The following is a 144,179-nucleotide window of genomic DNA, read 5'->3' on the forward strand; positions in this document are numbered from 1 at the left end:
TAGGCAGCCTTGATTTGTTGCCAGATCGGGAAGCAACAATTTCTAATGTAAAAATGTTTTTAATTACAAAGCTAATTTATATGCCAAATGATTCATATTTCAGTTTCTGCATTTGGAAGATTCTGGGCCTCAAAAAGTGGAAGATGATTTTCTCATTAGTAGAAACTCACTTAAATTTACAACTGTGAGACATTGTCACAGAATAACACAGAACTTTTCTTATTTGTAAGCATCTGAAGATAAGGCCTGATGGATATGGATAGAGAGGAGCAAGAGAAGATAAAAAATGTTAGCTTTTATAATGTCAACATTTTACCATGATTCAGTGCAAAAAGAATACTACACAAAGCAACTGCACATAGGAAAATGTGTCAATTTGTAGTAAGATTTCTGTGTCAAAACAACATCAAAACATTCAAAGGAGCCATTTATGATGTCAGTGAAAGAACTACAATGCTACTAATTCACATTGCTTCTCTTTTTCTTAATTGTTTATATGCTTTATGAGAACTCAGTTTTCTCAATAGATAGTAGCACCTTGGAACCATTTAATATCAACTACTGGTATAGCCTAGTGCTGTGCCCTAAAAGGCAGAACACATGTAATACACATATTTTATAAATGTAGTTTAAACCTTTGAAATGCCACATGATGTATCTCGTGTTGTCTTCCAGAAACATCAAATCATAAGCATCAGCTCCTTTGAAAAATGTACTCTGTAGGAAGCTTGATTGTATTTTGAATCATGACTCACAGCCTCAAGGAAAAACCTCAAGAGACAGACAGAGTCAAAACAAAAGAAGTAAACATTTTATTGTAGCTAAGACAATTAACTTTAGTTCCTTCCATCTTTGAATCAGATTGAGTATTTTCTGACAACACATCAGAATATACAGAAAATTTATATGTTTGTCACAGTTATTAATATTTCAGTTTTACTTTCTTTTCATGGCAGGTATAAAAGCAGTGAAGTTTTAAATCTTAATCTAATGTAACAAAAGACAATGTAGGAGTCTCTGGTCTTTTGGAAGAGTAGTCCAGAAGCACCTCAACACAAGGATCTGTTAGAAATTTGGTATACAGTATACAGTATGTCTGCAGCGTTCCTGAGGTCCATTTGTGTGATTCATCTCTCATTTAAAATATAAATAAAATTCAGGATTATGATTATGAGAGTATCCTTCATATTTGATAAAATATATTCACTAGCAGCTTCAAAAGAGTTGACTTAAGCAAAGATATCCTAACATATATTAATACTGAATGTTTCTGTTCTGCTATGTCTGACAATATTAGTAATATACTTGGCCAATCAGTAAGTAATGGTTAATATTTTTCCCCATGTATTACAATCCTTACATTAAGCATAAGCAGCAATTTAAATTAACTAATAGAACTTAAAAATTTTAATTCCCAGCTGCCATCAGGAATAGAAATGTTCTCCTTCCCTACAAATACAGGAAATATTTGTATTTCATAACTACTATAAACCAGTTTAGATGACCAAAATCTAGCCTGTTTGATAGCAGTATTCCTAATATCTTTTGGTTGATTATATCCTGCTTATATGTCTCTCTGGCAGGTTCAGCTGAGTGATTTTTGTCCATGTTGGCTGAAACACCAGTGACTTCTCCAGACAATTCTTCCTCTTTCATCACATCGTTCAGACATGCACAAAAGCAAAAAGCTGAGAGAATAAATGATCTTGTACCATATTCTGAAGGTCAACAGATATAGGATTTGTAAGCCCAGTTGAGAAAAAAATTCCAAAGTCAAGAGCTTTGGTAAAGTGTGCAACAGCACTTTAAATTGAACTTTGGCTCTATTTTAGCGTATATAGAATGTGTTCTGTTAAGCTACAGATTTCTAGAAGGGAATGCTTTTTTTTTCTTTTTCCCCCCATAAGCAGCAGTATTTAGAGCCTTGAACTCGTACCAGTTCTTTAAGCAGTGCTGTCAGAATCTCTTCAAACTGGAACCCAAATATTTTGAGAAGGCTGTGATTTATGGGGTTACCATTGAGACATTTTAGAAAATAGTTCAAAAACTCATGGATATTTAAGACATATTAATTTTGGTTGCAACTCTACACTTTTTTATCCTCTTTCCACTTTCATCTTTTCAAGTTTTTTATCTCTGTTCCAACAAAAAGATATGTGATACGTTATTAGTCTTTAGTGCTGGGGGGTTAGAATTTTCTAGTAATCTGTAAGAGCAATGCCTGAAAGTAAATGTTTGCTTGTTTGATTAAGGAGACACTGCTAAATTGTTTGGATTTGAAAAGCTACAACTGAATAAATTAAACTCTTTTAAGTGTTAATATGAAGGAAAAGAAGGAAACTTATATTGTGAATATTGTCAATAAAATAAATTTCAGTTTACTGGAGGATTTTTTTCAGTTTTTCTTTGAAAATAGATTACAATTTTATTTTAAGACATTGAATTTTGACAAAAAACCCTCATCTCTCCTTGATTTTTAATAAAAGTGGCAATGAAGATGTGAATTAATTCTAGTAATATGTACTTTCAAAACTGTATTTTTAGCCTACAAATCATGCATAAGAAATATGATAAAGAATGTCCAATGACAAAAAGTTACCTGAATTTTGCAGTTATATGGAAATAGAAAGGATCAACACAGACTGTAGTAATATTTTATCTGATTCGCTCTTGCATTTCATATTTCTTTGACTGCTTGAGATATTGAGGTTCAGTAACTCCAGGACACCTTGTATTATAATATGCATTAAAGTAGTATCAAAGATCTTCATTAAAATATAAATATGCTCACAACAATTTTCTATGCATTTCTTTCAGCTGTTTTCCTGACCATGTGGATTATCTTGTTTTGCACATGTGTATAGACAAATAAGTTAGAACTAATACTAGAGAACTGAAGTATTTTTCCACATGAAAAGTATTAGAAATATAAAATAATGCTGACTATGCGATTTTCTCATTTATTTGTGGATTAGCTATGCAATATTTTTTTGTCTTTGTTCTTTTTTCTCCCTCTTTTTGCCCATCTTTATGCTAGGCCTGCCTTCAGTACTTCAGATTTTCTCTTGCTCTGTGTTTTTTATTTCTGTCTGTTCTCTTCAAATATCCCTCTCACTTTACACAGTCATCTTTTTCTTTAAATAGCTCACTGAACTGTAACTGTGTAGGAATTGATTAGGAGTACATCAATGGCTTGGTGCTCCACAGGGAACTGCTGAGGGCCAAGTTATCACTATGCTCTGACACAGCTGGTTCCTGTTGAGTCCTAGACAATGTATACGTAACATTAGTGTAGACAAGCAATAAGCAGTGCTATGAGACCTTTGCATTTTATGGCTTTTACTAGTATTAGGGCAACATTAGGTAAAAATATGTATGTAAACAAAACAAGAGAAAGCACAGTAGTGGCACCTGTGAAAATCACTGCATTCCTGAATAAGCTGTTTTGCATCTTGAGGTCCTAAGGCTACCTGTGGTCTACAGTGTTTTGTTGGCTCTGAGGCACCTATGTGGTTGAAAAATTAATAAGTGGTGGAGTATTTTCATACACACCACACAAATGCAGAAATTACTGCTATTTGTTTAGGTAGACAATGAAATAAGTGCTTAGTTACAGCAAAAGAACTGTGTTTCTACTGTAACCACAAGGAAAAAACTGGGCTTTTCTAGATTGATGTCATTTTCTACTTCTGTAGAATGTTTTAACACAATAAATGTAGCATGATATACTACAGCAGAGTATTGTAAGGAATTATAGGTTTTTATGTAATTAAATGGAGAAATAAAGAATAATGTTAAATCCATCCCTCTTTGATTTTCTAATTTGAAATAATGGGCTGGGGATGGGTTTATTGCATGATCCATTTCTGTTCAAGTGAAAAGATGAAACACAGGTTTGTTTTGGCCACTTCTAAAAGTGGTTATTAACATCATTTACACAAATGGTCTTTATCAAATTATTAAAAAAATGAGTGCATAATGTCATATAACAACAGTTTAATGAATAAGAGAAGCTATTTTGTTGTAGAAGAGTTGTTGCATGGTATAATCTAAGGAGGCTGGAGAATCATGGAAAGAGAACAATATCTGATTACATGAGACTTTTGGTTGCACTGAATTCTTCTACCATCAAAAAAAAAAAAATCCATTTATGAAAACATAGAGAAAAAAGATATAGTAAGAAGCACTTTCAAAAACTTTACTAGTGTGATGGATTATTTTAGCAATCTGGGCTCATTTTATTTTCAAAACTAATTCTTAATAGTCACGACTAACAAATTGCAAAGCCTTCCTGGTTGAACTTGATTGTCATCACTGTTTAGTCTTATCTTGCATAATTATTTATTATTTAGTCTGCGCTGGAGATTACTTTCAGTAATACTTATGCTTAGTAAGTATTAATATGCAGCCACATGCCTATGCACAATACCATAAACTTCACTTCCTCTATTTCATGTCAGAGCAAACATACTTACATAGGGGCGTTTGTCTTATTTTGGTATTTTTAGATCTACCCTGCTATCTGTGCCAGGGGAAAATAGTTATTAAAAAATCAGAGATAAAAAGAAATTTAATATTACAAATAAATTACACAACATAAGGCTAATATAACAAACCTGAATTGGAAGAAGGAATTTGAATTATTTATTTATTTATTTTTACTTCAATTAAGTAGAAAAATAGGGGTTGAAAAAAGAGCATAAGGAATTCCAGGATATTGTCTGATTTTGCTTTTAAATGCTCTCGCACATTTACATTTTCTTGCTTTGTAAGATGCAATTGTCCATGTAAAACAATTTGTTCTGAACATATGGCAGTAGAAGGATAGAAAACCCACCAGAATAATCCTGTGTATCACCAGGGGGATTGTTTGAAATGACATATGGCTAACACCTATGAAGACAAAAACAAAATGAAAGAATTCTGACAGACTTGGAAAATCCATCACGCTTCTTGTGTAGAATCATTAGCTTAAGTTACTAGCTTGTAAAAAAATGTCACCAGGTTTTAGTGAAGATAAAACAATTTTGGCTCCTAGGTTGTGAGATCAAGTGACTTTTCATTTGTTCAAAATTTTAGCTTTAAATTGAATTGAGCTGTTTGTCTTGCTATATTTCTCTATCCATACCAGATATGTAATTAAATTCATCAGGTTAAAATTAAGCAGACAGACCACATTTCATTCCACAATTTAAGATGCATTTAGGTAAAAAGGAGTATGTGGACAGCTCATAGGTGTTCCATAGAGAAACCTAGCTCCTTAGTTCAACCTTTCTTCTGACTCTTTCTGAACCAAAATAATATTTAATTCCAGTTAAATATTAAATGATATTTAATGCACTAAAGTGCTTCTATTCCATTTTGGCAGCTACACTGTGTAATGATCCCCAAAGGAAAATGGTGGCCAATATGCTGAAGAAGGTGGCATCTTAAATTGCCCAAGTTGTTTGGTTAAGTGTTTAAATGTCAAAGTCTGAACATCATTCACAAGGATCTCCTTGTCAGCTGAACTACAGCTGCTTATCTTACAAAAGTAACTTGTTTGGTTGTCATATTCCATTTTGATTTGTTCATGTTCCAGTACATTTATACATATGCATTTATACCTCACTTTTACCAAGGATAATAACTTTTTATTAAGGATAATAAGATGCGTTTAAACAGATGTGGACAAGTTTTACACATAACAATTTCTACATACTTATCCCAAATAAATTGTATTTCATGGCCTAGCAGAGACACCTCCCTGGTTTATTGTATGAATTAAATAAATGAATTTTATCTTCATTCTTCTCCTTTCATTATGAGTTTGTGTGGTACTTAATGCTGCAGTGGAGGGAGATAGTCTGACATAAATGCTCTCAATCCACTTCATTTACCTTTAAAAGATTGCACAACCCAGCTCCTAACAGCTAAGACAAAATAACTGCTTACTATGTAAGTTGTTCAAAATACAATACAAAATACAACCCAAGTGATAAACCGTGAGCAGAACCAAAACTATAGATAGATATTTTAAACCTATAGTTCTTAAATGTACAGTATGCAAATATTTCATATTTTCCTATTATTGTAAGGTGTAAAATAAGTTATTTTCTCTAGGAACTAGGAAAGCTGATTTACAAATTATAACTATATCATCACTATAATCATAACAATAACTATACCATATTAAACAAGCATTATAATTAAAAATCTGTGCAAATAAAGAAATTAGCTGCCTAGAGCTTGTGAGATTTTTGGAAATACTGCTAATTATCTGTCCAAACACTTTATGGAAAATGTAGTAGAATTTTTTCATTCTCTTTTCCTGCTAATTTTTTTCCACTGTGTCAAATGCTGAAGTTTCAGTAAGCCTACCAAGATGACTGTGCTGTGTTTTCCCTTAAAATTGCATACAGCATGCTGCAGTTTCCTACCATAAAGTTATCTATGATATGAATCTTCTCTGAAAAGAAAAGTGTTAGTCTGTAGGGATTGCAATTCTTGTAACTGTCAAGAAGTTTAAAATGTTTCTTAGATTAAAGCAGATGTTCACTTATACTTGAGGATGGTTGAATTTTGATGGATTAAAATATGTATTTTCTGAAACAAAAATAAAGTATATGTGTGAAGTTTATGTGTTCTGTTCTCATTAAGAAATCGTAGCCTAAAAACTGCAAAGTCCAGCACTGATTCAGGTTTTAGAATATTTTAAAAGAAACACTTGGAATGCTGCAGCACTGCAGATCTATTTCTTTCTCCTTTGATACATTGCTCATAACAAAGAATGAGCAATTAGATCAGTAGTTTATTTTAATCATATAAATAAATAATAACATGTAAATCTTTTGATTTACTGCTACTTCAGTGGCCAAAGATGTCACTTAATACTTTGTGTTACTTACAGCCAAAGACTACTAGTCCTCTATATCCCTTCTCTAAATATTGTTTTATTTTTCCTTTTGTAAATCTTCTTTCTCTTTCTCATTTCAGAAAGTTTTATCTTTTTTTTTGAGTCATGTTAATAAATAACTTTACTTTTGACTGTACTAGACCCTATAATTGCTAACAAAACTCATATGGTTTCATCAGTGGACTTAACCCTGTCTCAAGTTGTACTTTATTCAGTGTTTACTGGTGCTGCCTCTTTGCAAAGACAAGTGTCATACAAAGGTTTAATTGTTCCATACTACATTATACATACAACATTTTTTACTTTTTTTTCTTAATAAAAAGGAGAAGGAAAATGCAGTCTTTATTATCTGTAATGTTCCTTGCTTGCATAGTTACATTTTGAACCCTTAGCAAACACTATTCCTTTCATTCATGCAATGCTTTTTTGCCCCATTTACACCGGTTTTTCTTAAGAGGAAAATTTGAAATTTTGTTACTAAATTGGGCTGAAAAACAGAGAATTTAAATGCTAGAACTGCACATTAATTCATCTTGCCAAAGATTGATCTCTATGCATAGTATGAATGAATAAAACATTGTGAAGTATATCATACAAAATAAATAAATAAATAATTTTTAAAATCTCACTTCTACTAAATCATGACTTTCTTAGAAACATTGTAACTGTATCCCATCTTTCCCATCACAGTACCCTATTCTGAAACTTTTTCCTTTTCCCAGTGTTAGAATCAAAATACACTTTCTGACCCTTGTATGTATAGTATCATAAATCTTTTATTAAATCCAGGCCTTTTATTCCCAAGTCATATTAAAAAGGTTAAAAACTTAATTTATGTCAATATCCTGAACTAATTAAATTTGAAATCAAGTAAGATAGCCCCTAAGTTTTACTGAATCTCAATTCAAACATTTTTTTGATGGAGAAATTCTGCTTCTGCAGAATAATAACAGTTTTGAATTTGGATTCCTGTTTAATTCCCTTCATGGTATGTAGCATTAAATTATCCTAAGAAATGAGAGTTTCTCTGTTCAGTAAAGACCAAATTTGGACTAAATCCATAAACAAACACTATCATAAGAGATGTGTTGATATTTACAACATTTTAATCGAAATATGAGTCTTTCTACAAGAAGGGTCCCAGTTGATGGTCTCAGCATTTGTCTCATTCTGCTGTAGCTCATCTCTGTGTTGTTATTGTACATGACAATGATTGCACCTGAGCAGAAAGTGAATAAGCTTTCCCCAGTTGCTGAAGTCCAGAAGTGCAAGGATTACTTCTATGATGCAGTTATTATGGTCATCCTAGCAGGTGAAATGAGAGATTGGATGTGGGAGTAATATAATTTGACAGCTCTTTTCCTCTTGTAAGCTTCAGTGAGATGAAGAAGGTCTAGGGTGTAATGGTGGAGCCATTCCATCTTTACTGAAAATATTGGGAGTGGGGAAACTCAAGGTGACAGATTTAAAAATTGTGTCAATTAACTAGTAGGCTTGACATAAAAATCATACAGATGGAAAGATACCTAAAATACTATCATCTTAGGAGGAATTCATTTTGATGTTTCAAGAAGATACAAGTCATTTCAGAGCAAAAGATTACAATGTTAATTAAGGAGAGTGTTTCAAAGCAGAGTTGAACAGAAGAGCAGAAAAATATAAGTCTTCATCAGGTGATGCCATTAGTTGAAATGATCTCTGACATTCATTAAAAGCATTGTTTGAAGAACTTGGATATTTGCAGTCAGAAAAAGAAATTGAAATGGCCTTCAATAGGGTATTTAAAAACAGCAGCTGGAGCAGTCCATGAATAAATGGCTTACAATTCTCTGTAATTTTCTGATTTAAGACAAGAAATATATATTGACTCAGAACTCCAGGGAATGTGGTATTAATAGCCATAGTGGGACTGAAGTATTCTTAGCTGGAACAAGAAATAAAAGACTACAAAGATCACAAAAGAATTAAAAGATTTTATTTATTTATTATTTTTTTTACCTGTTAGAGAAAAGTTATGTTGAATTATGTGAGGATACTCATTTCTACAGTGTATTTCCCTTAATTTTTGGACAGAGGAATTTTTTTCTTTCTTTCTCAATCACTTTTCTTTAAAATTTGAATAAGGCTACTTATTTATTTCTAGAGGCTGGCAGGAGAAATTCACAGCCCTGTAAAGTCCTTGAGTACTAGCATGATACCTACATCAAAGCATGAGTGTTGAGTGGATAAATGGATGGGTAGATGGATGGGCGTTTTACACTGACATTAAAAACAATTCAGTATATATTTTGTATGCTTGTAGACAATACAGAAATTGGAAAGCAAAGTGAGCTGATTATTAAAAAATGAAAGAATTCAACACCCCTGAAGGATGGGCATCTGTGAAGGCTTCAAAGAGTGCTTCTTGATTACAGATAAGTGATTCTGGGGTAGTTCACATCACCCACGGTATTTCAGCACATAGAATTTTTCTTCTTCAAATAAATTTTATAAGGGTTAGATAATTTTTGCTTTGTTCTCTGGGATTCAGACCTTTATGTGGATGATGTGAATTTGAAATGGTTCAGGCAGAAGAGAATGACTTTCTCTGCAGTATTTTACTTAGAAAATAAAAAATAAAAAAACCTCAACAAACAAACAAACAAAAAACAGAATCAACATGTTTCAAAAGAGTAACATAACCTTATAATCACGGAAGAGTAAGTCCCGGAGATACACGGGATTTAAGGTACAGTTCCATTCACCTAATTTCCTTTCTGGCTACTTCTAAGTAATTGCTCTTTATTCATTCTTGTAAATACCCATCTGAAACAAATATTTTTCTGCATCTTTATCCCAAGTGTTGCTGATAGAGCCTACAGCTCTGCTTTAGGGCACACTTTATGAAGCTCAGCATCATGGCTTCCAACACACTGGGTTTGAAATTACTTTTCTGTATGCAATATGAAATCACAGTCTCAATCTCAGAGCTGGGCTGGTCATTTACGTTATTACTTTTGTTACAAAACACCTTTGGTTAAAGGTGAACTAGTAGAAACTTTTACACTCTGCAATTGCATAGTTTGTATGTTCTGATAAAACTGTATTCCATGTTATACTAGCACTACAGGTACTACTAGTAGTACTATTATTTACATATGAACAGGTGTGTCTTTCCCCTGTGCCCTAAACCCAACTCTATCAAAAGCAACTCACTTCCTGTAGTAGAAGAAATGGAAAGGAACAAGAACTATGTGCTTCAAAGGAAAGTCATAGTTACCAAAGTGTAGTAGTGAATAGTTAGCCTATCTAATCACAGACATTTCACGTTATCTATGGCATTCTGAGTATATTTCTTTTATTAAGTCTTTTTTGTTTAACAGTGTACCAGTCTCCCTGTCCGAATTGAGTTACAATTACAATTACAATTACAATTACAATTGAGTTACAGCTGTGTGTTGTTATAAAATGGAAAGCTTCTGCAATAGTTACAAGGTCCCAGTGTCATTTTTTGAATCATCATTAGTCAGTCACAACTAATGCTCTGTCTGTAAATCTCAAAAGCTGATTCTGAGTCACTTTGCCAAGGAAGCATGATGTGATTACATTTGAAATGCTATGGTCATCTTACATCCTCTGAGACTGTGTTCCAGAAATGGCCTTAGTACTAAGCTGTGAGAAAAGCCGTGGATCTGCCAAAGGTTACGTATGCTGGAAGAAGACACTTGCTCTGTGACTGCACCCTCCCAGATTTTGGAAGGTAGAGTAAGTGAACTCAATTCCCAGAACAGATAAGGGGAACTGAGATGCCTTTTAAAATAAAATATTTTTATTTAGGTGTTTTACATACATTAGTTAAATATACTTAAATTAAAACACTTAAGTAAATGCTTTACTTCAAACGTCTACTTTAAAAAGACTACAAGTAGAGGAAAATTAAGATGTTTTTTCATCATTTTGTCACAATTGAGGTCTATAAAATTCAGCAAGTTCAGAAGGTATTGATTTATTTCAAGTTAAAATCTTCTGAGACATCAAAGTACTGTTTTTCATTATGGTACACACTGACCCCTTCAACATGACCTCTAAGTACTTCTCTTCAGAAACAGCTATTCAAAAATCCCCTAGTCCTTTTCAAGAGTATGAAACTTTACATCTCTGTAAAAGGTTCCTGATGCAATCTGGAAATACCTTGCTAAAGCAGTAAAAAACTATTTAGATATTTTTAACATATTACAATTCAGGCCAATGGACTAATCTCTACCTCTCTTTTCAGGAGGGAATCTGTGGTTTCAGAAATTGCTGTAAAATATGCAGCTTAACTTTCTTATTATCAGTTTACCAAATCCTTATGTATCATTCAGAAATATGAAAGAAGATACCTAGTCTTCTTGCTAATTTCCAGCATGCAGGAAGTATCTGGTGCCCAAAAGAGTAAAGATGATTCACGATGAATTATGAGGTATCATTAAAGGAGTTTGAGTGTGTTCTTTAGTGACAGAAAAATATGTATTTATAAAAAAATTTACTGACACCTATCAGAAACATAAGTCAATAGGGAAATAGATAAAGGATATACGAGGATAGTTTCACATGCTTATTAAAACATCTGCATATATATAGAAGTAAGTAAACATACACATAAAAGTATGTAGTGTCTAGAACAGAGTACCACAAGAGTCTGACAACATACAGCTCTGCATTGCAATAGGAAACTGTTATATATTATATATTCGTAAAAGTGCTGAGGACTACAGACTTTCAGAATGTATTTGATCTGGAGTTCAGCCAGAAAACTGAGGTTTGCCACTTTCATATGCATCCTAAAAGAGCATGTGCAGTGATTTCTGTGTGGTAAAAGAAAAAGCTAGTTAGACAGCAAGGCATAAACACTTTCAATAACCACAGCAAATGGCACATATTTTCCTATGTATCTCCTTGAACTCAGTCTAGATTTAGTTTTCCTTTGTTCCTAGCTTTTTGTTGTACTTTTTATAATCAAAGGAAAAATCTTGACTATTAGTGATAGAGCACTGTTTCCTCCAAGGTGTTTCTCAGTTGTTTTTGGTGAGAAGCAACAGGCTCAGTCCAGGTTTCTGAGTCTTAACATTAAAAAAAAATGAAATCTCACAACAAACATTATGCTACTAGAAGACTGATGTTCTGATTTTTGGAGGACTGGAAAAGGCAGAGAGAATAATTAGTTTACTGCAAAATAGCAAATATTAATTCACCATCACAAAGAATTTGGCGTGTATAATTGGTTGGTTGAGTTTTTATTTTTGCTTTTCTTAAAAATAACTGACTACTGGCTTTCTTATTTTCTGGAAACAAGCCTTTTTTTTTAAAATATTTTGGATTACATTTACATTTTTACTGAGAGAACAAGAAATAAAAAATTCTGAGCACTAGGTCACATTATGACTTCTGTATTACACATTCTTGGCAGTCAGAGGCTTGTCATGATCTTCTCTCCATCTGACACCTGACATCTGCTTTAACACAGGAAGTTGAAAGCTTTCAGACCTCTAAAACTAGCTACACAAATACAGGTATTTATCAATATTTTCTATTATTAGCAATCCAGAAAATTATCTGCAGTTTATTTTGTTCTGATTATAAACTCTGTCATTTTGGAATCTTTGATATCCTCTTCATGTTATGTGATCTCTCCAATCTTTGGATAGCTCACAATGAATCAGTAAAATACCATGCAATGTCTCCTACTGCTTAACTACCTAGCATGCCTCTAATTATAATTACATTGCCATATTTTATGATCTTTCCTCCTCAAAAAACAAATATATTAATGTTTTCTGTTGTACTTTCTTAAAATAATTAGTGCCTTTCATGAGTTTTGCTTCCTGATAGGAATATCTGTGCTTTGAAAATACTGTCAGAACTACACTTCCCCCCCCACCCCTCCCAGAAAAAAAAAGGGTCTTGTTCACAATTATGCCTTTTTCAGGCCTACTGTCTGACTCTGAAATAAAACATAAAAGTCATGAAATAGCTGAGTAGAAATTGTGGCTGTGTAGAAATAAAAGTAATTTCTAGAGGGAATGCATGGGCACATGGCACTTTTTGAAAGAAATGAGTCCGATCTCCCTGTCACAACATCTTCCAGGATTCTCCTCTTTCTTTCATGTATTCATGTTTTATGACAAGTTCTGCCTTTCAACCTCTACACTAGAAAACTATGAGAGCAGTTTCTTCAATCTGAAATATACATAGAAGTTATTTTGTAGTAAGGAACTACCTTCATGCTGTCATGAGCTCCCATTGCCATGAATGTTGCACTGCAGAAATGTGGAACAATAGACAGTGAAAACAAATTAAAACGTCACCTGCTGTGGAAATCTGTAATTCCTTTTCCTCTGTACACAGTGGCTGTCTAATAGCTGATCATCAGTGCTTAACTCCACAAAGTAACACTAAAGCAAAATCATTATTCTAGATATGCGCAAACACATACAAAACAAATTTGTATGTCATTTCTTGTTATACAGCTTCAGGCATAGCTGCCTTTGGCTATCACTGAGAAAGCTCTTTGGATCTGAATGTGATACCAGTGGTACAGCGGTCAGATAATTGTCCAATTTTAGAAGAGATACAACAGTTACATGAAAAGGTGGTGCTACTCTTTCTGCATTATTCTCATCAAGAGCTTTGATTTTGATTGCAGAAGGGAAAAAATGACATCAACAACAACACTATTAGTGTAAACAACTATAATGTTTCCATCCTACTTTAAAAAAAGGTTTTAAAAAAAAAAAGTAAAAGCAGAAATAAAGTGAAAGGCAAATGGAAAGACAAAAGGAACAGGAAGAGAAAGAGAAAGGCAAAAAAATACAAAGGGAAAATGAAAGAGAAAATTAAGAAAGGAATAAAAGAAAAAGTGATAAAAGTAAGAAAAGGGGAAGTCTGAAAAGAGAGAAGTGCAAAAACAAGAAGAAAAAAAGGGGGATCTTCAACATCGCCATTTTCTGTCACCTGCTATCAACATTGCCTTTCCAAAACAACAAAACAAAAACAAAAACAAAAACAAAACAAAACCCAAACAAATAATAATTAAAAAGTGAGAAACAAATCTAGAATACTGTGAATTTGAACTTCTAATTTCAGATCAACTGAACCTTTTGAAAACTGAAATGCATAGCTTTTGCTGGACTAAGGAATCTGGAGCCTGGTGTAATACTCCTTGAACTTCTGTGCAGGCTTCTCCTTCATTACAAGGAGACTGCATTAGGCCCATGGAAGCCTTTGTTGTTTTGGCATCTCATGTTGTTTTCCTATTTAGCACTGAATTTTCAGAAATAAAGGATTAAAGATTAGGAACACTACCAAGAAAAAATTGACTGTGCAGATGATGAGGATTGTAAATTGTGTCAGTGTGTGCTGTAAAGCTGCTCACAGCTCTCACATAAGCTGCAGAGATGTATCTTGCATCTCCAGAAAGGATGCATTCTCTGCCGCAATTTTAAAAAGAAGTACTTATCAAGCTATGTATTGTTCAATCACACAAATACTTCTTTTCTCTCACTTTCCAGAAATATATTTTTGCTCATTCTATTAGAATGATAATGCTTATCAAAGCTAAGCCCTCAGCAGAGTGATGAGCATCTTATCTGAATGTGGAGCGCATGTATAGTCACTGCACAAAGCATCATTTTTATCTTTGTATGTCCCCTGGATGTTTGCTGTAATCATCCAGCAATACCATATTCAACAGTAAAATAGAAGTAGAAGAAACACTTGTAGATTGGAATCTTGCATTAAAAAAAGAAACGAGAGGGAGACTTGAACCTTTTTGATATGTGTTGTACATTTTGTACACATACACAGATACAGACACAGACACACGAGCCAGGCACTGAATGGGCTGTTTGATATTTAATCTGAATGCAGCTGTTTAGATATTTGTTTGGTCTCTATCTGAATTTTTCATTAAAAATATGTGGTTAACAGCAGCCAGCCTGATTTGCATGTGAGTATGTCTGATTTGTTCACCGCTATGCCTCCTGTGTCCTACATCTTAATCACATCCAGGCACCCGCCCCATTACATTACCAGAAGGGAAGTGATGGACATCCCTTGACTCTCTTCATGACCCCCTGATAATCCTGTTTCACACACAGGCTCCCTGCTGTATGAAACACAAAAGCTGCCACTGTAGTTCTTTACTTCCAGTCGATATTCTGACAGACTTGATCTAGCAAATTAGTATGCTGTGGTAGGGGCACGACAAAAGACCCTTTTGACACACTCTGAATCGATACAAAGGCCAACAGAGAGCCATTTCACTGTAGTTCTGTTATTTTTCCCCTTTTGATGACCCTTCTTCTTCTTCTTCTTTTTTTTTAGCTTGCATGACCTTGTCAGATTTAAAAACATAATGTTAGAAAAGTCATCCTTGCACAGGAGAAGAAAAATCTGAACATGCAGAAATACAAGAATATCAGTGTAAAATTAAAATACAGCTGGATCAGAGGAGTAAAGGATTTCTTCTGTAAATTTGTTTGTCCTTCCCACTGCTGAAATCTCTACATGCTTCTGGTGTCAAACCAGAGAAGTAAACAGACTGTTCTGATCATGAATGCTGAAACACATCTGAATATTATTCTTTTTTATAATTGGGTGAACAGCTTAGTGGATTAAAACAGATGTCTAACTCATATTTCTTGGTATCAGTGATCTTGTAATAGCTCCTTGTGTCTTACAATTCAAAAAATTGCAGCCACCTTTACTTAATACTCAGGTGTTTATGTTGTGAACTTGAACTGAATTTATGCTGATTTGCAAAGAAAAAATACTTTTCAGCATGTGCTATATATAAAAAAAATCTATAAAATACAGCATGATTTATATCTGAAAGTTTATCTGCAGATATGATACTTGTTCAAAATGATGGTTTGCTCTTACAGATGCTTCAGATTTAAATGACTTGCACTTTTGAGTTACATTACTCTGTGCATTTCTCTGGCTCTGTAGGAATTACTCACTTGTTCAGAGTCACTGTCATTTTAATTAGGTTTATTCCTTTATGAATTTAATCACTTTTACGTTGACCAAGTCCATATAATAGTTTTACATGTTACTCTTTAGGAAACAGACGTAAAGATGATAACTATTGATCTCACAATAGATAGTTATGTGTAACTACATCTAGGTACATGTAGATGCTAAGAGCTTTATCATCATCTTAGACATGCAATTATGTCATAATAAAGCCTAATGCTTATAATTTACATGCTTTTATGTATTTCTTAAAGAATGATCCATCCTCTTAAAAGGAAAAACAAGCATTCAGATAATCTATATTTATTTTTCAAACTAATAAATCAAATAAATGCCTACTCAAAGCTACTTTTTAAACCTGATTTTCAAATTTAAAATTTTCAAGCTGAAAGAAAACTTATGTCAATAAAAATGAGACATTTTGAGCTTTAGAAAGTACTTTACTGTAAATCACAAAGAAACATTTTCCAAAAATACAGGTGCACAAATTACTCCTAGTATTTGCTGCATAGTATGTACATTTGACCTCTGCAGCACTTCAGCATTTTTCAACACATAAACCTTGTTTTCTCGAATAGACCTACTATGTAGACACAGGGGATAAAGCATATTGTGCAAGAAATTCAGGCCACTTCAGACAACACAACTTGAGAACAGAGGCAAAATTATACTAGCTGTTCCCATTTCTCTAGCTGCTTTATCTAGCCCAAGATTATCAAATTCAAACACAGCACCCTCCCCACAAGGCCCCCAAAGCCCAAAGAGTGACACACACAGCTAGTAGAAACCAGTGGCCCATGAAAGAACTTTTAGCATTTACTCCACCTCTGATCCAAATTGTGAGGGAGTTCTGATGGGAAATATATAATGTTTCACTGAGACAGAACATCCTGAATGAACATAAATATAACAAAAATGTTTATGAAGCAAGAGCAATCCTTAATACTATCTTAGTATCCATTTGTACATGATTTTTATGAGGGCCATATTTGCAGAGCAATATGTTGCACTGTAACTCCAAATCATTAAGATGGAGTACTGTTAATATGTACAGCACTCCTCTGAAACATATAAATATTCTCCCTTCTAGGAAAAAGAGCCCACAGTATATCGCAATCATTTTAGAAGAGGTCAGGCTATCAGCTGCAGTATGGCTTCATATCAGCAGTGACAACAGATGCATCTCGCCAATGGGATTCTCTTTTAAGTAAATAGGATTCACTTTCTCCTGTAGATAACAACCAACAGAAACAAATATGGGTATTTGCCTCAAGCTGAGTATCCAAAATGTTCAGTGGCAGGAGAAGCTCTCAGATACAGTGCCTCTACTGTAATAAATCTGAGGTGGTAGAATTGACTTATTACTTTTAAACAGCATGATTTACAATTTCATTTGTTTTGTTTTTTTTTTCAACTCAAGCCAAACCTGGGTTTACAAGCAGCTTGCCTCAGAAGCTTGCAGAATGACTAATGTAGGATCTGGAAAGAGGGAAGAAAGATAGGCAAAAGGAGGAGGGTAAGCCCTGGCATTATTTCTTTATGCTCTTGTATTTTAGAGCACACTTTATTGTACAGATCTAATAAGGGACAGGCTGCCACTCCTCCCTTTGTTCCTTCCTTAGCCTTCTTCTTTGAAATCCACCTCTTGTAATTTACTCTCACAGGGTAACTAACAGGTACCATCTCTTTTTTCTTAACTGTGATTTTGTATCACAAAAACATGACCTCTTGCTTTGTCTTTGACTAATTCTACCACTCCAAATTCTGCCTCCTCCCTTGGGTAGGACAGTGTTATATTTTCTGTCTGTAAGGCAGGACAAGGAACTCCATCATACAGAGGAATAAACAAACAAACAATCAAAAGACCTAAAACTCCCATACAGTTCTGTTCTGACATACAGAGGGCAAGTAGCATATCAGAGCACTTACTTAAAAATGCTTCAAACTCTTCATAAGTACACAAAACAAATTGGTCAGGTCTGTGAAATAAATATGCTTCCATCATTACGAGTGAGTTAATATGTCCTAAACATTTTCGGAAATAACCCCAGCTGCCATGACTAGTAGACATCTGTAATACTGATAGGAAGGTAACAGAAAGGATGCTTTTTGGGAAAGCTGTCTGGTCATTGTTTCTGTGTCAGGGAACTGTCTGGGATATATTTTTTTGTCATGGGCCAGAAATATAGAAGGAATAGTTGTAATGTATTGACAGCATGGATGCTGACAAGAACTTGCAACAAGCAGTATTTCTGGGCATTATTTAATGGTGTACATATTATCTGATATTCCTATAACTCATCTAATCCTGGGCTTTTGCACTTCAAGTAATATTTCCCAGGTGGCTCTCCTAGACTATTTTTTCACATTTCTGAATAAAAAAAGAGAGGAAATGTACCCAGTTAGAAATACATCTATAAGTCTCACTGTGATTTACCAGGAGTTTCACGTCTCAGTAGCTCTGCTGACTTCAGGACAGTCAGTTCTGATTTGTTTTTGCTTGAAATCAGAATCAGCCCACTACTCACTAATACCCACTGCATGAGCATCAATTTTTAACTTCTGTAAACCAAGAAGGAGACTGTGTGTTGGAGCTTGTCTTCTCTTCAACTAATCACTGACCTCAGAGAGAACTTCACTGAGATAAAGATAGAAGAATTAAACCCAGGAAATGTGAAGGCTATTATTTCATTTAATGGATAAAGGTAATGTGTTATGGTATTCCCATAAATATGTATTTTCAAATTAGTGTATTTGCACTTACTTTTTGCCTCTTCTGCTATATTATTACTATCTGTATATTTATACAGCAGTCATATTTACCTCACCTAAGTACATCATAGTTTACCTCTAGCATGCTGCCTGTACAAGAGGAAGGGAAATCGTTCCAGCTTAAACCTTTCACTTCTTGAGAGACCTTTTTCTACAGCTTCAATAAATGAATCATGATGTTTATTTTATTCTCATCCCGGAATCTCAAGCAACTGACACAGTGTGTAGTCAGTTAAATGCCAACCTCTATTAATAGGAACATGTAAACATAATCCAATATTTAAAAAACAAACACTCAAGAGCTGCTGTCTTGCTGTACTTCTAGAATAAGCTCCTCAGCTGGTATGAATCTACATGGAGAAAGCACAAAACATGTGTCTATGGAGAAGATACAGTTCAGTTTTTTAATTGATAGTATTTGCAGTGAGCTTTGCTAGAGCACACAGATGAAAGCCTCAGACTGACCAGAAGAAATCAGGAAACACTGTCAGAGTTACTTTTAAAACAGATAAAAATTGTGAGTCCCTTCTGCTTATCTGCAAGATTTAGGGAGGATGAGAGGCTGGGAGGAAATAGAAAGACAGACAGTAAGGAGGGGAAAGGCAACAATAATGAGGAATCACCATTTCTTGCCAGTATTCTCAAGCACTCTTGATTGTATTTTTACAGTTCACAGTACAGTTTCCTCCTTACCATAATCTAATTGTGCATCAGTCCACAGTTTGGGTACTGTTAGCATGCTGATCTACTTTGAAATAAAATGAGGAAAACTCACAATGTCCATTCCAGAGAAAGTGAGGAACTCTACTACAAAATTTCAGCAATATGTGTCAATATACTATTTTTCTCCAGAAAGTGAGACAGAAATATGCCAGCGGGGTGGATGATTTTGCTCTGATCCTTTGACAAGCTGCTGAATGGCAGGACAACAGGAGGCTACTCCAGTGGCTCCAGACCACATCCCACCATTTAATCACCAGAGATGATATCTACTGGGGGGTCATCAAGCAAAAGCTTTGTGTGGACAAAGTTGGGCAGCATTACAAAGCCAAATATGAAGAAAAGGTGTGAAATTTTCAGGCAAATTTCTTTGTCTGCACTTCATTTGTCAAATTAAATATTTATTTAAATATGATTTCATTTAAGTCTTCCACAGTATCTCTCACAGTTGCTGGCAAACCTATTCTGCATTCTCCAATCCCTTCCACAGAATGAAAACAAATAGAATTCACATTCCTTTTGTCTTCAAGAACAATGAGATGAAAATCAAGGATTTGTTGTTTATTTCTTGGGGGTTTTTTTTGTTTGTTTTTTGTTTTGTTTTGTTTTGTTTTGCATTGTCAAAAACAGGATAGGAAAATAAATAATCTCAAAATTCATTTCAAGGAATATGAAACATTCCTTGCATGTCACCTGTAAAACTTCAGACTGCCTTTTATACTCAATTGTACATATATTCACTTACTAATCTCCTCACATATTACAGATTTCACAAGTGACTTGTAATGTTGAATTGCTATAGCTGTTTGTATAATTCCCATGTTATTCATTGTTTGCCTCTGTGCTTTACCCAAATTGGAGAGAACGCGCTTTCAGAGTAGCTGTCAAAGTGTGACTCATCTGGGAAGTCAGTAATTACTCTTCATAAAGTAATAGGTCAGAACACACAGGATTCATAAGATTTGTGGAAGGTACCAGTACTTATGAGCATAGATTCCTACCTACCACTTTTCATAGTTCAAATAATCAAAAAAAAAACAAACCTGAGGTATACAACCAGACACAGAGATTCAGTGCTGAAATGCAAAAGAATAAATACACTTGTCAGAACATATTAAGAAAGCTCTTTCAGGAAAATTTCTGAAAAAATAATCTTGTACTTCAAGTATATTTTGAAAGTTATAATATTACAATAATTTCCTAAACTTTCTTTTCTTTTAGTTTTATGTATTTCTTTGAAGTAGAGCAGTAACTGCTCATTACTTCTCTTTAGACGAACATTGGGTTAATCTGGACAAAAACCACATTTTAAGAGCAGAGGATTTGAGCCTATAGTCCTTATTCTTAGCTAGAGTTCACAGATTCCATTCTGTTATAGCTTCTTAGCGCTACATCTCAGCCACAGACTACAAAGCACTAGAGCATGTACTACCAGTGCTACATAGCTTTGTGTCCAGAAGAAAATAACAAATATATGAGTGCTTTCCTTCATATCTATGCCTTTAAACATATCCAGGAGATAGAGGTGGTAAGCCATTCCAATAACTGATTTGGAAGTAAAGAAGAAATAAAGGACATGTTTCATTTGCCTTATCTAAACAAACAAAAAAAATGCATTTACCTCCACAGAATAGCAATGGCAGGAAAGCAAACCTGTTCAGTTACAGCTCACTGTGACACATATAGTATGCATCACTAGGGGAAGCATTAATGGGGATTTATGACTATACAACCCCAGCCTTAGATGCCCTGATAAATCTGCCTTGGAGTAAATGACAACGCTTTCCACAGTTATTTTACTGCTAGAAAAAACAGCAAAAGAAAAGGGAAATTTTTGAATAGAACCAACATCATCAAAGGTTATACTAAGTCAAAGATACAGATTGTAAGGAGATTGAAAGCACATTGGAAATTAACAGGCTTTAGTTCTTCTGTTTCTCAATAAATCAGGTTCTGACAAGACATTGGCTTAGGTCCAAAACTTCTCACCAGTAACCAGGGCAATATTTTGCTCTTTGGAATTATTCTAATTCATCTGAGATACTGAATTTTTTTAAACATGCAGCAGTGCAAGCATGCAGTGAAATTCTCCATCATTCATCTAAAGATTGCTTTCCAAAAATAGTAAAAATGTCATTAATCTCCAGTCTGCTAAATCTCTTCAAAATGAATGTGTTTTATTGCTTTATTGTTTGGTTGTTTGGTTGGTTGTTTTATTTTCTTCATAATTTTACAGCTTTCATTTGCCAAGTGCATCAATTCATATGTCTACATGGACTCTTTCAGTCTTTAAATCTCTAAGTATCAAGTGCTTATATTGCCTCTTTTCTTCCTCTCTGTCCTTGAGCAATCAGGTCAATAGCTACAGCCAAACTTGGCAGCTGTTAGAGCAAGATGTCAAATATTGAAATATATATTCTTCCTGCAGTGGCATCATGGCCTGTGGCTAGTCCTTTGTATGGATTCACTGCCAGCAATGTGGCTGTGTTCAGTGCTGAATGCTTGCGGGTGTAGGACTGCCTGTAGGGTTATATCAAAGTCATACTGTTGTATAGCTGACTATGCTGCTTTCACTCCTTAGATGGCATCATTTTCTGGCACTGATTTAGCGGCATGATGTTTTCTCACATTCATTTTTTTACTTTGTGCCAGACCACCTCACAAGCCCCATCAGCATACCTCTCTGAATTAGCCCTGCAGTATTATTTCCTCCTTACTTCTAGGAGAAAAAAGTTAAAAAAAAAAAATAATTAAAAAAAATGTTATTAAACCTAGAAAGATATAAATAAAACCAGGGAGAACAGAGAAGTAGAAGAATCATTTTTTAAAATGAATACATATCCTACTAATTTTTAGACTTTGTCTCCACAAAGGCCTCCTAGCTCTTCTGTTCAGATTATGTTGATGAATAATTAAGCAGATAACCTTGCTTTTTTTAGTCATCCAAAAGTAAAATGCTGAACTAAAGTGCAGAAAGTCTAGTTTCCTGGTTCTTTGTTTTGTTTTGTTTTTTGATACTTCTTAGTGCAAATTTATTTTTGAAGCATAGAGATTGCATTCAGGAACATATTAACAGTTGACAGTCAAGTCAACATAAACAAATATTAAAAGTTAAGTTAAAATCCACTTGCACAGGACCTAAAAATATTGACATTTTCAATCAAAATCTTTCAGAAAGGTTGTAAATACTGTTAGGGCTAGAATTTGTCTCAGTGCTACTCTGGAACAGTTTGCTTTGAAAATATCTTTATACCTGGGATACATTCACTGACTGAAGTAACCATCAAAGACTTCAGGCAAAGATACAGAACAGCTACAGAATATAGGCTATTACACCAAGGTCACTTTGATAACACTAGAGATGGAAGGTAGCATTTCTTAAGAAAAAATGAGAGAAATCTATTCATCCAAAGACTTTTTTTTTTCATGCTTTTGAGATGTGTGTATATAGGATGGTACTATAAGTAGGCCCTAAAACCAATTTTTTACAAGCTTACACTATCTGATGCCAGAGTTTGTTTCCTATGAAGACAAAATTCTTCAAGATAAAAAGTGGCACAACTTTCCTCCCTTTAAAAAACACTTTAAAATCTATTTCTGGGAAATATATAAACAATAGGAAATCCAGCTAATCCCTCAGACCATACCCAGACAGAACATGAGTTGTAGATGGGGGGGGGGGGTCCTAGCCTGTATGAGACAAACAAGTTGGCTGGTCCCAGTTCTGAAGCTTCTTTTCAGAAAAAAGAATATGCCTTTACAGCACTCAACATTTAAGAACGTAATGCAGAAGACAAACCACGGTGTGAAAAATTAATGGGAATCGAGTCTGTGAGCCAGTTAACTTACTTCAGTTGGGACATTTGGTAACAAGTTCTCTCTTTTCTCTGAAAACATTGTCTGCCTGTCAAATGATTCTTATCTTGTGGCACCTTTTGGCAAAATCAGGAAATCCAAAATCTGATGTAAAAGTTGTACATACCATTTCTGCACGCAAATATTTTCTTTAAAATTTGTTCTCAAATTATAGTTCATGAAATGGAATCTTTCTGTAAAGACTCAGCCAATATTATCTTCACTGGGGAAGATGTTTTCAAAAATTACCAGGCAAATGTCTTTCCCACGGGATATATCAGAGAGTTGGAGGGCTTGTAGCTTGAGTTCTCTTGCCTCTTTCTCCTTCTCAAAAAAGCAAAGCAATTCAAAGCAAAGTAAGCATAACAAAACAAAACAAACAAATAAACAAAAAAAAACATACAAGGAGAAAAGTTCAAGAAAATATTCAATTTGTTACTATATTCATTTTTATTGTCTTCATTTTTAAGTGCAGGCTTACTGCTAAGAAGTACTGCAATGAAAAAGACATATCAGTCATAAGAAATACTCCCAAATTTGCATATATTTTGGGAAAATGTGTACATTTTGTATTATCCTGACATATTTCTCAGTCTGACAAACTCAACAAATTCAGCCAGGCTTTGTACAAAACACGCTACATGAACTCTACGATGTGTCATAAAAATGATATCTACTATTTTCCTACCCACTATTTCTGCATATCTTCATTTCAGTTTGAGCCATCAGCTTTCCTCCTGTGGGCAATTTCACTCAGTCAAAAATTAGGCTCTTTGTTCCTGTGTTCCTGTAGTGGTGTGTGCCCATGTAGCACTAAGTTGAACTTGCTTTATAAATCTCATTAATAAAGGTAACAGATGAAAACAAGTGACTAGTAAACAACTTTGGTTTAAAACACTCATTTGACATGTAAGTGAATTTTAAATCTGTTGAAATCAAGCAGTTTATAAAATAAAATGTAAAATGTGGCAGTGAACAATTTCATTCTATCATTGGAGCAAAAATAGCACAAACATTTTTATATTCCATCTCAAAATGCTACCGTAGGGATCTGACCTAGATTTAAACTCTTATCTCCAGAGATCTTCACATTAATCTGCTGTTGCTCAAACATGTGGCTTTGGTGGGGGCAGATCACAAAGTTGAACTTGAGTTGCTTATCTTTTGTCTTTCACTGTAGCAGGGTAATGACATGATCCCTCTCCTTTCTCTTCCCATCTCCCCCCAGAAAAGGTAAAGAAAAGAAAGAAGCTTTAATCCTCTCTGATACAAATTTCCCTAATATTCAATAAATGCTCCCTGTCTCCTTCCCTGTGGGAGACGTCTGGTAGCATCTGTGCCAGCATATGTTAGACATCTTTGAGTGGGTCACTACCTCATTTTGTCACTGACTCCTCCATCACCTAGAGAGGTAGCAACAGCCCTCCACAAGACACAGCACTGTTATGTCTTTCTCAATACACTTGGTTCAGTACACTTTAACCTGATGTCTGCACACTTTAACCTACTAACTGTGGTTAACCCACTCTTAACGAAATCCTTTTCTCAGCAAGGTTAATATTATTGTGTGAAACTTTATCATGTGTGTTGCTTTAAAACTAGTAAATTCTCCAGTACTGATTTCAGAACTGTACGTACAGAGAAAAGAAGGAAAAAAATTGATTTTTATACATCAAGTAATTTTCTTTAAATGCCTTGTAAAATAAGCACGTAATTGGAAAATAGGCAATATTTCAAATGTCACTTGTGATTAATTTCAACAGCAATACTTTTTTGAAACTTCTGTGATAAAGTCTGCTTTTCCTTAATTCAGCAAAAATTAACATCTGTCTGCATTAGTACTTGGAAGTTATTTGTGTGTTGCTTTTCTTGTAGTATGATGTAGTACTTCAGCTTGTAGTATGATGATATATTGTAGGGCTGGTTCCAGTAGAAGTACTGTTTTCAAAGTGTTCACCCAGGAATTTCCAAATTAATAGCTCTTAAAAAAGCTCTTTTCTTCAGGCCTAATTTTCTTGAGCTTGTCTGTACTCATGGTTGAGCCTCAGAAAGTTTCCAAGATAATGATGGGAATCAAAAACAAGGTATACACTCAATTTTAAAGCTTCAAAATAGACAAACTCTTATTAGGGTTGCTCTTTTAATATTCCTAATTACCTAACTGAGGTGATGTAAATCACGATGTCTCATTATATGATAGAATATATATGATAGAATATTCTTTTTTTGACATTGTTTTCCCATTCAGAGAACTAAAAAGCATTAAATAAGGAACCTGTTAAAATTTGATTAAAGCCATTTTAATTCTGTGAGCACTTGTATTATAGGTAGAAAGAAGCTATTCAACACCAATTTCACAAGAACAAAGCTAAATAAATGTCTAAGTATAATCCTCCATATTTGGCCCCTGCTTCAACGTGGATAAAAATAAGTAGATGAAGTAGATGTATCTCAGTCCTTATTTCTTAAGCGAGATTTTTCTTTTCTTTTGTTTTTATATTGGTCAGAAAAAATATAAAGCACATGAATGTGGATCTCAATATCAGTTCAGGTTTGTCACCTGAAAGTACTGAAAGTACTTTATGCAGGCTGGCAGATCTAGAAACATAATTCATCTTAGCTAGTGGCTTCTAAACTTTGAAAGGTAATTTTCTAATTGGAAAAAAGCTCACACTTCTTCCTATCCTTCTGAAACCTTTCTGTGTTTTATTAAAGCTCTGTCCAGTTCATCCATCATCTGTGCCTCATCAAGAGCTAGCTCTTCACTATCATTTGAACAACTTTAGCACATAAAGAAATGCTAATCTAGTGACAGGTGTAGCATGTTCACCCTATTATGTTCAAAAATAATCCAATCATTACAATAGCTACTGGCACTGCAGTACTTTCTTCATCTCTGAAATCACCCGTGTTTAAACACTATTGTGCAGAACTGATGATTTCATGTGGAATGTTTAAACAGAATTATTTCTTAGAAATATGGTCCAGAAAGATTGTGCTCTGTTAATACAATATTAATCCAGATTTCCAGCAGGATAATCATGATCAGAACACCACCCAAAGTATCATAGTATCATAGTCTCATGCAGGTTGGAAGGGACCTTAGAGGTCATTGAGTCCAACCCCCTGGGATTTGAGCATCCTGTGTAGCAGAGCGGCACTTCTACCACTTGCGCCACGGGGGGGATTCGAACCCAGGGCCTTCAGTATTGCAACACGGCATTCCTACCACTTGTGCCACCGGGGCACACATAAGTAATAAGTAAGTAATAAGTAATAAGTAATTAAATGCACATTCCTTTAAGGACTTAAACCTTGAAGAATAGCTGATCTTGTGGGTACCAGCTTCCTACTGGCTTTGAAAACCTGTGAAAATGGAGGCTAATACTGGAAAACCTGACAGACCAGTAAGTATAGTAACGCAAACACAGCACCGCTTTAATTGTTTTTTTCTTTCCTGTTATACAGCAATTAATCAGTATCCCAGGAGACACAGAATAAGATTTTTTTTATTTTTTTTTTTATAATTTTTACTGCTCTCCAACAGCTTTATGATTTTTTTGACTGTTAAGTCAATTGTCTGATTCAAAATTATTACTGGATTGTTTTATAAGTTGTGCATTAAAATTTGTCTGAGAAGGTATTTTCAAGACAAGGATACTTCGTAGTGTTTTCAGGAGCATGTTTTAATAGTCACGCAGAATTTCTTTTTGCTACTGAGTATCTTAATGAAGAATCAATACCGCAGCCAGCCTCACACAATCCCTGCACAATCTTTTGCTTGGTTCAGATGACACTGAGAATATCATGTAAAGATGTGCACAAGCATTTCAGCTGGCTTGTCCTTTTACTGATTAGAACTAGGGAGATATTTGATTACAGAATAGATGGGCCATATGTTTTGCTATCTCTGTCCAATCTAATTTTCAATTTTCTTACACTACAAGATGTGGCTGACAAGTTATCATAATTTTGCATTTGGAGGATAAAGTATAAGGTGAGATAAAATAAAAAAAAATTAGAGAAAAAGAATGAAATGCCAGAAAATAATATCCTCTTATCTTCACAATTGTAGAGTACTGTAGTGGCAATCAGATCTGATGAGAGAGGGTTTTCCGTGAAGACATACTGATGGTTATCATAAATATATTTGAATTGCCATTTATCTACAAGATGTTGTTTATGCCTATGCTCTGCAGTTTCATAAGTCCATACAAACTTCTCAAAGGAAGCATTTGATGATAAATTATTGTAAGTTAATTTACACAGTTTCAGTCACAGAACTTGTTTGCTCTGCCTTGTGAAAAATTGAATGTCCTTACATACTGGAGCTTACATACTTTTGAGATTAAGACGTATGTGCTCTAAATAAGTAATTGGAATGTAGATGGATTTTTCATTCTATTACTATTTCAACCTTGTTTCTGTTCTCCACAATTAAATAAACAGAAAATGGAGGATGCAACAGGGAAAATGTGTAGAAGTGTCATAGGTCAGAAGGTATGTTCTAATGTAGTCACTCTAGAATGAAAGAGATAAAGTCTGTAGATCTTTGCTCTGATAGAAAAAAAAAATAAATGTTGAATTGTAGAATTGAAAGTTGTTGCATGAACTCTATGTGCACCTCAAAATTAGTTCAGACTCTATACTGCATTTCCCATTAGTGAGATATCACACTTTTTGCTAAGTTTTCTTAATACTTTTCTTTCTAATTTTCAACAGAAAGCTATATAGACTGCATGATTCAGTTTTTGTGAAGTCTTTTATTGCTTTCTTAAATACAATTTTGAATGCATAAAATATTGTTACTCCTCTCCCTGTGAATACTTTACAGGAATACAGCAGTATTCCTTTGTTGGCCATGAGTATATTTCTTGTATTTCAGAGTCATTTTCTATCTGGGCATTACAAACCACAACCTCTTCAACTTGCAAAAAAAAAATGGCTCATGAAATTTATCGTTCAGTTTAGATGTCAAAGAAAAGTATTACAATTATGAGTGCTTCCTGTCAGGATACTGTGGTTGTAGATTTCTACACAATGTCTATATAATGTACTCTGTTTTCAAGATGCTGCTTTAAAAGCATATTGTGCACTAAGTAATCACAAATAGCAGAGAAGAAGAAAATTGAGTGCATTCTTATTCCACACCATTTTTTATGAAATATTCAACTATCTGTAGAAATGTATTAGGAGTATGTTGCATACTTATTATATCTGCAAACAAATGAGATTTTTCTTTTAATCCCTGACAAAAAAATTTTTTGAAAGTTTCCACGCTCTCATCATCTACTCCAGAACATTATAGTTCAGAATTGAATTCCCCATTCACCTCCCACCCAGCAGAAGAAATTTTTCTCCTGTGATTTGCACTCATTAAGAAGCAGGAGTGATCACTCATTCTCTGTTATGGCAGCCACAATCCTCACAAACATCACTTCTGAAATGGGGGTTGGGAGGGAAATATCACTAAAATGCTGTTTCAAGAAAAACTGAATTTGTTAATTTTGTAAATAGCTTTCCAATAGAGACTAACACAAACTAAAGGACAGGTCTTCAGACTACATTAGTCATAATATTGGACCAATGCATCATGCAGCTTTTTTATCATTATAAAGAACATATACCTCAAATGGACCTTATGGTGCACTACAGCTTCATTTTAAACAAAAACAATCAGACAAATCCCATAAACATTCTCATTTTCCTTAACTCCGTAGCAGCAATAATCTCACTATGTTAGTCCTTGGCAATAATATTTATTTAAAACAAAAATCCTTCTCAGTGTCATGGACTGCTTTTTAAGTTCATCATTCTTTCTTTTTTCCAAAATGCTTAGAAGAAGATATGATAGAATCAAAATTTCAGTGCACAACTTCCACTGTTTTGGAATTAACAATTTTTGAACTAGTTATACTACACAGAACAGAACCTCACAACTGCACATACTTTTGCATTAATGAGACAGTTAGAAAGAAAATCAGGCTTACAGGATATTACCTATATCATTCCTTTACACAAAATAAATACCTACTCTAGAGCTGCATGCCTATTTTACATAACATTCCTTCCCACTAAGTATTTGTTATTGAAATAGTTACGGGGTTGGTGATTTTAGAGAAAAATAGAAGAAAAAATGTAGAACATATGACATAAGAATATTTAAACTCACGGGACCAACTGTTATCAGAGTGGTTTGCCTTCCCAGTGAAAACAGTAGAAAGGATGGATTGTATTTAGAGATAGTTGGATTGTACATAAAATGCACAGTGTTGTGAGCCAAATGGTTGAGGAGCGCTGAGTTGAAGGGAGTTAAATATGGCTCAGTTAAAATGACTGTGGAAGTCTTTCAGCATTTGTCCTTTCTGCTTTCCCAGGAATCATTCTAATCAGTCATCTTTGTATACACTCTATTTTGCATCCCACTTTCCATTCCAGCTCACATCTTCACCTTCTGTGCTAGAACCTACTCTCAGCTTGGCCCCCATGTTCACTGTCCCACTTAATGGCCAGTTATTATTAATTTAGGAGTAGTCTATAGAGAATCAGTGACAACATCTCTATGCCAACTCTATACCACCTCCCCTAAAACAGCATAACATACAGCTTTTGCAGCAAACAGCAGAACACTGCTGTTTTTTAAGACAGGGCTCAGCAAAGCTTTACACCAACTGCATGTCTCCTGCTGTGATTCATACTCTGCCTGTGGTAACCACGTTGCACTGCAAGGCTCCATCTCATAAAGGTCCATAAATCACTGTAAAGTCAAGTGATTCAGGTTAATAATAATTAAAAAGATATGTCCATGTGTAGAAGAGGGTTCATGGCATTTTGGAGAATGGTTGAGGTCTGACTTGACTTTAAGGCTGTTTGAAAGCTTACTGAGTGAAATTTGAGTGGAAGATCCCCAACACTAGGATGGAGTCATTTCTGATTACCTGTAAATTCCAACTATGAAACAATAAGGCTTTCAGCTTAGCAAATACTGAAAATTTACACTCAACTCACCAGCCTGAAAATGCATCGTATTTTTCTCATTAAGGCCATGCTGTTTTGTCAGAGGAGATTTTCTGCTGCCACTTTTAAACTGCACTGCAATTCTACACCTTGCCTCAAGATGACTGACCTGAAAAGTATGTAAGCGTAGACTTTTTCTAAAAAATTATTTTCAATAAATATATTAATTCAGCTTAAAAATCTCACAATAAGAGAAGGAGAAAGAGGTTCCTATGTATATTTATACATATTCATATATATGTTGTATATTAATATGTAAATTTAGATGCCAATTCTGGGTTATTCCAGTTACCATCTGTGTTTTCATGTCTGTGCTCATGTAGTTCCTCTGAAGTAGTTTCACTCATTTCATCCAGTACTGAAACAAAAACATGTCTCAGGAGCTGCAGCAAAATTTCAACAGAATGAAGTTTGCTCAGTTTATTATCTTGTGTATTTCCTACTCAGGTATGTGCAGAATCTCCATGTAAATTGACGGGTAACATGCAACACCAAATCTATACTAACACTGAATATGTATCCTGAAATGCTGCATCTTAATCTGATTAACTAGTAGACACAGAAGGCTGAGAAATGCTCAACAAATATAATTTCTTCTGCCTAACTCTTCTTACAAAAGTTTTTATTTTTTCAAATATAAAACACCACAAAATAAAACAAAACAAAACAAGCCTAAGAGTGCAAGCCCACCACACTAGATCTTTCTGGCAAGATAGCTCAATATGACATAGCTTCACTTTGGTGGTATTGACAAAACAGTATTTTCATCAATAAATATGTCATCTCCTGTGCTCTGTGATTCTGCTTGTCCTGTAAAGATTCAGTTTCTTGGATGAACATACCTACTGAGGGACTGTATTAATGCTTTGCGTTCAGAAAGTAATCATTAATCATAGATTGTAAAAACTGCTTAGAAATAGATAATCTCTTAAAGCAAGTCTAGTTCTGAAGTCTAAAAGTCAGATTAATTGATGCCAACAAGTCATACATATTAAGATCATACTACTTCTTTGATTTCTTTACTTATCTTTGATACAAGAAGCTTACAATTTTCTGCATACAGAAGTCATCTCTTTTACAAAGTCTCCCCAATTTGAAAAGAATGTGTACACAAGGTAGAAGGGCAGTATACTTATTAATGTAATAATGGAGTTTTTTCTTCTGCTACATGGAAGGTTTACAGCAAGACAAATAACAAAGAATCACAGAATTTGGGACTATTTAAAGGTCATCTAGTCCAACTCCGCCGCAATGAACAGGAAGAAGCCCAGAGCCTGACCTTGAAAATTTTAAGGGCAGAGCATCCACTAAATAACTGGACAGCTCTCAACAAGATCTCAAATCTCAGGGATGAGATTCCCCTGAGTACACTGCTTAGCCTGTCTAGATCCCATGACATCCTGTCCCTGAGGCACACTGACAGTACCCCCCAGCTTAGTATCATCATCAGACTTGTTGAGCATGCACTAGACCCCTCTGTAGGTGTAATTATGTAGATATTAAGCAGTATCAGTCCAGGACTGATCCCTGGGGAAAACTACTCATCACTGATCTCTATACAGACATGGAGCCATTGGCCACTACTCTCTCAATTTAATCCTGCAGTCAGTAATATGTCCATTGAGCATCCCACCCATCAAACCCATACCATTCCAATTTAGAGAGATGGATGTGGTGGCCGGTCATGAGTGGTGTCCCCAAGGGCTTGGTACTGGGGCCACTTCTATTTAACATCTCTATTAACTATCTTGATGAGGGAATTGATTTCACCTTTAGAAGGTTTGTAGACAATACCAATCTGGGAGGGAGAGTTGATCTGTGTGAAAGAAAGGCACTACAGAAGGGCCTGGATAGACTGGACTGATGGGCCAAGGCAAACAGTATGAGTTTCAACAGGGGCTAGTGTTGGTCTTGCATTTTGGCCACAACAACCCCAGGCATCCCTACAGGTTTGGGGAAGAGTGGCTGGAAAGCTGCCTGATGGAAAGAGACCTTGGTGTATTGATGGACAGTGGGCTGAATATGAGCCGGCAGTGTGCCGAGGTGACCAAGAAGGCCAAGGGCATCCTGGCTTGTATCAGGAATGGTGTGGTGAGCAGGACTAGGGAAGTAATTTTGCCCCTGTACTCGGTAAAAATGGCTTTAAGTTGTGCCAGGGTAAGTTTAGGTTGGATATCAGGAAAAACTTCTTTAAGTGCTTTGCTAAGCACTGGAATAGGCTCCCCAGGCAGGTAACTGAGTCACCATCCCTGGATGTGTTTAAAAACTGTTTGGATGTGGCGCTCAGGGACATGATTTAGCGGAGGGTTGTTAAGAGTTAGGGTAGTATGGTTAGGTTGTGGTTGGACTTTTTTCAGACCTAAGAAATTCTACGATTCCATGATTCTATGATTTTGTGGAGTACTGTGTCAAAGGCCTTACTGAATTCCAGATAGATAACATCAGTGGCTCATTCCTTGTCCACTAGTGCATTTACATCATCTTAGAAGGTCACTAGGCTGGTAAAGCAGGATTTGCTCTTGGTGAAACCATGCTGGTTCTCCCATATCACTTTTTCCACGTGCCTTATCATAGCTTCCAGGAGTAACTGCTCCATGATCTTTTCTGGAACAGAGATGAGACTGGTTGGTAGTTCCCAAGGTCACCCTCTTTACTGTTATTAAAAACAAGTTGTCCTTTTTCCATTCACCAAGGACTTTACCTGATTGCCACGGCTTTTCAAATATTGCGAGTGGCCTGGTGACTACATTTGTGAATTCCCTCAGGACTTTGGGATGCATCTCATCAGGACCCATAGACTTATAGATGTTGAGGTTCCTCAGGTGATCGTGAACCTGATCTTTGCTTATGGTGTAGGAACACTGCTTCCTTAATCTCCTCCTTCCAAATTGATTACTCAGGGTTGATGGGTTTAGGGCTGTGTGATGACCATTTGCTATCCAGCAAATTTCTTCACCATCAGTATATTTGGAGGAAGAAGCTGAGTACTGAGATGTTAGAAGTCTCATGGAGACTTACTAAAGGTAGCTTGTGAAAACCAGAATTGGCATGATTGACACAGCAATGAATTAATTGTGGTCAGAATTAGAATATGACTCTGGAATATGACTCTGCCAATGACAGAGTTTGGAACGAGATGATCTTTATGATTCCTTCCAACACCAATCATTATATGTATTTATTTAAAATTAATCAACTGTGATGAACACCTCCAATATAATATAGCTTTCAAAAAGCACATATAAAGATATGTGTACTCAAAACAGAGAAAAAGGAAAGAGAAAAGTGGGGAAAGAGAGAAAGAGGAGAGAAAATACCTCTTGAAAGTATGATCATTATACAGAAACTTGCCACTACACAGTACTAAGTCAGCACAAGTCTGACCTCTCTAATGCCAGAACTTTTTCCCATCATATTTGATAGCAAAGGATCTGACTGACTAATGCACTTATCTGCCATGTCACTGACACAACACTTAGATTTCTTTTGACAGTATTCAAATGGTGATGGAAGATGACACAAGGGTTTCATAGATGAATTTGAACTTCCTGTAGTTGGTGAACAGGAACCAACTAGAGACACTCCAAAATCCTTGGTTGTTCAAGTCATGGAGAAAAAATGGAAAAACATTTCACTTTGCTTGGAATTTTTTTCATATAACTGATTTGAAGTTATCTGTAGTGTAAAGAAAGAAGGGTGGATTATAAACAAAGAGAGTAATAATTTGTTATAGTAATTGGTTATTGCCAAGTTAAAATAGTGTAGCTAATGAACAAGTGTAGGGCTAATCATATTTTGATATATGCATCAGAGACAAAGCAAAACAAAACAACATATCACAATGTAATTACTTTTTAGAAGTTTGCTTTTTCTGTATGACAAAAGTACTTTAGTGTACTGAAAAAATCAGTCTTAAGCTTTATGGTGTCAGGACAGAATCAAAGAACCTCAGGGTGGAAGCAAAGCAGACCACTGCCTCTGAAGTATATTGCAATCAAGATGACAGCAGTGAAGAGAGCTAGGTACTCAGCTGTGAGACTGCTTGTGTATTTTCACTGGCAACTTAGAAGATGTAAAGAGTATGTCTTTATTTAACAGGTTTCTAACATCTTTTGGGCATGTTCACAATGCAGTTACATCTTCTCTCACTTTGACTACATGATATTGTAGTCAAAGGATGGGGACAGACAATCTGGGCTTAGATAAGTGAAGCCACAAGAAACTGGTGATGCGATTTTCTTTTGCTTTCAAACCTCAGAAAAGCAGCAAGTGTTGTTTGTGGCTTTAGTGACCAAGCATTGTTGAGACAACAGTCTCTGTTCATGGACCAGTGCACTGCTTACTCAGCAGTACCTCTAGCAGCATAGTTGAGAAATAAGAGAACATGCTATAGGTACTTGCTGGCTTATCCACTGTAAACCACTGCTGCTAACTGTCTCCACGTTAGTTAGTTTACAGTTAAGTTAGAAATAGACTATAGTGTCTATATAGATCAAGTAAGAAGTCTCACTTGCTCCAGCACAGCACTCAAATGACATAGCTGAAGCTGCCTTAGAGTACAGCAGCAAGTTCCAGGCAGTACCTTCAACTGTTTAGGACCTCATTAAATACACTTTCTGGAAAATAAACTCTTTGTAAGTTTGCTTCAGTATAGAGAGAAGGAAAGGACAGAAAAAAAGGGATTTCTTCTGCTTCCACTGTGTGTTTACGACTGCTACAGTTTTAAAATCTTCCCTTGATTTGGGCATTGGACTTCAGTGGGAATCCCTGGCTTCCCCCTTGTTTTAGAAATATGTCCAGTTGCTTCAGAGAAGGTTAAGATTTTTATTCTTGTTTTGCCACTTCTTCCTCAAGTTTTTCATATTATTATTATTATTATTATTATTCATTCTGGAAAATGACAGTATTTTTAGTATTGATAACGACTGCTTAAGAATAGCTTTAAAAACTAACTTTTGAAAGAAAACATGAAAACATAAGACTAATGTAATTTTGGAAGTAACAGTATAAGGAACTACATGAAGCAAATATAGTTTAATATTTATGTCAATAAAAGAAGAAACAGCAAAGTCTGTACTTTGCACATAGGCCTAGTTAGCCCTGCAGCTGAGGCTGAGACAGGACAGCCTGTGTGCTAAAGCCTTCCAGGGGTGAGCCTGAACTTAACCTACAGTAAATCTTGTCATAAAACTGAATTTGTAACAATCTTTTGTTATTCTCTCATTTCCAGAAATTGCTTCGGATTTATTTGAACATTTTGGTTCCTGAAAAAACGGCTAACATGATATAATATATATTTATTAGCAGACAAACACTAAATTGTTGATAGTTCCACCTTTCAAGACAATTGTTGAAAGTAAAATAACAAGGCATTCTTGTCTTAGGTGTGACAGCTTCTGTTCCTGGCACACTAAGCTCTTGTTTGATAAGCTATGTTCATTTCATATTTGTGTAATACCCTGGAAGAAATTAGGTTGTAATAAAGTCCATTTTTGTCACTGCATGCAGCAATGAATATCACACCCAGCAGGATACAGTGGCACCTGGCTGTCCAGACCCAGCGTAGCACAAAGCCATCTGGGGGTAATTACAACAAGGTATTCTTTAAAGACCAGATGGGACCAAGGAACAGAAGCCCCTACCCCTCCCAGTCATTTACAACATAATTCCTTTCAATGATATACTTAATCCTCCCACCAGCTACGCTTTTCAGCTTGCTGTTGTCACTGTTCCTTTATGTTAATTCAGTTGAGAGACACAGAAAGAGAGAGCCGAGAGCTAGCCACCGGTGCCTCAAGGGACTAAAAGAAATTATTCATCCTTAAATTGTTTCCACTACACCAAGTACAGTAACAATTTTTTTTTATTTTTTTTTTTTAAGAGGGCTGAAATTATCCTAAAGAAGGTCAACGCTATAGCCCTGTGCAACACCAGCTGAGTTTTATTCAGCCACCTGTTAGCTAGGAGGGTTCTGCACACGCTCATGATGCATTTAACCAGTTTAAAGGGTCTTTTTATTGACTGGCAGCCTCCCTACATTCAGAGTGCTCAAGACATGGCCCTGCTTTGTGATCATATGTGGCACACAAGACTTAATTCAATTATGTTGTAAGCCTATCCAGTTTGTATCAGTGCCCTTTCACTTTTGTGTCATTTGTCTTGTATCTTGTAAAGAGTTGTATTTTTTTCTTTTTTTTCTTTTTTTTCCTCTTTTTTTTTTTTTTTTTTTTGAGGAGAAAGGCATGCACTTGAAGAAAATTGCCTTTATTTCATTATTCAGATTTGCACTGCAGATGTACAGCCTACTCTTAAAAAAAAATAAAAAATGCTAATTTTATTAATAAAAAAGTGGGAAAACAAAAGCAGAAGTTCACTACAATTTTAAGATATAAGTATGAAATGTATATTTCAGTTTGAAAGAGGTCCAGGCAGAAAATCCAGATATAGTTCAAATAAGAAACAAATAGATACATGAAGAGTGAGGAAAAAAAACAAAAACGAAAAAACAAAAAACAAAAACAACAAATATATTTAGTAGATTGAAAATTACCAACATGAATGACTGTACATTGCAATCCTTTCATTAGAAATAGTTAATTGGCTTTAAAGAAACTGTACAGAAAGTGGTCTCTCAATATAAGCTAGCCAGAAAATATCTGGGCCTTGATTATATTACATATTTTTCCCAGAATACATGATCTAAGTGCAAGTGAATAGCAAATTTTCAAAGAGAGATTGTTTAAAAATGCAGACTTGTAGGATATTCCTTTATGACTACTACAAAAAAGAAAGCACAAGACCTTCTGATATTGAACCACATGAGTGAGAGAATCCTGAAGTTCAAAGTCAATTATTTTACTTCCAATTACTGTTCCACCATTTTATGTGAGAAAATGTTCAAGGGGGTACTGATCGCATCATTTCAACAAGCTAACAAGCATTTTCTTCTGTTCGTTTTAAATAGCTTCAACTGTATGGTAATTTCTGTCACAGCAAAGTGCAAAGGAAAAAACTTGCTGCATACAGAGACCTGAAATTCAAGCTAGAAATCACTCTCAGTGGTAAAGGAGCAGAAGAGAGATTGCGCTCTTTTTTAAACTTGATTTATAGAGATTAAATTAGTTTATGTTGGAAGCTGAAATCAATAAAAATAAAATGTGCTATGGTAAGTGCACCTTTTACCTTTTGTAATATATTTTACACCAAACATTAACGGTATGAAATCAACATTATATCTTTGTTCAAGGTACATGTGTGAATTCCATCATAATAACAGATAAATGCATCTTTGTTCTTCTGGGATAAATATTCATTGATATCTCTTCCCTCTCCTTTTTTTCCACAGAGCAAAAGTCAGAGAAAGGGCAGTAGTGCCAAGTTACTCACCAGTGTGCATGGTGAATAGGTATCAATTGCTGAAGTATCAGCCTCAGCACTGAAATACTCTGACCATAAAAGACCTTTCATCTTCCACCTTCATAGTATCTTCACTCAAAGTAGCTAAAAGAGCTTGTTGTAACTGTGAATCATTTACATTTTGCATTTGATTATTTTCTGACTCACATCATTCACAAATGGATAGGCTTTTTCAGTAATCAAAAAGATCTGAGAATGATGTTAGAGGGATTTTGAAAGAGCTTAACTGAGTTAGGAGCATTTATATATAATTCCCAAAAGTGGCTCTGAAGCAAGCAGATCAAATATGTGAGCAAATATTTTGCTGTCATTTCTCACAAATTCTTACATTTTAATGCATTGCTAAATGTATCTCATGTCAAAAAGCATAGATAGATATAAAGAACGGAATAATACAAAAGGCTTCCTTGTAATCTCTGTCCCTAAAGACAATCAGTTGACCTTTTACTTAGATGTAAGGATCTAATGCCAACAAATGTCTTTTAATTAAAATAAGACCTATACAAGAATCTTATCTTGTCTCCCAAGACTACTCAGTCTATTTAAAAAGGCAGACTATTTTAGTGCAACCTATTACTTCTACATGCATACTGACATCTGCTTCCTTCTTTACTTTTTTATTTTGTCAGCTTAGTTTCCTATGATCTTTTGTTTGCCTATAAGTGCCTCCATATAGCACACAGTGTTTTTAAAAACATATAAAGCAGAGGCTTTAAATCCCTTTTCTTCTACCATCTCCTCTTTTTTCTCTTGTAAGGGAGTGGTGACTTTTAAAGTGCAGTTTTCCACAGAAATCTCATTATTGCTGTTGCAACCCCACAAAGAAATGAAAGCTCCTTTCATCATAAATAAAAAAGCAAGCTACATGATAAGACACATCTTTAGGTAGAGCTGGGATAAATATAGAAAGGAAAAAAACATATTATATGAATTCAATTATAATCATCCTCACCCTATTTATTCTTTTGAAGCCTTTTTGTCATGTTCACCTTTATAGGACCAAGGAATTTTTTTTGCTAGTATGAGATGCAAGTGATCTAGTAAAAAGAAGTCCAAGCCTATGACAGGGGAGCTGGAACTAAATGCTCTTGAACGGTCCCTTCCAACCTAGCCTATTTATGATTCTGTGAACAACATTAAAAGCAGACTAAGGCATAAAACCATGGGGCATATTCATAAAGAAAGGAAATAAGTTGATGGGACCCAACCAGTGGCTCAGAAAATCAGACAAGTTTTTGGAAGAACATTCAAGATTATCTATGCTTGGTACTATTTTCCAATTTGGATTTATTATTGAACTTTTTGGCTAATGATTACTTGTTTTTCTGCTAGGCAAAACATGAGCAGCAGTAGTATCTATAAGCCCTCTCTGAGTCTGTATGTGATTAAGACAGAAACAAAACAAAACAAACAAACAAAAATAAAACAACGATAAAGGGGAAAGGATCGAAATATTAAACATACAAAAATGTAACTGCAGGATCAAAAGATTAAACATACAAAAATGTAACTGCAGGAAGACACTGATTAGAACAACTTTGAGAGCACCCACCACCCCCTAATACTTTCAAGCAGACTGTGAATACACTATGCCATCTGAAATATCCAACAGAGAATGAATATGGAAATAAGTTCCACTATTTCCTTCTGATCCTATGAGCGATTGGATCCATAAAGTGATCAATGAGAAAGTCCCTGATCACATGGTGACTCAGAAGGACAGGGAGGTGGGCATTCTGAACCTCAATAAGAGATTACAAGCTCTTTCAGGAGTTCAGCAAGTGAACTTCTCATTGTAGAAGGTACTATTTCCTTCTTGTGGCAGGATCAGTATGAGTAAGAAGACCTTGTGAACTGCACAATGAATGTGCTTATACCCTTTACTCCACAGAGGATTTTGCTACTTTGACTGTGGTAATGGAAATACTGGATAGTACATACTGGGGGCCTCAAAATATTCCTCACACTCCTCTAGTGAGAGAGGGATTGTCTGGTATTTGGAACTTCTGTTGCTTTGTGGCAGGATGGGAATGAAAGAAAGAGAGCAGAAGCAAGTGTTTCTGTTCCTAAGATAGCTTGAAGTGGCCTGATTAGATTCTTTTTCCCATTATTATATACTTTTCAGGATGAAAAAATATTCTAGAAACCAAATTAATTTTGCTTCTCTGAGGATCTGAAGGCATGTCCTATTATGTGCACTACTAACCACCCAAGGTGATCTGTTTGCTCACATTTCTTTCAATTGCTTATTCATCAGTTTATTGGAGAACTTGCTACTAGATATCTCACAAGAGCATGCCTGTGTTTCTGAGTTGTATGCTACAGAGACAGGGAGCTGGCCTTCAAAGAGCTGCCCTGCATTTTGAAGTGTAGAACGTGGATATCACTCTTGTTAATTTAAATTGATTTTTTTTTCAGGAGTAGTAAGGAATTTCTGAGCTCCTCTGCTTCATGCAGCTTGTTTGCAGTGCCTCCTCTAGTTCTGTTGAACAAAACATTGGTTTTGTTGTGCTTTGCAGTTAAGAAAAGTATGTGAACCAATATACACAGATAAATACAATAATGTCCAAAAGCCCTTGCCTTCCCTGCAAAAAGCTGAACAGCCCCTCTTCATCTTCAAAGCCAATGTAGGATGCTCTAGCTTACCAAACACTTTTAAAGCTTAGTCCATTCATGTATTTTTATTGACTTCAACTGAAGGATCAGTCTCACAGCTCTTTACTAGAAAAAGACCTTGTCGATAACACAGAGGTTTCCAGCTGAAAATTCACTAGTAATATTTACCTGGGTGTAAATATGATGTAGTTTTGCTCTACTGTTCTCTAGAGGACACACTTTCTCTGTTCCCCATATTTTCTTTGTATTTCCCTTGGCAAGAGAAGAAAATTGCACTTAAAATGTTATCATACTTTCAAAGTTGATTATAGTTAACAGACTTTTATATGATGTTACTTACTGAATTATTTAATCCCAGGTAAGGGAGTTTAAAAGTAGTAAATGTATGAATCTGTTATAGGATTTGCCAAATAATGCATGTTGATGTGTGACATTATGCAGTTTTTCAATTGCCACAGTGTTTGTTTGTTTGTTTATTATTTATTTCATTATTTATTTTTGTTTTAAGTATGTGGCTTATAAATATTAGAGCACATCTCTCCTTAAAGGAAGAAAAGAAAAACAAAACAAAACAAAACAAAACAAACTGGAAAGAGCAATCTGGATGCTAGGACAACTAGAAAGAAGCAATAAATTATTGCTGTAATGACATGCTAATTAAAATTTTGCTTGTAACTCATGTAAGTGTTTGAAGCCCAGCAAATTTCTCTTTTCATTTGTGGAGTGTGAAGGTAAATTGCCCAGTGACAGTAGGACATCGCTAACAAGTACAAATTGAATAACATGCTATCTTGCTCTATTAGTCCTGACTAGCATGTCTGAATTAGATATTCAGCACACTCCCCATTGTAGGTCTGATTGATAAATGCTAAGGAGAATTTGTCAAAACAACAGGGGCTACACCCAGTGGGACATCAATATGCTCCATTTAGTCACCCACCCGGCACTTCCTACATAGGATTGTCACATAAAATTAAGACTAGCCGCTAACCAGCCATCAAGCTTGCAGCCGACATCAGGCAGCCTGTGTTCTGTATGCATATTAGTCACATGCTTAACAATTTGGGCTGTCATGACTGAAGCATGCGGTGACCTCTGGAGCAGAGGTTGAATTTTGCAACTACATTGAGACATCATGCTCAGCTGTTCAAGATTTTAGGCCATTTCCTGCCTGATCTGTGCACAGATGCACTGCCCTAAGCTATAATCTGTGGCCTAGTCCAAATGACAAATGGCACAGCGTAGATTATTGCATTATATATTAAGTACTACAAGTCTGTAAATTATAAGTAAACTACTGTTCAGCCTGAATGTCTCCTCTGGCTTTTAGAACACTTTCTTTCACAAAGCTTCTCATGTGCAGGATAAATAAATATTTGGAAAATGGAGACATCAAAGTTTAAGGACTGAAATATACTGTTTTCTCTGCAGTTAGTTGCTTGAATATGAAACAGTTTTGTTCCAGCTGTAATTCAGTAAGTCAGTGCTAGGCTTGCTTCTCTTCTACCCTTCCTCTTTTCACTGAGAATTATTAGCAAATTAAAATTTTCTATGGTCCTATATGTTGAAGTATTTATAACAGATAAATAGTTGAGGCCAATATTGTTAGCCACATAGTTACATAGTTCGTTCAGCATGGATTAGATATGCAATATGCAACGCTAATAAAAATGAATACAAAATCCAAACATCATCAGTCCTGAGGGATATAATTTGTCGTCTTACTATGCTTAGTCTCTATTTATGCTCTGAAGTTCTTGTTTATACATAAAGCAGCTGTAAAGAGTACTGAAAAAACAAGCTGGAGAGAAATCCATTCACTCCCTTTCTTATTACTGAGCTGTAATATTTTGGTGATATAAACAGGATTTTTGGCAGAAAATGATTGTGTATTTCCTACGTGTAGTTGAAACTTCAACATGTCAGTTATCTAATATCAACAATTAAATTATTTATTTAAAGTAGGAAAGAAGAGGACAGGAGAGGAAAGGAGAGGTGAGGTGAAAAGAGGAGAGGAAAGGTGAAAAGAGGAGAGGAAAGGTGAAAAAGGAGAGGAAAGGTGAAAAAGGAGAGGAGAGGAGAGGAGAGTGAGAGAGAGAGAGAGAGGATGCGGAGAGAGAGAGGAGAGGAGAGGAGAGGAGAGGAGAGGAGAGGAGAGGAGAGGAGAGGTTATTATATCCAGAAAACTGTGATATCCTTTAACTCACTGAGGTGGTGGAAGCATGAGTCTTCTCTTGTGTTTCTTTCATTGGCAGACATTAATAAATGTTACTCTTGTTGGGAGGATTAGTAATGTGCAGTACCATCCTGTAACCTAGAGGTATGCACAAAGCAAAGGACCAGAGTTGAATTTTCAGTTGTTCTGATGGCTGGATCAAACATCCATACCACATGTTGATGGTCATGATTACAGAGGTGACCAGAAATATTTCATGATTTTATGTTTCCAATTCTTATACTCTCTTGTTGTGATCAGTAGTGTCACTACTATAAAAATGCTCACAGACTGTGTTGTGGAGGGGATGGAAGATAACCTTTCAAGCTCCCATTTAGCTAATGAACTGGATGACCCCACATAGTCTGTGAAAATGATATTTGTAAAACTTTTGTGATCTAGTTATTCAAATATGTATAATCCATGTTACAGTCACATACAGACCAGTTAACTAGTTCAGACTCATTTACAGATCAGTGTCACACTTGTGCTCAGGCTGACAAAAATGAAGTTGTCCTGTCTGCTGTGAGGATTTCAAGGGATAAAAATTAGGATCTATGTGAGTCAAAGAGGGTTTTGTGAGTTTTTGTGGGGTTTTTGTTATTTATGTTTTGTATTTGGTTTTGGTTTGGTTGTTGTTGGTTTTTTTTCCCCTAAAATATGCAGGAACCTTCTAATATTTCTTGGTGCGAAAGGAAAGAGAATGTATGGAAACCAAATGACCTCAGCTGGGTGTTAAGAATGAGTGACAGAGCATCTGAAGCAAAGAAAGCAACTATAAGCGTGTGTAGTCATCAGGAAAAAGGCAAGATCAGGAATTTATTCTGGGAAATTAGAATCAGCATTGTGAGTATAAGTTGAGGTGGAAGTGTGAAGGAAGGCTTGATCAGTCTTTCCAATCAGGATGCAGGTCAGCAAACTGTACATTATTTCACCTCATATGATCAATGCAGTTAGAAACATGATAAAGGTCTGAGTTTCAATTATAAAAAAATATATATACAGTGGACAATAATTCCAAAAAAATGTTATTTCCAGTTACTCTGATCCTGGCTGTTGACTATTAGAGAGAAATTCTACCAGGAGGAGAGCTTCTATTGAAATCTAATTAAAATTAACATTGTCTTCCAGAATTGATGGAAAATACATGGCATGAGCTATGTACACAATATTACAAGTACTCAGGGGCGATATACATATAGACATGATCTCCAGTCAAAAATATGCATTATATTTTTTTCTGGAGAAATTTACATCAACATTAAATTAAAAGCTCATTAGCATATTATAAAATGCTTCAGTATAAGAGAATGAGAATTTCTATAGACATGCAAAATATGTCATATCAACCAATTAATGCAGTTACTCATGAAAACAAGAAATGAAATCATTTGTTGCTTTTATTTTGTTTTTGTTTTTGTGTGTATTCCTTTATTTGTCTTGTTTTATGGAGGTGAAATCCTTGTAATAAGCTAACTGGTAGGTTGGTAGGTTTACTGTTCTATTTGTTTATCATTCTTATGCTTGAAGAATGTTAGGTTGCTTTTTTTTAATTAATTCAATTTTTTATTTACTACATGTTAATAAAGATTTCCCTTTCCAGATGAACTTCTGTATGAAATATATCATAGAAAAAACTCTTTTTGAGTTACCCACATATGCATTCAGTCAGGCCCTAAAAAACATAGCAAAAAATTGTTTTTTTCCAAGCTATGCTGGCAAAAAGTTGTTCAAGAAGTTTCAACCCATATGAAGGCTAAAGTTACTCCTTAATAGCTGCAGCTCCACTGAAAGCAGCAGCCTGCTTCCATTGCCTAGGGCAACACACAGATGATGGATAGTGCAACAGATGAATCTTCTCCTCATCTCCATTCTAATCTCACTCTACTAATTGTCATCAATATCATCAGTGTCAGTAGCCTAAGCTACCACTCTGAGACTGCAGGCTTTCCATCAGTGCTATCCCTGCTGCTCCTCCTGGGGTTTACCCCTCTGCCTGTGCCATCTGCGGTAGTACTTAGTGCCCATCCCCTGCGCCTGTGTGCAGGCAACAAATGATGGAAATGGAGCCTGGGCTCTAATGGGTGGCCCACACTGCAGGAAAGGTTGTTTCAGCTGATGTGGCATGAAATGGATGCTTTAGGTGATGAATATCCTAATATCATTTTATGCTTGTAATTTCCTGCATATTCTAAGAGATCATTAAGATTGCAGTAATCAAGCATTGAAAGCCTAGGAAATGTAAAGACTGAGGCAGTTCTACAGTCTGAACACTAGCTCTTGTGTGATACCACTGTTTATTACAGTGTGACAGAATCACATTTTCACAAAATGTGCACTTTCTGAAGCCTCAGGATAGGCAGGAAGACTTGTCTGCAGTGTCAGAATTACCCTTATCATTTAGCAGATAGGTCCATGTATCATTTACTGTTCACCGTGCAACTACTCCTGAACACAGGATCATTAATTCCTTCTTAGATTTCTCTTTGATGATCAGACTTTAGTATGGACTGTCCACAGACATTAATGAATAATTGTTCGATATCACATTGCAGTGAAATGATGACATACCTATTTTCAAAGAAGAGTGATACTGAAGCACAAAATAGTGTCATGTATCATAATTTACTGTATCTTGTTCTAAAAATTAGTGTTTTTATTTTCAAATTATATTTTTCTCTCATAGGTGTCTGCATAGGGACAACCACAGAATTATAATCACTGAGTTTGTACTGAATATTGTCAATGCAGGTCATTACCACATCAGAAACAGATAGCAGTGTAGTTGTGTATGCCAAACAAAAATCTTCAAAATCATTATTGTTCATGTAAACATCTTCAAAGTGGATACCAATTTGCTTTATGCCATGAAAAAGGACAAAGATTCAGGTGGCCTGAACACATGCAGCTAGCTGGGAAGTACATAAGACAGAGTTCAAATAAACAAGATAGTATCTCTATTGCAAATAGTGGTAAATTCACAGACCTGCTCATGACTGATTCAGGACATAATTAGATGAGGTTGTGCATGCTGACACAATTGCGTACATTCCTATTACGTCTATTTAAGTCTGAGTGTACAGAAACTTGCAGTTTCTTCTTTATCACAGACTGTATTCACAGCACCTTCCCCCTCCAGGCTGCCAGGAGCCTGCTCTGCCATCAGCAGAAACAGCATTTGCTTTGCTGCTTTCTATACACTCTTTCACGCAACTTTAGTCTTCTTGCTATGGCTTCAATGTCAGTGCAAAGCAGGAAAAACACAAACATAAATTCACCATGAACTCAGCATCATATCACTCCTAATTTTTATTCCAGGCAGTCTGAGCTCATATCTCTAGCTATCACCTTCCCAGGTAGGCAGCTGCCACTTGGACCTTAAAATGATACAAAATGTGGCACAAATCTGTTGAGTACTGAACCAAAGCAGAAGTGTAAAGCAAAATGTTCACACACATGGACAACAAGAGTCAGAAATACTATTTCAATAAGGAATATGCCATTGTTTTCAGTCAGGATGGTAGCACTAAACTGCAGCTTAGGAGTTGAAGAACATGAGTAAAAAATCTGCCTTATAACTACAAGACGCTGCACACAGCTGAAGGAAGAAGCCAAGAAATACATGTTTAAGTTTCATGTGTGCTTGTGGAATAAAGATATGAAGGAAGGAAAGTGGAGAGGAGACTGGCAGCTAGTGGGGCAACAAGGCACTTCAGACTATGGGGAGGAGAGTCTGGCTGAAGTGAAGAGTTGAGGGCTGGAAGTCTTTTGCTAGGAAGCAGTGGCCTGAGAACAAAGAGGCAGAGGGAAAGGGGACTGAGAGGCTGGATGGAAAGTGGGAAGGGGAAAGCTGGCAGGTACAGTGTGTGAGGTGCTGAGAGGAACACTAGTGGAGAAGCTGGTTTCTGAACTTTAGTATTAGGGGACATAAAATGCTATAGGATGTTAGTATGGTGCATGGGGACAGAAAAAAAGAGTAAATGTCATGTGGATTAGTTTAATGGCAAGAAGCATTTCATCTTCCATCTGTGGAAACACGGGCTGGCTTTTTCCATACAAGGGTTAAAATTTACATCACTACTGGAGATCTGTTTAAGAGTGCGTGCGGGTTAAATACACTGAATCCTCATCCCATACACAGTAAGGCAGCTACAAGTCAAACATAATGACAGTGCTGATTAATTAGGTACTCCTACCCCCAGCACTTGAGAGTGATTTATTGAGACACATCTCTAACCTGATCCATTGTGCTGACTGGATTAATGGAGTGAGCTAGAGAAATTCACTGGCAATGTTAGATACAGAGCAGGAAAGCATTAACCCTTGGAGCTTTCTTATCTAGCCTATTGACAGAATATTAATTATGACAAAACATACATGTCTCACCTAATTATCTTTTGATAGCTAAGCATATATTTTTATTCATTCATGAGGAAGATACTGGAGTGAAAATCATTTGCACATAAACATTGTAGAAAAATATGGAGATAACAGTGAATTTGCAGGGTCCACTGTAAACAGGAGACTATAAATGTCTTCCTTTAATTATTGACCATTTACTTTAGGTTATTAGAAAAACTGATGTAGCAAGCAGATGAAGTTGTTTTGGAATATAAATTGGAGCATCATTAGATTGCATATATACAAACACTCACGATGCACCATAAGTGCTGTTATTTTCTGTTAAGTCTGTCTCTAGCAAGCTTATCTTCTCAAGTCTGGGCCCATTTTTGAAGTCGTGTAATGCTATTTACTAACCCAGACTTATACTCCAGTTTACTGGTGTACTGAGAACTTGATACATCAACTCTGCGTGATGGGAAGGCATGGTACTCAAGCTGATTTTAATACCTAACCTATCTACTCACTGAAGTGGAGCAGGTGCACCCCACAAAGTTGGAAGAGCTAACAGAGTCTCCTGGTAGACTACAGAGGCTTCAAGGATTTATTCTCTTCTTCCTGGTGAAGCAAAATCACTGCACCTCACAGAAAGTGTCTGCTTCCAGCGCTGAATTGGCTGTGAATGCAGTTTGTCTAGTAATGCATACTGTAGTTCACAACTGCAGGATGATACTCTTCAGTCGCCACCATGGGTAAATGTGAATGTATATGTATTCAGTGAGTTTTTTCCAAAACGGAAGAAGACTTCTGAACAGGAAAAAAAGGAAGATAAACAATCATTAAGAGCTGAAAGACTTTCATACAAAATTTTCAAAGTGAAACATAACTAATTTTAGTTCTGGCCTGAAAAACAGAAGAGAGAAAAATAAAGTGAATTAAAAATGTCGCCTTTTACCAAACTAATATTAAACACACAAACATTTTAAAGCTCCAGATTTTTATGGATTTAACTAATGAAAAGAAGAAACATAATAAAAACCTCCCCTTTAGCCCTATCTTGAATAGAAAATATGTTCAATTAATCCAAGAAGCAACTATTCTCATTGCGCTGATCACTGTATCTGTATATTCTGGCTGAGCTGTGTCTAAACTTCGAGGCACTTATGCTTTCATACTGCAATTTGCAGTTCTGGTTCTCCATATCTGGTTTGCCTTGATGAATCCATTGCCAGATTAAAGGAAAAGGGATGCTTTGCAGAGCCATTCTTCTCAACACAACCAACAGAATACTTTGTTCCATGTACACCATAAAAATATAGATCAGCACCATAAGGACAGTCATTTCCGTCCATAACTGAGGTGCTATTTCAGAGAGGAAAGTAAGTATGAAGCATCTCTCTTCCTGTTTCCTGCTCTACTTTGCTTTCCTTCATCATCATTCAAAGGGTCTACAAAGCAAGTGCTTTTTATCAGGAAGAAAAAATTGTCCAACTTAAAGCCATGTTGGTTTTTGCTTGTTTGTTTTTTTTCTGTAGTAAGATTTTTGCTTCAGGTAGATTGTTTAAATTTAATTTGGTCATCAAATCTCCACACGACAAGCATACTTGTGAAAAAAACATAGGCATATCCCAGATGATCAGCATAGATGACAGAGATCTGAATAATAACACTTTATTTTGTATCTGACCACAGGCATTTTTTTTGTATAGTTGAGGTGTGCCTTCCATGTAATCTCTTGCTATTAGTACAGTCAAGGAGAACAAATGCTCCAGTACTCAAAATGTTTATTGCTTTCTGAGCAAGGGGAAAAATAATTCATCTTTCTCTTTGCTTTCTCTATATAGATATTTAAAATAAGGGCAGGGCTGCAATGTCTTTGTTGATAGTTTTATTCTGTATTTTTATTATTTGTAGTCTGGTCTTTTCACAGACTCTTTCTAGGTATGTGGACCAAAGACAACCAATAGTGAAAATTTTAGACTTAGAACATTTCTAAGATGTATGGTAGTCATTTTAAGCAATCAGAAACTCACCAGGACTGCTTTGGAATTTTACCCTTAGGAAACAGAAGAGGATGAAAAAGTACTTTTCCAGACTGGAAATTGTCCTTGTCACTCTGCAACTGAACCATCTGCCAGGCAGAGGAAGGGGCTGTAGGAGCAGTTGCTGTGGAGTGGTCTTGTTCCTGCATCTCACAATGCAGCATGGATTTCTCCTGATGTATAACTCTTAAAACATTTACTGACCAAGAGTAATGTGAAAGATGGATGCTCAGTGCTTAATTAGGATGCTAAGTTTCATTAGCAAAACTGATTTATTTCCTTTTTTGTCACTTTCCATATTCTATACAGCATGACAACAGTTTGAAAGTATCAGGACACTTTTTCATTTAAAATATTGACTGGGGATTTATTATCTATTGGCCTGAGTCATATGTGCACTGCAAGGAATTACTTGAGTCTACCAGTATAGCTTCTGGAAGAACAGAACATGAGAAAACAAACATTAGATTTAGGCAATGATGAGAAGATTTAGGTTAGATACTGGAGGCTAGAGCAGAAGAATGTTTAAATGACTCAAGGTCCCTAATTTTTCTTTGATTTTGTGAATATTACTTTTACCTGCTGGTTTGGTTTTGGTATTTGTTATTTGGGTTTTTTTGTGTGTTTGTTTTGGTTTGGTTTTTTATTTGTTCTTTTATTCACAGAAATAAGCATAGGCTCTGAAACAAAAGCGGGAAAAAAAGTGAATACTGAAAATTGCTTGTTTAAATTATTTCTCCTGTTCAAAATCGATCTTGAATTATTCATAATAGAAGTAGGGAAGGAAGAAAAGTAGGAGGCTGAAAAATGGCATGATTCAAGCTGTGCCATTTTGTGTAATATCCTCTCTAACAATAAAGCCAAAGGTAGGAATAATGCTGGTGGGAATGCTGCAAGGAGAAGGGTTCCTTGCTGTGTGTCTCATACTCTTTCCCTTAGTACTGCTAAAAGTCAGTGTTAGGTGAAACACAAGGCTGTTCTTGAATAACATTACTTACTTATAGACTGAAAATAAAAATATTTTCAGGATACTTGCAGTCTTATAGAAAGTTTATATGCGTATAAACATAATTACTTTATACATACTATCTGATAGATAATGCAGAAATCACACATATTTAAATAAGATATAAAATATACGTCCTAGATGAACATTTTTAAATTTCTGCCCAAATTCTCCTTATGTCAGACTGCTTTATGGTTGAAGTACTGAAAATATTTTATACTGGAAAAACTCTGTTTGCAGGACAAGATTAGTGTTTCTTCAGATTTCAGTTTGCACTCCTCATTAGTTTTAGCTTTGGGCAAGCCTGCTCCTCAGTCTCCTAGGCATAAAGCCTAATGTGTTCTCCAGTCCACACAAATATGATACATGACCCAGAACCATGTCAGATATCATGTTTAAACTCCATCTCATCTCTGCTGATTCTTCCACTTTGTTCTTGCTCTTATGAGCAATGGACGCCATTTAATGAAAATTTGTCAGCTTTTGTTCTCACAGCCAACTCCACCACTGTTCTCAAAATGGTTTCTAGTAAGCATGTTGTTTTGATCCTTATCTCAAAGCAATACATTTTGTTATACTCACAGAAGATAACAGCTAGTGTGACTCTTGGTACAGCCAGAACTGTGAGATTGGGATCTTCAGCCTCAGTTGTGCAGTTGCATGTGACAAGGGCTAATTGGTGGCCAGCTGCATAGGGCAGGAAAGTGGAAAGTCAATAGATGCAAGGGATAGAGCACATATATCCCCTGTGTGATTGCATTTAGGGTGAGAGTCAGGAACAAAAACAGGGAACCAGGGACATTAGACAATTTAGGGCATCTGAGTTATCTGCTGAAATCTGATGTATGACAAACAACAGAAGTGAGACTACTCCTTAGTGGAGCAGCACCTGCAGACCAGGAGATGTGTTCAAAACATATTGTGTGACACTGGATAGCTAAGCTAAGCAACTGTCTTGATCCTTTAAGGTCTATATGTGTGTAATTATATACATTATATATGCACCTATGCATATGCTATTGAAGCATATGGATGCATACGTGGATATGTACATATATGGATATGTATGCTTCAATTTCATGTTCTCTGTAAAGTAAGTCAGTTGGAGAACATTATAAAACAACTTCTGAGTTTTATCTCATGTGTCAAGCTCTTCAAGCTAGTTTGAAAAAGTTCATGATATTGGAGTAGGATTTAGCATTTTTGTATCTCACAGGACAAACTAGTAGAGGAAAATACACAAGTACCTATGTACGGCTTCTACTTCAGTGAGATTACAGTCATAATGAAGTTGTCATCTATGATGAGCCCCTAGGTGCTGCCACAGTACAAATATTACTTAGAGAAAAATAAAAACAAAGATAAACTCAGGAGCAATTTACTGTGCAGATAAAAGAATATTTTGTATCTGAGTGAAAGAATGGGCACAGTGCTTTTAACTTGCAGCATAGAGATTATTCTATGGTAATTGCTTGTATGCACACATTCATCTCATAGACAGTGCTTGGTATCTTGGCTTTTTTTCATGAATTGGAAAGCTACTACTCATAACTTTGGTTCAGTGTAGACAAAGGTCATGCACACAGGTGACATGGCAGAATAGTGGACACACTGTACATCCTAGCAGTGATATATTCAAGTAATTATCATGTTAGAGGATGGAGGATGTGTAGAAAACTGTCCTGATCCAAAATCTCTCATCTACCTGACAGACAGTGGGATATAAGACCAGAACTAATTACATTCTGCATTGAAAGAATATTTCCATGGAATGAAAGTTCTTTTCTGGAACTCTGGCCTGCTATTACTCATTACTAACAACACTGACCTCTCACAATTTTTGCTGACCCTGAATTTGTTTTATCTATGAGTAACAATTCCATATGTTATTTCTGTTTACTCCTTGAAAACATGGGTACATCCTCTTAAAATATTTAAGCAGATGGTAGATTGTTTTAAGCTGTTAATATCATGCTTAGATTTAAGAACATATTGGAATGTACCATGTTCCCTTTAGAAAAGGATAGTCCTAAGTTAAATGGGATTTGAGCTCTTACATTCCTTCCTTATTTGGAGTCTTTCTGAGCTTTATTCAATCAAATGCAAAATCTTTATTCATGTCTCTATAAAACACATCTATTTTAAAGCCCAGATGAACTACTAGAACATATAGCCCAATCTGCTCCATAATAAACCAAAGAACTCTCTCAAACATGCCGATGTAAGGTAAAATATACTATATAAACTACAAGTATAAAAGAAGTAAAGCACTTAAGTAGCTGAGGAAGCAGAATCTCATTTTAACATGATACATTAAGGCAATATGATATTGATATAAAATACAAACTTTATATGAAGCTCTTATTCAAGTAGTGAGGCATTTTCAAATAGTGGATAGTAATAATTCCTGCCTAAATGGAGTCTCTTTGCACTTTTTAAGCATTAGGAAAGAAAAGAACAGAGAATGATGTAGACTAAAAGTCTTTAGCAGGGAGATTTCCTTTCAGATGCCACTGCAACTTGCTTTGGAAATAAAAAAAAATTCCCAACTGGTGCAGCATTATTTGATAAGCACTTCTTTTTTCTTCAGATTCTTCTAAAGTCATCTATGTGCATTGTTATAGGATGAGATCAGCTTCCAGTTGTGCAATTAGGAATGTGAATAACATCTGCCACATTTGGTTTGTTCACTCATGTGAACACCCCAGAGAGTGAAATACATAGAGGACTGCTTTGTTTGGAGAAGAGTTAAGGTAGCACATTTCATAATTTTATTATTTCGATAGCTAAGACTATAAGTTTACACTAGAGAAAGCAGGATGCATAAATATACTTTGCATCTGATGAGAAAATGATACAGCTTATGAAATCCTCTGTTATTCTAGATTTTTGTCTCAAACATAGACCATTCATCACTAGCTCATCCAAAAGTGCAACTTTTTGAAGGAGCAGGCAATTTGTCTCAGTGACAGTATCATGGGTTTTTTTGTTTTTGTTTGTTTTTGTTTGTTTGTTTTTGTTGTTTTTGTTGTTTTCCATAGGTTGTTATGTTGCTTTTTTTTCACTTGAAGTGCTTCAAAAGTGTTGTGGAGGTAATTCAAATTGAATTAATTGATTCTACAGAGGTATATAAATCAGGAAGGTAATCAGTTGGAGTTATAAGCAACAATTAAAACTATTAACAATATCAGCACACAATGCCCTTTCTGCAGTCAGTAAACAAGTTCAAGAGTGATTGCATGCCAAAGAATCCATAGCATTTCCATTAGTGTTTGACCTTCATGTTTCAGGAAAGTTACAAGGGGCAAATATGATAACTGTCAGAAAATTCTTCCTTCATGGATAATAAAAAGGGATAAAAGCAGAGGGTGTTCCAACAATGTAACAGTGCTTCATAGTATAAGAAGGATGTTAAGATGCTTGAAAGTGTCCAGAGGATGGTAACAAAACTGGTAAGAGGGATGGGAGGCATGTCCTGTGAGTAGAGGCTGAGAACACCTGGGTCTGTCTGGAGGAGGCTGAGAAGTGAACTCATTGCTCTCTGCAGATCCCTAAGGAGAGGAAGCTGACAGATGTGCTGGGCTCTGCTCCCTGGAAACTGATGGCAGGATGGGAGAAGCACAAAGTGTGTCTTATGGGGAGATTCCGACAGGGCCATAGGAAGCATTTATTTACCTTGAGAGTGATCAAACACATGTATGGCTTCCTGGAGAGGTGGTTGATGTCTCCTGCCTGTCAGTGTTCAAGAGGCATTTGAACTACTATTCTACTCTATTCTGTTCTATTCTATTCTATTCTATTCTATTCTATTCTATTCTATTCTATTCTATTCTATTCTATTCTATTCTATTCTATTCTATTCTACTATGTTCTGTTCTGTTCTATTCTGTTCTGTTCTGTTCTATTCCGTTCTATTCCGTTCTATTCTATTCTGTTCTGTTCTGTTCTGTTTGTTCCAGTCCGTTCCGTTCCATTCCATCCCACTCTATTCCAGTCCACTCCATTCCTTTCTATTCCATATTTTCATTTATATATCTGTACCTAGAAACACAGTGTCACAACCAACTTATTTTCAATGTCATCTCCAAGCAAGTGAAGTTATCAAGAATAGCCAACATAGATTCTTCAGGGGGAAATTAGTTCTTAATATTTATCTGCACATCTTTTTCATCCTTTATCTTATTCTTAGTGATAAAGACTCAGTTATGAAAGTATAACACATATCTGGCCAAATATATCAATCTCTGATTAAAATGACATCTCTACAAAAACCTTTCAACTCTGTCTGTGCAGCTAAAGCACTGGGCTATCCATCTTCTGAGATTTGCAAACTGCTGTTCCTGCTGGAGGAGAGAAGCTGGTAGACAGCAGAGTGCTAGACCATGTCAGTAGCATGGGTAAGGACAGCATGAGGAAGCCTGAAGTGGACTTTTCTAAATTAGAAAAAAGCTGCTCTTGGTCTGTAGCATAAAACAACAAATTAGAACCTTTAGATTGTCACAGTAATTTTTTCTACTAATCCAGTGGTTACTAAAATCAAGTCTACCTCAAGTTGTTTTTTTTTGTTTTTTTTTTTTACCACTGGTAATTTAGTCCTCTGATAGGTTCTCATATGATCATAGTACTATGATTTCTATGTGATCTTCATGTACCTTTCATGTTTTGATTGACATGAAAAAGCCTAAAGGACTATATGAGCACTGATAAAATAGCACAATAGAAACACTCAAAGCAGCTGGAGTAGTCACCTTAAAAAAAAGACAATTTCTTTATAACAATTCCTATTATTGAAGCGTACATAAGTTAACAAATTTTATTCATTCAGTAACTGAAGAAGTAGTTAGGGAGTGTGATAGCAAGTTAAAATATATGTTTCACATATATTTATGTACTGGTCAGATGTAATTTGTTGTATAAAATTTGGCTCTGTTGTGGCTCAGAATGTATGTGTGCTCATATGCAGTCGTATCAATAAGCGTAAAAAGGCATTACAAAGTAGTTATACAATAATCCTTTGAGTTTTTGGAACACTAGTAATGTATACCATGACATATCTTAATCAAATTTTGATGTGGGAAGGAATTTTGCAGATATGGTATGCCTACATGATTACAAAATAAAATAATATTTTTGTAAGTTCCGTCTGTTCTTTAAAATGATACTCCTGTTTATACAGACAGATTTAAATGTCTTCATTTCAAACTTTTTTTCTTTAATTTAATACTTCAGTCAGTGATATTTCCCTTGCAATGATATTTTATTCCCCAGCACTGAGCTTTATCTTTCAGTATTAGGCTACTTGATTTCACTGGATGTGCTCTCTAGCCTTTCAAGTTTATTTGTATTGGGCAAGAAGCCAATGGTGTTAATGCATGGAAACCAGGTAGCTGTCAGGACTACTGCAGCAGCATGTCTAATTTTGTTATATTAAAGTTGTCACAAAACATTAAGTAAGAGATTACATGAAGTATGCATAGGGCAAATAGTTTATAATGTAATAAACCAATAAGGTTTTGAGCAAGATAAAACATGATTCTTTCATGCTATTTTCTTCTTTATTTCCCATTTTGTTTGTGCTATTCCCCATTCTTTTCTAAATAATTGCTGAAAATCCGAGTTGCGAACCTGTGTCTGCCTATTTATACAAATCAATTTTAATTTTTTTCTGTAAATGCCACAAAGATCCTTCAGATAGTCCTGCTCCCCTGCATATCTTTTTAATACTTACAGGGAAGAAACTAATTCTGACAACCCCAGCCTACAGTGCCTACAACAGTGAAGTTTTAATTTTGCTTAGGTCCTCCAGATGTTACAGCATCATTGTTATATACAATAAATTTATAAATGGAGATACCTCTCGGGCCCTAGAGTGGACCAAATACATTTTGAGCTCCATTTTATGAATAAAATATTAATCAGTAATAGAGCATTATGCCATGCCCATTTGAGAAAACAGAAGCTACAGGAAACAGTACATTCTAATTGAGGAAATATGGAAATGAAGGTGCTTGATAGCCAAGATGAAACAGGGGTACAATTCCCTAAAATGTCCCAGGAGGTAGCTCTTCTCTGTGGAGCAACAGAAATCAAAACATAGAATAAGTGGCTGCATATCTATATGGGAGGATGCAGCTAGGTATCAATGAATCTACCCATACTATTAAGTTGATTTGACTGTAATTTTCTACCAGTCCTACTGCCTCATCATTCACATCTCACGTATATTACTTCGCACGCAGGAGGAGTTGAGTGGAGGCTGAAGGAAAATCCCATTTCAGGTTCGAAGACTGTCAAGATACCTCACATTTGTGACTTTAATTCCAGTCCAGTGTTTCATAAGTCAAAATAAACAATTTTTAGCACAGGAGGTGGTCAGAGTACCCATCTCTCTGATGACTACTACTTCGTTCTTAATAAACTAACTCAGGTATTTAGAGACTGTGAATAAACCTTCATTTCTCCTGCAAAAACTACATGAAATAGGGACTGTGGTAGGGTGTTTGCTCCTAACTCACTGCTGTTGTGTTTTACTTTTGAATTTAACATGCAGATTTAGGCTGATTAGCCATGATGAGCTATGACAGGGTCAAAGACATATGGTGGCACATGAAAGGACAGCTGCCTACACAGTTTCAGTGAGACAGTATTTGCAAGAAAGACCCCAACTGTGGCAGTGTTGCAGATCTTTCAAGGAGGTCTCTGCTCCTCTCTGTTCTCTGAAAGGCACTCTCAGTGATTTTTTGTTAACCCTCAAACAGTATTGTTCTTTACTTGATTCACTGACATTTTCTTCCCAGGTTTTCTTCTATTTCAGTTCAAAAAGGAGCTTTTTCAGTTCAAAGCTAGTGCTGTTCAGCCTTACAATAATGAGGGGGTGAAAATAAAGTTGTCTTTTCTCTTACCACGTAAACTGTGGTTAAAAAAGAAAAAGAAAAAGAAAAAGAAAAAGAAAAAGAAAAAGAAAAAGAAAAAGAAAAAGAAAAAGAAAAAGGAAAAGGAAAAGGAAAAGGAAAGGGAAAAGGAAAAGGAAAAGGAAAAGGAAAAGGAAAAGGAAAAGGAAAAGGAAAAGGAAAAGGAAAAGAAAAGAAGAGAAAAAAAGAAAAGAAAAGAAAAGAAAAGAAAAGAAAAGAAAAGAAAAGAAAAGAAAAGAAAAGNAGAAAAGAAAAGAAAAGAAAAGAAAAGAAAAGAAAAGAAAAGAAAAGAAAAGAAAAGAAAAGAAAAGAAAAGAAAAGAAAAGAAAAAAAGAAGAGCTAGCCACCACTTGCTTTTTGTCTGAAACTAAAATCTGACAATATCTGTTGTATATGCAGTGAGAGAAAGGAAACTAAAACCATATTGGAACAATTCTATTTTACATTGTGTGATTCCTACTGAAAGCATCATGGAACTCAGGAAACTAGGCAGCAAGAGGGTGGGAAAAAAAAAGAAGGAATTTTTCTTCATGATGCTTTCTTCAGTTCCCTGATACCAATATCTGCTGAATGGCAGCAGCTTGCAATGGAAGAATGCTGACCATGTTTAATTTGTTTTAATTCTTCCTACCTTGAAAAGGGGACACAACTCAGGCAACCAAAATGTTGCCCTGGTGTTTCTGAGAGTGTGTCAAGTTAGAGCTATTAAAAAAATGAAGATGCAGTATGGGTCTCAAGTGGGGATTTTGGCCTGTACCTACCATTCTGTTGTTTGAGCCACAGTCAGACATGGCACACCTACAGCATGCTTAGGACATTAAAACTCTCTTACCTATCTTAGTAATGTAAAGGTGTTAAGTAATCAAGAAAATGATAATAAAAAGTTATTTACTAAATTTAGACACCCCTAGGATTGTTAAGAAAGACTCTTTAAGATCCTTGGAACTCAACCATGTATTTCAGTTCAACTTCTGCACAAAAGCCCATTAATTGTGCAGAATTTTGAACATCCATGGTTGGAATTTATTTCATGGAATTTCTGGGAAAACACAGAATTCAGAGTCACTTCAGTTTACCTGCTTATTTCCCACAATGGTCTCCTCATAGTGTTGTCTGAACCATCACTAATCACATCTATATATTTCTTTTTGATAACTTTTCAACAAACTTTAATGAAGGCTACACAACTGGAAATAGAAAATATAGGCTTGGAAACATGTTCACCTTTGCACATTTAGGTGGATGATTGACCTTTGAACTGCTTCTGATAATGCAGATTCCAGAAGTCAACTGACATGAAAGCATCTAACAAGGCTACAAGCCTTGTATAGAGAATCACCATGCCCTGTTGCTGAAATAGTTACCAAGTAATTTGACGCATCACTGGGAAGTAAATTCTCTTATTTGAGTGGGGCTAGAGCTGGCATTCAACCTTGACAAAATATTTCATTCACAAATCTGTTCCTAGACTTTTCATATTTAAAAGAATGCATAAACTGTAATAAAGCCATTTCAGCTGAAGCACTGAAATGGAAAAAGAGACTTTTCATCCTGTATTCATCTACCTGTGTAGAAACTCAGAAAATTCATTACATTTTACTATCAAGTAAACTACATAAGTACTAGTCTCGTTTAGAAGAGGACTTGGTGAGTATTGTATAAGACACTTGACAGTTGGTTTCCTTCAGGTACAATGATTTTACATTTGAATTTGACCATGGTGATGTTAGGAGAAGTATTCAGCTGATAAAAAAAGAGTCTTCTGTGAAACTGTCATATTTTTGGCTCATTTTAATCAGCAGTGTTTTCATGTCAAAGAGACACTTCACAACTGTTACAATTGGCAGAATGTCTTTTTTTTTTTTCTTCTTTCTTTCATTTTTCTTTAAGAAAAAATAATGTTATAAGGTCCTGATTGGCACTACAGCAAGCTTGTCACCAGAGACAGTCTCAAGGCCTCGCAGTCATACATGTCCTGTGCAATTTGCTTGGCAGGAAGCTGGCACAAAAACTGTGCCACTGAACTAATGAGAAAGAAAAACTCCGCGAAACTAGTGTAATTTTGGACACCCTCATGTTAACCATTCAGACAGAAACTACTGCATGACTTCTATTTCATATTTAGGCTTCAGACTAATCCTCCTCAGAGATGTGGTTTATGCAGTTGAGTCATTTACCTGTTTTCCCTGCCCTAATACTTGTTATTGGCCATGCTCAAACAAATTCAAGAGGTAGAATAGTGATGAAAAACTTAAGGAAAATTATATTTCTGTAAATTTCTTGAAAATCAATGAAAGCACAGGAGAGATCCAACTCAGGACTCCTACTGAGGAATTAATGTTATATACTCTTCCTGGCAGTAGGCTGTTGGCCAGTTGGCACAGGAGTCCTGGCTACCTAATCAGTCTCCGCAAAGCTTGAAACTAGCTGTAGCATGAGCTGCTGCTTTGAGTGAAGCTGTCCTTGGGGCTAAGGAGGGGAATGGAGTTAACTGTGGTTTAAGGATAGGAGTGAAGGGATTTATGGGACAAAGGACATAAATCTGTGCAAAATCAGGCTTTGTTAATTGCATTGCTCACAAACAACTTTATTTTACCTAGACCTAAATGTGTTAAAGCAGAGTGAAGCTTTAAAAACATAGTAATAAAAGGAGTGTGTAAAGTGAAATATACTGGATATAACTGAAACAGAAAAAAAAACAAAAAACAATAATAAAAAAAAAGTCCTACTCTCCCACTTAGAAAACAAATAAGAGATACAAAATGAGCTCATTGATTTCATGCCAGAGCTTCATTTGCTGGGTTAGCTGGGTATATATGAGGCATAATTACATTAAAAGAAAAAAAAAAAAAAAAGAAAAGTACTATCCAATAATTCCTATGTTCAGATATTGTTTCTAAAATATGTTTCGAAATCTCAATTTAAACTCAGTCTGAAGCTATTCATAATGTGTTAAAGGCTCTTCTGCATGGCACATGGCTTAGAAGTAGTTTGTATTTGTTAGGTAATATGAAGTCAGAAAAGTTTCCTTTGTACCAAGTCTGTGTGGAATGAAATGATCAGAGAAGACAGTGGTAAAAATCTGGAGGGGCAACACATTCAAGTATTCCTACACTAGCAAATAATCTTTGAAAACATTTGCTGCAGAGTCATTATTTCCTATGAAGGTTGATTAGGCACATAACTCAGGTTAAATCCCTGCAAGTCACTGCCATTTGGCAAGGCACGGGAGTCTAGCTGGATGACAGGAATTTACCTTACCTACATTGCAGTTTCTGGAAATGAGCTGCCTGCAATCTTCCTGAATGTGTAAGCTGCTTGCCTACTGCATTAGAAAATAGAGCTATGTCCATAACCCTATTTCTACTATCCTTTCTGAAGTCTGAAGTAAAATCTCACTAAACTTGGAAGTCATAGCTATGAACTTCAATGCTTTAGCCTGTATTTTTATTGCTTTCATACATTTTGTGATCATAGTCCATTATCAAATTCCTCTTTGATATTAAAAAAAAGAAAATATTAATGTTAATATAACCTTTAGGCTATATTTTAATATTAAATATTGTTTGGAGGTTGTTAGAACCACATACACATCTGCATGAAATCACTAGGTCTTTTCATTATCTCCAGGATGAGATTATGAACTGCTGAAAGAGGAGGAAAGAGTAGTTATGGATCTCAAATTTCACTACATATTAAAAATTATCCTCCCCTCAAATACATTTAACGACAACAAAAAACAAAACAAAACAAAACAAACAAACAAACAAAAACCACAAAAAACAGTGAAAACATAGTCAGTTGGCTGATCTGATAATGCTTCTGTAAGCTTTGCTCTGAGCTCTGACTGAACTGATTTCAAGAATAAGATTTGCAGGATACAATCCATAAACTCCTAATGACAAATTTAGAAATTTCCCCTTAGTATTTATGCATCACATGACTCAGTTTTCATTAGTGTGATAGCTGTTTCACTTTAAATGCACTAAATACTGTAAATGGGTATTTTAATGTTAATTTTATTGATTTAAAAAAAGAAGAAAATCTTAACTCATTTACCCACTAATTACTTAACAAACAGTATACAGTGAAATGAAGAACGGGTGTTCAAACAAAATGGCTTATAATACCTGGCACAGTTCCCAGAAATCAAGCCATTTCACATTCTTGATGCACTGCCAAATATGTTTTTGTTGTCTTCCTCCACCACTGTAAACAAACATGATGGTGGCAGCTGGGGGAAGCCGGAAGGGCTCAGGGTCTGACTGGCTTTGTCCATGTCTACAGTGCATCTCCACCCCCTGCTACTCCCAAACGCTTTTACAGATCTGATTTCCTGCACTACAATTGCGTAAAGGAAGTTTAAAAGAGCTGCATGTATACTTCATAGGAAGGTAATAAGGCATTGCAAGACTAACTTCACACTTCGCTCGTCTGTCAAGGGGGTCTCCCCTTCCCAACAATACCCCAATGTTTTGGTAGGCAGGCTCCAGCCCACTTAGCCAGTGAGGAGGCATGGGTGGAATGCCAGGTATGTCTACAGAGCAAAGTAGTGCAGGCAGCCTGACGCCAGGAGAGAATAGGCAGGTACCTATTGAGTTACAGGATTTCTACAAATCTAATCCACGTGTAATGTGAGACTTATTACAGAGTCAGCCTCTGCCAGGGCTGTGAAAAGTCTGGGGATATGAACAGCCCCAGGAACAATGATCCCAGTTAACTCATTGCAACCCAAAGTCAGTTGACCAAAACTAATGCTCTTTTATCCTTGTAATTCATTTTTTGAGCAGTGATTACAAGCTGTATCTTATCAACTATTTAATAACAAAGGCAAGAAAATAATGATAAGACTCTGGGTGACATTGTTGCTACTGCAACACTGCATATTCTAATAAGAATAACGTTTATTGATTGTTATAAAGAATATATATAATATATTAAGCAAGACAGATTAACATGAGTAATATTTTCATACATATAAACCAGTAAAGCCATTCTGAACTCCTAATAATACACAGAAAAATAATTAAATGTTTCCAAATCTTATTAAAATTATAAGATTCTTTGCTGATTTTGGGAGGTACACTGGGAACAAACTGCAACATTAAAAACAAAAACAAAAAGCAAACAACAACAACAAAAAACATGACTATCTGATACACCTCTGTTAATTTCTTCAGTCACTATAACACTGGATGGGACCTATGATTGCACATTCAGTATCTACTTGTTAGGCGCCATTTTAGTCTTAAACTTCTTGCATTACATGTTATTTTCATCACATGATATCTTAAGTAACTTTGTCAAATAACTAAGCACAGCCTTTCTCAATCAATTAGTTTTTAATTTGGATGTTGCTGAATGCAAAAATGATATTCATTTTATACTGTAGTTAGTGAATGCTAACATCCCCCAAAACAGTCTGTAGTTATTTGGGATATTTTTAAATACCAGAAATTCAAAAATGGTAATCTATGATGTTAAAACCACATTCATAGTTGCACCTTGCAACAGAATTGTGGTTTTATTCCTTTCCTTAGGCTGCTTAATGGCCATATGACACCTTTAGAAAAGGTCAATGGCTACAGGGTCTGACATTATCACTTTATCAGTGATATTCATCTGGCTATTTACTGACACAAATATTCTACTCTAGCAATCAAAAGTAAACAAGGTTTTGGAAGAACAGTGGCCCAGTCATAACAGATGCTGAAAGCTGATTCAGCCTAACATTAGGAATGATTGTTTTGCCCAATTTGTATTCATTTTGTGACTGATAAAAATCAGAAAACTAGAAATTATTTGTCATTGTTTCCCCTTGTTACTAGAACTGGAATTTAAATTATTTTGCTGATTTATAGAGGGAACAGGCATGCTGGAGAGTACATTTTATATTGATATATTTGGCACAAGCAGTGTGAATAATGTGTCTATTTTTAATGGATCTCCTTTACCTAAATTTGGAGGAAACTGCCAGAACATAAGGAATTCAAGATGTCAGACGGTTAAGTAGGAAACCTAAAAACTGCATTGGCTGCTCAGATGCTGAACGTGAACATCTTCTCAGGGCAAATCAAAAAAGAGTTTAAAATTTGCAGGAACTAGCATTGTAATCTCAGCATCAGGTCCCAGTATGAAGGTGATGGATGCTCACTGACTGATGTTTGAGGAAAGCAGGTTTCTCAGAAGTTACAATGGTGTGGAGGGTGCCATGTAACTCAGCCAGCTGGAAAGTGTTAAAGGCTTGAGTGTTTACTACATCCCTGTCAAGGAAAGGTCTTTGCTCAGTTCTAGCTGGACAACTCACTTGTGCTACATACACTGGAAACACAGCATCATAGCAAGTCTCTTATCTTGTTAAAAATGAAACAAGAATTATCAGCTTCATAATTTATGCCACTGGGCCTGTCTCTAAGAGCCATTCCTCATGTAGAAGCCTTTCCAAATCTTAGACCATATGCAGTTTCAACTAAATCCTGAACAAAACATGAAGTTCTGCAACATCATTTCCACTGTTTACAAACAGATCCATTCATCTCAAACAGCAGGAATAATGTTACTGGCTTCATTAACAATGCTATATATTTCCTTCTGACAAACAACAACAAACAACAAACAACAACAGCAACAAAACTGTAACGAGAAAGAAAAACAATTATGTTTCTAGATGCTTATCTTATAGTAGTAAATGCTTGTGTATTTCCTTTCTTACAGATTACTACGCAATATGCCTGTAGGAACTTTTAAGCCCATGTGATGCAGAACAGAACAAAAGTTGATGCTCCAGATTTAGGTTGCCATGTCATGTCTCAGTTTGTCTTGTCTTTTCCTTTATTTATCCTTTTTATTAATCTTATCCCTGCCTAGCCTACATGATATGTAAAAAGACATTTTTAATCAATGCATGCATTGCATAGGCCCCTTAAAAACAGCATTCACAACATGGAAGAGCAAGAATGTACAGGGTAATGAATGGAATGATAATGCAGCTTAAAAGGTAGAAACCTCCAAGATATTTTTCTTGAAAATCTAAGCACACTGACCTTTGAGAATGAGTTTGCATTTTAAAATACATATTTAAAATATACATTTTTTACATATATATATATTTTAAATGAGAAAAAAAGAATTTCAGTTATTCCACTGCTGGAGTGTGTGAAATATGGTGTCCACTTCTTTATAGCTAAATGGATAAGATTTTTCCACAGGTATTACTCTTTAAAACATTTAAAAAATAATAATAAAATAAAATAAAATAAAATAATAAAACATGCTTCATTATTTCTTTCATTTATATTTACTATACTCCACTAAATAAAATGTAAAAGCCATACATTACATATGTTTTCTTTGCTTTTTCTTTATTGCTCTTTTCTTTCCTTTCTCTCTCTCTCTCCCTTTTTTTTTCTCCTTTTGTAGGCAAACCTAGAATCAATTTCATATTGATTCAGCACCAGGTTTTAAAAATAAGTAAAGTTCAGTCACAATTACTTCAGCTCATGACTAGACATGTTTAGATAGCCAGTTTCTTTCAATTCTGTTATTCTATTTAACATCTTTGTTGATGATCTTGATGAGGGGATTGTGGGCACCCTCAGTGAGTTTGCAGACAACACCAGGCTGGGTGGGAGTGTTGATCTGCCTGAGGGGAGAAAGACACTACAAGGGGGACTCAGATGGACTGGACTGATGGTCCAAGGCAAATTGTATTACTTTCAATACAGCAAAGTGTCCAGTCCTGCATTTTGGTCACAACAACCCCAGGCAACCTAACAGGCTTGGGGAAGAGTGGCTGGAAAGCTGCCTGATGGAAAGGGACCTTGGTGTACTGATGGACACAAAGGACAGTTGGCTGAATATGAGCCAGCAGTGTGCCCAGGTGGCCAAGAAGGCCAATGGCATCTTGGCTTGTATCAGGAATGGTGTGGTTAGCAAAACTAGGGAAGTAATCTGATCCTGTACTTGGCATTGGTAAGACCTCACCTGGAGTAGTGTTCAGTTTTGGGCACCTCAGCACAGAAAGGACATTGAGGTGAAGGAACAGGTCCAAAGAAAGGCAACAAGGCTTGTGAAAGTCTTGGAGTACATATACTATGAAGAGAGACTGAAGGAACTGGGGCAGCTTAGTCTGTGGAAAAGGAGCTGAGGGGAGACCTTATTGCTCTCTTCCAATATCTGAAAGTGCATACAGTGAGAGCAGGGTTGGTCTCTTCTCACTGGTGACAGGTGACAGGACGAGAGGAAATGGCTTCAAGTTGCACCAGGGTAAGTTGGATATCAAGAAAAACTTTACAGAAAGATTACTTAAACACTGGAATAGGCTCCCCAGCGAGGTGGTTGAGCCACCATCCCTGGATGTGTTTAAAAACCATTTGGATGTGGTGCCCAGGGACATGATTTAGAAGAGGGCTGTTAGGTTAGGTTGAGTTGGAGAAATTCTATGATTCTTTGATTCTGTTCAAAAGTTCAATTGCTTATATAGAGTATTCATGATAATCATTCAAATTTGGTATTTCAAGAGTTCTACAAACTAAAGGCTTTTAAAAAGTAGGAAAAATCAGTCCTTTTAAGATCATGCTCTTCAACATACTGAAAACACATTTTATCCCTACATTTTAATTTTTTTTTTTAATTTTAAATGAAATTTGTGGAAAAAAAAAATCCTTTTCCTTTAAGATCACTACAAGAGATTTGAAACCTGATTTTTCTACTCCTAAACCTTTTGTAAAGACATAAATGATAAATCTCTTGCATATTAATTTCCAACCCACACACATTCTCTTTCCTGAAAGCCTCTGGAACTTTTCAAATACACACAATGCAGTTTATAAATAACTCATCCAAACACACATGAGGAATTTGGCTCAGTGACGATTATACGTTATTGTTTGTGTATGTAAAGGTGGTGTTAGGAAGAGGTATGTGGGGAGCTGAGATAGCTGAATAATAAGAAAATGATACAGCTAAGAGTGAAGCCACACTAAGGTAGTCCCCAAGGCTATTTAACTGCTGACTACTTTTTTCATCCTTTCCAAGAAATTCATTGAATTTCTTGATTCCTAACCAACATCCTCAAGGTCAAGGCTCAGGTCATATCTTGGACCTGTCTTCTGGAGGACACAGATGACACAAACTGCTAACCAGTCTTTCCTGGTCTCACATTTGGAAGAACAGAGCTCAGTATCTTCTGACAAAGTGTGGCTTGTGGCACAGCCCATACTCAGCTTGTCCAGACTGTTCCATATCATCTGGCTTACCTACATCCCCAGCTCTAAGCTCTGCAGTTCAGGTGGCCTTTTGTGGAGGCCTGGTGGTCTGTGTCGATGGATGGCCAGTTTGTTTTTGAGGGTGTTCTTTGATCTGTCCAACATTAACTATCTAAGTGTACATAGTAGCTAATACTTAATGTCTTGATTTACAAGTCTGCTTTCTTTGACAATATTTTTCTACCACACTGTTGGCAGAAATTTAGGCTCTCTGGCTGTTTTTCTCTCAGAAATGAAACCAAAGGCTGAGGATCGGTGCCAATGTTTGCAAAAGTATGTTGTTCTGTTTTCTGTGATTCAATGAAGTTTCAATGAAAATGCTTGGGAAATATGAGTTTTCTATATCATGCTACTCATGGCTTTAATAAAAAAACTCATTGAAAAAACTGTTTTCATTCATAAATGCTAAAACAGGAGCAGGATGTGGTAATGTTGGCTATGAATTGCTTTCAACTGAATTGTTTGTAGCTTCAGACAAGCTGTGTTTTTTGAAGTCTGTGTTGGTCCTTAGCCATTTTAGGTCAGGAACAGATTCTATGAATAAAGAAAAGAAGTGCTCCACAGCATTGCCTTTTACTTTAGAATGATCTACTTCAGAGATGAAAAATCCCCAGGCACAAGGTTGTATGCATTGTAAGTGTCTTTCTGGTGGGTCTGTCTTCTTTAGCTCAGTCCAAAGTAGCAACACCTCTCCTCCTGCCCCAGACAAGCTTGAACTGTTCCTATCTGCATTCATGATCTCCCTCCAGGAGTGGAGAGGTATCTATGCTAAATCTCCATCACAGCTCATTTTCAGAACAGGAGTGACCATTCACTTCTAACTCATGGAGAGCAATGGACACCAGACTTGCCATTTTAGAGAAACGTAGTCCATCCTTTTGCACCACTATATCAAACTGCTTGCAGATTCAAGCATTGTTCAGTCTTCTTGTCTTTCGATTTCTGTTTCTAAACTCTGTTTTGCACTTTCTGTCTCTCAGTTTTCTTTTTATTTTATCGCAGGCTGATGTTATGGTAGGATCAAATTATTTGAGGAGCTAGGCTTCCCAGCAGAAATTGAAGTACCTTTGCCTTAATCTAGTCATGCTTCCACTTAACTCTGGCCATTTTGCATAGAACCTGAGTCAGCTAATGCTCAGCTGTTGTGTCAGGAGTGCTGCCACCTGCCCAGCCCTGGCATCTTGAGATGATAAATGTCACCAATTGCCTCCAGCATAAATGAACAGGACACTTCCCAAATTATTAACCTGAAAAACAGCTTATCTTTCTTGATGACAATCTAAAGGAGAGCCTTTTAAATTAGACCTTCTTCAGATTCACAATCTGATAAAGGATAACATTTACAAATACTAAGTAAAGACCCAGCCATAAGCATGAAGCAGCTAGATCCACTCCTTAATATAAGAAAAGGAAACATTATTATTAATACCATTAACATAGCCCAGCTCATCTAGAAGGTTTGCATTTCTACTGCTCAGCCACGGGAGTGTTTCTTCCAGGAAAGCTGTGATAACTAGTCATAAAATCTCTTCCAATACTGCTTGAAGGTATTGGCAGTCTCCCAGAATATTCCCAGCAAGTGTAAGACCAGATACTCACCACGAAATGGCAGCTGGAAAAGGCTAACATAAAGCAATAGCAGCATGTAAACTATGAATGGGAATTCTTGCTTATAAAGGTTAGTTGCACTTATCTTTCCAGGAGTAGAAGAATTGCAGGGAGCCTAGCAGCTGAAACCTGAAATGGTCTGTTAATTTATTTACTGATTTACACATAGAGCTGAGTTTGGCTAGAGCTTGATTTGCTGCTAGAGGGGAAAAATCATGAGTGAAATATACATCCTTTTGTATTGAAAATAATGATAACTGTTAGGAAACTCTGGAAATAATGATAAATCTCTGCTCCAGACATAGTAGTGTGATCTGGTTTTATAATTAACTAAATAATTCATTTTGACTTATACAGATTGCTTCACTTTCAGACATAGTTTAAAAAATACAGTAGTATTACTTACAAGCACTTACTATGTATTTGCAAATTAATACTCTCATTTTTAATTTTCTTGTAGTATGTAGAAAAATGTCATCACTTTGCATTACTTATTCACCCTTTCTACAGCCTAAAGGGAACAGTTCTTCCAGGTGTGAGACAAATTTTCAGCCGTTTTTGATCCTGGGACTTCCTTTCTTTGGGTGGGAGAAAATTTTCTGAAAGATGAAGCTACATTCTTTAGTGAAAGCTAAACTAAAAATCTTTGTTTCATCAGGAAATACACTAATAAATTCATTCTTTCCTGTGCTTAATCATTTCATTAATGCTTTTACCAGGTTTTAAGAACACTGGTACTAACAGAACTGCATTTATGATGTATGAATATTCAAATTAATTCACAGGGTGATATTAACAGTGCTAGCAACCCTCATCTTAGGATTTGTCTTGGAGTGTTGCTTCTCCTGTTAAAAGTCCTCCTGGACTGTTATTTCCCTAAAGAATTAAGACTGCCTTTGTTCTTAGTTTACATCCTCATGCTTGCAAATGGAACAAAAAGAAACTAATGATAATAAAAAAAATATGAATTATGCGTATTTGTTAATTAAAGCAAATTATCCCACCATGTATGTCATTGATCAGTCGCATCTACATTAATGTATATATTTATATTATGTATTTATTTGTATTTATGGATATTTTTCAACCATCCATTAGAAATAAAACTGTTTAAGAATTTAGGTTTTTATCTGAAAGACATTAGTCTAAATGGAACTGTTTTCTAGCTGAGAATGTCCTGAGTTTTTCCCTTCTGATTCTTATTTTATAAAATCATTTGAAAAGTGTACTTATAGGCTTGATATATAGGGTTTCGGTTCACAAATAGTGACTGTACATTATTTTTTAGAATTTTATAAATATGACCCAGGTGAGGATGTACCCTGATGTTATATTTGTGCTGTTAGCATAAGCAAAACAGACATTTGCTTAATCTGCTTAATCTCTGTGGTGGTTAAACAGCAATGTCTCAGGCTCTGCTTTTTACCCTGTCTTGGAATGACAGACTGATTTTTCCTGAGAAGGGTCAGTGCAGCAGGGACAGTGACTGTGCTGAGTAGGTGGCACCACCCCAGCCATCCATTTCTTCAATTGGAAAGCTTAAATCTATCAGCAGATCTCCTTCCCACTTCCTTGTCTCTCCATCAGCACAGGTTCTGTGCCAGTCCTGGGGAGCCACATTTGGTTTTACTTATAGTTCTTTCAGGTTTTGTGGAAATCCTACTGACTGCGACAGCAGTTTGGACTGTATTTTGTTTGAATTGTCTGGTATGCAACTGGATTTAAATATTGTTGTTTATTTCCTAAAAGGCAGGATTTAAGACAAATGCTTGAAACAAATGTTTGAGCACTGGCTTAATTTCCCTGTCTCTTGCCAATGTAAATAAATAGTTTTTCTATGTAGCTGAGGATGCATTACTACACTTAAAAACAGTTATGGAACAAACTGAGTGAGATACATTTACTCTGAAGTGTCTGGGGAAGAAAAAAAAAAATTAGTCTTGTGTTTTAGGCATATATAATTGCATATGCACTTAATTGCTATTGTGACGGTTCCACTTTTCCCACTTGCACATGATGGACTATGTTCTGACTATGCTCAGTGTAAAGAAAGAATATAAAGCTTCTGCCCTACATTTTAGATCTTAAAGTGAGTTCTCCCACACATCTTAGAATAATGATTGCTACACAGTCCCTATCCAGAATCTAGAGTATTGGTGTATCTTTATATATTCCAGTAGTTACTTGAAATGTCACAGACTACTTTATGTTTAAGAAAGTTGGTGAGTTTTTTCAGGGGTAATATATTTTTCTGTAAAGGCAGAGTCAGTGAGTCTCACACAGTGGGTCTCCTTTGATCCCAGAACATTAGAAAAAAAAAAAATCTGTTTCAAGTTTAGCTAAAATATATTTAATTCAAGTTATGGCACCTCAACCTGTTTAATTCTGAGATTATATTTCAGATCTAATGCACTGGTAAAAGCAGCCACAGTTCCAGCATGGGATGATGGCGTTCCCCTCCCAGCTGTAATAAATCTGGCATTTGTCTAGATCATCTGTGGACTGGCTGTGGTCAGCAGAACATCAAGGTATTTTCCTTGTCGTTATTTATTTGTAGACATGGAGTAAACACATCCATAAAAGTTGTTGCATGAGCAATAGTGTCATCATAGCAGTCTTTCTGATGGCACTTCATATATTCAGTGAGTTGTCTACTCCTGTACATATGAAAGTCATGAGCAAAATTCTAACTTAGACATCCCTGACAGTGGTACAGTTCTGCCCATATGAATGGCAACATAAGCACACAGAGTAAATTATATGAAGTGTATCTTTGTCGCCGTGTGTAGAAAATGAAGACAATCTGTACTATTTCCATTGAAGTTTCAATATTCTGCTTTTATTTTGAAAGCATCAGTAGAACAGCCATCTCTGTTTAGCTCAGTTCCTATTTTGATCTGAACAGTGTTGCATTATTCTGCCAAATTATTATCATTTTTCATTTCTTAAAGTTAACATATAAACTAGCAAGATTTTTTTTTCCATGGTATCTGACAGGAGTAACGTTAGACTATGATAAACATTCCAAAATGCAGCTATTCTAGGGAATGTGTAACAGGGAACATTCATACACTCTGTGCTTTCATAGACAAGTTAGGCTGTTATACTGAGAATCATCTATACTTAAACTGTATATTTTTATCAGTGTAAGATTTTTTGTGAATAGACTCTTCTTGTTCACATATAGTTTTTTTTCAGTTTTTCTTGTTTGATCTAAAGAAACTCAGAATTATATTCACTCACATTCTGAATGAGGATGTCAGGACAGAAGTCATACAAGCACGAATATTACTGATAATTTTTTTCCCTGGAAACAAGCCATGCATCTTTCTTGACTTAGAAAAGCCTGTATTAAAATATTGATGGATTAGATTAAATTACATAAGTGTTCACGCTCTAAAAACATTATTTATGATTAATATTTATTAGCATCTTTATCAGAAACGTGTGAGTAATCTGATATATTTTTTGTTAGGAATGAAAAGTAAAATAAAAATAAATAAAATCTAAGTCAGACATTTTCAAAGCTTTCATACCCCTTGTGCTGTAGACCACCAGCAAATGGCCTTGGAAACTCACAGGCCTTGGCTTTTACATTTAGTCTTCAATGAAAGATTGAGACAGTAAGAAGAAATATCTCAGGTAGGGTGCTTTTCTACCTGCAGCCCTCACTAATAAGAAACCAAACAATTAATTTTGGTATTGGTTATCAGGTTAAATCATACTCATATAGAAGATGAAAATAACTTCACTCCTGCAGCAGTACTGACACAGCCAAAACTTTCCATATTTCAGACCTTAGAATATGGGTCTCAGTAGCACGGAACAATTATATGACTTGTTCTTGTTCTTGAAAATTTTGCCCCAAAATAACAAAATAAAGGGAAGACTACAGTAGTCCTGAATTTTATGAATACAAGTATTTTGTGGTTATGATGTGTTGTTTTTATAGCTTTAAATTAGAAGTCTAAAATGGACACCATTAATTTTGCACTAGATTTGCCTTTTTTTCCCTGGTTGCTGAGAGAGATAAGATGCTCAACACTAGAACCTGAGTAGTTCAAGTTAAATAAAATAAGGCCAATTTGTCCACCTTCATTTTCAACTATTATTGAAAATGTCTCTAAAGTAAAGAAAGGTGAGTACTCAAGATTCAAATTTCAAATTTGTGAAGGTTTGGGCCTTTTTCTTTTGTCATATCTGTATTAACAAACAGGCTGTTACAATCTTCTCTCACATTGATGGAGAAACTGGAAGGAAACAAAGAATGACAGGACAGAATGAACTGAAGACTCTCAGGCAGTTGAAATTTTATAAGTCATCACGGGGAAGATGAATTGGTAGGCAAAGGGCAGGTGAGATGGTCAAAGGTGAATATAAATAAATGGGATGGTACTACAATTTATCATGTAGCTATCGCCTCTACATACGCTATATCTGTCCATCCATCTTTTCTTGGATCTAGCTACACTGCTTGTATATCTAAAAAGATAGGATGAATCAAATGAAAAGACGTACGCTTGTAAATAGATGTCTACTCTTTCTTATGCTAATCTTCTCCTGGGTCCCAATCTGTATCTATCCTGAATAACAGGATAACTACATAATAACTTTTAGCTACTATCACACTTAGAAATCACTAAAGCCCGCCAGCTCATTAGCCCAAAATCTTTTAAGAAAACAATTTGGTGTAGAAAGACTAGCACTGAAAAGTCTCTAAGAATGAGTACAATTATTCAGTAGGCAGCAGTGCTGAGTTGAAAGGCTGTAATCTTTTCTAAGTTTCCTGAAATACTGCTGAAAATACATGGTAATTTTTTTTTCTGCTAATCTGAAATTCAAATATTATTTAGGCATTTTCTATAGGTTGGAGAGCCTTAATAATCAAACCCTAGCAGGATTTCCAAATTTCAGGAGTTTACTCAAATATTCTATCTGAAAAATATTTTAGTTCTAATCAGTTAATTAGTCTTTAAAAGGTAATTACTGGAGTTGGCATAATTTCAAGTTAAAAGCTATATAGAAAGAAGTTTTTTTTTGTATTAGTATTATTTTCCAGGTTCAAAGCAGCAAAACAATGTTTCAGTCATTTCTATTTCTCAATTTCCCTATTCAAGATAACAGTTCAAAAAAGGTAATGTAGATGTAATTAATAATATTTTTAATAAAAAAATCCCAAATGCACATAGTGCTGATCCATACAGAAAATATTTTACTGTCTCATGTGGATTTTTGACAAAGAGCAGTAGATTCCAAAATCTAAATACTGAATTCCATTTTGTTTCTTCCTCATTGCAGAGCACTTGCTGTCATGGACAAATGAAATTACATGGACATTTAAAAGAGTTATAAATCTGACTTCTAAAAGGTAAAGCACAAAGAATTGAGAAAGATGATCAAACTATGCTGCCAGGTGACTTTAGTTCACTTAGTTACTCTTATTATTGCCCTCCACGAGAGCTATTTTATCAGTAATTCTTAGAGATTCCAGTACTGCCTCATCTATAGAAGCGCAAAAATATATTTCAGAAACATTTGTAGTTTGACTAACCGATTAACTCGCCAACTTCCTTGACTGGCCAGTAGGATGTTCATCAAGCTAGGGAGACTACCCATAACGGGTGTTCAGTTATAACTAACACTAAGATACTGAAACTGTTGCTATGCAAGCCTCTTCTCTCTTTGTAAAATACATCTTAGTTTCAAAACTTCATGAAGGATTAGGCCTTCAAAGATCAATATTCAGCTCATAAAGGTTTCACTGAGAGCTGAGAGCTCTCATTGGTTATTACTCTATTTCCCCAAAGATAATCAGAGTCATCGAATCACCAAGGTTGAAAAATACATCCAAGTTCATCATGTCCAATCATCCACCTACCATAAATATTTCCCACTAAACCATACTCTTTAGTATAACTTCTAAATATTTCTGGAACACCTTCAGGGACAGTGACTCCTACCTTCCTAGGCAGCGCATTCCAGCACTTACCCACTCTTTCAGAGTTTTTCCTAATATCCAAACTGCATCTCCCCAGGTGCAACTTGAGGCTATTCCCTCTAGTCCTATGATTAGTTTTGAGGCAGAAGAGGCTGACTGCCACCTCCCTTTCAAGCAGTTGCAGATATCAATAAGGTGTTCCCTGAGCCTCCTCTGTTCCAGACTGAACAATTCCAGCTCCCTCAGCAACTCCTCTTACGACTTGTGCTCCAGACACCTCATAGCTTCATTTCTCTTCTATCAACACGCTCCAGGACCTCGATGTCTTTCTTGTAGCAAGAGACCCAAAACTGAATACAGTACTCAAGATGCAGCCTCAACACAGCTGAGTGCTAGGGGACAATCACTTTCCTGCTCCTGCTGACTGCACTATTTCTAATACAAGAAATAATTGTCTGCATGTCCCATCCAATCCCTGCTTATGTAGGGAGTTCACTAGAAGTCTTTGTAAATTGTGCAGGCATGCATGCTGAATACACCACTTGCATGCTAACAATATACTGGAGAAAGACAAAACTTCAACTTCTCTAGAGATTGATTAACACCAAATGAGTACTTGTTTAGAAATCTTGATTAGATATTTATTGTTATATTGGTTGATATTGAATGGAGACAGAGTACCTTTCACAGATTAGCCTAAGTAGTTTCCATGAAAAATGTACCCATTACTGTAGGTAAACATCTTCATTTTATTTATGAAGTTATCCCAGGTAATAAAAAGACAAAAGAACACAGGAAAAAAAATAGTAGAGTATATATGATCTTAAATGAGAAGGACACCTTTTTTGTTTCTTGTTTAACAGTACTATTTCATACTGTAATACAGAAAATCAAGGAAAAACTTATTCATAAGGATGAGTTTAAAACACAATGAATGATTTGCCTTGACATGGACTCAGGGTTACTCCTCAGTTTAACCATATTTCTTAAAGTGGAATCACTTTAGTTTTCTTAGCTAATCCCTTTTGTTGTGGTGCATGTATAGTGGGATGGTTAGAGAAGGTTGAGGACGGAGGAGAGAGATGGTCATGTAGAAAATGATTCAAACCTGAAAACTCTTTCTAGTCCAAAACATCCTAAGATTTGCTTAATATAACTTTGTGCACATTTAAACACTTAAATTGTCATTTTAAGGTTTTCTGTTTTTCAAACATAGCTGTATTGTTTCTATCCTTTTCTTGGTATGTCATTAACGAATAGATCGTGATGGTCAGTTTGTAATGCCATGAATGAAAGACTTAGGACCACTAATCTTAAGAACACTGCTTGGCGCCAGTAGACAAACAATGCACTCCCCAACTTGTTATCTCAGCCATACTAAGCTTTCACTTCTTACCTGCTTTCAAAGACTGTCAGTTCACCAATGTAGTCCAGCAAGTAGAAGGCACAATCTTCTCAAGAAGGTGTTTTGTGTTTCAATTTTTGTGTGTGTGTGTGTATTACTTTATGTTTGTCTGTTCTGTAGCAAAGATGAACTGAAATGTTTGCATTTCCAAAACCAAAATTGGTACACAAAAAAAAATCTACTTTTGTCAAGCCTTTGCAATAAAACACAGCTTTTTTCTTTTTTTTTTTTTTTTTTTCCATTGATCTTAGGAGTTTCAGGCAAATGATAGTATAATGGATTTATATATATATAAGTATAATATATATAATGAGCAAAAGAATACCTGGATATATGAACAAGACCAATAAATTATGGTAAGTATAGATGCATGCAAAATATCTCCTGGTTAAACTGATAAGTAGGTCTACCTTATACTCTCTCCTTCCTGCAGAGTGCCTGGTTAGGTTAGGCATAATTTTTGCTTTGCATCATGAGATGCAGATTGTTACGATTCAAGGCTTTGCTGTGGGTTGATGCTGAGATCTTTCGAGATTTTGAGGTAAAAGCTGAGATTCATTTTAGACTTATATGTCTGCCCTATAAATACCAGCTGTATGTACTGAAATATTATCAAAGTAAACACTGCTGCCACAGATGTTTATTCATTTGAGATGGAAGACACTCAAAAGACATCATTTATTTGTTTAAATTATACTAGCTATATTATTAAAGGGATCTTAGGCTTCTATTGTTGCAAAATTTCATTATACCTCAATTACTGCAATTTATGCAAATTTTTGGCAATAAATACATAGATAAAACTGAATCCAGGAATACGTATAAATTGAGTCTAAAACAAAAAACTTTTTTCTAATATTAAGGTTTTTAAAGCCACCTCTATGTGGCCCTGCCCAAGAATGGAGTTTGGACCAGATGACCTCCAGAGGTCCCTTCTAAACTCAGTTTTCTGTTTCTGCAAAAGCCTTTGAGGATTTCTGTTGTTTTGGTTTCACTTTAGTTTTGATTTTAGATCTCTGAGTAGATTTCTTCCCATTAACAGCAAACACAATCCAGCCCTCTGAGACAAATTGCATTGCTTTTGTTTAGATTGACACTCAAACAGTTGAGGTTTGGAAATCTCCCTACACAATTAAATTAAAGAAAGACAAACAATATATTTTTTATTCATGTCTTTACTAGCAGGTACTCTTCTGCTATGCCTCACTTGTCAAAGATGAGGGTCTTCAGAGGAATCCTTAGATTTTGTGCTGCCTTAGGGTATAATATACATGCAAGTCCAAAGTCTGAAAATCGAATGTGACTCTTCAATTAAAAATAAACAGAAAAAAGAACATTTAACAAATTAGTTTAAGTGTATTTTGAACCAATTCAATGAAAATTGCTGTTTATTTTTTGAGTATATCATGATGGACTCTGCTTGGGGCCTTTTCTCTCACTTTCCTGTTTTAAGATTTTTTCATCTATTATTATTATTATTATTATTATTATTATTATTATTATTATTATTATTATTATTATTATTATTATTTCCATGCTTTCAAGTGCTGTGTTTTTATCAATATACAAAAGTATATCTGAGATTTAATTGTCAGCACTGATTTTTCTGTAGCTTGTATTTATTCATCATATCAAGTCTTTCACTCCTTTAATTAAAAACTTGATTATTGCTATTCACCCTTAGTCAAAGAGGAAGAGAAATTTACATAGCAGCAACTAGAATACAAATTTAGAGGAAAAAAAGTTTGTTGTTTTTTTCTTTTCCCTAACCAAATGAGTATTCATTTGGATTTAGAAAATCACCCTGATTTTACCTCCTTTGTGTAGTTTCTTTTCTGTTCATTGATTGTTGCTGTGTTAAGTAATGGAGAGAGATGCCATTAACAGGGCTCAGCAAGTAGAACAGCAGTAATTTTGGAAGTACAGGAATTCTCAGCCCACCTATTGAAATGAAAGTTTTTCAAATGGAAACCAGGGCAAAGTCCTGTGGAGAGCCTGGAGCAGGAATTGCCATGATAGCTAATTTAAAATGAGCAGCAGGGTAGGGGAAAAAAAGCAGATGTCAAGTGTTTATATTAAGCTTTATTAACCACATACCTACCTAGATCACCTTCCCTACCATTTTACCATTAAAAGCCAATGAACCAATATAAGCATGAATACTAATCTTCTCCAAAGGTAGAATTATCTACAATGATAGCTGATTAATTTTGCAACTTTTGCTGAGTATTACTTGCAAATTCAAATTATTGTAAGAATTTCATAAGGAATTAATGCAATTTTATTCTCGTTTAAAAGATTTAAAAAGGAATAGTGAATTTTTCAACAATATTAATCAGCCTAGAAGCTAGGGGGCTTTTTCAGCAGTGCTTCCATGTCTTGTGTCAAAAAAGCATAATCTCCCCAAATCCTGATCAATGAAGTTTGTGCCAACAGGTAGCCAAGTTCCCACATAGCCATTCACTCACAAAACCTTGCCAGTCTTACTAGAGAGAAAGTAGGAGGAATAAGAGAAAGAAAATTATATTCCTTTCCTGCCTTCTCACTGCCCCTCCGAGCAGCCCTTCTGAGGTGCGCTGCTATATCATGGGTATCTATTCCTCCCTCACTGACCTCAGTGTTTTCATTTGTGTTACTCCTTATCTCTCTCTCTTTGGTGTCTTCTGCCTTTTCTTATATACGTTTTCACAGATGCCAGCTGGCCCCAGCCACGCTCTGTGGTGGGGCCAGTGAAGCTGGCTGGAACCAGCTGCATCCTGACCTCTCCTCAATTATACCAAAACATAGACATGGATGCCCAATATACTAATGAATAAAGCATAAGTTATTATATAGAAGAAAATATACATTGCTGCTGGTTAAATATATAAATAAAATAAAATAATAATAATAAAAGATAGATTAGATTGGCTACTAAAGCTGGAACTTCAGTGGAACTTCAGCAACTAGCCACAGATAACATCTCAGAGGTGTATTTGGAATGATTTAATGAATAGGAAGTGACTGTGTTACCTCAGTAAGCATCTGCGCTTTGATCACTATTAAGCAGAAATGCCTTCTTTATGTGAGAAAAATCCTGAAAAGAGCTAATGGAGGAAAAGAATAAACAGAGGCTTCTGATACAATCTGAAGACAGAAGACTAAATGCCCCCAAAACCTTGGTAATCTGCACTCCAGTATGGTGGTAAAATGGTAAGTTCTTTGGCTTCAAGCAGAATCCTTTAAGTGCTTCCATGCCATATTTTCAACTTTGTAGTAGCTGTTTCTTCTCTCATGTGACAAATAAGACACTAATTCTATTAAAACTGCTTTTCACAACACAAAGAATATAATTGCATGGGCATACATATAAGTGGATCATAAAAAGTTAGTAAGCATCAGCAATCTATTCAACAGTAACTGTTCCTATGTACATGATCCCTGCTTTTATGAATAATAATAAAAAAAAACAAAAACAAAAAACAGAGGCATAAGATTTCTTCAACTGGCTATCTTAATTGACTCCTTTAAAATGTTCTTTCAGTATAAAGATATCATTCTTAAGTATTAGCCTGTACAAAGCACATTTTCAGATGTCACCATGACATAGGAATTTCCACAAAAATTGGGACCCAGAGTAGATCTAACCTTGTAGCCATTTTCAGTTCTCAGTGTTTTCATAGTCATCATCTGTAACAGAAAGCTGAGACCACCCTCCAGGTATATCATTCCAGCTTCAGGACATTCTAAGTCAATAGGTTGTCTTTGCAACTAATGTCTCTGCCAGGCCTCTTTGGTCTAATATTTATCTTTTTCTTATTTTCTACCAAATCGCATTTTCTTAATTTATTTCCTTTGACTTTAGCTCCTGATAGTACTGACTTGCAAATTCCCCATGTGGGAAACTATTACCAAATCTCTAATTCCTTTGGTCACTAGAAGGAAGAAGGGATATGGAGAACAAAAAAATCTCACTTATTCACTGGTGCTTTAGTTTACTGTTTGAGATTCTGCAAGAGTTGGGGATCATTTGCTTGCTTGATCCAGAAAAGTTGTCTATGAATGTTTAAGTACAAGTGTCGGAGAGAAGACAACTATCTCAGTAAAAAAACAGTGCAATTGAGTGATTAAGATGAAATGCTTTCTAATCTTAATTAAGCCCTCTAATCTCAACAGGACTGCTAAAGAGAAAAATTCACCATCCAGGATAGAAAAACTTCACCTTTCAGTATGACAGTGGTAAAAACCTCTTGAAATATATGGAAGGTTTGCTAGAGACAGTTTGATTTCTTTCAGTAGTACTGGCCATTTAAATCACAAGTGTTTCTCTAACTGGGTTTAAATATCTCTACAGGGAATTCTCAGCACTCTGTCTTCTTGTCCAGAAGTCATGCTGACACATATTTTCATCAAGTAAAAAAAATTTGTCCTTTGCTTTCCTTCAAATGTGGTTGCTTGGACTGGGAAGTCCCCCCTTACACTGTCCCATTCCCATGCTCATGTCATATGTAATAATACATTGATAAGACCTGTGAGTAGATATTACGTGTATTTTACAACTTGCACTTAGTCAAGAATTCTTCTCCCTTTCTCAAGATTGGATAAAAATGAGATTTGAAAAGGACCCCAAAAATTCCCCTCTTGGAAAGCCCCTGTATCTGTGATGATCAGCTGGGATGAAAATACAGATCACGTGGTGTAAAAATGCCAATAAACTTGTTTTCAGACAGCATTCAGTAAACCATGTCAATATTTTATTTCACAACATCAAGTTATAAATTTTTAACACAAACTCAAAAATTACATCTTTAGATGAATGCAATAGGTGGCTCCCTCCCTGATCAAAATTCCTGTGCAGTTTCTGCAAGGAACACTGCCCAACGTATATGCATTATCATCCTTTTAAAATCTCAGCCCAACTTCTGCACAGACTTGCACCATATTACATGTGTGAAAATCTCAGCTCTGGCAGAAATACTTTTCAAAAGCCATTTACACCAATCAATATAACATTTTCTAGCAAATGTGACTACTCTCTAATAAAAATGTCTTATTTTACCTGCTTTTACCAATTTTATATCGGTATATATTTTTTATTTATATATATATATTGCCAATAGAAGCTGAATTTGAAGAACAGGGAAATAACTTCTAGTGACAATGAATTGGTCATACTCTGACTTTTCCCCAGATGTGTGGAGGCTTCTAGCAATGAGAATGAGAACGGATTTTTATAAGCCAGTTCTGAAAGACTCTTAATACTATACAAATACTTAAAAAGCTATATTGTCTCATCAGTAAGTAGAGATTTGTAATGAAGAACTCACTGAATGTGGCATCTAAAATCTAGGCATTCTTCAATTGAAAATAAAGCTAAACAGCGGTCAGATTGACGGAGTAAGAATTGTAATGCTTGCATTGGCCATCAAGTCCTCCTTTCTCTGGGAAGGAATTAAAAAGTTTCATTCAGTGCAAGCTGATCAAGCTACAGGACAAAGAATACTTTTCCCCACATCCCTAAATCTCAGTTCTCAGATTGAGATTGTACTTCTACAAGCCATATGTAGAACAAGGAAAAAAAAAAAAAAAAAAAAGAGAGAGGGAGAGAAAGAAAGGGAAAGAAAAAAGTTACCTACTTGTAATTTTTATTTATAAGAAATGCATATGCCTATCTAGAGAGTACATAGTATATATTTGAATATATAAAATTTTGGTTAAAGTGAGATGAGGGAGAGAGAGAATCTTTGCGTATAAACAGTTTACTCCAGATTAAAATACAAAGAAAATACTTTTTTTTTTTTTTCCTTTTCATATACAGAATTATAGCTGTGACCAGTGACTGTGTCCTATTCAAAGACACTTGACATTTCGTTCCATAAATATTGTTTCCAGCCATAACTTATGGCTTGCATTATTAGTTTTAATGTAGCGCAGTTCAGATTCATCACTGATTGATTGATAGTAACTTTGACATGTTAAGACACAATCTAACAAATAACATATATGTGAACTATTTTTGTGTAACAAAGGGTATTCTAGTTCAAGAGAAGTCAATATGATGTTGGTGATATAATGGATAGCAAGTAATTATAACAGCCAATATGGTCTTTTTGAGTATGTGCCATTTAATAAAAAATACAAACAATCATTATATTGTTTTTAAAAAAGCTTCAACTCTGAGAACATATTTTTAATATCATAAGAGCATTATGGGCATAGTCACTGCTTCTAGGAGACATATATCTTCTGTCAATAAAGCAGTAAAGTGGTTAACTGCATATTTGTTGTTCTTGATGTTAAACTCATTCTGGCAGATCAACTTTGGCTTCAGGAGATACCTACTTTATCTTTAAAGCATCTTGCTTTGCTTTTTTTCTGCTAATATATTTCTAATGCATTGAGTGAGTGATTTAAAAAACTGCCAGAACAAAGATTTGCCAAGAAAGATTCAGAAGCTGACATAACTTTGCTTTTCCCCAAGTGCAGTGAACAGCTCTGTATTTGTCTCCTATGTACAGGCAAGGAAAAGATCCACATAGAAGACTTTACAATAATTTTCTCCATTTTTGCAACTCGTTAAAACATGTCTTTCCAGCCAACATAGAAGAAACATATCATATGTTTCTTTTCCAGTACAAAGCTTTTTCCTTCTGTTCTTATTTTTACGTAGGAAATTTTTAGTTAATGTGTGATTTATAGTCTTACAGTCACACAGATATTATTTTCCTACCTGTTTTGTTCTTAAATTGAGCAACATATGTAGGCATATATATATAGCTGAGCAATATGTATATATAATTGTTCCAATTCCTTTTTCTTAAGTGATTAGGCATAATTAAAACAACAGCTTTCAGAAAACACATCTACTGGAAAAAAATATATATATGACCTTTCTAAGTACTACTGCAACAGATTAACAAAATGGATTTTATGTTCCATATTGACTTGCCTGACTGTTCTGGAGATTCTACTTTCTGGGTAACATGATAATAAAATCTTATTAATTCTGTGCTCTTTCCAGTTTGACATGGAAGAGACAAAGTGATACAGGGGAGAGGGATATTTGTAATTATTATGAATACAGAGAAGTATTTTTCCATCAAATTTTTCCTAATTTTTAGATATACTGGTTAGCCACTGGAACAAATCTATTCCATTGAATTTTCTCAGTGTAGAAAAAGCGTCTAGTAATTCTTCATTTAACAAACATTTATGATAATGAAGAAAATTTACCTGTCACTCCATCAAACCACTAGTATTTTCTGACATTATTTCTGAGTTTACCACTTTGCAAATTGTTTTGAAGCATGATTTGCTGTATGAATTAAAGAATGGATAATCACTGTGTGGTCAGTAAAATCTCCTCTGTCATGTTAAACTTCACCTGAGGTAACCCAAATACCTTCTGAATTCAGTATATAACTCAAGAACTATTATAGTCACATTCAATTTATATTTTATGACGTAAATGATATACTCTTGATTGTAAGGTAAGTTTCAAGCAGCTGCCTTATAGATTTTTTTTTTTTTAACCTCTGCTTACTCAGCAAATGCATGTTATTCACAGATAACCTAGTACCAGCAATTTTATAGAGTATTACCACATTTCCTCCATGTGCATCTTCCTGTTTCCCTCCCAGCCAAGAAATGTTCTCTTAGCCATTAGTTTATGTTTCTTTTATGCTTTTTTGCCAGTTCACATAACAATTGTTTGAATGAGATTTCAGTGAACTCTCTCATTATTCTTTCTGATGATAATTGCATTGGTTCAGAAACTCTCCTCATTCTGAGATCCAAATTGTATTGTGAAATTTTCTGATAGCTCAGTACGTAAACACTGTGTATTTTTTATCCTAACTGTTCATAAGAGAATGTTGTTTTGCTCATGATTTTTGAAGGTTTGTTCTAAATCTTATTAAGTATGCAAAGAACTCCTGGACTGTTCGTTGTGACTCTTTACAGTTCTAAAGCTATAAAGCTCCATTTATTGTTTTTGCTTTCCAAACAATCCTTGAAGTTTTATTAATATAGTGTAAATCCTTTTACAGCTCTCCAAAGCTACCTCTTCATTTTGTGTGTGTGTGTGTTTATTTCTTCTAGATAGAAGATTTGTTAAAAATGGAAATGTGAGTTGGAAAAATAATTGTTTTTAGTTTTAAAGCCTAGCAGTTTTAAGTATCTACATAGCAAAAGTTAGAAGAAAAGAAACCATAGTATGCTTGTGGCACTGATGCTGAAACTAATTTAGCAAAAAAAAAAAAGAGAAAGGGAGAGAAACAGAACTTCAGACCAGGTGTTTTACTTGACAGTGACAACTGTTTTTAAAACACTGCTGACCCTTTAAGCCTGTATCCTAGCATAATATATGTTTATGTGATACATTGCAAATAGAAAAAGAGAAGATTCTCTAAATATTAGACTAAAATGGGAACTTACTTAGACAGAAATATTATAGCAAGATTTACCAAACAATGTGTGAAAAAAGCACAGTGACTACTACAACATCATGACAGAAGTGGGATAGTTTTCTTTAGAGAGGCATATTTTCCATATGGACTTGAGCTGAAGCTTACTGAAGTCAATGGAAAGTCTCATTTGAGTTTTGTAGTTTAAAATAAAAGGCTTTTCAAAGTGTTTTTAACAGTTTAAAATGTTCTAGATGAAATAGACGAGTTGCTTTATTTTACTTTTATATTGTCTAACTGTTTTAATCACCAAAGCGGAATGAAACACGGGTTTTTGAAACATGTTAGAAGTTTCTTAAGAACTCAGAGAGGAAAAATAGCACATATGTTTAGAACATGCAAAGGCAATTTTGAGTAAGAATAAAAATAATTGTCATAATTCTTCAGGAAATGGTTTGATTTTCTAGATATTTATTTATTTATTTATTTATTTATTTATTTTCACAGGCAATGAAGACAACCTAAGGGTTTCTTCTGATTTATGTGAACCTAAATTTCTCTGCTGTTGTGATGAGGATAACCGTTATTCAAAGAGTGGTATTCACAGGAAAGACTCCTTAGGTATGGCTATGCTCTGTCTTGGAAATGTCTTCACTATAGCTGATGGATTTAATCCCAGAATGAATGATGTTGAGAGTGGGTTTGCTCCGGAAAACTTTGAGGAAGTGAAAACCTTCCACACTGAGGAAAACAGAATTTCACCCAATACCCCCTCAGTGACAGAGAGGACTGCTAACAGAAACAAGCCTAAGGAGAGAACTCTGTTGCAAAAACTCTGTTAATGCAATTTAATGAAAACATAATAAGAGTTTGTTATGATTTTCTTCCTCCAAAACAGTACGTCACATGTTCAAGCCAGTAAAAATGTTTTGATACTCAGCAAAATTTCTTCAGTGAGGTTTTAGTGACTCCAGTATTTTTTCTCCAGAAACCCTCTTTGAATCTTTCATAAGCGTGCCAGTTTTCTGGTGGGAAAAAAAAAAAATAAACCTGAACATAAGACAAATTTGTTGGGGGCCAAGTAATAGTGTCAGCACATAAGCAAGAGAGCATCAGAGATAGAGCTGGAATGAACAGAAAACTGTTGGAATGTGTTTGCTACATTTCTTATGGTAGGTTTTGCCCACTCTTCTGTGAGCAAACACCTGATGAAATAACTGATAATCAATAACAAATGATGCTTCCGTATTTCATTGCATATAAGACACAAAAAATTCCAGTACTTTGCTGACCACATTTCTAAATTTGTAATACTGAACATGTACAGATTAATTCACTTAAACACACAGTGTATGTTTCAGCTTAGGTGAATAACACATTCTGTAGTGTACATATTTGCAGAAACAGAATAGCCAGCCTGATTCACATGGCCAAATTCATACTAGTAGTGAAACTCTAGCTTTTGCAGTCCTTGATTTTTTAGGTTTTCAGGCATGTAAATACATTTCTGCATTCATTTTCCTATTCTTTTTCCCTAAGTCTGTAGGTTAAAGGAAGGTCACGATACATTCCTCCATATCATTGTACAGTCATGCCATTCACATAGGATGAAACCAAAGGATGAAGTGCAGAACTTTGTTGCATCAGGATCACATGTATTATATGCCACTTTTTGCCATGAGTGGTATACAAGAGAGTGATCTGGCTTTTGATTATATCCCTGCCCTTCGAAGACAAAAGTCCACTTGCATTTGGATCAGCAGGTTTTACTTTTAGGACAAATCCTACAAAGGTTCAGATGCACGCTGTAGCAAAATACATGTGGAAAGCCAAAGTCAGATGAAAATATACATGTGGATGTGGTATAAACTAAAACAGATTTTTGAACTACAGTGTTCGTGCATGAATATTTAGGATCCCAGTCTCTAAGATCAGAATGTCATTTGTTTCAGCACCTTCAGGAGTACTCTCACATCTGTTAAAGTCACCTCACTTTGTCTCTGAAATCCAGCCTGTTAAATACAAAAACAATGTGCTAAAATTCACCTTGCAAAACAAGCTGTCAGGGAAAGGAAACAGATGGTCACTCATTCTGTAACATGCTTCATATTGTGTAGGCACTGTCATCCAGATATTACCTTCAAATCATGCAACATGAAATTTCCAGAAGCCCAAACCAGATGGACAGCTCCACTATTGCTCAAGTAGGGAGAGTTCTCTTTGCCTCATAGAGGGGCCAGGTTTGGAACTGCTACTTTGAAATCCATATATTTCCATACATCCCTCAGTGGATAAGAAAAATCTGGAAAGATTTCATTTTACTCAGGCCAGAATTAAATCAAGGGAAATAAGGGAGTAAAAGATGCTTTCCAGAAATAGAGTCAGTGACAAAAAGAAAAATAGTTGTACATACACAAAAGAGATCAGGCTTCATACTGGCTTCCTCCTTGCTTTCTCATTCTATTCAGTAGTTCTTATGGTGATGCTTTTGGGCTTTCATTCAAAGTATTTTACAGTTTATTTGCTCTCATTTATAACTACACATTTCCTAAGGTCTTTTTTAAAAAAGTTAAACAAAATTATGAAAGCGGAAGTCAGCCTGAAACCTCAGAGGTGGAATTCACCTTTGAAGTGAGCTTGCTCAGATTTTGATGTCCCATATAACCTTGTGACCATAAGATCAACCATTTGAAGAGTCTCTTTTTTTTTTTTTTTCCTAACCTGCAATGTATACCTTTCATGGTATAAGTGAAACAGTGGAGGTATAAACATTTCCTACTAACTTGTTCAGTATCAGGGGGTAGAGGGTAGGGAGGGTAGGAGAGAAGAGAGGGGGATTGTTAACCCTGCTCCTCTTTTGGGACTCTTGCTATTTTTCACCCCATGAAACTCAACTGTCTTTATGCTTTATACATCTGAATTACTTAAGGTCTATGTGGGAGAAGTGGATTCAACTGTAATTCATAGACAGTCTCTAGAGGTGCATGACAGCAAAAAATATTGTAAGGTGATGCCAAAAGTATAATTGCAGATTTATAGTTAAGGTTGAGAAGGAAGGCAGATATGGAAACTGTTTAATAATCTAAATATTTTGCACTACGGAATTTAAAATAGAAAAAAAATAAATATTTATAAAATTGATTTTTGATTTTGAGATGGAATCAGATAAATCCAATAAAAATGTGGTTTTCCACTCTTCACAAAATCTCATGTGATCTCTTCACAAAAGAGATCACTCTTTCACTCTTCACAAAATCTTCACAATTGGGAATACATTTTTTAAAACCAAGAGCTAATTGGAAAGCCTTTTTTTTTTTTTTTTTTTTTTCCCCCATGAAATTTCAGGTCAGATTTTCAATATAATTTCATTTTAAAATAAAGTATTTTCTTATTTCCATAATTGCATTGTGCACACTATTACGATTCAAAGAGATGCAAATACAATAAACAGCATTCAATTCCATTTTTTATTATGTTTCCAGATGTACTTTTCTAGGATACTTGAACTTACCAGAAACTTTTTCACTTCTGTGCTTTGTCAGATCTAGAAGTACTCTATTTCAATATCTTATTAGGCACGTTTACTTCCAAATTGCTGTTATTCTTACTCTGATATGAAAGCATGGTTTTCACTTCCCTCTCCTAGCTGTCTAGTTACCACATTTCTGTCATCATCATGGAAATCTTTGCAAAAATTTTTGAGACAAACTTAATACAGTTTTCTTCCTTGAGATGTAATTCTCCAGTTTAGATAGGCAACTGTGACTTTTCTGTCAAGCACATTAAATAGCCAAATGATAGTCCAAGATATTCCTTCTTACCACCAAATTTGGAAAAGCGGAATACTGAGTTAAGCTTTTAGTACAAAGTGTAAATATTTATTCTTCCTCATAAATTTAGAAGGAGATCCTCTCAGTATTTCAGGAATTAACTCACAAAAATATTAAGAAATCATTCCAGTTCATTTTTACAGATCAATTTGATCCCTTTTAGTGATCATCTGATCATTAAATTTTTAATTATTTTGAATTTTAATTAGATAAAAAAGTTTTCAGAAGAGTAAAAATTATTTATATCAAATAAAGTGCAGTTCCTACACTCACGTGAAAGGCTGAGTTTAATGGAAGTAAAGTTTCTTCAGATCCACCGTATTTTATATTAAACTGTTGAATGCTTCCTACCTTACATTCTAGAATGTTCTTAAGAGTAGGCTTTTACAGACTATGCTTAATAATGGGAGCAATCTGCTCCACCATGCTTTATTTCTGCAGCAAAGACTTCCATCTGAACACCATTTTCTCCCAAGGAAGCTGACAAGAACTTAGAGAACATGACATACCTGAAAGGATCAGATCTGGAAAGAAAATGCTGTGCGTGTGGAAAAGAGAAAACATAGTGGTATAAGGACTCAGTCTTTAAAAGTCTTGTTTACATCACAATTACTGTTCCTTAGTACTAATAATAATAACGACTGCACTCAGAAGTGTTTGCTGGGTTAGCTTATATTAATCTCTTTTTTTCTCTGCAAGAAGGGATTACAAAATCTACAATGGATTACTTTTACATGCATTGCTGAAAAAATATGAAATATTGCTACTTAATAATTTGTGAAGCTATCTTATTTGCATCATGTGTTATATTCTTTTTGCTTTGTGGTGAACACAGCAAGCTGAAGAGGGGAGGAAACAAAAATTTTACCTCACTTTCAGCATTAAACATGCAGTAATTTTTGTGTGGCTCAATTTTCAGTTGTATCAAGCAAGTCACAATTATTTCTACTGATCATCAAATATTTAATGGGGTATTCATTAATAAAGCTTATCTACTTTAATACAAGGACATATCCAAACTTACAATAGCTTCTCTGTCTCTCTGGATGCTACAGTATTTGGCCAAATTTTAGGTACATGTTGCCCAAGCATTTGATACATTGCATACATATTGACTGAGGAAAAGAGCTATGTGGAAGCATCATTCACAAATCTTAATACCCAGGAGAGGAAAAAAAAGGCCCCTTCTGGTTTTGGAAGTTAAAAAAAGTCATACCTTTTAAAATACCAATTTGTCTTCTATTCCTAATCAATACACTCTTTACTTCAGTACTATACTATTGTCTGTAAGAATGATACGGAAAGGCTTGTATTGTGTAGTACATTTCCACTCTGACTGTCCTTGTTGATATTCAAAGCTGAGTAGCTGCTGGAAAAAACAAACAAACAAACAAACAAACCCCATTGTTTATGTAGACAAGGATACAGAAAATAAATCCAAGAAAGCAGTAGAATTGAAATTAAAAAAAAAAAAAAATGTAGCACCTGCCAGGCAGCTTACTTACAGTATAAACAAGGATTAACACAATCAGTTGTGCAGCTAATACTGGCTTTAGCACATATATGCTTAAATATCAAAATCTGGGTACACGAAAAATTACTTCACATACTTGGTATTTCAAATTACTTTTGCATTTAACAGCTACTCCCAGAACAATAACAGTACTGGTTAACAGGGACACTGAAGATATTCAGATCAGAAAGCAAATAGGCTAGAAAATGTGTTTTACTATCCCAGCTTTTCCATGGTTTTAGATAGATCAAGATTCTAGACAAGGTGAAATAGAGGTCTGCCACAATGTAAAAAAGTATTTCAGGTAATCTGTTTAACCATTAGACTCCAGACAACAGACTTTCACAGGTTTTCCTGAATAAGTTACTGCTGTTTTCAGGGATGTTAATTATTCCATAGAATGGTCAGGTTACAAGCAAAGATTTTAAACTCAGCTTCCCTTTTAAAATAAACCCAAGCTCAGTTGCTTGTGATCAAAGATCAGATATGACTTGAGAACTGAATGGTCTTGTTGCTGAGTTCAGGCTGCAGGCATATGGCAACAGATGATCACCATTAGGAGCGTTAATATCAGGTTAATTGTCTGGGTCAGGCCTCTGCTGGCAGGCACTGGCTCATACAGCTGTGTATACTATCATCAGTTGAACAGGAGCCGACTGAAACAATCTGTATTCTCTCCCCTGACTACCTGTCCTCCCCAGCATAGAAGGAAAATAAGCCAATGAATGATTGTTTGAATGAAGGTTTTTTTACCAAAAACCTTTTGGTATTTTTATCCTCAACTAACAAGTCAGAGTCAATATTTTTTGTCTTTTGACAATTTGGTTTATAACCTATGATAAGGGATCTCACGATATCATTCTCCTAACTTCTGCCTCTTCCTGAACTGAAATCAATACATAGTATCTTTAGAGTTATCTTTTCACCTTTTTCCCATGGTTGAGCTAACAGGGAGGAAAAGCACCACCTGGACAGGTGGATCTGCTTATGGACCACGTGGTTTTTCTGTACCAAGGAACAATTATAAATGTTCTCTTACAAAGAGAAATAATGGAAATGGTTTTAAGAAGCAATATTCAAGTACTGAGCAAAGGAAGGGATGGGAATTCAGGCAGTTCTATTACCTTCTTAGGGACCTTGGAGATACAGGCAGGCAGTCATACAGTGGGTGAACTTAAGGCAACAAACAAACAAACAAACAAACAAAAAAGATAGGTATATTATTATATCCACGTTATTATCCACAGTTTTCAGGTGTGCTGGCAGAGTTGCTGACTATTCCAAACACATTCACTATAACTTCCCTTCCTGTCCATTTTTCTGGTACACTCACACGAGGCCATAATTAAGCAAAGTACAGTATAGACACCTCATACATTACCCCAAGATCACAGTAAAATAGGTCCAAAATGATCTTAATTTTGAATATGGTTTCCTGGAAGGAAGCATGGAGAGAGAAGTCTGGGCCCTCCTGGAGAAAAAATGGCTTTGGATCATTGCTGAAATCTGGAAATACATAGCAGAACTGGAGAAAATACTGTGTTTTGATGTTTTTCTACAAATAGTGGCAAATCAGGAACGTTCTACACTATATTCAACTTATGGACACTATATACAGTATAGACAACTTATATTTGGACCCAGTAGTAAGCAGAATGTCTATCTCAATGAGAATGCAAGTCAAATAATAGTCCTCTCAGAGCAAGAAAAATTAATCGTGGATAAAAATTGACAACATTTTCTTTCTGGGAAAGGAAAGGGAAAGGTAAGGTGTTTGTTTGTTTAAATTCATCCTGTTTTTAAGTTACCACAGTCAATTTAGTTTTACCAATATGTAGTCTGGCTTGTTAAAGCCTTGTAGGTAAAATGACCCCTAATATCCTAACTAGAATAAGGAAATTTTGAAGTCTAATCACATGGTTTCTGTGTTCAAAGTCTAGAATTTTAATATGCTGGTGGTTCCTTTCTTTTTTTCTTTTTTTTCTTTTTTTCCTTTTTTTTTTTCTCACTACTCACTTTGCTTAAGCAAAAGATACAAGTGATTTCATTAATCCAAGGTAGGTGCCATTATCAACTGGCAGTCTTCTACAGGCACCACAGTAGTCCAAACTGTTAAACAGCCCCTGAACTAACAAAATCTGTCAGATTCCCACAGGGAGCATAATATTGTTCTTTTGTGTAAACAGTCCTCTCATTCCCTAGTTTATGAGCAAGGCAACTCTCATTAAGTCAATTATCAGCTGAGTTTGACCATCAAGTGGAAAGGAGAAAGCAATCTACCACTGTGTAGGCACTGAGTCTAGACTGATCTATTATCTTCAACACTCTGAAGCTCAAAACATAACTACTTAGATTGCTCAGATAATAACTGTGGCCAGCCAGCTATTTGCAGTGGCCATAGCTGCTGGCTTCAGAAGGCAGATAAATGTATTAAATCTCTATTAGAACATTCCATCATAAAGTGCAGTCTGTTGTAGTGCCCCGCCTTTTCTCTTAAGAGCTCTAAAGAGATATATGAATGCTTGCATGCAGTGTGTCATGGGTGATATTGTCACTTCATTATTTGCACCTGCACTATAATGTTATAGAACTTATATCTGCTATTGAAAAACAATGCAGATAAATATAGTATAAGGCTTTTAGGACAGCTGTTGAGGATAAATGTATATGTTTACTGTTCTTTACCACTTAGGATTTTTAATATTATATTCGCTACATGCTGACCCTGCTTTATTTAGTAAGACAATTTAAACTAGGCAGAAGCACAATGTTACAGCCACCCTTGTGTTTGCCTTCACATTCATCTCCAAGTCTGAATGACCAGCACTCTGCTCTGTGTCTTGGTATCTTGCTTCTCAGTAACTTACCAGAATAAGTAATGCTTAAATCATGAGGCATCTTTTTTACCTCATATATCAGGACACAGAACTCCAGCCATATAAGGAAGATTGCTCTCTAGATTTTATAGATTTTATAAATTTTCATATTTCTCTTCAAATCACAGCAATCATGAATTTCTGGAGCTTTTAAATGCAAATTTACTCAGAAGTAGCAAAGAACAATTCATAATGTGCTTCAGCCCATGCCCTGAGATAATATTCTTTTTGCAAAGTACTGTTCCATGTACAACTAGCTTATGCTTGTGGGCTAGAATCACAGAATCACAAGGTTGGAAAGGAGGAATTGTCTCATCACTGCCATGAGTGCTGTGACTCAGGACTGGGACTGCACTTAATCTCAGCGTGAAAGGTTCAGGGATGGGTTTTGTCACCACTCTTGTGCAAGAATGAGGGAAATTCTCCTAATCTGTGATTAGGAAATTGTCCTAATCTGTGTAAAGCCCAGTATTATGTAATACACACATTATATATATATACATACATATATATATATATGTTAGAACTCTGAAAAATTCTATCTGTAACAGCATAATTAAGTTTGAATAATCACTCCAGATTTTTACAAACTTGAGAGCCTAGATCAGAAAAGCAGATGAGTTTATACTCAAAATGAAGTGTATGAGAGGGACCGTTTAAGTGTGCTCACATACTTCACTTTTTGGCAGAATAGCACATGAACATGGTCAGGATCTTGCCTGTAGACAAACACAGATTATGTTGCAGTTCTTGCGTTTGTATGCAACGACTTTTGCTTTGAACAGTTTATCAGCACAAAGTCTATGGATTTTATTTTGCTTCTCCTACATTCCAGTTTCAGTATGCAAATCTGGCTTGTGCTATGATGACAGAGAGGTCCATTTACAATAGAATTTTACAAACCACAGTAAATCTTTCTTTATGGCTTTGTTTTAATAGCTACATGCCATAGCATTATAGCCAGAGAGTGTCACCTCTCCATGATCAAACCTGCTGTATCAAGTAGTAAAGAATTATATTCAACAACGTGTTACACATGAGGGAATTCTTGAATGCCTAGGTATTCATCATGGACGTTTGTGTGTCTGGACACACAGACATGGCCAAATACACACACATAAAAATATTCCAAGGCCCAAGGTACCAATACAGGGTAATGGGCTTTTTTGTTCTATTTTCCAAATCAAAACAACTGAATATTCTCATCTTATCTGTAATATCTTAATAATAAAAGCCCAATATCGTTGTGCTTAATGATATTACTGTCTTTTACCTTTGCTGCCTAGTAAGCTCAGGTATGCAAACAGATCTGGGCATGTGTATGCACATCCCCAACTGTCCCACAAAATTTTCAGTTCAAATCCTCATTACCTATAAAGCATTAAAGGTACGTATCTCTGTCAGAGTCCCAGTTCTGGAATGGAACCTGGTAGGTTTACATTTAGTTATCAGAAGTGGAAGTATGTTGTTTGTCCAAATGGCTAAAAAAGATTTGGCAGTTCTTTAGTTAGTTTGTTTTTAATCAAGGAAAACAGTTATTTAAATAAGTAGAAGTAAAAAGCTATTTTGCATAAAATTGCAGAGATTTATACTTAGAAAAATCAGTTTTGTTTCTGATACAAATGCATAGAAAGGCTCCTTCAATATACTGTTCAATTTATTTATTTTTTTAAATACACATATGACCTCATTTAGTTCCCTGCACAGAATATTTGTTTAATGCTCACAAAGACAACTCCTTCAAAGTGAAAGCTGTGTTTGAAAACATCATCTGCACAAGATCTCACCTTCCTTCAGGAAAGATTTCTACTGAAAAATGCATCATGAAGTGCTTTTCTTGTTGTCATATTTTCTATCTGATTGTTGATCTTCCACAAGGAGATAATACAAACAGGTAGAGAGCTTTTTGTAAACTCCTTTCCAGAAGAAAAGACACAGTAGCAGAACCATGGTCCATTCTGCTTCAATAAGTTATTTTCTCATAGTAAAATCTTGAACTCCTTATAAAATCTGTTAATCCCATTATCTCATTTTCCTGAAAGAGTGGAGAAATCTAGTTTGAAATAATAAGTATGAAGTCTCCAATTATTGAGTGACTCTGTAGTTTACAAATTTTGGCAATGTGACGATATAGTGATAGGTACTTTAAATATGTATTTGAGACTGCTAGATAGATACAAAGTTAGAAATAAGCTGGATTCTTGCTGGATTTATCACTTCTGGCAAAACCAATGCTCCTCATGTTGAGTCCATAGAAGCAGGCACCATGTGGGCACAGCTTGACCTTCCAGATCAGGCAGATTAAGAACATAATATTTAAGACACAATTAATGCTGAGATGATGTTAATGACTTAGCAAATCCTAAATCCCACATTGATGTTTTGTCATTTTAACTGAACAAGAAAATGATATGACCAGTATGGAAATGCTGGCAGAGAGCTGACTGGCAAGTTTTCATGATACTGCACAAGCAAGGAAAGAAAAATTCAAATGTCATTTTTTTATTTTATTTTTTCCCAACACAACCACTCTTCAGTTGTAAACTGACAGAGAAATCAAGTCTTAATAGAATAAAGTCTGTATTGCTCATTTCTAAATACTGTTGACAACTTGAAAGGCCCTGAGGTGCTTTTAGTGAATTTGATGAAGGCTTCTTTTTTAGTATGAAGTAAAGCAAGAAAAGTTGAATCAGAATCTGCATACTTGAATATCAAAAGTACAGCTCCTCCATGAACAGACATTTCAAAATACTCAGCCACACGTGTTTCTGTGAATAGACATTATTTTACTTATTAAAAAAAAAAAAAAAAAAGTTAAAGAAAAGAAAAAAGAAAGAAAGAAAAAAAAGTTAAAAAAAAAAAAAAAAAAAAAACCACTTGAGCATATCATCAGATTGTATATTATACATTCAGGGAGTAACCAGGCTTGCACTTTGAGAGATGAGAGCACCACATGAACAATCCAAGGAAGTGCTATGAAAAGAGTACTGTTATATCCATTCATAATCCAAAGCAAAAATGGCACAAGGTTCACATCATAACTTGACTATTGCAGAAGTTTAAAAAGCCTTGGTTAAAAAGGTTGAAAAGTAGGTCTTACAGATTCATTGGAAATTTGGAATTCTGTACTCTGTCCAGATTTCTGGACTTTTGTTAGTACATAAGTCCAACACATATTTTAATATGCATGGACTCATAAGACTGCAGGTAGTTTATGGAAAGCTTGAAAATACAACCTGAGGGCACTCTACTGATTTAAAATATTTAAAAAAAATGTATGAAAAAAGTCAAATGATATTTTTGAATTTCATGATTTTTGAGCCTTTCCCAGAGTTTTAAATTCTTGGGATAGCAACATTAGCATAGTAATTTTTTGCAATATATTATATGTCAAAATACTTCCAGTTAAGAAAAGTGATTTTAAAACACTTAAAAATAATTATTTTTATCATACTCATATAATTTAGACATCACTTGAAGTAGAAACTCAAGAAATTATTATGTGAAAAAAGAATATTTCTTGAGCACCTAAGATGTTCTTCCATTTTATCCTTGAAAAAACATGCTGTAAAAAAGAGAATGTAACACAAGTAAGGAAATTAGCACCCTTCACAAGAAACCAAAGCACTGCTTATCAAAGATTGATTTTTGAACTAGGCAGAAATTCTCCCACTCTTCAAAATATTCTGTAAAATAAGTAATATTTGTATATAGACGAAAATAAGTTGAAGATGGGGAAGACAGAAGTATCTGTGGACACAAAGCTGGAGAGAGGTTAACATAGAATCTCTAAGAGCAGGTAAGTAAGAAAAGATCTAAACCAAATAAAAGGTCTTCAACCTTTTACCTTTTCCTTCATTGCAGTTAAATGCACTGATCGCCAGCTATGTTTGTCTGTAGCACAAAAGGTCAGAAATTCTCTAAATAATTAAACAGAGACATTGGGCCAGAAAACACTGATTCATTGGTCCAATGATCAAGACATTCAGCTTCAGACGACCTAGTTTGAATTATGGCTGTTAGTGAATGAAACTGAATATAGAGTTCTGAAACAAGCACATGAGGGCTTGTTTGGGGCTCCTTGCAAGGTAAGCAACATCCTCCACAGCATCTTGTTGAGGCCTGGGTTGAAGAGGCAACAGTAGAACAGCTTAGAGCTTAAACATGAGAGGTCAAGGTAGAAATTTTTAATCCAAAACTGAAGGGGAGAGTAAGCAATTTTCTTGACATTTATATTTTCCCCCTTTGATAACTTTGAATCAAGTGAAGTAACATTCCGCATAATTTTGAATTAAATGACTTTCATTCTTCAAGAGCATCCCCTTTTCAGATAAATATTCAAAACCTCCATTTTTGTTAAAAGTAGAAGCTTCCATAGGGAATTTGCCAAATTTGAATGTAGTCTTTTATTTGTTTTTCTCATCACTAAACTAAGAATAGCACAAATCTGTGAGTATATGTGGAAGTGATGCAAAAAGCCTGTTCACTGCACAGATGAGGGGGGTGGTAGCCAATAGGCAAGTTTGGGTCTGATCCTATGTGTCCTATAAAGAAAGAAGGAAAAAATAATCATACCACTTAATCAACAGAAGTGCTTATGCAAGCACATCCAGACTATAATGGTAGTGCACTTTAAGGCCAGTCATGGAAATGTCCAGATCACATTACTGTCAAAGTCAATAGTACAACTGTGGATAGATCTAAACATAATACAACACAGCAATCCAATAGACTTTTAAAAATGAATAAGGACATGGTCATAAGATGCTCGTATCTTGTTACTCCAGATCTCTTAAAACTAAATTATAGAATAAAAATTGGATAAACTCTGAAACGTTCATATAGTTAACTCATTTGCCCAGTTACAAGCTCCTCCTAATCACTAATGCAAAACTTCTGAAAGGTGGATAGCATCTTGCACGTGGTACAAACAGGAAAAGAGCAAAAAGGAAATCTTTCTGCTGAAAGCAGCACCTTTTTGTTAGTTCCAACAGAAAGATATACACAAATAAATGCATATGTTTACATTTACATTTATGCACAGATATATATAGGCACGTGTGTGTATGTATACGCACATATTTCAAATTTTTTGGTGACAGAAACCAGAACATGACACACTGAGACTTACAGGAGTAGTGTAAAAGTTTGGAGTTTGGAGCAGCTGGATTCATCTGGAGAGCTCAAAGTGAACCAACAAGAACAAGAACAAGCAGTCATAGAAATCAGAATTCAACCCTCAGTAATATTCAACATAAGCAAACATCAGTAGTTATGGGGAAGGCTGCTTCCATTCTTTCCTGGACAGGGTCTTTATTAACTTGGATCTTCCATTCATCTGTTTATTTAGGCTTGGATCCAGCAAATAGAACAATGAATTGGATCAGAGAGCACAAATCTGTTTTAGACTGCAAACACTGTACTGTTACTAGAGGTATAACTATTAATGAATCAGAGTGAAAGCTCACACATTAAAATAACATGATAGTAAACACAGAGGCAGTTCCTGTGTTACCTTTTGCAGCTCAGAAAAAGGTTTAACATTTCTCTGTCTCAGAATTTTCTGCTAGTTGGACTCTCTTATCCACTTACTATGTGTATCTAGTATTGAACTTCTTTCATATTTTCCATAAAACCAGAGCACATTCCTAATTACAGCATTTATTACAGTTCTGTGAATGGTAAATTATCAAAGAGTATCATAGAATCATGGAATTGCACAGGTTGGAAGGAATGTTAAAGATCATTCTGTTCCAACCCCCCAGCTGTGGAGGTTGAACAAGACTATTTTCTCAACCTTTCTTTGTAGGAGAGGCACTCCACTCTCTGATCATCTCTTTGGACCTCCTCTGGACCTGCTCCAAGATCCCCACATCTTTCTTATGCTGGGAGCCTCTGGCCTGGACATAGCACTACAGATGGGGCCTCACGAGGACAGAATAGAGATGGACAATCACCTCCTTCACCGTGCTGGCCACCCATCTTCTGATCCAGACCAGGACAGCACTGTCCATCTGATCTACTGAAGCACAATATTGAATTGTGTCAAAATTTTAATCCACCATAATCGCATAATCTCCATAGGGGTTCGTCTCCCAGTCTGCACACTGGATATCTGGGATTGCCTCAGCCCAAAGGTAACATGTTACAGTTGGCCTTGTTGAACCTCATTAGATTCATGTAATCCCACTTCTCAAGTCTATCCAGGTCCCTTTGGTCAGCATCCCTAACTTCTGTGAGTAACAGAGGTAAAATCTAGACAAGAGGACTGAAAGTAAGCCAAAATGATTTACAAAGAAGTGTATATTTTCTCTGTGGTCTAGGTGTTAGAATATTACCCTTGGAGAAAAAATCATTTTTAAAAAGGCCAAAACCAATTCCAAAGACTACTTTTATATTTAATTCAATTAATCCTTGATGGAAAATCCATCAGTGGACAGATTTTCCTTAGCTACCAAAAGAAGATTTTGCTCACACACAGGTTTGTTTTTCATGTCTCAGTTAAATATTTTGATTATTTCTTTCTTTCATTGTTTAAAAGCAGAGTGGAACAGTTTCAAGAGAAGATGAGAAATCCTTTATCCTTTATCATTATATCCTATAGTTAACAGTGATTTTAAAAAATATATATACTTTTTAATTTATTATTATTAATAAATGGAGATGGAAGATATAAGCTCTTCTTCCTTCCTGAGGAAGAGGAAGAAATTGAACATATCTTTCCTAATCAATGTTTAGCTTTGAATTATTGCACAAATAGCAGGAAGGATTTCTTGCTGTGTTAGTTGGAAGGGATTTGACAAATGCTCTTGCATTTTGTACTGATTAATGGAGAATGCTGAAGCACAGACTGAGTATCTCTGAGATCCCAATGTCCTAAGAATAGCACAAGTCAGTTTGTTAATTCTGATGAAGCAAATCATAAAGAAAAGGTAAGCTCTGAAGAGACATTAGTTTGACTGGTTTGTCTAATACGCAATCACATGGAAATCATTAAAAGCAAAGTATTATGTTAGATATGACTGTCAGCTGACTCGATACAACCATTCCAAACTCAAGTTCCAAACAAAAATTTAAATGTGTATTATAAAAGAACTGAAAAGCAACAACAACAAACAAAAAACCAAATACTTAAACACTACTGTGATGCTACTAAGTAATGTTTTATGATATAAATGCCATTGGGCCTTTCCGAACACCTCCTTCATTGTTCTTCAGCCTTTTTAAATGTAAGTGGAAAGCTCTTTTTTTAGAAACACTGGTGTTGTACTCTCCTACTGTTAGTTGGCAATGAAACTCAGTGCAGGTTTTCCTTCAATAAACATATCAGATTAATACTGCATCTTCACTGAAGAAGTTGAACTGGTTGCTATTTTCAAACCATTAGAAGGTATCATGAAACTATGTTGCTTATTTTAAATTTGTACTCCATAAGACCTTATTAACTTAAAGATTCATACTACGGGTCCAGAAATGAGGCTGTGTTAGAGATTCAATTTTTCTGACCCTAGGATGCTAAAGAATGTTATTAGGTGTTTTTCACAGATGGAAGTGAGTACATGGCTGGGACATCAAAGATGAACCACAATAAATATAAACCACATGTGCAACCATTTGTTTGTATGTCAGTGGTTATATAAGTTATTGGCATGCTTCAGCCATGCTGGTTAAGTAGGCCTTCCATGTCATGGCTGAACAGACCTGGATTTTCTACTTCAGTAATGCCCATGTACAAAAGTAGTGCCCTTAAAACCAGTTATACAAGTTAATAACAATAAGATGATTCATGCACCAGAAAGCTAGTAATTGTACAATACATGAGACATCAGGTAGATCCAGATACATGAAAGTAAAAACACAGAAAAGACAGGAAAGAAGGGGGATAGACTCTTTAGCATGGTCTGTGGTAACAGAAAAAGTAGCAATGGCATCAGGCTCAAACAGGGTAGAGATAGGTTGGACATAAGGAAAAAGTCTTTTACAATGAGGGTGGTGAGGCACTGGAACAGTATGCCCAGAGATGTGGTTGATGCCCTGTCCATGGAGACTTTCAAGGTGAAGCTGGATCAAGCCCTGTGCAACCTGATCTAGCTGTGAGTCTGCCAATTGCAGGGCAATTAGACTAGATGGCCTTTAAAGGTCCCTTCCAATCTAAGGATTCTATTTTGATGATTCTGAGAATCTGAATTTGAGAGTCTGAATAACACTAGAGAAGGCTAAATAAATTAACACCTAATCTCTTATTTAGTAAATTAACTATAAAGAAATTTATTTTTATAGTGATTAAAAGACATTGTAATAAAAACTATTGTATAGTGTTTGGATATATTAGTGAGATAATGTTGAAGAATTTTTCATACACTTATCAAAAGATGAGTTCTTCAGAATGAAGACTGTTCACTGAACATAATTCTATGGAGACAAAAAGAAAAAAAAAAGTAATTTCTGAGGATAGATGTTGAATGATGAAATATGTAACTTAAATAATAGCAGATAAGATGTCATCATGCTGGCTGATGTAGTTGCTCTGTAGGCACTGCTACTGCCCAGGGGATCCAAGCTGTCTCTGAGATGATAGCCTGCATGTGATCATACACCTGTAGTATCAGAAAATTCCCTAATGAGTCTTTATTGGAAGCAAAACATAGGTACAGGGGAAGATGGTCGTTCACTTTCTCATTCTCCTATTTTGAAATCATCAGATTCTGTAAATCTGTTAAAGTTTTTAAAACCTTATATTTTCTAGAAATGAAATATTAGCTAGTTCTGCTCCATATTTTGTTGTTGTTGTTGTTTTGTTGTTCTAACTGTCAGTGAGTTCAAAGACCTTCTTGAAAATAGACATAGATTCAGTATTCACTTTTAATCTACTGACTTCTCAGATTCTCATAAACTTCTCCAGGCAGAAAGTACAGTAATGCTCACTTCATTTCTAACAAACAATTTCCTCTTGTAAATAACAATTATCAATAGCAATAGAATATCTGAACTCCTGGAATATTCTATATATCCTCCTGCTGTTGCTTCAGATGGCTGATGACTGGTTTTAGTTTTTTGGTTGTTTGTGTGTGTTGTTTTTGTTTGGTTTTTTTTTGTTTGTTTGTTTGTTTAAAGTCAAATATGAACAATATAGAATGAGGTAAATACAGCATCAATTAAAACAATATTGCATAGCTATATATTTGCATGTTGTTGTTTAAATCTATTGTATTCAGAGTTCATAACAAATGGTCTGCTGAGTGCTCCCCAGTTGATTATGAAGTTATAAAGGCATTCCCTATGGCTGCATAATTTCCTTCAAACCTCTTAATGAATGGTATACATCTCCAGTTTAATCTAAACAAGAGCTCTTCAAAAGCAACATATAAAATACCTAGCTCTCTGTGTGTTGAAATAATAGATAAGGTGAATCTAAATGTTTTGGTAAAGATTTCTGAGTTCACAGACAGAAACAGTTTCCCCATAAAATCAGTCATCTGCAACTATTGCACTAAATAAAATATAAGAAAAATAAATTAATTCTTCAAAAGATAAGACTTTTCTGCTGAGTACTCAACAAGTATAAGACATATCAATAGTAGTCAAACCACTTTGAATTTCCTTTTTCTATCAGGATTTGCTTTTGGAATGTTTGGAACTTCCAGGCAAATATACTGACTGCATCTATTCCATCCTGACTTTGCATTTGGGTGTCTAGATGACAGGTATACTTTAAAAAGAGCTCTGGATAAACAATCCAAACCTTTAATCGCTGTTGCAGGTGAGCTCCCATTGCAAGCCTGCATTGAGCTATGCCTCCTGACTCAAATCTATCCTCCTCCCCCAAGAAAACACACACAAAGAAAGCAATTCTGAGATATGCTTATCTCAGTGTGTAGATATATTAGCAACACAGAAATGTTACTAATGTCTACTTTAAAATAAAAGATGATAATGTTCCCTAAGTAAAAATAACGCTTGATGCAGCTGCTTAGAACTACATTTTGCAATGTATTTGACCCACTGATTTCAAAAGTATATTATACATTTATCCTGCTGCTGAAATTTTTCACTGTTGGAAACTATAGATGGCCTAAATGACCAAAGTTGATAGTGAAAAGAGGAGCTAATTAAACCTAGCAATTCCCATCCAAATTGCTTGCTGTACCAGTGTAGGTGTGAAGACCAGTTTTTTAACAATCTGTTTTTCAGGACTAATTCAAAGATTCAGCACCAACATAAAAATAATCTTTGGTGTTAACTGTCTTTGACAAAATTTTCTTTGTTAACAATTATTTCTCAAACTTGATACTGAAAAGACTCACTGAGGTATAAATATACATTTACATTTTGTACAAATGCTTATGGCAGTTCTGAAGTGATGATAGTCAATGTTGTTTATAGTTTTTCTGTAAAAGAAGCATAAAAATATCTAGTTCCAATACTAGTTCCAATCATAAACCAACAGGACTACAGATGGTTAACTGAACACTCTTTTCACACAGATATCTGAAGAAAAGTATTCATAGAAAAGCCCTTAAAGCAAATATTCAGAGCGTAGAAATGACATAATGATGAGTAGACCCAGGAAGTAACCTAGAAAATGTTCAATTGAAGGAGGTAAGGAAGGGATTGGGACACTTGAGTTGTTTTGAATTATCTTAACTAAAGCTATTCTAGGGAAAATATTTAAAGCTAACAACATTTCTCTCTTTTCATTCATCTCTATGCTGTGGACTCCAAAAACTATTTTTGGCTTATGTAAGAACACAAGCCACCAAAGTCCTCAGCCTCTTAGGTCTCTGAGTCTGTGGTTGGCATCGAGAATTGCATCATTTACTTTTCTATAATTAGAAATTTATGTGCTTTTACAGATTAAAATTACTAAATCCAGGTCTGCGTGCTACAAAGCATAGTCATAAAGCACTGTTAGGTAGGACTGAAAATCTTGTGAAAGCCAACATTTAAGCAGTGAATTATTGTTTTGTGGAAATCTCACTGTAGATGTATGTCTAGCTCAGATTGCCTTTGTTCTTTTGTTCATTGTTACATTCTATGAAAAATAAATAAATAAATAAATAAAAATAGTTCCACAAGAAGCTAAGCTTGATAGCACCTAAGAAATGTAAATTTAACGTCTCTTTATCTGATGAGTAGACATCTCACTATAAAGACTGTAACCTACATATTCCATTTCAGTATTTTGTTGTTGTTGTTGTTTTGCGCGCGCGTGTGTGTGTGTGTGTGTTAAGAGAAAACCACACTTTCTGAAAAAAAAATCTCAGTGTTATTTCCAATATATCACATGAAATAAGTTGTTCTTCCAGCACAGTGCTGAATGGATTCTGACTCGAGTGGAGTGTTAAGTTAGACTGGAAAACAAATATACTCTATAGCTAGAGCTTCATAAGCAAAAAGCCTTTTTTAAAATTATTATTATATATATATATTTTTTTTTCAGAGCATTTCAGCTTCCTAAATGCTGATAGAATGTGTGTGTCTTCAAGATTAGTACAGGCAGGATGATGCAGACATGGACTAATATACAGGATTTAAGAACTGTATCATTGAGGAAAACAAACAAAAAAACAAAAAACAACCCAATAAGAATCTGATATTAAATAAATCAGGGACCATCAATCTAGAATGGTTTTTCTTAGATCAGTGTTGATTTTCAGTCTGGCTGGCTGAACATTGGACAGGAAGCTAACTGACAGGAGCAGCACAGTTTTGCTACATGAAAAGTCACGTCTGCACTTAGATCCCAGAGACAATGTCTGCACAGATCTGTGTGGGTAGGGCTGGAAGAAGTACAAACCTATGTGGTCTGAACAGCCTGCAACATGTGTGTAATGTAGTTTTTGTCAGTGAAACATTGGCAAAGGGCCAAGTCGAAAGTCTTTTCTAGCGGACTTGAGAATCACAGAACAGAGTTGGAAGGGACTTCTGCATCTGTCTCGTCTAAGCACTCCATTCAAGGAGGGACACTCAGAGCAGAGTGCTTAGGCCCATGCCCCACAACTTTTGAAGATCTCCTGTCCTGGTTTCAGCTGGAACTGAATTGATTTTTCCTTCACAGTATATGTTGTGATATTTTGTCTTCAGGAGAAAAGGCAGTGTTGATAGCATACCAATGTTTTAGCTGTTGCTCTACAGAGCCAAGAATGTTTCAATCTCTCAGCTTCTTACACTGTCCTGGCAGAAAAGGGACTGGCACAAGGAGTTGGAAGAGAACAGAACCAGGGCAGCTAATCTAACTAGGCCAAAGGGATAATCCATAACATATGGCATAATGTAAAATGACTATAAGTCTGAGGTCAATTGTCCAGAGGGCTGCTGCTGTTTGGGGAATGTCTGGGCATTGGTCAATGGGTGGTGAGTAACTGACTTGCGCATATACTTTTTTTCATTGCTATTATTTCTCTTTCTTTCCTGTTTTAGTAAATAATTTTAATCTCAATTTGTGAGTTCTAATTCTTGTCTTTTTTTAATTTTTTTTATTCTCTCCCCCTGGGGAGAGAGTGAAAGGCTAAGCAGTGCTTAGCTGCCTTCTAAGTTATACCACATCTCCAAGAAGGAGCCTGCACAACATGTGCCAGTGCTCCATTACATTTGCAGAAAAGTGTTTCCTCGTGTTGAGATGGAGCTTGTGAGCTTTCTCACTTCTTGCAGATTAAAGCAGTTTCCCCAGTTCTAGACTCATCTCAGTGAGATGCTGTATCCATTGCCTTCAGATTGAAAAAATACATTTCAATCTCACTGTAAAAAAATAAGCAAAAGGTGATGCTGAGGCAGCTGTGAAAACCACAAAAACAAAAATGCAACGTTTAGATGAGTGGTCCTCTTAACCCAGTGTCTTATTTCCGACACTGCCTAACAGCAGAGAATTGGGGAAAATTATAGGTAAAAGACAATCATGTAATGATGCTTCCCCAGGATAACCTTTACACTTCTAGCATTTTTGGTTTAGTGATTCTGTCAAAAATTCATTGCTGCCCTGAGTCCTGGAAAGTAGCTTTTCCGTAGCTTTTCATGACACCAAACTGTACACCAAAATTATTTCACTCGTATCTATTTCTTGCCTTCACCTTAGTTCATTAGATGACAAGGGTATTCAAATCAAATCTGTGTAGATTACCTTAATAGATGTAATAATATCTGTCAGAGAATATAAAAAGTTCCCATTCTGTAAGCATCCTCCCAGTTTCTGTTCTGTTTTAGAAAACAAGAGCCATTTTATGCAGTTTTCCCACTGATGGCAACACGGTTCCTCATTTGTTCTAGAAGACAAGTCCTTAAGGACTTTTCATAATGTTTATCAGGATTGTAATACTTACTTTCTGTTGTGTTTTGAACATCCCTTAAGCTGTTGTAATTCCTCGACTGAAGAGAGTCAAGGATGCACTGTGCTCATAGTTTAAACCTTTGAGGTACTTGTAACATATTGTGGGAAGAACTAATCTTATTCAGCACATGAATCCTGCAAATATTTTGTAATAAAAGAATTTTAGCATTCATGCACCTGCTTTATCAAACTTAATGTAAGCAGATTTTTGGTTTTTGTTATTATTTGCAATGTAATAGGGTGCATTAGCGGAGTCTGTAGAACTATTAATTCTGTGGAGCCTGTAAAACTATTAATTCTGTTATACAGTAAAACTGCGTATTTATGTGACTAGTGAAGTATCACACCAATGAATATAAACACATATTCATTTTGGATTTTTTGTTTGGTTGGTTGTTTTTTGTTTGTTTTTGTTTGTTGTTTGTTCTGGTTTGGTTTGGTTTGGTTTGGTTTGGTTTGGTTTGGTTTGGTTTGGTTTGGTTTGGTTTGGTTTGGTTTGGTTTGGTTTGGTTTTTTTTTAAGTAGAGATCAATGATTTGCTAAGTTAAATGTTGTAAATCTTCAGCATGATAATAAAAATTAGGATTTTTACAAGTATGGAGTTAGAAGGCATTGAAAATTAAAGCACAAAAAAAAACCAGATACCTAAAGTAAGGCATGTTTCTGCTTCAAATTGCATGTGCATCAAAAGAATTATGTAGATCTTCATTTTTACCATCATTTCTTTGGTGGGAAACTTTCCTCCTATATAGGTGGTATAAAGAAGAAAACATAGGAAGAACATGGGCAAGAAATGAATATATAATGTGGAAGTTATGGGTGCTGCACCTTAACATACTGGAGAAGAAGGGATATTAACAATCAGTTTTGACATTTCAGTGAGATTCCAGGAACCGTGTTATTGTTCTTAATGTTCTTGTTGCATAGCGAAAGATCCTGCAATACCTCTTGTGGAGGTGCGAACATTTTCATCTATGTTAAATGTTCATCAGATGGCCCTGTATGCATTCTTTTCCTGACATCCCAGCTTCAGGAGTGACATGCACACACAAGGTGTATCTCATATTCAGTTATGGGAATTCTAGGCCAAATGGTAACAAATGTCCATGTACTAGCATTTAAACCTGTTAGATGACACACATGCACTGTGACATCAGGAGACAACTAAGAGATTAACAGATAATCTGGCCCTGATAACCAGCAAAACAATGTGGACTACTAGTGTGACAGCTGTTTCAGGATGCGGTATCCACAGCAATTGCATTAGAGTGGATTCAGATCATATCTCAGGAAACCTACTTTCAAAGAAGGATTAATAATCTATGATAACATGACATATTATTTACACTAAAAGAAAAGTACAGATTCAAGGCAGTTTAACATGATGTAATTCCTGCTAATCCACAGCAAATGTTATGTGTAAAGAAATGTTGACTTCCCTTCACTGTGAAATTTCATATTCCTTGGTCTATCACAATAACTCCAACAGGGATAATCTACAGTTATTTTATATATATATATATACATATATATATACATTATATATATACAGTTACTAATTCAACCTATGTTCTGAGCTCTTAATTTTGCTCCTATAGTAAATTTAATGGGCTTTTGAAACTCTTTGCTGGATTTGTGTTTAGTCTGCTGAAGAAGGAGTAAGAAGTGCATCACAGCACTCAAGGAATGAGATCAGTACTGCTCGAGAGAGACTAGCTAATTCCACCCTAAACCCAAAAGACTTTGCCATTTCAAAATTTCACCCTCTTACAGCTGTGCCTCCTTCCACTCTCTTTTTGTTTGCTGTGCATTTGTGCAGAGGGAATAGACATGTAGCCTACTTGAGGAAATCCAATATGAAAAACTTCACCTGAACACCTTTGTACACGTGTGACATAGCAGTACATCCTCATATCCTTTTTGCGCCCTGGCAGGGATTCTCTGCAAATTATAATTTCTATTGAGAATGACCCAAAACTGCTCCTTCCTAGGAAAAGGTGTGGATAAATTCTTAACTTTATTCCAAATTCTTCCTTCTTTGTCTGCCTCCTTTGCATACTCTCATACTGCTGAACTCCAAATATAATCATGAAAAATGTTAAACCTACCTCTTATTATCTTTTTTTTTCTTTTCCTTTGAGGTCTCCCAAGATATCGAAAATCCCAGAAAATTCAAATAAGATTTGCCAAAATATAAAGAAAGGATACCATAATTGTCAGTCACAGATAATTTTATTTCTGAAGATATAACTATGTTAAATTTATACTTTTGTCTCAGAAGATTTATCAGTTATACTCCATTACTTCAACAGAGATTAAAAAAAAAACAAACAAACAAACAAAAGAAACCCATACATTTAGAATATAATACACCAAATTCAAACCTGGGTGAAAACTTCTAGTTTCTTATTCCAGATTTAATCCATTTTTTTTATAGAATCTGTCCACAAAGTTCTTATGGAATATTATCACTGAATCAGCAAAAATCTTTGTAGTCCAGCTGAAAGCTTTAGCAATATTTCTAAAGGAAAAACTTACTAATTTAAAATTAAAATTTCAAGAATCTGAAATATACTTTTAATTTAGTTTGCAAATATTGAATACATGGGTACAGCTTTCTTTGAAACATATTTTATTTAGCTCCATAGCTTGTAAATGAGCACTGAACTTCCAAACCAGACCTTTTGCTTTCTATTCATTACTTCTGTTGTACAGTACTTTGCAGTTCCTGTCTGTGCGATTTCCTTTTATTAATGTACAAACAAAACATGATGAATTAAACATGCTATTGCATGTACTTCTTGGCAAGCATCAAAGATGAGGTAATTGAAGATGGTTATTATTTCCAGCTGTACACTGCTAGCACATAGTGACATTTAAATAATTTGAGATAAAGTAAAATAGGTGTTTTGCTTTTAACAATACTGCCCTCTAAGTATCCCAACTAGCTAATTTCTACTAATTATTTGAGATGACACTATTGTCATTCAAAGCTGTTTCTCAAACTATTTAAAAATTTCTCATAAGGAAAGAGAAACTGGAAAATGGTCTAATGGAAGGGTGTTCTGCTATAGCTAGATATTAGAGCCTAAACAAGTCATTGTATAGATTCATATTTAGAATATAAAGAATCACTTGCAGCACAAAAAGAAGACTTAATTATAAGAAACTCATATTTATTGTTCTGAAATCTGTTGTAAACATAAGACTTTTTGAAAAGTGTTATTTAGTAAAAGAGAGTTGTCAAGGTTTCCCACGGATTCTTCTGCTTAACCCCTAGTTCAAGATCATTTCCAGCAAGGAACTGTTTTTTCTACCCTGATCTATTGTCTGGCAACCTTCTACACGTTACACCTTTTCTGGTATTTTTTTTTCTTTTTTCTTTTTTCCTTTTTTTTTTTTTTTCCTTTTTCTTTTTCTTTCTTTCTTTTTTTTTTTTTTCTTTCTTTTCTTTTCTTTTCTTTTCTTTTCTTCTTTCTTTTATCTTTCTTTCTTTTCTTTCTTCTTCTCTCTCTTTCTTTGTTCTTTTTCTTTTCTTTTTTCTGGTCTGTAATTATAATTTTTCTACCTTCACCATGTAAAGTGTATCTGAACATAAAGTAAGAAAAGACATTTTTTTCAGCTTATATAAATACTGTGCTAGAATTGTTAAGCTATGGCTATCTCCTACAGAAATAGAGGCTGGTTCATACGTGACTCACTTAAATGCTGGTGGAATTAGCCGCACGAAATTCGAACTGTTAACAGGTATTCTGCGTGGTGTGATGTGTCCTGCATTGGTACATTTAATTTGTCTTTAATTTAAAAGATAAAGTAGCTATGAAAACCTCCTTGTGGAGTTTGTCGTGCAAGGACAGTCGTTAGAAGTCAGGCGTAATCATGTCTGCTAACAAGTAAGGAGTATCGATGCGATGATGTCGTATCAGCTATGTTGATGGTGATGCTAAATTTTGGAAATTTAGGGTAATTAGATATCTGATTTGAATTGAGAGAGGTTCTGATGAGAAAAGGAGTCCACAAAAGTCACACTATCTTATGGATTTTCACTTGCAAAATGTATCCTCCTAAGGTTTTGCACACCTTTCAGAGAACCCTCTCTCTAAGGGCAGTGCACTTCAGTGCCTTCATGGACACAATGCTATTCTCACCAGCTCTTCAGTACCTACATCCTCCTAGTTAGACAGCGATCATAGGACAGAAAGAGCTGAACAAAAGGACAGTGAAGCTTAGCCAATTAACTGGTAAAAATCTTAGGATTAAGACGGTGTATGCGTATAAGTAGGTGAAGCTGGTAGAGAATGTGGTTCTTGAAGTGTGAAAAATTCTTAGGTAACTGACTTTTACATGTCAGTATAAAAGTGTAAAAGTTACATAAATATGAATTAGAAATTCCATTCTTAAGATTATTAAATGACACTTATTTATTTTTAATGAGGTCTAGAAAATATTCAAGGTAATTAAAAACAATTTAGTTTTGGAAGGCCATAAGGAGTAGTATGGATGTTTCCCTTGGTCTGTATTTTGATAGAAGAAAGAAAACTACCTATTAAAACCATAATGTTGAATTATCGATCTAATAACATATTCAAGTTTAGTTTGAAGTCTGTTAAACTGATATAGGAAAAAGGGCAAAACAATGGGTGTATAGGTACTATTTAAGTTCAAACCATATATCCCAGAGAGCAGTAGTTCTCTATATATCGGAAGAGAGAAAAGTCGACAATGCCTATCTTACAGAAGCCCAAAATAGTGGAATCAATTGTGCAGAAAGCCTTTAGCTGGCATAATGAATCAGGTTCTAGTTCGGTAATACAGTTCGGTTCAGATAAAACAGATTTGAAAATTCGGACCAGCAGTTATTTGAATCAATCTAGTCACTATTTTGAGTAAAGGTCTACCAAAACAATAGATTTCTATTACGTTTTTAACACGTGTATGCTATATCTCAAGTTAACTTGCGATTTATAGTGCGAAAGCACATCTCTTTTAAAATGGAGTTCGAACTGTCCCACCTGTTCACCTAAGAATATCCATCACATTGTAAGTTAAGTGACTGGATCACAATTTCACTGATTAAAAATTATTTTTTATTTCCTATTTGGATCTGTCTAGCCTCAAGTACTTTGTACTGATCCTTGTCATTACATTCTTCATAGTCTCATTTTATGTCTATTTTTTCCCCATGTGAAAGCACCTGAACACCATGAGCAACTCAATTTTGTTTCCTTTTTGGTGTCTTAAACACATTTAATTTTTTTAAGCCTCCCACTAAGAGTCTTTCCAATCATCCAAACACACAGAGGCTAATACCTACCTCCTACCAATTTTTTCAGCATCCTTTTCCAAATGTAGACACTGAAATTATAAGCAGCTCTTCAACATCAAAAGTTTTTGTGAAAGTAACATGTACATGACTTGGAACACACACACAGTTCTTGCTGAATTAAATGGAACTTTAAAATATGCTTCAGAACTTGGACAGAGGGATTATTGCTCTGGAAATAAAAGGCCACCTTTCTGAATTATTTTGACATAATAGCCTTATTTTTCAGTCTTATAAAACACATTTCATGAAAATTACATCTGAAGATTCAACTTATTATTGTTGATACAATTGAGTATGGTGATGCAACTCCTGAACATGGGGAGAGCAGATTTCAGGCTGCTCAGGGGACTAGTTAGTAAGGTCCCCGAAGAAACTGATTTTGAAGACACTGGGATCCATCACTGCTGGTCACCTTTTAAGTATTGCCTCCTAAGAGCACAGGAACAGGCAGTTCCAAAACATGAGAAGTCAAGTGGCAGAGAAGAAGGTCAGCTTGCTGAACAGCGATCTTCTTCTAGAGCTTAAGCAGAAGAAGATAATCAGTGCTTCTGGAAGCAAGGTCAGGTAACATGGGAAGACTACAGGGACACTTTTGCCTTTGCTGGTAGAAAATTTGTGTGGCCAAGGTTTAGTTAAATTTTAAGCTGGCCAATACTGTGGGGGACAGTAAAAAGGATTTGGAAAATAATAATAATAACAGCAAAAGGAGGGCCAGTGAGAACACTGATTCATTACTTGATAAGAATGTTCACCTTACAAACAGGGACATAGACAAAGTAGAGATATTTAATGCCTTCTTTGCTTCTGTCTTCAACACTGGTTATGGTCTTGGTGACCCCAGGCACCCCATGTGGAAGAACCATGACTGGTGTAACAATCAACTGCCATCCATTCCCAAATTTTCTTCTTCACCTGAATGCATTTAAGTCCATGGGGCCCAATAGGGTTCACCTCTACTCAGGCAGTTGTCTGATGTCATTGCAGGACCTCTCAGTTATTTTTTCAGGGGTCTTGGGAACATGCAGAGGTGCCAGTTAAGTGGAAGCTGGCAAATGTTTCAGTTTTCAAGATGGGCAAGAAAGTAGACCCTGGTAGTCACAGGCCTGTCACTCTTACTTCAGTAAAAATGTGGAGAAAATTATGCTGGAAGTTGCTGAAAAACATATGAAGGACAATTAAGTTGTTGATCACAGCCAAAAAAAGTCATAACAGGAAGGTCCCTTTTAACTAACTCAGTCTCATTTTATGACAAGGTCATCAATCTGGTTGACTGAGAATAGCAAGTTGATGTTCTCTTTTTGGGATTTCAGGATTTCAGTAAAGCTTTTCATGATGTTTCTCACAGTGTCCTTCTGGACAAAATGTCTACCATAAGGATAAACAGAAATCTAACATGATGGGTGAGCAACTGCCTGATGGGTCTGGCCCTAAGTGTTGTAGTAAATGGGCTTATATCAGTCTGGCAGCCAGTCACTAGAGGAATCCCCCAAGGCTCCATTTTAAGTTCAGTTTTCTTTCACATTTTAATGGCTTGCATGTAGAACTAAAAGGTGTTTCGAGCAACTTTGCTGACAGTTATAAACTAAGAGGATCTGTTGATTCCATTGTGGGTGGAGAGGCCTTATGAAGAGATTAGACATGTTAGGGTGCTGGGAAATCACCAACTGCATGAAGTTTAACTAGGTCGAGCACCGGATTCTGCATCTAGAAGTGGGCAACCCTGGCTACAGGTACAGACTTGGAGATGAGATGCTGAAGAGCAGCCATACTGAAAGAAATAATGGGGTTGTGGTTGACTGCAAGTTGGGCATGAGTCAACAGTGCCCCCAGGCCACCAGGAGGGCCAGCTATATCCTGTGGTGCATCAAGTACAGAATTGCCAGATGATCAAAGGAAGTGATTGTCCCTTCTACTTTGCAGTGGTGCAGCCCAACCTCAAGCAGTTTTGTGTACCATAGCACTAAAGAACTTAAAACTATAAAACTATCAGAGTATCCAAATGAGATCTACTAAGATAGTGAAGGGTCCAGAGGGCAAGACATACAATGAGAAACTGAAGTCCCTTGGTTTGTTCAATCTAGAAAAATGAGACTGAGGGCAGACATCATGGTGGCATACAGCTTCCATGATCAGCAATAGCACCCAAGGGAACAGCATGAAACTGCAATAGGTGTTGTTCAAGCCGGGTATCAGGAGAAGTTCTACACCGAGAGGGTGTTCAGGCACTGGAACAGGCTCCTCAGGGTGGTGGTCATGTCACCAAGCTGCCAGAGTTCAAGAAGTATCCATACAGTGTTCTCAGTCATATGATCTGATTTTTGAGTATCCTCTGTGGAATCAGGAGTTAGACTTGATAATCCCTATGGGTCCCTTCCAACTCAGGACACTCCATGATTCTATTATTCTGTTTCATTTTTCATTAAAATTAGTAGAACTGTTAGATATGCAATTACTTTAACTTTGGTGGACTGTAAATTGTTACTTCGATGTTTATCTTCCAATGAAAAGCAGTCTTCTCTTTTGGATTCTTTGCCATATCTGTGGACAGTATCTTTGATATATCTGTATACTTCAAAGACATATTACTGTGTAATATGTAGTAGAGGTGACGTGTTATACTGATGCTGATGACTTTCAAAGCACATTCTTCGGAATGCAAGATTTATCCTCTTTGAAAGATACATTTTCAAGCATTGTTGGTCTAAGGTAGCTAACAAGGACTCCAAGTTCTACATTACAATTGAAGTATAAAAATCAAAAGTACTTCAACTTCCACTGGTGCTTGTATGGTCATATCTATGGCAGAGATGTATGAATCAATCTATCAAGTTTCTTTTCACCACAAGTCAGCACATGAAGATGAATTTTCCAAAGTAAGCATATGCTTGAGAACTTAGCTGAAAAGCAGAGGTTTACTTACAGAGTTATTTCTGGTAATGATTGATTTAGGAAATGAAATCTAACTATTTTAAGAGTCACCACTTTCATGTGGTCTGATTCTTCTCTCCTACTTACCAGGTAAGATCTATTGATGTGAATCAGCACTCGTATCATTCATCATTGTGATATTAATAAGGACTATAGGATTCATTGCCTCTATCGGAATTTTTAGGCAAAAACATGCTGCTCATGAGTTAATATTAAAGTTAATGCCTTGAATTTAATGTGACTAATTTAAAGGTCATACTTGTTAACTGTTGCAAATTTTTGCCTATGGAGCCTTTGACATTATAAAATGAAATATAATCTTATAACACTCTAAAATTCCTTCAGCCAATGGATTCTGTTTCATACTCCGTGGTGTTTCACATCTTGAAAGCATAGAATTCTAAGCCTTATTTTAAGGGGAAAAAAAAAAAAAAAACAAAACCAAAAAACAGAAGCATATTGTGAAACTGATTATGCAGACACCTGTAAAGACTAACTGTAAGTGAGTATGCTGTAACCAGGACTGCAAAGAACATGAGGCTTTCTTGTCATTGCCATTTGGAAGAATAGGGATGTATTAACTCCTACTTCAAAATGAACAGGCTGTATATTGCGTCTTGCATCATCCGTGTAGCTAATTTGAGTAGCAAAGTACACCCCACTTTGCTATTCCTTGCTCATGTTGAATGGCACCTTGGCATTTTGGTTTGTTTCTCTGAAGTTTCTTGACTCAGACCTATGCTGCAGGATTCCAGGAGTTGATTAACCACTTACCATCAGTGGGCAGTAAGTTCTGATTGTTTGAAACAAACAAACAATAAAATAATGTATTTTAAAAAAATAAATTCTGTTCACAGTAGGTTTAAATCTGCTACAGATCCTTATTTTCAGACAAAAAAAAACTTTATGGATGTGTAAAATGCAGGCATTTGAAATCACTGTAATAGATGTTTTTTCTCAACAAGATATCTGCTTCACTAAAAATGTATTTGTGAAGTTCAAATTGTATTAATCCATGAAAATTATGCTAGTAGAGATATAAAAAATGCTGGATACAGTCCAAAGACCATCACTGATGTGTCAGGAGATTTTTTTGTCTGAAAGTTGGGGACACTTTCCTTTTACTTACACCCTCGTATTCCACATGCTGGCTTGTGTGCTAGTATTTTTATGCAGTAATATCTTTTAGATGACATGTTAAATCAAAGTTTTCCAGAGATTAGTGATTACATGGTACATTTTGAAAATAGAAGGATAATAAATCTGGTGTCCTGACAAATTTCTTCAGTAGTCTTCATAACCTCCCCTGCCTAAATAAGGTCATGATCCCTCTCTCTGGAAACAAGCATTTATGCTCAAAGAGATGTCCTGCTCAAAAAGCTGCTAAAAGATTAACAGATATCTAGTGCTCTAGGGCAGATTGCATATGAAATTTTTGGAATGCCACGGTTTCACGGTTGAATTTAGAAAATAATTTTATTTTTATGCTCAGCCTACAGATTGCATATGGCTCTATTTCACACTGGTTTATTTAAATACTGGCAATCTGAAATATCATAGTACAGTATATACAAAATGTATAAATTGCATATTTCTTTGATACTAAATTGAGAGTTTGCATGGAATGCTGGTAACTCAGTAAATATACTTAAATTCTATTTCAGTTTCATGTAATTTCCAGTAGTAACATTTGAATAGGATGTTTTCCAGTTCAGCAAACAAAGTAAAACATATATATGTATATTGCCAGTTCTCAAATATAAAAGTATTTGTGTGTGTGTGTGTTTCTCATTGGTCAAAATATAACTTATTTGTAAATGAAGACATAAATGTAGGAGTCCCAGCCACTATACTAAGAGGTAAGTAACCATAAATATGTGACACCATTTAAGAAAGAGATTTACTAACATGATTTTCTGACAGTTTAAAATTGAATATGATACATTTTGAAACATTTAGATTGCATTTTGTAACTAGGTATGTAGTAAGAGTTTTCCTATTGTCACAGTGGACTGTCTTTCAGACAGCTGCTGTGTGAAGTATTGCAGTCACTCTGACACCTGTTTTACCTGTAAGCACTGACAGGGTTATTTGTATTTCTTGTCTCTTTTGCATATCCATGTGATTAAGTGACAAGAACTTAGCCTCAAAATGTTAACTGGAGTATTATTATTGCTGAATATGATGATGATGCACTATTTTTAACCTGAAACATTAGTGTGTGCTAATAAATGCGGATATTGTGGTTACGTATTGGGGTGGGACAAATATAATATGTGACATCTGCAGTCTGCCATCACTTCATGAACTCAGAGACCAGCAGCAATTCTGTCCGCTTCTTACTGCTGGTTACTGAAACACCACTACTCCTCAGCAGTTAGTCTCTATTTTATGCAGAGTGACCCTGTCCCTGAGATACTGAATATTCTCTGATAGTTTCAAAGATCAGAGCTCAAGGCCTTCAAAACTGCAGATTAATATCAGTGCTGTCAAATTCTGTGGGGATATTAGATAAAGTAGTCTGCAGAACCTGAGTTCCTGAGATCCTATTTTGGCATTACATACAGTGCTGATATAGACATTATAGGTGTCATTCCCATTTACCAGCCATCTGAATTCTTCTCAGAAATGACTTTAGACCAAGACTGTTTAAAATGTCATCACTTTTACAATTTTGAATATGAAGCACATTAGATAGAATAATTCAGTTATTCCACACAGTCTTCTATTTTCCATTATGAATGCAAGCAGATAAATTAACATTATTTGTAATAAGATATAGTGTTCACACTAATCTCGATGCCAAAGGGAATTCTAAAGTCTTTAGCAAGAACTTAGTGCCCATAGCAGTAAGCACAAAATAACTAGAAATATATACATAGAAACAGAATCAATGCAGTGTGCAAATTCCAGTCTTTGCTGCACTAGTGCATATCTCAATTAAATCTGCTAAATAAAAATAGATGAAGAAAGTTCAGAACTGGTTAAAATCAAGCACTGAATAAAATAGGTTTTTATACGTTTCTCTTAGAAATGTGGCTGCATAGCTAATAAAGATTAAAAAAAATAATAATAATTTTGGCTAAGCTGCTGTTGTGGCTCAGCCTGACAACAGTTCAGCACCAAACAGTCATTCTCTCACCTGCCCCTCCCAGTGGGATGGGGGAGACAATCAACAAAAATAAACATTAATAACATAGAACACGTGAGTTGAGATAAAATCTATTTACTAGAATGAAGGCAAAAATGAAGGCAAAAATAAAATAGTAAAAATAATTATTTACATAATAAGTGATGCACAACACAATTGCTTACCATGCACCAGTTTCTGAACAGTCTGCAGACTGCTCTTGCTGCAAAAATCCCACAGTTTTTTAATGTTTTGCTCACATGATGTTGTATAGTACATAATATCCCTTTGGCCAGTTGACGTCAGCTGTGCTGCTTTTGTTCCCACCCAGTTCTTTGTGTGTCCTAGCTCCTCTTAGGCAGGGCAGTACAAGAAGTTGAAATGTTCTTGGCTCTGTTCAGCATTGGTCAGGAACAACTAAAACACTGATGTGTTATCTGCATTGTATCCCACAGAGCCAAAACATAGCAACATATGAATCTCTGTGATAGAAGAAATCAACCCTGTCCCTGTTGAAACCATGACAGCTGTAAGCCAATGGCTTTAGAGACCCAAATAATCAAACAACTTAATTAAAAATTGCACTGATAATGTGATCAAGTTCTTCAGTTCTGCTTGATAAAACTACTCCACATCCTCACTGCAAGGGCATGCAGAACTTGCAAAATAATCCAGATAATTAGAGTAATAACTGTGAGTGGAATTAAAAACTTCAGGATGGCTCTGTGGGTCATTCTACCACAAAGACCCATCTATATCCATGTGCTATGTCAATCTAAAATCATAAACCAATTTTTGTGGAAGAGTGTATGGCACTACTCATATTGTTCTAGATTTCAGATTTTCTGTACTTTCTACAGAACATAGAAGCAAAAATAAATAGATAGATAAATAAATAAATAAATAATGAAAATCACACTGAGACCACAGTCTTGATTAAGTCAATGTCTGGGAAGTAAATCTTTAAGGTAAATCATCTATATGTGATCAAATTATGTCACATAATCCCTTAAGTAGAAAGGATACGCACTTGTGAGGCAGCTTTTAGAAACAAAACAAAGAAAAAAGATGAATAAGATGGCAGAGCCAAGGGAAAACAAATTACTCCATTCCCGGGAGCTTTATGATAACTGAAGCTGTGGAATTTCCAGATGGAAGTATATGAGCAAAACCAAAGAGTTATTTCCTCATCAAAAGAGAAATCTTGCTGGGGTCACGTTTCACAGGAAGAAGCCAGAATAACATCACAAAATAGTTTCTTCTGTTTCTCTAAATATTCCCATTATACTTAATTACAGATGTGGGATGGAATCCAAGAGCTCCTCCCTGGTTCCTCCTGGCTCCCTTTTGGATGACAGGGTTTAAACATCCACTACCTATATATCAAACTGTGATTTCCACACAAAGAAGTATTACACAAGGCAGCAAGAACCTGCGGCATGTCTCAACAGCCTCCTTTGTTCAGACTACTGGATCAAGGTCTGCTGTACATGTCCTCTTCCCACTGCAAACATGACACATGAAACTGAGTAGTTCTTTCCTGAGCAGGTGTTGTGCTTCCTCCAAAACACATATCCAGAGAAGGACACTGTTTGGCATACAGAGATTACTGACAGTTTTGAAACCTCTTTGAAAAAGTGGAAAACATTATCCGACACTTTCTTAGGCTGAAGGGGAGAAACAGGAGATTCAACTTATAAAACTGGTACTATAAAATACTTCATAATAATAAATCCCCCATAGGAAGGACAGGGGAGAGGAAAGATAAGCAGATGAACAGAAACTGTTGGAGACTGTAAAACACTTTTGATTGTTTTCTATCCCAAACAGCAAAAAACAAAAAAGTGGAGCAAGCTACATACAATGGTTAATATCGTGTTCTTCTATCTATCTGTCTCATATTTAAACTCTTATTTCTGCCTTTTTAAGGCAACAACACTATATCTTAAAACAAAAGGTTGTCCTTAAGCAGTAGAGGGCACTGCATAGATATGTCTGGAGAGGATCTCTTGACATACATTTAGAAGTTTGATTGGATAATTTTGACATCAGAATTTTTTTTATATATGAGAAAGGTAAAGGAAACAGACAGTGCTAGAAGCAATTAAATTCATAGGAATAGATATGAAACTGTCTCACAAATGGTGAAGAGGATATGGATAGATATGGTCAGCCATAAAACACCTGATACATAAAGCAAGAGACACTCTTGGATGATAACTCTGTGACAGACAATGGTGAAAACAAATAGGAGTAAAAGCTAATGTTTTTTAATTCATTTTTATCTGTCCTAAAATACACTTCTGTCATAGATGTTTTTACTTCAGGAAGCTAAGACTAAGCCATGAGTTCAAGTTAAGACAGGGTGAAAAGAACACTTGAAAGTGTCAGAAAGTATATTCAGCTATCAGTGGGAAAGTACTACAAGTAGTTATTTGTGCGAGTTGTAAAATAAGGTAACTAACAGATTTTTTTAAAATCAAATATCTGATAATATAACTTTAAGAAATTTATAACTAGCTCTAATTCTTACAAGTTTAATAACTCCAATGATGTAAGAAACTCAGAAGATGCATCCAATTGGTATATGGTCCCATATGTCTACATGCATAATGTATAAAGTGACAGATACAAAATAGAAATTTCATAAGTGAAGTAGACTTCCTATGACTTTAAATAATGCAGTATATTATAGTGTAATAAACAATTTTTTGTTCTTCTTCCATATAAAAATGGAGGTATATTCCACTGAAATAATACTTGCTCCTACTAATTTAATATCATATTTGCATGTAATAAAGGCAGGCTGTTCATAATATTATACTTTTAAGATTCAGTCCTTAAAATATTAAACAAGAAAACATCCCAAAAGGCTGAGAGTACATTGCATTGGACAAGGAATAGCTATTTGTCTCATCCCTGAAGTGAAATAACAAGATGTTAAGAGTGCAGCAAGACCAGAACTATCTTGAGAAGCCAGAGGAACTTGTATTAGGAGGGAGGAGGTTGGAAGGTTTTATATTGGACACTCTATACCAGCCCCCTCTATCTCTTGTAAGCTGATGGCACTATTTCATAAGCACAGAGGTCTACTGGAAAAATGGCAGCTTTTCTACACGTTGCTGCATCTTTGTTCTGTACATTAGGTAACTCAAAGCTTTATTTACAAAGATCAGTGAAAAACATATTTTCTCATTTGCATAGGTGAAAAACGCTCTACCTCTTCATGAATATCATGCTTGGGGAACGGTAATCATTGTTTCCTACTCTTGAGATGCATTGGGGATGGAGAAAAAAAGAATAGCCTTGAACTGCCTCTCCACTTTGCCTGGCAGGACTTCACAGCAGACCTCCATGGGTCATATTTCCCACAGTTATGTATCGTGATGGATGTGGTTATTGTGTAGGCAACACTACCTCACTGAAGAGTTCATGCATTCCTTAAGATCTATCAGCTGTGTAATTCATCTATCTGCATGGAAGACTATGGCACTGTAGAAACTTAATGGAAGGCACTGCAGGAACAAATGAAACAGTACAAAAAAGACCGGGATCTCTTGGAAAGAGTCCAGCGGAGGGCCACTAAGATGGTGAAGGGCCTGGAGCGTCTCCCCTGTGACGAGAGACTCAGGGAACTGGGTCTGTTTAGCCTTGAAAAAAGAAGGCTGAGAGGGGACTTGATCCAGGTTTATAAATACCTGAGGTGTGGGAGCCATAGTGGTGAGGCTGGTCTCTTTTCAGTAGTGTGTGGGGATAGGACTAGCGGTAATGGGATGAAACTAAAGCATAGGAAGTTCTGCACGAATGTGCGGAAGAACTTCTTTACAGTGAGGGTGACGGAGCACTGGAACAGGCTGCCCAGGGAGGTGGTGGAGTCTCCTTCTCTGGAGATATTCAAGACCCGCCTGGACACCTACCTGTGCGACATGGAGTAGGGAGCCTGCTTTGGCAGGGGGGGCTGTACTCGATGATCTCTAGAGGTCCTTTCCAACCCCTACAGTTCTGTGATTCTGTGATTCTGTGAAACCTAGCCCTAGGTGTAGACTATGGCATGGTAACATAAATGTGCGTATGTGACATTTTAACCTAGCCATGTTTTCAGAAAAACTTCAGCACTCTGAAGGTATGAGTTTTTATATGACATGGATGTTTATTTATTCTTTGGAAAGCCTGTGACCTTAAACTTAAAATGAGGTAGTATTAAGTACAGAATAGGAGTACTTAGGAGGAAGCTTTTCACTCAGGGGGTGGTGACACACTGAAACAAGTTTCCCAAGGAGGTTGTGGATGCCCCATCCCTGGAGGCATTTAAGGTCAGTCTGGATGTGGCTCTGGACAGTCTGGTGGTTGGTGACCCTGCCTGTGGCACGGGGGTTGAAACTAGATGGTCCTTGAAACCCTTTTCAACTCAGGCCATTTTATGGTTCTATGATTCTATAATTCTGTAAAATGAAACAAAATGGAAAATGCCAGTGAGACCAAAATTACCTGCAGAAGTCATGAGACACGCTCTTCCATCTGTCCAACTCTTCTGATTTTTATAATACACCAAAAACTCCAACCTTTAGGCACCTATTGGAAAGTCACTGTTGTGAGCTTTTGCTAATGAGATGCAGTGAGAATAAAATTTAATTAAGCAACACTGATTTTGGCTACAGTACAGAATTTCTGGGTGATCCTTATTGCCAGGTCTTAGGATTTTACTGACATACTCACAATATTTCACTTGGATTTTAACTCCAGGAATCAGTTTTAGAGAAGAATGTTGGCTTTTGTACTATGGAGATTTTCATCTTTTGCTGTAGACAGAGGATTCACATTTTGTTAAAATCTAGCCCACTTAACAGTTGCGGTTAATTGTTACTGGCCAAAATCAATATCAAAACTGAGTGAATACGTAAGGAGTGCCTTGTTATGCTATCTATATATGACCATCATCTAATGACACTGCCTTCATTTAGGGTCCAGATGTTTGTCAGTGTATCAGTCCAACTTTGTAGGGAAAAAAAAAAAAAAAAGTGATTTTTACAGAAGGTTATGAAAAATAAATGAGTCTTCTCCTGATCTACCTCACTTACTTACCTAACAGGAGATTTCAAGGAAAAGTGGCAGAACTCTAGATAAAAAACATAAGTCCAAACACTAGGTGATGCTTGAATTGCAGAACCATACTAAAATTGTACAACATAAATATTAGACATACACCATTTTGTTAAAGAAAACATCACATTAAGCATTCAAGATAAATAACAATTGGGAGGTAACTTCCAGCAAAGACCTGATGCTTCTCAGCTCATTCCTACTGCAGCTGAAGTACTCTCCTAAAAATTTATTACTTCACGAGCCACTTGCACTGTTTGGACTACTAAATCTAAGTAAAACGTTTGTAAGATTTCTATACAGAATACAGGTAGAGAAAGAAAGAAAGCAAAATGACATTTGGGAATGCTCTGAAGAGTCCATGAGAGATTGCAGAGTGCAAAGAAAAGTAATAGGGGAAGAAAATGAAATGAAAGTGCACACATGATGATGGAAGAGAAATACGAGGACACTCTTCAGAAAGAAGGAATAGAAATAATGATGTTTCATCTAAAGAGGCCCTTTAGTTTGGTCCCTCCATCAGCACAGGAGAGCTGAAGAGTAATACTACCACCATCCACAGCTGACACTACTAATGCATTTGAGAACTTGGTGGAGAACAGAAAGAGACTCATGAAGGAGATTTCTCATCTTTCTAACCAGTGTATTTGTCAGTTTCCAAGTATTTATATTAGTGTAAATCAGATACTTAGGAAAATTCTCCACACGTGTATAGCACAGATGCTTGTTTGTTTTAAAAGTCACACTGAAAGTATTTTGTTGTCAGTTAGTTAATACTCATTTGTGATCTTTAGTTTTAAAAATGAAAAAAATAATGCTATGTGACGCTGCCAAATTGTTTTTCCTCAGAAAGATTTGAGAGTAAATGCATGAACAACTAAAAGGAACCACTTAGTTTTAAAGTTTTCTTTTAATTCTCTGTTGTTCTTACTAGTATGTTACTGGGAGTCAATGTACAACACTCTTGCAACTACTTATCTAAATATGCAAAGAATGAGGCATTGGAGCATGTCCACCCTAATGTCCACCACATCTAGTTAGTATTCAGGTACTTTCCACTCATGAGCTATCTTTGACCAGCACGCTAACTGCAGACAAACAGCACTGTGGTAGTGACCATCACTTGGGGTCATTTGCTTTGCCTCTCTCCTGCAAGCTGACATACCTATTCCAGGTTCCAAGATTCTCCTTGTAAAAAAGTCAAAGCATGAAAGGGAAAGCTGTATCACTGCTGCAATTACATTGGTTTTCTTGGATCCAGTCTCCCCTGCACATGGTGCAATCATGCATATTCAGCATGCAGTATACAGAAAAATGAGAAAACCTGACTTTCATTCCATGTTCTTTTTATACAAGATGTTTAATCTTCAAAAACTCTTTTTTTTCTTTTTTTTCTTTTCTTTTTTTTCTTCTTTTTTTTTTTTTTTCCTTTTTCCTGCTATTTTTTTTTTCTCCTCCTGTTCCTTTACTTCTACTGTGTATTCTAAAAGATTTGAGACAAGACATAATTTTATTATGCTTTTATGGTGGCAACAATGCTAAGCCCTGATTCCCGCTGGGGACTATAATGCTATTAGAATCTCTAGTTAAGATCAAAGCAAACAGACCACAGGTTTTAAAGAAGGTAACTAATGTTGCCTTGGTACCTTTCTGCATCCATCATGAACATACTGATGCATGCCCTGAGGGCCACTCTGAGTCTGGTCATGACAATGATGTTCAGAAGCTGTTAAGCTTTTTATTCAGCCAAATGCACAGAAAACTGAGTAGTTGCTGCCCCTAAAGTCTTGCCGAAGAGATGCTCTGTCCAGAGCGGAGCTGAACACCAGTACAGCACATGTAAAACAGCAGTTATCTAAAAAAACATGATGCATTCTCACATCAGATTTTATGACTCCAGGATATAGAAACCTGAAGGAAGATCTCAGCATCATAAGCTACTTCTAAATAGGTTAACTGCATAGAGATTCTTCACAAACATCTATGTACAATCACATCTGTCATCTTCTCAGCTTTTGGGAAGTCTTTTTATATCTACTTTTAAATGGATACAAAAATGCATATTTCAGTAAGTTATAAAGATTGATTGTCTATATTTAGGCATGGCTTCATCAGGACAATGACCTGCATATTTTCACCTGAGCTCCATTTGCCTTTGCAACATTAGTAACTATTAGTCAATAGCAATTTTGAGCTAAGTTATAAGACTGTCCCTGGTACCAGTGTTTTTAAAAGTAAGACCCAAAACCACAGCCCTGTAGCATATCTCATATCTCCTCTGCCACGGCTCAGTGACAGAAATCAGAGACTGAATGTACAAGGTCTGCTTCAAAAATAATGCTTCCTATTTTATTATATTGCCCTCTGATATCAGACTCAGATGTTGGTAGTACAGCAGTAGAGGTTGAACCTTCCTACCAATATTCCTTCACATCTTCTTTCTGTGTAATAGATGATAGTAGTGGTGCAGCTTGGCATAACAGCATCTGACTGACATTCAGTAATGGTTGCTGAATGTCTGTAAAGACCAAAGAGTGGTTGAAAGCGCAGTTAGTCAGTAGGTGATGCCTTTCAGCAGTAGTGACAGTAACAGTGGGTCATTCTATTGGCACAGATTTTTACATGTGCAGCATGTCTCTTGTTCATCTGCGGTGAAAATTAATAGCTAATACGGGTGCCTATGTGGAAAAGCAGTGTTTTGTAGCTGAGAATTTACTCTATCAAACTGTGTTACTGTGGGCTTTGTATCTGTTGCTGTTTCCATGGAAATAAATAGGAGGCATTACTTTTGGTGTGACCTACATACTTTTCCTTAAACTAACTGAACTGATGACAGGCAAATTAATAGCCATAACAATTAGTTTGTTCTTTTCAAATTTTGTCTGCACATTCTTGCACTGTCTAAGCAGAATAGAGTATGTTTTCTTGAATATTCAGCACTTCATTCCTAATAAAACCTCACCATGTTTTTAAGTTGGTTTAGCAAGCTTAAGTTTGTACCAGCACACTTTTGTCTGTGATCATAATAGTTCTATTACTGACATTTGAGAAAAGAAAATTTAAAAAAATTTAAAAGAAGAAGAAGAAGAAGAAGAACAAAAAAGAAAGTTTCTTCATGAAAACCTGCAATTAATCAGTTAAAGATCTAGCTGCAAAGTTGTAATTTATTGATGGTTGCCTGGAGGATGCTGAAATGGTAGCATCAGTGTAGATTATGTTGGGAGATTATGTGTGCTCTATTCACAAGTGCCATATACATTTTGTCCCTCTGATTTTCTGAAAATAAATTGCCTCAAGATGTTTATTTAGCAATCCAAAACTTTCTTAAAAATAATGTAGAGTAGTGGGGTTATCATAGAAGATAAATATTTAGAGTGGGTGTAAAAAAGCATGCTCATTTTGTGTTGAAAGTTTTCTAATGATTTTGTTGATGTTGGTAGATTAATTGTGTATTTGATTAAAGTTTTTGAAAAGAAGAAACTTAAAATAAAGGAAGTAAAATTTAACTGGACTTGTTGTTTAGATTTTTGCTGTTAAACTGTATCTGCTACTCTAACACTTCTACTCCCAATTACATGTGATTCTATTTCCACTAACTACCCACAAGATACCCTTGCTGTGACAGTCTTGAGGTTTGTATGACTTCTCTTATATCTGCTTAACTACTTGCCCCTCCTCACTTCTTTTTCACTGTTGCTGTGCCATTAGATCTTGAATGTGAAGGCATTAAGGGATTCATAAAATTATACATCATTTTTAATATATATTTAAGCCTAACAATACCATTCCAACTGCATTTTGACTGTCTGCAAGTAATTTCCAATGTTCATGTTCTTTTCCATAAGAGCACTTTCGTTAATTGGTTTGAACAAGTTGGGTTTGTCTTGGATACAATTTTATGAAGCTCATATAAATTTTGTTTCTGCAGCCGAATGTAGATTAGGAATATGTTTCCGGCTTCTGATGAAAAGGATTCTAATGATTGTGACATGTTCCATACTGTTTCTGTCTGAAAAGGGGGAATATACTGTCCATAGTGTGAATCATGGAATAAAAAGTTTAAAAACACACACACCTTCACATACATAAATTTCTCTGACATGAAGAAAATGGCAGCTTGACTGGCATCAATATCATGATGTAAGGACTGGTATTCTTAGGCCTCAATATCTACATTTCTTCAGCTCTGGACAGTCATATTTGACTGTTCCAGATAGCATCATTCATCAAATTGTGTTGATGTACATTCATTTATGCATTTTTCTTCAACTGAACTATACTGAATAGGAGTAAACCATAGAAAAAAAATGATAGAAAACTAAGCTCAACCATGTTAATAAAAAAGAAAAAAAAAGAAGAAAAAGCCCAATATTTTCTTGACTTAGGATAAAAACCATGAAACTGTTGGCCTGCTACTTCCCTAACAAAAGAGCAGCTCACCTGAAGTACATGGCTGAGTTCCTTTTTTAGCTCTGGAATTTATAGAAGAATGCAGATACAGCATGTGTTCAGGTGCATCCAAACTGTACAAAACAAAGCACTTCTTCCAAAGGAAGGAAAGGCATGAAGTCTTATAAAAAAGTCCAAGTGCTAAGTATCAGAAAACTCTTGTCAAATTTGTTTTCTTGAATTCACTGTTTAATATACATAAGTATTTTTTTATCTTTGAACCCTCTAATCTAGATCAGGAGAGACTCAGAAAACTGTTGAAGTTATACCTAGGTTAAATCACTGTACATTTAGGATTTAAGGGTAAGTGATGCTCTTGACCTTCCCTAGTATCAAGATAGTACATAGTCTCAAAGGACTTTGAGAATAGTAGTAGTTGGAAATCTCAAGAGAATGTGTTTTTCATCAGTTAAATCAAGGGGTACTCAGAATAAAGGGCCAAATACTGCTGTCCCTAGTCATAATTGCATTTTGGAGGGCAACTGGAGATACAATTATGCATGCCAGGTGAGTTAGGAATCCCTTGGAGAACTAAGGGATTTTTTCTGGAATTATCCATTACCACATGTTATAGCAGTTGCAATCTGCTTTCACTGGAAAGTTCTTTCCCAAAGAACTCTGGGATAATAAGATGGTACTACTTTTTTACACTGCCAATGTTTCTCCTTGTCCTGCTAGAAGAATTCTTGGAAGTATAAGAAAATTTCACCCAAAACAACAAAAATTGGCCTTTTGTGATGATGATGGTATGTGAGAAATGCCATAATGAGGCTTGGGAAGACACACGATTTATGTGCCTACCTTTAGACCTGTGTGTGAGGTCTTTTCTGATGGTGGACTGACTCAAGTCCTTAAAAATAGGCCATACGCTTAAGCGCTGTATAAACAGAGATCTTCATTCCAAAAGGAATCTGCTTGCCTAATAAATAAGAGTGTAGTCACTGAAGTGTACAGTAAGCACATATGGGAGAAAGTGCTGTCCAAAATGTGAGTTGTGTTGTGTTGGTTTTGTTGATTTTTTTTTTCTTTTGCTTTATAATTGTTTGCCAGTAAGCAGGAGTATATTTAAGATTTGCTGTTGGATAAGCTTAGAATGTATTAAAAATTATTTGGGTTTCTAAATGCTTAAGTACTAAAGCTGATGTCTCAGTATAATACTGCAAACACATCTGCCTTTGTTACGCACATATTTGTTTTCCACAACATAAAGTTGTAAAGACAGTATTACTTAGATTCTTAAGGATGAGAAATATGCCAGGCTTTTGCATTATGTATCACTTACAAGCCTCTGGGTGATTCTTGGCAGTAGAATTTCATCCTTTTTCACTTCAAAAAACAGTTGAGTGTATTTGTAAAATAGGTATAATGATTATTGCCTGCCTCGTCATTTTGTTTGGCTGAAACTCTGATTCAGATCCTCATTGATATATACCCATAGATCCCATTTTTCAGGATGTGTCCTTAAGATATTGACTGGGTTGAGACTTTGAGACCCTCAAAATTAACAGAAGAGCATCATTATCATTTTAAAATATAAATTACAATTTAAGTGTAAAATTAAATTTGAAAATAATTTTAAAGTTTCTAAATTAAGTTTCTAAACAGGTAGTTTGTGTTTATCTCAGCTTGTTAGGTACTTGCTCAGCTTTTGAGTCACTGGTGCTGTAACTGGTGCTGTCAGTGATTCTCTACCAAGAGACATTTCCACAGAGTAATGAGGGGGTGGGAGGACTGTTCTGTTTATCTGCCCTGACCTCTTGCCATAATTCTTTCAATTAAGATTTCTTATTCCTATCCAATATTTTCAGTATTGACAATAATATTTGTGTGGCAGACTAGATAAAGAAGCAAAAGCTTTAAAACAAAGAAGTCCAACGTCAATTATCTTTGGAAACCCAAGTATGACTAAAGGTACACAAATCATAGAAACATTCTTATCTCATCACAAAGGTGGAAGATGGTTCACAGCAGTATGTACTTGCAGTGTTAGAGTTTCTAACATCAGACAACAGATCCATTTCTAAATTAAGACAAGAAGTAATTTCATGTTTAAAAAGACTGATAGGGTCTCTCCATCTCCCATGAGCCACAGATGAGAGCCACTTAATTTTGCATAGCTAAGATCATCCTGACCTCGGCCAGTCAGCCTGTGTAGTGTATTCAGGAGTTGTTGAACATATAAGCAGAAAGTGCTAAGGCTTGGCAGATTTTTCTGTTCTATACTTTCTACCTTTTTTGTTCTGATTAATAACTATCCTTCTCTATACTGTTCCTGCCTGTCTCATATTTCTTCTCTGTGGTAGATGCCTTTTAAAAGTAGCTTGATTCAGCTGTAGTTGACCTTTTATGGAGCAGTGCTGACTCACATCAAGTTTTTATAGGCCTGCTAGTTTCTGCACATGTGCAAAGCAGGGTTCCTCTTTGACCTACAGGAGTTGCAGAGAGGAAGACTCTGGGGGAGGGAAGTTTGGGAGGGGTGACTCATTTGAAACAGCAATGCTTTATTAAAAAATAATAATAAACAGAAAAAAATCCTTTTTTGGAGACAGGTTATGCAAAACCAAGAGTGGCAAACAATGAAACAATTAAAATGCTTCAATGAGGATAAACATGCCTTTCTTTTGTCAAATGTTTTCAGACTGATTGTAGTCTAAACAAAAAGACAATTTTGTGAAAAAGACTGGAAAACTTCTGCAGTCTGGTGCCAAATTGTCGTCATCAGTGGCAGCCTCTGGTTTGTCACAGCTTCAGCATCAAACACAAACACCATCTCCAATATCCTGCAGCTCTTCTCCTTTTATTTTTCTTCTCTGTCTTCATCTTCCCTCTCTTCATTTCACATTCTGCCACTCTCTTTGTTTTATATTCTTTTCAACATCTGTTTCTTTTCTTCCCCTTCCTCAGTTCTCTGTGACACTGCATTCAATTTCTTAAACATTTCTCTCACCTCTTCCCCTCTGTGGATTCATGTATTCCTCCATACATTTTTGCTTATGCTTCTCCAACTCCTGTCACCATATAATTTCTTTTTTAATTTTTTCCATGAGCCTCATCCTCTGTGCTGTAGCCACTCCTTGCACAGAATTTTTGTCTCACCACATGGCACAAATGCATACAGTTTTCCGATCAGACCGTATCTAGCCTCTTTCTAAGGCCTTCCCCTTTCAGTTTGGCACTCCTGACAGCACTGTGAATGATACAGCCTCTTTACTGACTGTGTTTATAGCTTTGCCCCGAGTACATGATATCAAATATAGTCCTGGGGCTAGAATACATTTGCTGGTCTCTCTCCAAAGATATTTTCTTTTCTTTCCAACCTGTCACAAAAGTAAGCAGATTTGTGAATCTGCACTTTGTGCAGACAGTGTACAGGCAAACGGTGAAACCATCATAAAGACACCAAATTTCTTCTAATCTCCTGTTCAGATATACTATGTATACAGGCAAAAAATTGATTCTAATCTGCAAGATAAATATGTGGTATTGAAACTGTTAAAACATACACCCTTGCAGAGTTTTCAGATGCTGAGTTCACCCTGAACATGTTTGTTTATACGGGAAAACAGTAGCTACGTGCAACAGTAGCTACTGGAAAAGTGGAAAAGTCACAATAAATGGATGCAAATAACCTGAAGTACATATCCTATAGAAAAAGAGAACAAACATGACAAGGCATCTCAAGCTCTTACTCAGAATGCAATTTCTTTGAGCTGTGGCTGAATGCAGAATTCTGAGCAATACAAAGGAAGCCACGAGGACCTTTAATAATCACTGTACAATGTTACAAATGTGTAACACATGTATTGGCAGTATCTGTTGCATTAATACTCTGGTTGTCTTTCTATCTATATACATACACAATCCAATATCATTGTATTGTATGATATACCTTTCATCTTCATAAGTAATGGATGGCACACGTCCCGCTAGCTGGAAAAAAATACTACGCCATGAGTATGTTTTGTGTGCTTGCTCTTAATGTATGATTTATGATTTATTGATGGCTTTTATTTGCCCTCGTTCAAAACAGAGACCACTGAACAGTGGACAGTACATAAAAATCCCCTCTTTCTCTTTTGCTTTCATGCATGAGAAATGATTGTACAAAGGGTCACGGTCCATCTTTAATTCATCTCTCTAACGTGCCGATTGCACTACTTTCACTCAGAATTCTCCTGTTTTCTATGTAGCCGCTTTAACGAGTTTGTGTCTGCAATTTTGAACCTTGCACAGATGACACTACGCAAATGTTATGGTTTTGTTTTGATATTTTTTTTTTCTGTTGTAGTAAAACAGTCTCTCAGCAGAACAACTGTAATAAGCTGCGTGCGTTGCAGGATCTGCAGAGACATATATGGGAGCACACTGAAGGTGCAGTATTTATGTACACCGAGGTAAGAACTTCTAACTCTTCCCTGTATAGACTTCTCCTTTTTGGGTCTCCCTTCTGTTTCCCTGGTCATTAATTTTGCAAGAGTTGTTTTTAAAGTCTAGGCAAGAAGATATAAGCTAATTTAATGGGACACTGTTCTGCATTTACACAAATATATTCTCTTTGGCTGATTAATGTGACCTATGTAATCTGTATCGAGATAACTCTATGTGTTTGTTTTAAAAGTATATGCAAATATATTGATAATAGGATATTATTTTTACTTTTTTTTTTTTTTTTTAAGGTTATGGTTGACAATTTTATTGTGCTTTTTAGGAGAAGCAATAAATACGAGTTATAATGACCATATCTGGGTGATATACCCTCTGCAAAGTCTAGAGTACATCACTGCTGTTCAGACGATTAATCTATTACCAAGCACCAAACTTCTTGCTATATTCCTTCACATATTTGCTAATGTTTTTGTTTGAGTTTGGGTTTTGTTATTGTTTCTTGTTTGTTTGGTTTTTTTCCACCCCTTGAAACCATGTTGCGAGGGTCCGGAAAAGCGGCCAGCGCCTTCCACACAGCGTTATCCGAAGTTCCCAAGGTATTAAAAACGTCGCAGTGAGCAGGGTGGCAATAACGAACCCCTAATTGCTTCTGATGGAAGGCGCCTTTGCTTAGCTAGGAGGAGCCCTTTGTACGGCGGCTAGTGCCGCTCGCAGGGCTTGCAGTTCTCCCTTTGCCCTGGGCTCTGCGTCCTGGACCCGGCCCGGGCGCCCCGCCGAGCCGCGCGGAACCTGCGCTCTCTGCCGCGCATCCAGGCTCCACGGCCCCTACACCGCGCAATGGAGACCGGCTCGCAGGGTCAACCCAGTGTCCCCGGGCCAGGAGAGATAGTCGAGGAGCAGGCAACTCCTTTGCGGTCGTCCTGATCTTCCCGGCAGCACCGGCCCCAACTCCCGCCTAGCTGCCGCTGGTGTTGCTGTTATTGTTATTGATGATGATGTTGTTATTAAATATTTAAAGTGTTTGTTGTTGTGTTGTTGTTGCTGTTGTTGTTTTCCCTCCAAAGCCACACTCCAGTGGGGTCCGTGTTATTTTCCTGCAATTTGAAAATGCAACCATTGTTGTAGCAGCACTAAGCCGGGACTCTCTGCTCGAGGCTATTTTGGAGAGGGAAATTTCCAGTGGAAACGAGCGCTTTTAGGGTAAGGTGTGCCCCTCACACACACTCCTCAACAAACATACTCGTGGGGATGAGGTTTTCCCAGCGCCCGCGTACAACCTCGCTCTGCAGGCTGAGCCCAGACGTTGGCCGATGGCCGCGGGCCCGGGCCCGGCTCGCTCCCCTCCTCCAGCCTTCTCCGGGCCCGACCTCCCGACGGGACCTTGCTGGAGCCTGTGCTGAAAAGCGGTCCCTGAGCAACCTTGCTACCAAGAGATTCTTGCTCACCCCAGAGACAAAATTGCTGCTGAATTTCCTGTCCTCGAACACTTCCTGACACGGAGAAGATAACAAAGGGGAAAGTTTAAAGCAATAAATATCCCCCATTTGCCCCGTCCCCCGTCTCCGGCCGGAGCTGAGGGCAGGCGGAGCTTGTCCGAGGACAACCGCCCTGTGCCGTACCTCTCCTTCCGATCTCTGCCACTTTCGTGGCATCTATGGAGATTTTCCTCCCACGATAGCCTCTGGGGCTTGTTTCCCCCCGCCGCTTCCCAGCCTGTGCTCCCCTTTCAGCCCTCAGGAAAGAGTGGCCGGTGCCGCTAGGCACTGTGAGTACGCTGGGGCTGGTGCTCTGCGGGAAGGCTCTGGGAGAGAGAGGCTGGCATTTTGGTAACACGATTTAATAACCCAAATTACATTATTAAAATCGCAAAGACTTCCTGGACGCGCAGAAGCCCACTGACAGGTTTTCTTCTGCTTTGATGGATTTAGTGCTCTTTCAGTACTCTTCTCCCACCCATGCAGCAGTAGCTAAGACTTGAAGATTTAAGATCGCACACCTCTAGGCGAGTCAAAGCCCACGCCCGGAGCAGCTCATACAGTTCGTGATTGATTTCTCCGCTGTGCTGCTTCCCGTTCCAGCCCCGTGCAAAAACCCTGTCTTCACAGGCACAAATAGTGTCCTCGCCACGTCCGGCAACGCACAGAGGGGAAGCTGGAGCCTCGGGGCACCCAAACCCTTTTGGAAAACATTTTTCCGGCCCAAAGCGCACCAATAAAGTTTTAGACTGGAGGAGCCTTTCCTCATGCCCGAGTGGCAAGGCTGCACGGAGCCATCACGGTGTGGCTGGGACAGAAATAATAGCGCAAAGCTCAGCTGGAGCCTCTCCGCGTGCTCGGACCTCGCTGCCTCTCGCTGCTGGACCCCAGGCTCCGAACCCGGACTGGGACCCCGGCGGCCCCCACCCCTCCTCGGCAAGATTACCTCACCCTGCCCCTAGCGCTGCCTGCCCTCAGAGAAACACCACTTCTTCTGCATTCGCTTCCTAAAGCTGTGTTTTTCCCTCTTTTCTCCTCCCCCCCCCACCCCCCCTTCCCGCCCCATCCGGAGCCGTCCCTATTTTCACCACTAAGCCAACTCAGGACCGTAATGATGGCTATATTTTATAGGATGGGAAAGGTGATTCGCCGCCGACGATTTGGAGTTTGGAGTGGTTTTGTTTTTGTTTTTCCTACGAATGCATATAATCTCACTTGATCCTCTCGGCGTGGTGAAAGCTATTGATTGCTAAGGTAGAGCCACCGACTTTTAGCAGGCTTTCCAAGACCCCTTCGCAAAAGTATATTTATATATATTTTTATATATGTATATATAAAGGCAGGAAAAGAAAAAGTAAAATTAACATATAATTTCGGAAGTGTTTCAAATACATACAAATCCCGTTTTATGTCTTCCCATTCACGTGTATATTGATACCATAAAAGAGAAATCCTTCAGCGGGGTTTTTCTCTCAGTACCTTATTCATTGAAACTGGCAGTTCCACTCATTACTCCACTCCCTTAAACCCGACTCTGATGCTGGCTAAATACAGAGCTTCGCCTTCCTGGGAACGCGAATCGAATACACAGTAAGCAAATCAGTAGCACAGGAGGGGGAAAAAAACCTTGATCAAAGCCCTCCTTTTCTTCCCAATCCTGGTTTGTTGGGGCGGAGACAGGTTTCTTGCTTATTGCACATCATTTGCAAAGATCAAGCTTAAAATACAATCAGTCGTCCTAGAAGTAATAGTTTAAAAATCCCGAAAGTTAGAGGGATGGGCGTTAAGAGGTTTAAAAGCGGACCAATTTACTGAAAAAAAAAAAAAGAAAAGAAAAAAAGAAAAGAAAGAAAAAGAGAGAGAGAGAGAGAGAGAGAAAGACGCTGGACAATAAAAAAAAGGAGTTCTCTCAGAGGTAGGAAGGGGATATATTTTTAATAAGGCCAATTTTTTAAATAGAAATGAACACGTCCAAGAAGGAAAACTGCATAGGACAGTGGATGGAAAAATACCATCTCTGTTTCGGTCTTTTTCAGTAACCACAGATGGTTGTCACAACCTCAGGGACGCCAGTTTATTTTTTGTGACTGTGGATCCTTTGCCATCTCGCAAGCCTGCGGTGTCACCCGGGCCAGGAGGTCGGCGTACCCCTAGCAGAGGTGGGGAGATGTTTGCAGAACACCGGGCGGCGAGGCACAAAAGGTCAGAAACGCGCACACCGCGCGCGGCAGAGCCCGCTCGCCCCGCGGCCAGCAGAGGTCGCCGCGGTACCCGCTGCGACGCCCGCCTGCGCGCAGCCTGCGCGCCCTGGCGCGGACAGAGCTCTAGGCTGGGGAAGGGGCGGTAGGAAACCGTCCCGCGGAGGGGCTGCGCACTGCCGAAGGCCCCCGCTTCATGCTCACTGCATCTCGCCTCCCGCGGGCGGCCGAGCGCGCACTGAGGCCCGGTGAGGCTGTGGCATCGCAGAGCTGCGGGGTGCTCTCCAGGCCCTGCGGGACTCTGGGCACGGGGAAATGGGGGAGGTGAAGAGGAGTAAGACGGAGGTCCGTCAGGCCAGGAGAGCGGTGCGGGGGTTACCCTGGGGTCTGTGCGGATTAAAATGCCCATCACTGAAGGTTTACCTCAAACACGTGCCCGGAGGTCCAGAGATACCAGCATCAGCAGTGGTTCTTGATAATTACTTTTAAGTTTACTCAGCTAAAAAGCAGAATTATAAACTACATCTGTAGATAGCCTTTTATATATATGTACGTACATGCACAGTAACACACACACATGCATTTCGCCAGGTTCTTGGAAGGAGAAGCCACCGTCTAGTAGACTTGCGTTTCCCTCTGTTTATTTAAACGTTGAATATGTAAAGTAAGTGTGCGTATGTTTGCAACCATATCTTTACCTCCTGACACTATCTCGAGATCATTTCAAGTCAGCATAGTTATCTCCACAAGTGGCAACGTTAGGTTTGAAATAAAGCTGGAGGGTGTTTTTGCTCCCTGGGCTTTGCAAAGGAAAACATCTTGCTAACTGAGTTAGGACTCCGAGGATCTCTGTTGTTTAGCAGCTGTCTCATCAGAAAATGCAAGTTTCAGAACTTTTTCTTTGCTACTTCAGTTTAGCCAGATTTCCCTGCGGGGAAGCATTGCGCTTGAATATGTCTTTCCTTCATCCAAACTCTAGTCTCGTCGGTCACATTTGAAATAATTATTTAAAAAAAAAAAAAAAAAAAAAGACTTTGAAATAAATATATTTTCCTGATGGATAGTGATTGGAGGGCACTTATACGCTACGTTGGTGAGGGTGGTGTAGCAGCCCATAAGGAACAGAACACAAAAATTGGTTCTGAATAAACTCAAGGGAGACGTTTAAGATGAGAGACGGTAGATTCAGAGTGCCCACTGCGGAGCGGGTGCAGCTCGGCGCACAGACCAAAGCAAACGCAGCGGGCAGGCTGAGCAGAGCCTGCCGTCTGCGAAACACACACAAAGAAATCCTTGCCAACGGGAAAGTTGCGTTTTGCCGGGCTGGGTAAGCGTTCAGATAACTCCTGCTGGAGCCTGTAGCCCCGCGGGGGCCGGTGCCTCCTAGGCGTGCTGCTGGCGCCTCTACGCAGCCGGGGGCGCGGGTACCGCACCGCACCGCGCACAGCGCGAACCGAATCTCACACTGCCTCCAGGTGCCCCGAGCTGCAAAACCGGCGGAGTTCCAGTCTTATCCCTGTCTCTCTTTCTCTCTCTCCCTCTCTCTTTTTTCCTTTCTTTCTTTAAACAAGAATTTCAAGGGATTCTCCACAGCGAAAGGCAGAAGTTCTTCTCTATTCTGTGCGAATCTTCATTCCTGGTCAAGCTACGAAACCTTCAAAATACGGGATGAATTTCTATTTACAGATAAGGAAAAGAAAAGAAAAAGAAAAAAAAAAAGAGTAAGAAAGAAAGGAAAGGGATCTAAAAGGGATTGGAAAACATAAATAGAACAGAGGGAGTGTTGAGGGACAATTTAAGGTAAATATTTGTACCTCCTTCGATCTCGTGTTTAACAGAAATACATAAAGCTTTTATCCACGATTTTAAAAGAGAAGAAGGATGGGGGGAAACGTAAACAATCCCATCTCGTGGTGGGGCCGTGCCCGCCCCGGAGAGGCAGCGTCGCCTGCGGGAGCCCGAGCGGGGCTCCCTAATGGGAATGATAAACGCTCGGTAGGAAATAGCGGGATTAACACCACCTCCGCCCCCAGAATATATATATATATATATACACACGCGCGCGCGCGTTTATATGTGTGCATTGCACATATGTATATAAAGATTGTGAATATGGCTCGACAAGCCCGAGAGGGGGAAGGGGTGGAGGAGCCCGATCGGGGCCGGGAAGGAAAATGAAAGGTGTGACTGAAGATAAGCGGCAGGGATGGAGGAGAACGACAAGAAGAAAGTATAAGAGGAAATACAAATGAGGAGCGAGGAAAAGTTGCCTCCGAGAGCCCGAGCCGGGGCCGCCGCGCCGCCAGACCCTGAAATATGATAATCAGAACAGCTGCGCCGCGCCGCCCGCAACCAATGGGCTCCGCGCGGGCGTGACGTCCCCGCGCATGACGTCAGGCCAATGGCGAGCGGGCTGAGTTGGAGCAGAGAAGTTTGAGTAAGAGATAAGGGCGAGGCGAGTGCCCGAGCCGACAGCGCCCAGTCCAGCACCGCCGCGCCGCCGCACCGCACCGCACCGCACCGCGGAGCGCCCCGCAGCACCGCGCGGCAGGACCCCGCGGCAGGACCCTGCTGCGCAGCTGGACCCCAGCGCCGCGTCTCATCGCACCGCGCCCCCTTCTCGCTCCGCAGCCCTGACAGCGTCTCCCACGCTGGTGGTGTTTTGTTTTGCCTTTATTTATTTATTTATTTATTTCCTCCCCTAATTTCGAGTCTCTATTTTTTTTTTTTTACTTCTACTTTTTTATTATTTATTTTATTTTATTTTATTTTTAGCGACAGCTCTCAAAACCTACTTTGGGGTTTTAAAACGAAACCGTACACCATTTCACTGTGGACATTACACCCTCTTACAGATATGGGAGACATGGGAGACCCACCAAAAAGTAAGGCGGAATTTTTACCGTTGTTGGAATAAATGTGCTGTCTATTGTAATCGTCTCAGACAGGCGAGCTGCTAGAGAGCTTAACTTCATCTGAATGGTAGAGAAGGTGCCTTTGTTGCCATGCCTGCATGCTTACTGTGTTTTAGCCTCGTAGCCTTGTATGCTAATAGCCTAGGGTCCTGTTCTCTTTTAAAGTTTGGGGAGCAGGAGAGATTTTAATGGGCTCTCCTACCAGGTAGCTTAAGATTCTCTTCGTGCTAGGCTGCGGTGGGGCTGTCTGACTATCCAGCACCCGTTCTGTCTGGGGGAATTAGCATTAGACTTGCAAAAGAGAGCAAGTGACAACTGTAATGATGCTTGTTCTTGCTGGTAGCCTCGACTCCCCTCTTCTATGCAAAGGGCTGAATGGGAAGCGCACCAGCCACACGTTTGATGTTTCCAATCAGAGTCTCTTTAAAAAATTAAATCTAATGTGTAGGTGCTCTCCTCGTAAGGATAGGAATCAGAACTAGAGTACAATAAAATTAAAACAAAACCACGAGGGAGTTTTGATTTTATGTAGGGTTTCGACGTGGGGACTTTCACCCTTCACGTCTGCACTGTAACGTATGTTCCGCCTTCTTTCTAAAAGAGGTGAGGTTTTGATGGCACGCTTCAATTACCATCCAAAAGTGTAATACTCTTAAAAAAAAAAAAAAAAAAAAAAAGCAACACTTCGAGTACGCCCTATAAGGGAACGACACTAAAAGTGTGTTTATCTCTGTAGGAGAGTAAACGGTTAGTCAATCATGTATTTATTTTCATTTCAGAAAAACGCCTGATTTCCCTATGTGTTGGTTGCGGCAATCAAATTCACGATCAGTATATTCTGAGGGTTTCTCCGGATTTGGAATGGCATGCAGCGTGTTTGAAGTGTGCAGAGTGTAATCAGTATTTGGACGAGACCTGTACGTGCTTTGTTAGGGATGGCAAAACCTACTGTAAAAGAGATTATATCAGGTACGCCATTTACGTTGTTTAATTCATTGGTGAGATTTATTTTTTTTCTTAACTTTGTAAATCTGACACGCAGGGTGAGGAAAAACAGTGATAAACAAGGTGAAAATGCAATTGGTGTATTTTTAACTGACTCCCGAAAAGGCAGACAGGCGAGGGGAAAAGTTCGAGTAGTCAAGTTTTTTATTCTACAAATTCAAATGCAAATCTCTGAACAAACAAGACCACACTCGGAAGCAGCTAGCGACTCTATCGGATCCTTCTGAGGACTTTAGCAATGTATTCTGTGATTGTAAGAAGGTGGGAAACCGTGGGTGATGGAGAATGTTTTCAGTAGGGTCGATGTTATGGGCTGGTCGCTTTTTAACACAACCTGAGAAACGCGTATATGTGCTTTTGTAAAGGTATAGTGGCATTCATAGGAAAACCGATTCAAGTATTTATGCCGTGAAAATAAATACAAAGGCAAAAATAAGATTAAACCTGGCCTATTTGGGAGGGGAAAAAAAAATGTAGCCCAAAAGAGAAAACAAAAACAATGCTGAAGTTTCCTTCAGAGTGAAAGATATTTTTTCCTGAGGAGCTCAAAACCTAAACAGAAAGGTTTCTTTGCTAAAATAACTGACATTTAATCTTTTTAAATATTAACCCCTTTGGTGATATCTGACTGCCTTTCCTTTCTTATCTTATCTGTACTGATGAATTAGACAGAGCAGATCAAATTGCCCATCATCTGTTCACGAACAATTGGGTATATTTAGATAATGGAACCGCTTCCTTCCTCACATTAAAATCTGGTAACTGATAAAATGTGAGAGTTGCCAATCCTGACACTATAGAGAAACCAAAGCAGGAATTTCGAGTGTGTTTATTATTTGTGCTCCTGGGTCATGTTGATCTGTTTCAGTGTATTCTACCGGGTTTGAAAACCCAGAACTTTGAATGACACTGAGGCACGGACCTTATGGAAAGTTTTGAGAACAACTATTGCCTACCTTCTCAAGATATCTCTTCTAGTTTCTCGTTAACTCCTGACTGAAATAAAATGACTCAGTCCAGGACACGATTTGTAATCAGATCGTTCGTACAAGCTGTGCCATGAGATTATTCTCCAAGTTTTACCAGGATGAAAAACAATTCAATTCATTTTTAGTAGTAATGATAATATTTATTATTTTTTACTTTGGAAACCTTCTGTTAAATGTCGTCCTGTCGCTACTTTCAAATTAAAGGAAAACGTTTGGAGCTGAGAAACACCAGTTTACCTCCTGCAAGAACTAAGTCAGCGGGCTAAACTGAGCAAACTAACAAACAAAAAATTGCTACTCTTATTTTTTGGGGGCAATACTTTTCGTTTCCTAAAATTTTAAAAGTAAATTGTCCATTACGTGTAATTCGACTTTGAATTAGACCACGAGTCAATCTATAATTGCCAAGATGTGGGCAGCCTCCCCCCCCCCCCCCCCCCCAGCTTCTGTACTTACGAATGCGATACATTTTGTGAACGCTCTGCTCTTTTGTAGTTTAGCAGTTTGGTTGTTGGGGTTTTGTTCTTCTCAAAAAATTCTAATTCGGAAATTCAAAGCTCTGCATACAAGCCGAGTACGCATCTACAGACGTTGCAACTAAACACGTACCCATAAATTTACATCACAGGCTATTGCTAATGAAACGCTCTGGTGAGGAAATGAGTGTGGATGAATTTAGGTCAGTTTTAAGAGCATCTTTTACATTTCCATGGGTTACACCCACATTTGTTTGTGTGCAGTTTGCATGTCTTCATGCGTTTGCGGGAAGATGCTAATTTCACTTAATGCCGAAGAGGCTGGCAAAGGAGTACTGGGTGGCAGCCGAGAGTCTGCACCTATAGACGCCGCGCTGGAACATATTCTTTTGCCCATCTACTGATGGATGAACGGTGCTCCTCTCCTCCCCGCGAGGCGAGGAACAGCCACCTCCTCCAGCCTGTAACCCCGGAGACCCAGTAGCTGTTGCGGGGGCTGCGGCGCAAAGTTGCCCTTCCACTCGTGCTGGAAGGTTCGAGAGCAGGTTCAAGGTGGAAAAAAGCAGAGGAGGGGAAGGAGACGTTTGTGAGACTGGCTACAGAGCCAGAAACACTGGTAATACCTTCTAGGAGGGGTCCTGCGGAAAAAGGTTGCACTGCTACACGTGCGAGTGTGCGTGTGTACAAAAGGGGGAGTGAATATGCCTAGATCTGTTGTATGAAGTTAACCTGGTGAGAGAGGATAAGGGGAAGAGCCTCTGTCGCTGGCAGAGCCGCGTCCCGGAGGCTGAGCTAGAGCGAGCGCGGCCACTCGTTGAGCGGCAGAAGTCGTTGAGTGGGTTCTTCGCAAAAAAGAAAGAGGCAACAACAAAAAACACCAACCAACCAACCAAAAAAAAAAAACAAAAAAACCACACCATTCGGCAAGGCGGTCACGTTTGCGTGTGCGAAGCGGGTATGTCAGCTCAGACAGCCCCCGCTGTTCTCCGGGTACGCGGGCAGGCGGTTCAGCTGCGGGCCAGGCGAGGTCAGGTCCCCGCTCCGTGCTGGGGGGAGAGGGCAGGGACGCTCCCTCGCCGCATGCAGCCCGGGCAGAGGGACAGAAGGAGGGGGCGGCACCTCCTCGGGAAGGAGAGGGGTTGAATTTTTGCTTCTCCCCTTCTTCCCACCCCCACCGCCCTTCCTTTCTCTTTTTTCCCCCCCGCCCCCTCTACTTATCTATCTCCGTGTTTGGCTCCCCGCCGCCGTTTACAACTGGGGGAACCGTGCATCATCAGCAGCCGAATCCCCGAATCCGTTTTTATTCCTTTTCCTTTGCTGGCTTCTCTATCTCAAAGCTTGTTTAACTTTTGTGCCGCTTGTGGAGCGGCTGCGAGAGGCTACGGGGCAGCACACGAGTGCGAATGAAAAACTCTCTCTCTCTCTCTCTTTTTTTTTTCCCCCTTCCCTTTTCCCCCATTCCCCTTGACAACCCTCCCTTCCCCCTCCTTATGCTCACCATCCTTCCCTCCCTTCTCTTTCTCTCTGGGCTGGGCCCTGCTCAGGTTATACGGCATCAAGTGCGCCAAGTGCAGCATCGGCTTCAGCAAGAATGACTTCGTGATGCGCGCCCGCGCCAAGGTGTACCACATCGAGTGTTTCCGCTGCGTGGCCTGCAGCCGTCAGCTCATCCCCGGCGATGAATTCGCGCTGCGGGAAGACGGCCTCTTCTGCCGGGCGGACCACGACGTGGTGGAGCGGGCCAGCCTGGGAGCCGGGGACCCCCTCAGCCCCTTGCACCCGGCCCGGCCGCTGCAGATGGCAGGTACCGCCCGCGCACGGCGCCCCGCGGGGAACCCGCGGCCCCGGCCTGCGCACTCGCGGAGTGCCTCTGGTCCGGCTGCCCGCACCTGCTCGGGGGGTGGCCCTCCTGCGGGAGCCCCCCTAGTCCACCGCAGGCTTGGGAGCCTGATCTGAGCAGGAAGCGGGGTAGCCCGAGCAGGGAGCTGGTCTACGGCACAGACCCAGCTCCAGCCCGTCCTGCGGAGCACGGGGAAAAGCTGCTTTAAGCACTGGTGGATGCGGGGGCCGAAAGGAGATAGACTTCATAACTACAGGCGAGCGCTTAGGCTGTAATTTAAAACTGTCAACAAGCTAATCTCCAGTAATTGCCTTTTGAAGTGACTCTGCCGTCTTGAAAAGTTTTATGTGATTTGATGAGAATTTCATCTTTAAACTCAGCATTGTCGACCCACCTTACAACTTGCACCTCTAGTTCTCGACATGTGCACCAGACACTCAGGGCCTCTTAGCTGAAGAAAAGGCACGTCTCTTTGAGGCAAAGGAGGCTGGATAAAAGAGGGTTGGCTGGCGATGTTGCTTGTCAAGTAACTGTAACACCAAAGGTTATTTGCAAACACAGCTCTGTTTAAACGGGCTCGTTTCCCACTTTTTCCCCCACTATTTTTTTTTTTTTTTTCCTCCAAGTGACGTATCAGTATCAAGGGAGAAAAAGAATATCTGTAGGTGCCCATTGCAGGATGTAAGAGAAGTTGTACGTACACTTGTGTCTGCAAGTAAAACACTGCTAACACCGTATAATCTTTATTAGAATTTGATGATTTATCATTATAATCAGAGAAACTGAAAGCTGACTGTACAAAAGCAAGCATTTTGAATACTAGTAAGCCATGCTTTTAGAAAAAAAGTTTTTATTTTTCCCTTGGCTGGGTCAAATTACATATAGATAGCTACAGTTATCCAATGCACAAAAGAATAGCTGAATCACATAAGTGAAAAGTACTCTTTTGTACTTTGTACACTGGTTTTCATTTCTCGATGGTTTCTACAAGATGCTTGGATTGCTCCCCTTAAATTGGAGAAGCATTCATGGTTTTAAGAATTATTCATTAAAAGTTTACATAAATTCACCAAATGCATCCTCTTTCTAAGACAGACCTCCCAGTGCGGAGCTCTCATGAGTTTTCCATCCACGGTCATGGTGTAGTGCATTTGGTTTGTTTTGCTTTGGATCTGGAAGCACTGAACAGACGGGAGCTATTGTATGTTATCAAGGCCTCTGACTAAGCTGAGCTAGATTCAGCACATAAGACGCAGACCTGAATCATGATTAATTTATTAATTTTCAGGCCAAAAACCTGTTTTAGTGATTTGTCAGGACATAAATACATAAAACCCTCCCCCTCTTTTCCTAGTGCACACACACACACGTGCACCTTTGAGAGCTCACCTTCCCCTCATGCAGATTCAAGCTTCTGTCGTTAAGGGTTTTGTTTTGTTTTGTTTTCTGGGGGGGGGGGGGGGGGGGGGGGGGGGGAAGGGGGGGGGGGGAGGGGAGAGGAGAGGGAGGGTTTCAAATTAATTATCTGTGGAGTCAGAGATGTCAGTCCTGTCATTCCACCAGCGCATAAAGCAGAGGAGGCTGCATGAGCTCGGGTAGAGCTAACTGCCTGAATGGCCTTTGAAAGAGGTTCATCACCCCCCTTTCTTCCCACCCACCCTCTCTTGCCTCACTGGCTTAGATTCATAGCCTCTGCAGACTCCCTGCTTCCTACTCATGGGGATCCTGTTCCTCCCTTCCCCTTCCCTTACAGCAGAACCTATCTCTGCCAGACAGCCAGCTCTGCGGCCTCATGTCCACAAGCAGCCTGAGAAGACCACCCGAGTCCGAACTGTCCTCAATGAAAAACAGCTTCACACCTTGAGGACCTGCTATGCTGCCAACCCCAGACCTGACGCCCTCATGAAAGAGCAACTGGTAGAAATGACTGGCCTCAGTCCGAGGGTCATCAGGGTTTGGTTTCAAAACAAGCGATGCAAGGACAAAAAAAGGAGCATTATGATGAAGCAACTTCAGCAGCAGCAACCCAATGACAAAACTGTAAGTGGCTTCAACCTCTGACTGTGCACTGTCTTACATCCCAGCAAGAAATCTGTAGGCTAAGGCCATCCTGGCCATCTCTGTGGCCAGCTGGGCTCTTTTGACTTTATGGGAGCTCCCTTAAAGCAAAGTGGTACCACCTAAATATTATCTGCTTGTTTTGCTGTCAGTGCAGTTAAAACAGACAGCAGAGAGAAGCCGATATAGGCTTCTCAAGTGAACATGTCCTTTTGTGAGGCTAAGGATTTGCAGTAGATTAGATTAACTTCTCTGCAGTGTGAATTGTGACCTGCAGAGCTTACGGGATGTAAAAAGCCTTGTCTTGTGTAATATTTATACTGCAAATGCAAAGGACTCCTTGAGGGAAAATAACATACTCACCCTCCTCAGAGGTTTTGCACAGGAGTAAAGGGGAAATTTGATGTATTTTTTTTATAACCTTATATACTTAATGTGTCTTTGTTTGCCAGTACATTTCCTGTAGAAAAAAGACAAATGCAAAGTTTTTGGAAGTACTGTCATATTTCCAGGTTGTTTAACATATATATAGTCCTTGTATAGAAATAGAGTCCTTGTATGTGGGTATATGCATGTGCGCTGCAAACAAACAAGTGGAAAGAGCTGAATTCAATAGCAAACTGTCTCCATTTTAAGATTTTTTTTTTCTTTTTTTCCCCTGTCCCCACTGCTGTTAGTCCACTTGAAGAAGAGTCTGTTATTCTCCCTCTGTATATTGACTGACCTGAGAATAAGTATTAATTCATAAGGCTGCCTAGTTAAGTGGAATTTAAGGAGTTTCATTTTACCATGTTGGAATGCAATAAAACATGATGTTATTAACTCGCCTGAACAATCTATTCGTTGAGGTTTGGAGTTATTTTGTACAGTGTCTGCACCACAGGACATAAAGGGAGGGCTGCGGTTTCCTCTTTTACCATTATTTTTAATCATTTTGTTTTGTTTTATTTTTGAAAG

General features: G+C 36.8%; 1 protein-coding gene and 2 long non-coding RNA genes across 6 annotated transcripts in view; all 3 read left to right on the plus strand.

The window, feature by feature from the left end:
- The first annotated feature begins 26,552 nt into the window (after positions 1 to 26,552).
- On the plus strand, positions 26,553 to 75,376 carry LOC107305975. 2 transcript variants are annotated; one of them, XR_004305614.1, is made up of 3 exons: positions 26,553 to 26,646; positions 72,976 to 73,045; positions 75,272 to 75,376. It is a non-coding gene; the product is annotated as an uncharacterized LOC107305975 (long non-coding RNA). The 2 variants fall into 2 exon arrangements; XR_004305613.1 differs by lacking the exon at positions 26,553 to 26,646 and adding an exon at positions 70,086 to 70,205.
- Positions 75,377 to 78,074: 2,698 nt separating this feature from the next.
- Positions 78,075 to 105,287, plus strand: LOC116652539. Its single transcript, XR_004305686.1, has 3 exons — positions 78,075 to 78,212; positions 83,912 to 84,025; positions 97,433 to 105,287. It is a non-coding gene; the product is annotated as an uncharacterized LOC116652539 (long non-coding RNA).
- A 31,104-nt stretch (positions 105,288 to 136,391) lies between these two features.
- The window catches only part of ISL1 (ISL LIM homeobox 1), a 13,341-nt gene continuing 5,553 nt past the window's right edge, over positions 136,392 to 144,179 (plus strand). The window contains exons 1-5 of one of the 3 annotated variants that reach the window (XR_004305595.1): positions 136,392 to 136,593; positions 136,715 to 136,824; positions 137,634 to 137,823; positions 140,869 to 141,128; positions 142,918 to 143,204. Coding sequence is in view for 2 of the 3 variants with exons in the window: in XM_015848694.2 (XP_015704180.1) it covers positions 136,797 to 136,824; positions 137,634 to 137,823; positions 140,869 to 141,128; positions 142,918 to 143,204 (765 nt within the window). In the remaining variant the exon portion in view is untranslated. The remainder of the gene's footprint in view (positions 136,594 to 136,714; positions 136,825 to 137,633; positions 137,824 to 140,868; positions 141,129 to 142,917; positions 143,205 to 144,179) is intronic. The other 2 variants (XM_015848694.2, XM_032441380.1) reach the window with 2 other exon arrangements.

Source organism: Coturnix japonica, chromosome Z (genome assembly GCF_001577835.2).
Source record: "Coturnix japonica isolate 7356 chromosome Z, Coturnix japonica 2.1, whole genome shotgun sequence".
NCBI classification, from domain to species: domain Eukaryota; kingdom Metazoa; phylum Chordata; class Aves; order Galliformes; family Phasianidae; genus Coturnix; species Coturnix japonica.